The sequence below is a fragment of the Trachurus japonicus genome, chromosome 22 (assembly GCF_045865225.1).
Source record: "Trachurus japonicus isolate A0001 chromosome 22, Traja_1.0".
NCBI classification, from domain to species: Eukaryota; Metazoa; Chordata; class Actinopteri; order Carangiformes; family Carangidae; genus Trachurus; species Trachurus japonicus.
The window spans coordinates 21,954,069-22,098,247 of record NC_140928.1 but is presented as its reverse complement, the minus strand read 5'-3'; the positions used below and the strand labels follow the sequence as shown (position 1 = coordinate 22,098,247).

Below are 144,179 nucleotides of genomic sequence, written 5' to 3'. Positions count from 1 at the left end.
ATATTAGATTTATCACTTGTGCTGGACGCTGTCGAAATAGACATTTGGACAAGAGAGCAGACAGTGTGTCACTCAGCTCTTTCCCCAGCTGACCTTCTGATGGGCCTCGTGATAGAAAAGATGATCATAAAGCATTTTACGTAAGAAGGAGATTGGATGGGATTATGACGGGGCTGAATGTACACAGCCTTACACATAAACACACCGTTAGCGATGGAGGGAAGCAACAATGCAACACCAGGCCACACACACAGATGTGATTTGGGTCAACCAGTGGTGGACCAAGGTTTTAATTCTGCTAATGACTAAAACCTGTCTGACTCTTGCGCAGCCTTCACCATGGCTTGGTTCTGCCAGAGGTCAAAATGCGAGGACACACTCATCAGTAGGCCGCTAGTTTCTGCTGCTGCTTTGGCGCTGATGAAAAGGGAGATGAAAGGGAGGAGGCAAGGAGAGACAGAGTGTCTTGTTTCCTCTCCGCCAGCAGAGGAAATACTGCTTGAGCAGGGGTGTGGGAACGCCAAAGCCAGCAGCTAGGGGCTCAGCAGGGCGCCGAAGGCCTCCTTGGCAGGATGCAAGCAAAGGGGATTGTGGGAAATTACACGGGATTAGAGCGAGCGTCTAATGCCCTCATCCAGCGGGACATTTTCATCAAGAAACAGGGCTGTCGGACAGGCACAAAGAGAGAGAGGGAGAGTGAGGGAGAGAAACCTCAACCGACCCTTTTTTCCAGCTCCCCAGGATTAGACCTTACAGAAACCTTCTTTCTTCTCCTTTGTGGGGCTTTTGCAAGCTGGCACTTCTTTGTGCAATTGTCTGGATACGTAGAAAGAGAGGGGAGAGACAATAAAATGGAGAAGCAATGAGGATGCTGACGAGTGAAAGTCCTGCTGTTTAAGTTTAGATTGGGTTTGTAGGCCTCGGCTGCCACTCTACCTTCCTCTGCCCTCCTCTCTCTATCACTCCACATGGGGGTTGTAACAAAGTAGCTCCTGAGATGTTTGGAGTTCCAAGTCTCTGCAGAGACCCCCTGAACAAGGAGAGTTTAATCTCAACCCCTGAACTCAAGGGGCATTTGTTTTAAATTGGTACTTCCTTCCTAAAAACTCAAAGGTCCTAAAGCTACCAACTCTTGTTGACTTTGCAAAAGGTTCCCTTTATTCCCAGATAAAGGGAACAGAAATTGCCATGCTAAGCGGTAAATATAGCTAAATTTAAACCAGATATCCTTTTTTCGGTAAGTTGGTCAAATGTATCCAAGCTTTTCTTGATGGTAATTTGTCTTAAAGAAGACGTACTTGTGCTGCACAGAAGTCACATGGAGGTCATACCTGTGTGATGGGTGACCACAACAAACGCCTTCAAATACCTGAGGCTGAGTGTTGTGTGTTGACATGTTAGACACCTTTGAAGACCTCTATTTTCCCAAATGTTGAAGGCCTGGAGAATGTATTTCATCAGTTCATTTATCACAGTGAGTTCTATGAGTTTTTGCTATTTCAAATGAGACACATTGTATTTTTAAAAAAATATTTTTCTCAGGATTCAGCAACGTCTGAATCAATGTGATTACAGTTGTTGGACTGTCAACATCTAAATAAAGCACATTGTACTTTGACTGGTTCATATTCTGTCATATACTAATGAAATGCTAATTAACTCTGCTTTCGTTGCCACTGGTATAGACACAGTAAAAACTTCTTCAACTTTGGCACTTCAAACAGCCTCCCTCTGTAGGTTTTTCCATGTCAGAGCCAACAATTAATATCATTTTTAGAAAGTGACAAGCAGGAGACTTTTAATTTCTCTTCACACAAACGTCCCCATGATTGGCTGTAAGGTGAGACTGTATAGACTAATTGCAGTTACCCCTATATGGACAATTATCATGTCTTTCCTCTTGGTATGATAGCAGGCTTTTAATGTACCTTTGAGTGTAATTTGAACACTTTTGCCTCCAGACATGTTCATGACATCTTGTTCTGACTGGTTTGTTTCAACCATCCTCTCTGCCACCTAACTGATATTTTTCAACTTTGCAGCTGAGTCTGTGTCATCCCGGGTTTTGGTTTTTGTTTGTTTGTTGTTTTGGATAAAGACCCTAGAGGCCCATGATGAGAGTCAAGGCTGTTCTTCACTCAGTCAACATGTACCACCAGACAGGATTGACTCCTCAGCTCAACTGCTTTGTCAATGAGGTAAGGAAGTCCATAAAAGTGACAAAAAAGAGCTAAATCCCCGCTGCTTTTAAAGACAGGCTGTAAAATCAGATGACTTTACTGCCACTTGACTCATCCTAATGATTCAGGACATTTTAACACACAAAGGGGTGGGGAAAAAAAGCAATCCTCCCCATACATTTCTTATGGTTAGCAATAGGGTGCAGGAAGGAAGGTGCTTCCTTTGAAAGGCAAAATAAAAACTTAATGGTCTTTTTAATATTTGGGTTGCCAGGTGCTGCTTACTCTGGCATGCATTTTCCCCTTGACTTGGCGAGGCTTATTCTCTATGGGCCTCTGTTGAATGCTGTGGGAGAAGCCATTCACTAACCTTGTGGTGGTTTACATGCCCATTAAATCAGGCTTAAACAGTGCCTATATAGACATGACTGCTTTGTGTAATTAGTCGTGGAGGGATAATTGCAAGGTCACTGAGTGTTATTGTGAGCAATCTGATTAAAAATCCTTCATTTCTGGCCAGCCGCTAAATAAGATGTCAGACCTTGAGAAGTAATGGATTAATAGGGCTTTGCAAAGATATTCAACCGGACATTAAATTTTAACCTTTTACACAGGTTTTAGAAAACATGTCAGATTTAAGTTTATTCATCTATAATTTACCCAGTTTTTAGGAGAAAATTTGATTTCAATCAGAAGATCACATCACGGCCTTTGATGGTGGTTATCTGTGTGAGATTTGCTATGAATGCCATATTATATCAACATACAGAGGATATGTTTGAGATCCACAGCAGAACAAATCAGTAAATCTAACTCCAGACCACTTCAAAGTCCCCCTGATAACTGAAACTCAACAGGGATTTTCCTTTTATTTTTGACTGATGCATTCCAATTATGCTTTTGCTCTCATCTTCCTCATTCTGTTTCATTCTCCCTCTCTCTTTAAAAATTGACCTTAAAATTACATTTTGAGTCTTAAAATTGTAATTGTTGCCCTTTCTGCACCACTGACCTACTAACATCAAACAGTGGAGTCCAAATTGCCAAAGTGGCTCCTGTTAACCATGCACTTTAAGTAGAACAGGAAAATGAAGGGTCTTCTCTTTTTGTGTAAAGAAATATTCACCCATGTTTCTTGATTTTCCATTTTTATAAAATAAAAAAGATAAAGTGGTAAAAGTGATCTTTTTTTTCTTTTTTAGATGGGCATTTTTGTGGCACTGGTACTCTCCAAACATGATTTCTCGGACACAAAAGTGAAATAACCGAATATGACAGTAAAAACCTAAATGTATTTGATTACCACATAAACTGGGAGAATGTTTTTTTATGTCAAGGAACACAGAGGATAAAATAGAAATGGAAATGAAACTTTTTTTTCTTGTTGGTAATAACAGTTTTTACCAAATCAAGCTACATTAGTCAATCCAAAAATGAAGGACACATTGAACTGATTTCCTCTCAAAAATCAATTTTAATTCCAGTTTGCCTTGGCACCTGGTGAAATATATTAAATATGAGAGGTGTACTAGTCGCCTACTGTTTATTTTACGAGCCTATAAAGCTGTACTTTAACACCACAGAAAGCATGGTGCATCTGCCAACAAACACAAACTTGAGGTCACATGATTCTGGTTTACTAATCCTTCCAAGAACCAAAAACTGTAGGCGGCAGGACTTTCCAAAGCAGAACCACCACTAATATGGAATAGCCATGAATAAGGACCGGGTACAGACAGTCTCAGTGTTCAATCCCAAAGACTGTGGTTCTCCACCGTCTCCTCAGGGCTCATAGCCTAAAACATCCACCAGCATTAGGGTCCTTCTCCTGCACGTCCCCACCCAGCTGCTTCCCCTTGTCTCAAGGAAGCTTCTCCACTGTTGGAGCGAGTGGTGGATGCACAGTGATGAATAGCTTGTATTTTATGATGCATCACAAGAGTGATTAGTCAGAGGGCTAATTATTCCTTTTGAGAAGTGTGGGGAGAGACCGCAGGCTTTGTCAGGAAGCATTTTGTTGTTTGAAGTTACCCTCAATAACCCAAGGCAGGCAGAGGAAATTAAGTGTAGCGGTTTTGTGTGTAGAGTTTTTGCATTTGCCACAAATAACACTTCATTCTTCTACTTCAAGTAGGTATTTTCCCTCAGCTCTCCTTTTTTTGTTTTTTTTTACACCAGGACCTTGTGTCCCACGTCGGAACCAGTTTGTTTAACCATAAGCCACACAGGATGTCAAGTGTAAAGCAACCATAAAATAAACAGTGTAACACAAGAAGAGTCTTGCCTTGTCAGTGACACAATATCAGCAGTTTTAATTCTGAACGTGCCTCACTTGTAACAGCTTTCATCTGCAACCCCCCACCTCCTTCTGACATCGGGGGAACTTCACACATTCAACTCAAAACTATGTCATTTCACGCTGCTTTGCATTGCTGCTGAGCAAGAGTGACTCATATTTGTGCAACCTTCTCGAGAAAAGGAAGTGGCACAACCAGAAGTGACTTACAGCAGAATCAAGCTCATTGTTATTGTTATTATGGAGATCAATTGTTGCTTTAGATATATATATATGTATATATATATATATATATAGCGATATAGAGCCAGGATTTACTTTTTTTTTCAATAAAGGAGAGTCTGAATCTGAATGATGGGTAGTAACAAGGACAAATGTTGGTACAGGACCCTCACACATAGCCACCGGTGAGTTCACTGGATATACAGCTTGTCTGCTGAAAAATCAACAGTGTCACAGCTGGCAGGCTGTTTGTGCAGCCCCGACAACAGTGGAGCTCTATAAACAACACGGGAGTACAGCCGCTGCCCCACAGCTCACAGGCTACACACACACACACACACACACACACACACACACACGTGCACACGCGCTCCACCAGTGCACTTGTTTGCATTCCCTGCTGCATGACATCACCATCCAGGGTCAAAACCCCGCGAGCCGATTGGTCGGCTGCCGCAGAATTGCTGATCAGGTCCAAAGATCACAAAGTCGTGACAAGAGGTGACATCAGCGTGTGGAGCTTAGTTAATGGCTGAGAGATGCCTGGATGACTCTAAAGCAACATCCTATTTACACACACACACACACACACACAGTCACACAAAGCAAAGCAGCTTTCAGCAAATGTTATGTGCGATGTGGCCCTTCGCTCCAGCTGATATGCTGAAGAGGATGTGAAGCTGAAGGGAGTGAGTTGTGTCGCACTCATGTCTGTAGTGTGTGTGTGTGTGTGTGTGTGTGTGTGTGTGTGTGTGTGTGTGTGTGTCAGCATGCACTACAGATAATGAGTTGTCGTGTTATTCCAGTAAATCTAAAACCTGTGACAAAGTTATCAACAACATTTATGTGTCACTGTTTCACTTTTATCACTTTTTAAAACTTTTCAAATTCAAATCCCTGAACTTTTAAAAGAGAGACGCTGGTTTAAATAAATGTTTCACTGTTTTTATGTTTGACAAATGTGGTAATGTTGTAATCAACCTGATTGCACTCTGGAATCATTATCTATAATTGGTAAACAAATGTTTTGTCAAACTTTACTCGGTTATTACCTGCTTAGAAAATATCTCATCAAACACTGATCAATTTCAAATAAGAATGAAAAAATCTATCGGATCAATGTATGAACATGAGATAGTATTTTTTTTTTCTACTGACAGTTTCTGACATAACTTTCTTGCAGTGTTTAGGTTTGAAAATCCTAAACTGAATTGATAGTCTTTTGTTGAACTTTTTCCTGTTTGAATGAAGTCATGGTTTTTGGAAGTACACTTTTTTTTGCTTATTTGCTACCTCTCTCATGTCTGTAAGGGAACGACGTAGCTACAGCCAGTTAGGTGAGCGTAAAGGCTGAAAAACTGGAGGGAAAAATCTAGCAAAAAGCAACAACTGCTTCCCAGCTCCTCTAAATCTCACTAATTAACACTTGTTTGTTCAATTTGCACAAAAGCAATATATGTAAAATGAAAAACTGTAGTTTTACAAGGTGTTACTTGCCAGACTATGAATTGGCCGGGCCCGAGCACAGGGGCTAACTGGAGGCAAACAGCAGGTACAGTGAGCTGTTTCCCCCCGTTTCCAGTCTTAATGCTTATAAGTTAACTGGCTGGGTGGGATAGCGTAATAATTGCTGTACACAAGTATGAGTAGTGGTACAAATATCAGATAATTCGCTGCAAAGACGCTTTTTTTGGTTTTGTTTTCCAGAAATGTCAACACAGTATTTTAAAGTTTTTTTTAATAGAATTCTACATAAGTGGAGGCAGAGGGGAATACAATGTGATTGTGTGTTCTTGTGTAGGGTCTGTGTGAGTGTGTGTATGTGTGTACATTAGTCCCATTGTGATTCAACTGAATGAAAACAGTCTAAACCACAGAGAAAGGCGTTATGAGTGAGTCACCTCTTGATGGGCAGCCCTCCTTATAGGTTTGCGCCTTACAAACCAGTTCCTGGAATAAAAACCTCTCATCAGCTCAAAGTGGATCTGTTTCTATTCAATGCTGTTTGATTTTTCATTAGGAAAAGAAAAACCCAACCCCCCCACCCCAGATAACATGACATTGATGAATCATTTGTCTTTGAGACTGCGGTTAACAAACTTTGACTAACCAGACTCCTGGTGAGCTTCCCACAAAAACTCCCAGGGAGCACAACAGGAGGCCACGGTTACTGCTTAAGCAATGTGTATAAAAGCTGGTCCCAGTGGCCCCAGTAAAGACTCCATTAAGACTGAACAAAAGGCCTACATGTTACTCAGCCATACTGTTTTACTGACTCTTGACAATGGACTACACCGCTTCTTTAAAGTCTATTTTCTACTGTCAATATGAAGCTCACACCTATATAAACACAAATACTGGAGTCTTTTCATTTGGAAATTATTACCCTGTTGACCTGAAAGTGATGACAACCATAAGTCCTTCTCACACACAGACTATTTTGCTGTTGAAACATGTTTTTCAAAAGTGGCATTTGGGATTTGGGGATTTTGGTAAGCCAGCGTCTGCTTTCTGTCCCTGACTGTCCCTTCCTCTGATATAACAAAGAAAGATTAAATTGTCTGTAAACTCCTGCCACTTGAGGGACTTTCTACTCTCAGTCTTGCTGGATATTCACCTAAGTTTCTGCCACAGTCTGATGGCAGTGAGGTAGAAGGGGATTTTGTAACCTTTACTGCTGAACCAAACTCAAACACCATAAAGATGGATGAGAAAAACACTTCCTCATTTTGCTTTCGTTTTCGAGTTTTTCCGAAACCAGTGGGGACATAAGACAAGTGAACAATACAAACCTGAAAATAGAATGAGGCTTTACTCATTAGGTAGTGACAGACACTTTGCCCCATATTTCACAACACAGGCCATTGTCGAGGGCTGAGGGAAGCACAGTGTGTGGTAAGTCAGTGATGGGTGAGTGACAGGGCTTAAGAGTCGGCTTCTGTTAGTCATTATACATAACCGTTAACATGTCTGATTGCCTGGCACCGGTTACACTGTAAAAGAAGGAGCGTGAAATCCCATCAGATGCTACAATCATGTGTTACAAACACTAATATGTAAACACAGCCATAGCCCTCCCCCTCCCCCCTCACCAGACTGGTTTGCCTGGTGATAGATAGCCTGGTTGGCAGACATTCATGGGAGGAGTCTGGGTGCCCTCCTGTCTGCTCAGCGAATAGGCTTTGACTCAGCTTTCTGGCATTGAACCTGACGGCAGCTGCAGAGGGAAGTGACAAGCCTCTGAAAGTTTACAGGCAGGCATGTTCTAATAACAATAAGATAGTGACAGCTCTGGAGCAAAGGGCAGCGGTTAAACTCTTGTTAATGTGGGATCAGTGTGGCTTACACTTCATATCATCTAGAAGAATAATGCTAACTCTTTTTTGAAGTATATTTTTGGGCTATTTGTCTTTAACTGATAGGATAGATGAGAGAGAAAGGAAATATGGAGGCAGAGAGAAGGGGAATGACATGAAGCAAAGGGCCACCAGATTTGGGATTCGAACTGGGGCCGACTGCAGCGAGGACTGTAGCCTCTGGGTACCTGCTCAACCCACTGAGCTATGCGGCACCCCAATGATGTTAATATTGATAAGTCATCTGTATAGCGAGGATTTTGGAAATACTGAGTCTGAATTCACCCATCAGAGCCCCACCCTCCTGAGTGTGTCATTTACTTTTCAATGATAGTTTCTATGAAATAACAATTTTTCTTCCAAAGCTCTATCATCATCAGTGAATAAGGCAGAGAATGATTTATATAAAATCAATATGTTTTTAATGGTTTGCATATAAAAACTGCTGCTATTCAAAAAGCTTTAAGTTACAGCTGCTAAGTAAGTTACAGCTTTAACTTAAGTTAAACTCTAAGACACAACAGCCAGCTGTTTTCACCAAAAATAAAAAATAAAATAGAACAAAAAGTGACAAGTAGGTGAATCCAATGGAGCATTTAGATTCAGTTATTTTTCTTATGGAAGCTGCTGGACAACAAAACAGAGCAGAAATGAATTATAATCATCAGGTGGCCAGGATCATTTCTGTCTCATATAAATGCTAATGCTGCTCTTTATCTGCTGGATACATAAATATTTTGGGACCGTTTTCTAATGAGTTAGCCATATCTAAAGTGATATTAAGTCGGTGTTGTTTTCACACTTTTTCACGGCCCTAGAATACAAGTTTAACATTTCTATTGTGATGAAAACCTGTTATTATGTTTTCCTAAGACAATTTGAGACATTTCGGCTAAATAACATCTATTCTATCTCAGTACCTCACCTTCAAGGGCGATGAAATATTTACTAAGCACCAACAGCATTTTATATCTGCATCCTACTAAAATTTTACGAATTGTGTTGTTTTCACAAGGCAATGTAGTGACACAGAGAGGGGGTGACAGACGAGGGGTGTCCTTGTCTGGACTCCAACCTGGGATACACAACCCTACTCTTTATATTCTGGATTTGAGAGAAGGCCAGTGAAGGACATGAATGCTTAATATACTGAAGAGCAAGCAGAGGGAGGCTGCAGTAGTGAGGTTTATCACATATTTTCCACTGAGCCTAATTTTAAAAAGAAGTCTGCCAACTTTTCTTATGACATATTATATTCTGTCTGTTGTTCCATGCTCCCTTGTTTCATTTGGGGTTTATATAGGCCTATGCACATAAAAACAAATGGATGGATCCAAACCCACTGCTGCATTCGGCACACAGATTCATACTTCTTTTCTATTACAAGTTTCACCTTATCCTCCTGGAAATTATAGACCTCCATTCTTTTCAAAAAAATCATTTACAACAGCTTTCAGAGACACACTGATGACTGTAATCTGTCAGAGTAAATTAGACGACTACATCTGTTCCTACCACCATTGTGGCTTTATAAAAAAACCAAAAAAAAAAACACTGACTGTAGTCATAATCCTGTCACCAGCAGTTTCATTCTGCCAGAAATTAGCAAAACGAGGTTACAGCACATCTTCCGTCTTATCTTGTCGCCTCTTCACTGCCACCAAAAGCGTGTACAACAGCGGGCCATAATTGAAAATGAAAAGTTGTTGTGTTAAGTGCGGCATTCAGCAGCTTGGTACACTTGTGTAAGGAAAAATTACTAGTTGTCTCACTAATTATGATAGATGGCATCTGTTAGTGCAACACTATGTCCCTGTCTCTTGTTTTCGATGGATTTCTTTAATAAGTCTGACATCCTGGATGGCAAAAAAAAAGCCAAGAACAGACAGCAACTGAAAGTTTCTCATAAATACATGCTGGTTCAGGAAAATAAAAACTTCCTTTCTTGGGTCGCTGGAATGTAAATGATTTAGGTTTTATTACTTGTCGGTAATCATCTGAGGTCCAGTGTAAAACTTGCCATTGAAACTTTTTTTTTTCCTGGGGATGTGACATTTATCAAAACTTGTTTTTTTGTTTGTTTGTTTGTTTTTTACAGATAGAGGGACTCCAGGCCATTATGATATAAACTGGTTGGTGCAGCTGATGTTTCTGGCACCACATACTGTACAGTAAACTTTTATCTGTTTGGTGATAAAAATCTTTGCCCGTAATACGATTTTACCCACCATGATTAACTGTGTGCTAGAGCTGCGTTGTAAAATATTTATTAAAATACACTGCAATCATCGCTCACCTTAAACGCCCACAAGAGTGATGAATGTTTCCCAGCCCACTGTTTTTTTTTTATCCCATACTAAGTGAGAAAAGACCTGCAGCCCTGGAGTTGGCTGTGGCACCTGATATGGGACCAGGTTGGCTTTGAAAATCCCAGCGTTCGCATCAAGTCAGAGCCGTAAATATCACACTGGCAGTCAACAGAGTAATCCCTGTGGGTTTCAATATGTTGCAGGACTCCTGCTGGTATGTATCTATATATGACAGGATGGCTGCGTGGCCCCTGTCAGGTGTCCCAGGGTGTTTTCACCAAATCCTTTACAACTATGAGACCAAAGCTCTGCTGAAAGCGACCTGGTGGTTAGATCTCAGTATCGAATAAGGACCGGATTCATTTGGTCCAGTCAAACAAGGCAATAAAGCTCCTTGTCAACAATTAAAATTCAGACTTGAGATAAAGGCACAAGGAGAAAACACAACGTCATTCACCAAAATCTTTCTAAGTATTTTCTAAAATTCTGTCTTAAGTTGTTTTTTATACATTCCTTTAGAAAATCCTACTTGAGATTCATGAACTCAAAACCATAAATGTCAGCTACATGGTTGCTCCAGAAAGTCGGGACATCGCTGAAATCAGTAGAAATGAATTCTTGTACGCGTTGATAATTTGTCCCAAATTTCATGGCAGTAAGTCTAACTGTTGAATTTGAATTTGAATTTATTTATTCAGGATAGCCCCTTGAGATGAATCATCTCATTTTCCAGGGGGTCCTTAAACTGTTGTCAAGACATGTGACTAAAATCCACAAACGTGAACCTCATGGTGGTGCTAGAGGAAAGGTCAGAGGACCAGAACGTGAGCAGGATTCCTGAGGAGCGGGAACGTCAAACAGAATTTCACAGTGATCAGTCCAGTGGTTGTTGAGATACTTCAGGAAGCACAAGGAACGAGTACAACAATGCTCACTTCTCCAACACACTGGGGCATATACTTTAGGTTATTTCCATTTTCGAAACCTCTGATGAAACTGACCTCGGCAGTTCCTCTACACTCGTACGCTGTTCCTCTGAACCTCACTTCAGAAAGTCCGGGGCAGTTGCAGCACAAATTGGGCATTTCAGTGGTTCTGCACCTGAGAGAGGGAGGGAGGGAGCAGGGAAATCAGTGGGCTTTCCATCAAGCCTTTATCTGAAGCAGCCAGCTGTCAGGTTCCTTCTGTCTGTCTCAGTGGCCTCACACACATCTCCGAGGATTTGACGCGACTCTCTTTTCCTACTCTCATTGAGACTCTTACGCAGTTCCACCGTAGCTGATGCCACGAGGCCACGAACAAGCTCTGTGTCTACGGGGGAGTGACAGCTTTTGTGAGTGGCTGCACTGTGAATATTTCATTTTAACACTAGTTGGTGGAGTCAAAACAAAACTGCATGTTTCTGCATCACGCTGGAATTCAGTCTAAGCTGCGATACTTTTTTTTTCTCCCCCCTTTCCAGTGGGCTTTGATGTGGAGACGGTAGTGCAGTGTTTTGACAGCTTTCAGAATGCGATGGAGGGGAGAGAAGAAAAAAAAAAGATGGAGGGGGGCAGAGATGGTAGAGGAAAAGGGAGTAAGGGGGGGAAAAGGTGGGTGTGGTCGAGAAGGAATCCGGGGCTGCTCAATGTCACACTAGGGAGGACTGCAGGGAAAATAAAAGGATGGGGGGAGGTTAGAAGGACAGGCTTATCAGTGTGTTTGTGAAGATAGAGGAGAGCAGACTGGCTGCCTGAACCACAACAGGATGGAGAGGTAATCCAAAGAGAGGAGACACACCGAGGAGCGCATGTCAAAAAATGTACTGTACGTCCCCGCTCTCTTACACACACATGCTCACATTATGTCGAGTAACACTGCAGAAAAGGCTCGAGGTGTATGGATATTTAATGAAACACCCCCCACTCTTCATCCTCCACCAAATCTGCTCACTAGCACGGGAGTCCAATGGAGGAGGAAGAAGAGAAAGTAGGGCACGTCTGCAGATTTAATGAGGCAAAAAAGCGCTGTATGACAAGCTTATGTTTTCTCCTCCAGCAGAGCTACTCTCTTCAAAAGACAGACTCCATTCTCATCTGACATTGAGCCACAGAATTCGGCATTATTGAGGCCATCCCATATACGATGTCTTTCAATTGTAAAATGTGGGTTTTTTTGTGGATACTTAGCGGGATGGAGGCCAGAGTCCCATCTACTGCATGTCACCACAATCGTGTTTGATCGTTTTTAGAGTGTAATCCCATTGAGTAGGGCTTACAGTGCATTAAATTCCAAACCCCCCTTTTCATTTCCAATGTGTATTAGGTGGAGTCACTGTGCAGTGTTTGAAGACAATTACTCAGACATCATTAACTCAAGAATTTTCCGCGTATTTTTGAAATCAGCAGAGAAGAGAGAAATGCTGAAAAAAAAAAAACGAGGGGTGAACGAGGAGGGAATGTAACAGCTGTAATTAGCATAAAGTGCAAAAGTGGAAAGAGTAGGAGAAGTTTTCAGATGATCATGAAGCCTGAGGGAGAAGCCTGAGGATCTGTGGCGCTACAGTCCCCTACATGGCTGTGTCTGATCCAACCACAGAGCTCTGAACGCAAAGACGCTCTATTTTAGTAGGGATGCGTTCAAGCCCATTTCACCTGGGGGGATACAGTTGCTAAAACAGGGACACACACACACTCATTCCGTCCCCCCCTTTGGTGCGGCTGGAGAAGAACACACCCACATACAAATAGGCACAAATGTAAATACTTCACAGCAAGTGCCACATACTTAAGAAGCAGTCTGTGCTGTGTCTGGAAGACAGCACAAGTAGCCATGTATCCAGAAACAGCTGAATATGTGGCTAATTACATCTTGAGGTAGGTTTGTGACCCTGTTTACCTTTTGCAGTGGAGTCATTGTATCTGTAATTGGGGACAGGGGTTGTTTTGAGCCACTGTGCAGTGACTGGTGGCGACACGACTCGGATATTTGTCCCATAGGTTTGTCCGATTTGTTTGTCCACATTCTTACTGCAGGAAATGTAATGGTGACAATGTGGTTTTGTGGTTAGGGTGATATTAGGTTAGCTCTGAGGCAGACATGTTAGAAAAGTGTTCATTAATATGAATATTATCGCACCATTTATGATTGGTTTATTTCCTCTGTTTCTCAAATATCCCTGCACGGAATGAATACGATAGCCACAAACCAGCGCTGTTACATGAAAGCCAAGATTCCTTTTCCAAAGTCCTGTCAATATGAGCCTGTGTGTGTGCGTGTTTTCCCCTCTCGCCTGAGTCTGAAATGAAAAATGCATCTCATCACGTCGACTTTAAAAGTGTCTGTCATTTTGGCCCCTCGGTGAGCCGGGACACAGGTAGAGAGGGAGGAGAGGCAGGGACTGAAAGATGGATGCTGTTCAGAGTGCATTTGATTGCTGTCTGATTACAGCCGCTCCTGGTGGGATGGGCTCTCAGTCTCACAAAAATGCACAAACACACACGTCACACACACATGCACACAAACACACACACCTCGCTGGAAATCAGATAGCTGGACCTACATCCAGCCATTACAGCTGGGACAGAGTCACGAATGCTAACATGGAATGTGCTCAAACATTCTCAGAGGCAACTGGAGACACGCTGACGTGTGTGTTAGTACGTCTGTGCTTTCCAAACAATAATGTTTTTGATGTAATGCACTCAGCGCCTCATGGGACCACGGGACCGAGTCGAAACACATTTCACTTTCTCATGCTTGCATATTCTATATACCATGCAACCGGCTCTTTTGTTTTTGTCAGTGGTTCTATAATGGCCCTCTGCTTCGCGGAGGATATAGATGAGTCGAGCTTCTATCATCGGGAGGAGATGGATGGAGAGAGGAAGGATGTGTGTGTGTAGAAGAGGCCTCAAGGTGCAGGGGTGGGGGGGGATGGAGGTCTGAGCCCCCCCCTTCCATGCCATCATATCCCCAGGCGTCCCTCTAATGTTACCCACTGTCTGTGGCGAGTCTCACATCGCTATGTTCATTAAAGGCCGGCTGTAACCAGATAGCTCAGAGTGGACCCACATCGCCATCATATTTTGGTTTGTGCGCATGTGGTCGTTCACGCACGCACGCACATGTACGTGCACGCTCTACACTCTTCCTCTTCATGCGTCCGTCCTTCCCACCTCTTCTCCTCCGGCTCCTTTTACCGCCGCTAATCCTCTCTCCCATACCACAGCACAGGCCAGTTTATTACAAGTCCAGTGTGGTTATTGAGAGATGTGAAGTGCCAACAAGGGAAATCATTTATCACTAGCTTGAGCTGGCACCGTGACAGCGCAGCTAATGCTGGCCAGTGTAAACGCTACGCCGGGCCATTTACTACAAGAGAAATTCACTGGAAAAGGAAAGGAAGGGTGAAAGAGAAGAAGGCGAGTTCATTTTCTTTTGTTGGCATAGAAGTCACAGTGGGAAGTCTTGATGCTTCCTGCGATTACACACACAGATGCATCAACAGAACAACAACTTCCCTCTGCCATCTAAATACGTAAAAAGCCTTCAGCGGTCCCTCGCTTCTATGACTGTGATCAAACAGGGCCACACAGCTAGGAAACCAGTACACTGAGTAATTCTGTGAATGTATTGATTTTCTGTCTCTCCTCCACAAATGAAGGAAGCCTCGCCTCAGTCTGTACGAGCCCCTGTACGTGAGGCGCTACTGGAGGCCGGAGCTGAGCAGCTTCTCCACCCCGCACCAGGGGAAGGGGGGGTACTGGTGGAGTCCCCAGAGGTACCAGGAGGTGGGGTCTACGTGGAGGGACACGCGCCGCCGCTGCGTGATCTTCCCCGGAAACACCGGCTTCTCCGACGTGCCCTCGAGTCTGAGCGCCGGCTACTGCCGCCTCCACCCCACCCTGGTGTGAGTTGGACCACTCCAGATACAGATGTTACACACATACCTCCCTGCATGCGTGTGTAGGCCTATGTGTGTGTGTTGACACTGTGCGTCTCCTTGAGAGGCCTGCTTTTGACGGGCCTTCTCTCTCAAGTAGAAGTTTGTTGTCAGCGCTCTGTGAGGAGCAGATGACAGACGGGTTAGTGCTCACTCCACACTCGGCCAGCTTATCAGAGGCCAGGCGTGGAGCCTCGGTCAGGAGCTCTCCTCACGCTGTCACTCTGCTTGTATGTCACCAAGGCCACATCTTCACACAGGGGCCATTACGCCTGTCAGAAAGCATGTTCACCTCCAGGGTCAGCTCCTCATCTCAGAGCATTCTGCACACGTCCTGTCAGTGCTGTGGTTGTCGCTGGACTCTAATATCTGCACACAGGAGGCTTTTATACAGGGGTGCAGATCCGATGTCAGGATTAGGGGGGGGGGGCACAAAAGTGATTTTTATTTTTTTTTTGCCCGTATGCAGCTCATTACATGCCGCCATAAATCACAACTTGGTAGAGGCTCGCCATATCATTCATAAAGTACTGCACAGGGAATTATTTATTGTGCTTACCTTTCTTGGTTATTTGTCCTAAACAGCCAACAGCACGTATCACTAGTAAATTATAATTTTAAGGGTCTCAGACATATAATATCTACTCATGTTCTTATCTTTCGCCTCCCTCTGACCATCCCAGATCCCCAGTTCTTCTCCCCATCTTCCTTTTCTCCCAGTGTATGGGACTACTTTATACATGATGAATTGATATGGATGAATATCAAAATATGAAACCTTAAGATAGAGTGGGTCGTTTTTTTTTAAAGCCTGCTGATGTCATCAGCATCTGAGTAAGAAACTACCCATTCATTTGCATCGTAGTGGAGGAGATGGAATGTGGAGTCAGAAATACATTTGTCAAACATTATTTCTTCCACCATTTCAATCATTTCTTTTTAGATGTGAATCTAAAATGTGAAGAATGTGAAGTCTGAAAATACATTTGTTCAATTTTGAATAGTTTGGGGTATTTTTATTGGGGGGGACAATTCATGTTTTTCAGAAATTGGGGGGGACATGTCCCCCCCGTCCCCCCCGGGATCTGTACCCATGCTTTTATACCATGGTGCAGTCAAAAGCTGCATTATATACTGTACTATCATTTTGTGTTACTTTACAGCTCTACTGCACTATGTCAAGCTTTTATATGAAGAGTCATTTTGAAAGCCACTGTATATATAAATATCCTCTACGACCACCCCCCAAGCTATTACACATCACAACCCCCCCTACATCCCTCCAGGACTCAGACGACACTGACCTAAATGGATGGGCAGAGTAACCGCCGAGAGCATCTCATCGTCATGGCAGCAGAATGGCTGTGGCCGTCTGGGTGTGATCACTGATCTGATTTTTTTTTCTTAACTGCTCTGTCAATTGAGGCGATATAAAAGCAGAGAGAGGAGGAGGAGGAGGAGTGGGCTGCGAAGAAGCGTGATCTGAGGGGGACAGAATGAGTGAAGTGACCATGGAGAGTCGTGTCAGCGCATCGAGCCGGGACAGAGAGAAAGAGGATAAGAAGCGTAAGAAAGGGAGTGAAAAAAGTTGGAGAGAGGAGAAAAAAAAAGAGATGTGAGGCTCTGGAGAGTTCACGAAGCAAAGACAAAGAGGGACACTTAAAATGGAAAGAGATGGTTTTGAGCGAAAGGCAGAGAGATTGATGGTCAGGGGGAAAAAGAGAGAGTGAAAAAAAGGAAAAGAAGTGGAAAGAGAGAAAAAAGCCAGGGGGCTAATGGGCTCGTGGCTAATCAATCCTGAGTGATGGCCACTTTAGAGTGGGCCAGGCTGACAGATGGAGACCATCCCTTTGCTTTAGCTCTCCCCTGACTCCCCGACTCCTAACTCACCACACCAGAGCACATCAGCACCCACCCCAACAATCTACCCCCCCTCCCTCCTCCTCTCTCTTCCTCCACTCCCCAAGACGGACATACAACACACACACTCGGACAGCCAACGTGCGTCAGATTAGCCGATCCATTCATCATTTAAGAAACGGGGGCTCCGTACTGTTATTCCTGACGTGGAGGAGTTTGAATGAGTGCAGCATCAGTTGTAGATTGATTCTCCATGAGGATTGATTGGACTAAATGACCGTTGGGATCGATGGCTGGAGATAGGAGGGGTTGAGGGTGGATGAGTTACTACTCAGGAAACCACATGCCTACTTTTGTGCACTTGTTCTCGGTGCACAGAAAGAAGGGGGAAACTGTTCCATTTATACAGGATTACTGTATAAATCAGTGATGTGCCACCGCGGCAAGAGAGACACACATTTTCCACGTGGCAGTGCAAACCCTCAGCATGTGGACAGAAACGGACAGAGGGATAATGAGTGGAAAAAAGGGAAAATAGATTTATTTAAATAGCCTGCCTTGAGACAGTGTGGTTCTTTTTAAGAGACATAGGGATGCTGGGAGTTCAATAAGACATTTCAATGAGACTTTAAGCTAGTTTATAATCTGATGTAAACTGTAGCAAACGCAGCAGTTGATGAAGAAATTAACAATGTAATGTCTCAATCTCTCGCACAGTATAGTGTGGACATTAGAGGTTGTTTACAGTCTTGTACTGAAACCAAGCCAGGGCTCCAAAGCAGCCAAACAAGAAAGCAGTGTCATAAATTGCGCTCTGCTGGCCCTGTTAAAAAAGATTAAAGGGAAGAAAGTGCAATCCAGTGACAGGCAGCTTGGACAGGGGTTGGATGGAGGGCTGCTATCAGCTCCTAAAGGACAGCAGGAGGGAGAGGAGGAGGAGGGGGAGGAAGAGGAGGAGGTCTCCACTGATAGATGTTCAGTAGACAGTCACTTTCTGCCCACACTATATCAGCAGGGATGCTGCCACTGGGTCATGTTCGCAGACACACAAGCCTCTTAGGCGGCAACATCAACAGCTGCAAGACTCCAGCAGCTACTGTGTGGACTTGTTTGCCTCCGCATGTCCGCTCATCTGCGCGCACATGCATGTGTCACTCACGTTTTCCTTTATGCACACATAAAACCCCAGCCCTACACACAATCCAGCGCGTTGTCTTTTTTGCCGCCTTGCCGGGGGAGCAGCTCTGATTTCCTCACCCAGCTGTCATGTCAACAGTCATTCAGAAGGTCGGTAAGACATTTTGTCAGGCAAAATGTCTCACCCCCCTCCCCCCAGTTCTTCTCCTAGACCCTGCTATGGGGCTTAGATCCTTCACTTCCTGAGGCATGGAACAGGGTCAGAGCACACGCCACAGATGGCAGAATCTGGGCCCAGCTTTGGAGAAATCTAACTTTTACTCAGGGGTGGAGAGCTAGAAGGTCGAAAAGCCAGAACGAGGGGAAAAAGAAATGGATCTGGCTGGAAATGAGGGAGGAAACTGAGCAGAGACAGGCCGCGTGTTTCCACAACTCAACACACACACACACACATTGGAACACATCCATTTGGATTAGGCCAGAATCTGTACTGCTTTACAGATCGTGAGGTATATTCTTTCAAACTGTATTCACTTTCATACCAACCGTCATTTCCAGGGTTCAGCTTTAACTCTGCTGACTGTGCACTGATACAGTATATGCTCATATACGATCAAAAGCGCTACTTTATGTCTTCCTCAGCGATGAATAGCACCTTTGAGAACAGAAGCTTCTAACCCACTGACATTTTGAAAAGTAAAGTCTGGCCTGTTGCTGCTGTAAGAGAATCACCTGCTGCGCTCGGTAATTGAACAACGCCGTTCTGCTATTATTATCCCAGTTCACCTCAGAGAGGCTGACATGCTCAATAATGAAGTCTTTGGTAATTAAGTTAGCTGATTAGGGACCTGATATATAATTAAATTCACAGGGAATAGTCGTGAGTATTGTCTCTGTTTCACTATTAACACCTTCTAATCCTAGAGGGTTTATGAAATATTGTGGGGCTAAATGTTTGGCGAGATAGTGTTTAGGTGTTTTGTTTGTTGCATTACCACTCAGCACGGCTCCAAACTGGTATGAGCCTCTCTCCTAAATGAGGTGGATACAACTTGAACACCGGACAAATGATTCCACGTGCGTGCTCCAAGACAAGGAGTGGAAATCAGATAAGTGAAGTGCCAACGCTTGACAAACAGCCTTTTTGTCACACCCTCTCCGTCGATGCGTGGAGCGTCCAAGTGTAAGACGACGCCGGGATGAACAGGTGACAACACAGCCCCGGTCCCCTCCCCGAGACGGCGCAGCCAGGCTCAGTTTACTGTAGAAAGTCTCACAGCAGATGGTGTCCAAGGAAGTGAATTAGCACCGAGAGGCCATGTCCACACGCAGCAGATGGGGGTAAGAAGAAGAGACAAAGAAGCTGTGGGGGGAGAGAAACAATGGCACGAAGGCAAATCAGCCAAGGTGGAGAGGGGGCACGGGCTGCAGGCAGTCTGGCTTTGTGTGGCCTCATTTGTTTGTTTGCTTGTGTGTGTGTGTGTGTTTGCGTCTTTGTTGGCCCGACGTGAGGCTCGGCCAAGTTCACGGGCTGCGATTGTACCCATTCACTGACTCATTAATAGTCCAGATCTCCTCATTTTGATGATAATTTCACACGTGCTGTTCAAGACAAAGCTGGTCAAACTCGCTAAATTGTGTTTTGTTATCTTTTTGAAAAAAGGTGGCGGTATCGTTGGCAAAAACTGAGGGAGAGGGTTCCTCAAGTGCTGAAAGGACGAGAGTAAGAAGCAGTTTATGTTTTCAATAAATAAAACTCCTCAACCTGTTTCCAACATGCAATTATTTTTTCTCTTTTCTCTTCTTCTAGTAATGTTCTTGCCCTATGAGAGTGAACGCAGCACCCTGACACTCGATACATGGTACATGGTACATGCATATGGGTGACAAATTGCTCTTTGGAAAACAGAAATGACTTCTGCAATTTGTGTCCGAGTTGGAGGGAAACAGTCGTGTTTTGGTCAAGGTAATCTCACAGTGTCAGTGGCTCAGGAATGAGCTGTGGAATGTTAATAAGGGTGGAAAAAAAAAAGGCCAACGCCACTTAAATGCCACACAGATGTGGCCTATCAGTGATGCAATCTTGCAGGGAAATGAGTTGTAGCACTCTTTAGACCGTGTTGGAAGCTGTTAAATTTACGTATTGACTGTACTGGAGGCTGTGAATGGAAATGTCAGAATAAAGTTGTGCTGTAACCCAACTCTGAAAATGTCCCCGGCTATCTTGTTTTTCAATCTCCCTCTCCGTCCACGCCCCTCCACAGCCCATCTGGCTGTGATTATTGGACGTGGTCTAATCCAGCGCCGTGTCCCTTTTGACACAATGGGGAGGGCCAACTCTCTGTTGTACCCCCCCACCCCAAACACACACACACACACACACACACACACACACACACACACACACACACACACATCACCATCCCATTACCCCTTTTCTTCTCCATCTTTCTGTTTTCTCTTTCTGACTCTTTTTTTTCACTCTCCCTCTGTTTTTTAACTCTTGCTCCTTCTCCCCTCTTTGCCTGACTGCTGCTGCATCTGTCACTAGCTGAGCGGCAAGCGCCTGTGTGGCACGCTGCCAATGCTGACAGCTGGCAGAGAGAAAGAGAGAGAAAAATAAACGGCGGAGCAGAGGGGGCAAAGAGAAAAGGGTGGGTGAAAGAGAGAGAGAGGAGGGTGGTCGATAAATATCAGTACAAGTCAAAAATTCCAATATCACCTTTTAGACTGCGCACAACACAGCAGAAGTAGCAGAGGAAATCGATGTTAGTGTGACAGATAAACAACAGCGAGGAGTGGTACAATGAGAAGGAAGCAGGTGGCACGGCACCTTTTGTCTATTAACTTCACAGAGATTACTCCTGCTCCTCTTGTTTTTGCTTCCTCAGACTTTTCGTTTCATTTTGCCTCTGGTCATACAGAAAGTGGTTTGAAGAAGTTTGAAGGTCCTTGCCCCTTGCTACTCCTTGTGTTGGCTGGCAGCCACGTGTAATGATGGGAAGTCCATTCTGGGGGGAGAGAGCTCTGAGCCCACTGCTCTATTTTATTGACGGTTGTTTGTTTACAGGGGGATATAAATAATCAGAGGATGGATTTTGTGTCCAACCGAGAGACTGCGGAATGAGCCTTAATGTTGAAATCTAGCTCATCGTCACATAAACAAGTCATTCAGATTTAATGACGGAGCACATCCACCATTGTCAACCCCGCAAACTGTCACCTGTGGTTCAAGTCAAGCTGTATCTTCTGAGAGAGAGAAAGTCACAGGCCTCCATTTACAAATGAAAAATTGAATTCATGATCAATAAATGAACATGAATGATTTTACCACAAACATAAAACAAGAACGTTATTGACTTGACTTCTTAGAGGTGGTGTGCAGCAGGATCGGGCACAGTGGCTGTCGTTGTTGAAATAATAACCACTTGGTGAAGGAATCGTCGCGGTCACGTTAAGAGAAACCTACCCTGACTGTGGGTAGGAAAAGGGAAATGAACAGTTCCTGTGTTGAAACCCAATGTTTTGTTGACACTTCCATCTGCCCTGACCTCGTCGTTGTTGTAATTATGAGTTCCTGACTTCATGTGCATGTCAGCGTACAAGTTGTAATTACGACTGGGGAGAGTTGGACTCTACAGATGAGACTTTCCAGCTTGGAAGTAAATACAGAAGTGAATGGAAATCAACCAAATGCTTGTGTTCACCACTGTTAGTCATTAAATGAAACTAAACCTAAACATAATGGTACATGGACTGTGCTTATATAGCGCTTTTCTTTGTTGACCTCTTCATACATTTGCATTAAAAGCCAAATTAACCCATTCACACAATATTTTCTCTAGCACTTCAGAGGCCGTTTCGTTTGGTGTTCAATAAAACTCAAAATCTTGCCAAGACTATTTGTCTTATTTCTAGTCAAAATGTCATTTCTAGTCAAAACAAGACTCATCACATTAAAAAGTAGCTTTTTTAGACACTTTTTACTTCTTTCAAGCAGATTTTCACTTTAAATAAGTACAAAAATCTGACAGTGGAGCAAGTTTTTCTTCCTTATTACAAGCACAAAAAACCTGCTTTCACTGGCAGATTTTTCTACTTATTTCAAGTGAAAATTAGTTTGAAACAAGTGAAAATTATCTCAAACAAGTTGATTTTTAGGTGATGAGTCTTATTTTAAGTGGAAAGAGATTAGTTTTGACTAGAAATGAGACATTTTGACAAGAAATAAGACAAATATTCTTGAAAAGATTTTGAGTTTTTGTAGTGTAGACCCTAGGACACTTCAACATCAGCGATTAGTGGATGATCTATAGATTATAGATAGATTATTCTGACATTTGTCACTGGCTGCACTTTTTAACCACAGCAGAAACAGATCTGTAACAACGCAACCCTCCTTTAGGTGTCGAATGGTGTGGATATTCTCTCTAGCAACCATCCCACATTACATCAGCTCATAATTACTCTGGTTGTTGTGTTGCTTTCCACAAAAAGGAGGAGTGTGTGGGACAGCAGAGGGGCAGATAGATAGGGTAGGGTCTGTTAGATGTGTTCCTGAGAGAGGCCCCAGAATGCATTGCTTCTCTCGACACTCTGCTGAAAGACAGATTGCAGCAAGCCACCAACTCACAACACTAAAGGGTGGTCTGAACTAAACTGCCAGCTCAGATGCAGTTTTACAATGGCAAAGCTCTGATGACACAGAGCTATATTGTGTTTACGTTTGCTAACGTTGCAAAGACAAGGTTGGTATTAAATCTTAACAACCGCATGAAAAGGACTCCACTCCACTTAAACTTGCAGTGTTGTGGTGTAGTGCAGAGGAGCCTGGCCGAGCCAAGCCTTCAGAGGCGACAGATTAGTCAAACGCCCACTCTCCTGATGCAGCATTCTTCTGTTTTTATTTAATCCTGTGTGCAACATCAGGGGAACACACAGTGTGACCCCTCGTATATCTGCAGTGTGTGTTTATTTGGCAGCACAGCACTGTTATTTTACTCAATTGGAGTAAAAACAGTAGTGGCGTGTTTAGAGTATATACATACCAATATATGAGGGCTAGTGGAAAAATATTTCTGTCTTCCCCATTCAGGAATCTCAGGAATCACAAGGGTCCTTACTCTGACAACAGAGGGGAGGACTGCAGAGGGAATTCAGGGGCAGAGGGGGGGTGGGAGGGGGGGGCGAAACAAAAATGCAGCATTCCAGAGATGAAGAAAAAGAAGAAGGAAAAGTAGGAGGAGGAGAACAAGAAGATGGGGAGGAGGAGGGAGAAGAAGAAGGCTTGGTGTAGTTTTTTTTACACAGCGAGGTGACAGAGTGTGTTACGCTGAAATTAAACGTGCCCCTGGAAACTAGGGGAGATTTATTAAAAAGATAAGCAACGAGGTTCAGAGGAGGAGTGGAGAGGAAAACAAAACGTCCAGATTTATTTTCCACTGTGGCGCTCACAAACACAACCAGCAATAACACTCAAGAGAAAACGCAGCTTTTCCTGTGCAGAATACATAATGGTTCAGTCACACTAAGGAATGAGCGCTCGTAGTAAGTCTGATTAAACGGTGGGGGAGGTAGGCAGAGAGAGAGAGAGAGAGAGAGAAGGAAAAGTAAGTAAATCTCCTTTTTTTTCCATCTGGAGAATGTATGTCAGTGTGCTGCACTATCTGCATGGCCCACATCTCTCTCTCTCTCACACACACACACACACACACATTTCTCAGCCCTTGTGAGTGGCGCTGGTTCGGTGCAGTAAAGTACAGTAGTCTGTTGCCAATGCAGCCAATTCATATTCAGAGTGCGTACTCTGCACTCTCACACAGCACACACTACACACTCCCATTGACTGGCTAATGGACGAACTGAAGGAGTCTATCTAAGCAGCACATACTCACTTCATTAGAGTCACAGTCACTCTACTGTAACCTCTTTTTTTTCATATACTCCAACGCTATAAAGGAATTTCCCAATGAGCAATAGATGTGATCTTATCAAGAGGGTTGGGTCGTCTCATAATGTGGCCAAATGTATGTGGACACTACATCAGATGAAAAAGTTCATCATCTTATTCTGAAATCATGGCTATTATTAGGCTGCTAAAATAGATATATTATCAGGACTTCTTTGTAACCTGTGGGGTCTGCCCCCATGTCCACTGGAGCATTTGGTCCTGTGTTACTGTGATGTTGTGATGTATTACTCGTGGTGAAGGATGAAATGTGGACTCAAGTAAAGCAAGTAAATCAAGTTTCTCCAACCAAAAAAAAAAAAAAAAATCATGTCTCTGTGGACATTTCTTTTTGTGCACAGGTGTTTTGTCGTGTTGAATAGGAAAAGGCCTTCCTCTTCTTATGAAGTTAGACATAAGCCATTGTCTAAAATATCATTGTGTGTTGTATAAAGATTTCCCTTAAGGGGCATGTTCCTGTGTTGTGTGTCTAACAGCTTGTACACAGTTGTGAAGATGTATTTCATAAAATATGAAACCATATAAAAAAGGTGAAGGTTTTCATGGTGCTGCAGCAGTTAGCCTAGCTTAGCATTTCAAAAGACATATTTTCCCCAAAAAATCTTTAATTTTCACAAAGCAATCACACATGAGCTTTTCAATTAAGGACATATTAAAAAAAGAAGAAGAAAAAAGAAACATCCTGATTTAAGTTGACACTAGTCAAGAGGGACTTCCACTTCCACTTTACCCAATAGCAGCATGGATTCAGAGGCGTGACGAGGTGGGATGCTGCTCATCATTAGCTGAAAATATGTGGCCATCTGCGCGATCAATAAGTCCTTTGAATGTATTTCCTAAATAGGTAATGGGCTTTCAAATGTTTTTCATTATCAACGGAGGATGGGGAAATTCCCTTCAGCGTGAACACAAGGGGTTACACACACACACACTCCTCCCACTCATGCACTGATATTAAAGATATCACTTGGTGAATACATGTAAGTTAGTAAGTGAATTAAACAGACACAGTGAACACGTCTTAGCAAAGAGAGCTGCACTTGTGCATCTGAGACTTTTGCTCTCACTCTGCTTCCTGTGTTGTGGTCCCACTGCCAACAGCTGTAGGGGAAGTCAGGCGGTGTTTGTGGGTTAACACTTGTTTGTGTGTATATGTGTGTGTGTGTGTATACATATATATACTTATGTGTGCCTGTTCCTCTATCTCCCTGCTGGGGCCGTTCTATTTCCTGGTTGCAGGTGCTGCAGTGAGATCACTTCCTGCCGGCTCCCTCCTGTGAGTTTGTGTGTGTGTGTGTGTATCCGTGGGCTCCGACCATTTCCTGTCCGTGGGGAAGAGGAAACTACAGGAAACAGGATGAGCATCCCGGGCGGGAGGGGTCAGAGAGGGCTGGGAGAGGTGGAAGGAGGGGGTGATGACCCTGGAAATGGAGCGGAGGACCACGGATACACACACACACCTGTCAGGACACGGCGAAAGAAATCAGAAAGTTGTGAGTTTACCATATACCTCCACAGTCCACTCCTTGTTAGCTGCTACTAGCATAACACACTGAAACTCTGACTGAACTGCTGGTGGCTGTATTGCATTGTGGGTAATGTAGGCACCAAGAACAAGTGGGAAACAATGGTGATATCACTGCGTCTGGTGCTCTGATTTTGTTCCTTTAAAGGGACAACGAGGAGTTTTGGAAAAGGGAAGCGTTTTCACACTACATTTATGAGCCTCCGCACGCACCGTGAAATTCTTTGACCGGCGCAAGACAGACTCATGTTTTCATTCATCAAGAATTAAAGTCACAGGTTCGAAGACGATCAGATACCATCATAGTTCCGACCATAAACGGCGATTCGGTGGAATTATTCTCATGACTTGCCGCGAAACTGAAAGTAAGGAAATGCTGGTCGGCTCAACCAGCATTTCCACCACCACTAATAATAACAAAATAATGATAGAGACAAAACGATATATTTATCGAAAATGGGCCCATTAACAAGTGTGGGTAACGTAGATTCATCCACATTAATATGAGACTTTTTTATTGTCGCGGAATTTTTCGTTCTGCCACTTGAGAAACTCCTCATTGTCCCTTTAAAAACAAAACAAAACCAATCATGATTGTCATAGTGCAATGCTAAACTTGTGGAGTGTAGTCTATTATCAGGGTTGGTGCCACAGCCCACAGATGATTTAACCTTGCCAGGATGAGTCAAGGTCAAAAGTCATGATGAATGATGATGTAGTGAACCCTCCCATTTGTTTTCCGTCTTTGAATCTGTCATATTTCCTCCAACTGACAAGAAACTTCCCTTCCATCCTTGAAACTGGCTGGCTGTCACCCACAGAAACAGACATGTTATTTGTGCATATAGCTACCCACAGGTAGTCACACACGCTGTACACTTTGACACACACAGATACACGGGCCCATTCATTACCCAAGACCACGGGCCATGTGAAGGGCAAGCCCAGACACATAAGTCTCTCCTGTGACATTTCCGCTACACTTCTCGCTGTCTGTCTTACTGTTCTCCACTTCTGGGAAAAACTGGGCTTTTCGTGGAAAACATTTTGTGTGACATCACCTTTTAAAGACAGCCTGCTTGCAAGTGTTGAATGATGTAACCCCACAAGTGTTAGGAGAATATGCTGTATATATGAATATGTTTAACACTTTTAATGCAGTGCACGGTCGAAAAGTTCCTGGACGTGTTGTGAAGGCCGTTACTTTTTATGGTTATGATCCACAGCCCTGTGTAGACAGAGAAATTAGGGGTCACCTCAAACATTTACTTTATCTTTGTGTCAAAGAGAAAAAAAGAACTTGAACCGCTGAGCTATCGAGACATGTGATCTGCATCTTCCCAGGAAATTCCTCTCCACTTAACGGCCTATCTTAGCTCCATCTGAAGATGAAGAGGATACATGTGAAGTCGAAGGATGATCCGATTCCTATTTTTGTAAAATCCTAAAGCCACCCACACAGATCCCAACTTAAACCAGCTCTCAGCTGACCTCTGACCTTTTCATTTCCTGTCAGAAGACACACTCTGACTGACACATAGAGCTTCATTTGCTCAGCGGACTGGTTATACCATATGTGTATACGTGTGTGTGTGTGTGTCTGTCTGTGTATCAAGATTTATGAATGAACCGGCGGGCCAAGCCTGGCAGAGCTTCCTGACTTGCTGGCTTGTGTCGATGGAACTTCCTGTCAAAAGATGTGTGATTTCCCGTGCTCACACAGCTGGGCCATGAAGCCTCTCTGGGAAAACACCCTTTGCTGCGGGGAATGTTTGGAGAAACGCTGTGAATATATGTCCCACACATACAGTAGAATATGATGAGTTCGGACTTTCAAGACAATTTCTGGTGAATGGAGAGAAAGAGACGTCACCCAGATGCATTTATGGGAATACAACCTTCCTCTTAGATCCCTTCAGGTTCTTCCTCAAGTTGATTAAAGGCCCAGAGGTTCACGAGCAGTGAGACACACAGGGGTCTTTTAAACTCTCAGCCAGCATTCTTATGGGCACGTGTCATCAGTCTATTGAAGCATTTCAGGAATGTGAAGAAAGACGAGGTGAGAGTTTAAACAAGTCAGTCTTCAAAACAGCTCAATCCAGATTTTTATGAAACCACAAAAACCTTTGTTTTGCTTTCTCTTGTGCTGATATCAAATTTTCAGCAGGTCCACTGGATTGTTGCTGGATGGAAAATATGCTGCTCTGGGCCGGGTTACCGTGAACAGTCAGTTGACCCTTCAGACTTGGCCTCAGCAATTTGACAGAATTTCACAGGCAATCTGATTAAAAAATGTGTCGGTTGTGTTGGTTTGTGGCAAGATGGGTGAAGCGTTAGTCACATTTTTCTAATTGTGAAAGAATGCAAAAGGCTGGCACGGGCACTCTGGAAAATAAAATAATTCAATAATGTCTTCAAAATGGTGCTTAAAATGGTTCTCATTCATTTTGACACAAACTCTACCTCACAGCCTCCCCCTCTATTATTTAAAACATACCCCTTTTTCCCTATTTATGAGGTCCTAATTGGCGGTGGGCTGCCTTTAGGAGGCAGCCGGGATGGGGCCACATTGAAGAGACTCACTCCTCTGATCTCTCCTGGGGGTGGGTTAATGGGGCAGGATCAGGCAAACAGACCGACTGGTCAGGGAGTTAGCCCCTAGGACGACTGTGTCACAGGGCCATTAACGCTTTAGCAAAACCAGCCAGTTTATATGAGGTGTCAAACCTGGTGGGACAACACGTATTTGAACTGTAAAAAGGAAAACACATAAAAAAAAGAAGCAACTAGACTGAAAAGTCATGCCCCTTGAAGGTATTTTAGGTAGCTCAGTGCATCAGCAGAAGAGTCAGGATCTGATGAAGACAGCTGGTTAATCTACCATCAGGTATTAGACTGCCTTGTTAGACTCAAGTGGAGGCTCATTGGTTATGAAAGGATTTCCTATTTCCTCCCAGGAGCTGTGGCCGGAAGCACTACGTCCAACCTTAACTGCACATCATAATCTGCTACTTCACTGACTCCACTTATCTGGCTCATTCATTTCTCTTGTCACTGAGAATGAATGGCCCCACTATCAGTGTTTGGTCTACAGAGTGTCATTAGTTTGTAACTCAACTTCGAGCGTAGCCGCTGTTACCCAACATCCTGCCCAGCCCAGCCCCGGCTCCTGCAGATGTTGTAAATTCTTTGAACATTTATCAGTCATACTCTTCAAGCCTCCCTGTCTGTCTGTGACATTTTTTCACACATGTGTCATCCTTTCATATCTCTGGGGAAAACATGTAAGGGCACTTCCTCTTCCTGTGGGATGAGCCACTCGGTATCCTGCATATGCTCTGCTGCCCAGCGGGGGTACTGTCACTTCCTGTATGACCCGGGGGCAGAGGGGGCGTTTGGGGGAGGTGAAAGTGGGAACTGAAAGTGGCTTAGATGCAAAAATGATTCCAGGTATTCTGCTTTCCTGAATGTAGCGCTTCATTATGACATGGTAAGGGGAACATTTTGAACTTCCCCCAAAAGTCCCCAGTGACTCCATAATCAATAGTGAGTCCATCCGTGTAGACTCCCATGTTGAAATGACCAACTTTACACCAGAAAGAAACATGTTTACAGGTTGGTTGAAAACAATTTACTCCTTCATGACATTTATACTCAAATGCCAGAGGTGTGTGAGTGTATGTTTGCCACAAGTTGGCATTCACAGAGGTCACTGAAGGCTTCACATACATTGCTCCTCTTTGCCTATTGTTGGATTAGCCAGGAGCTTTGATGGAGTCAGGTGCTGGTAAGATGGTGACAGTGAAATCAGCTTCACCTTAAAAACTGCTCTTCAAAAATCTTCATATACAGTCCATTCACGTACACGCAGGTACACACATTTTCATCCAGCATCACTTCTAAAGCTTTTGTCCCGTTTTGTAAAGAAAATAGATGCTAATCAAAGTTAAATGAACCACCCCAAAAAGCTGTAACTGTAGCCTCCAGTTTTGTCACAGACACAATAAATGTGTGACAAGATCATGGTTGAAACTGTCATTGGGCCGCACCACTGAAAGAAGCTTGTTGTGAAAGAGAGCAACATGAGGTTCAAGGTAATAGCTCTGTTAAAGATCCTCAGGAAATAGACTGCAGGTCTGTATCATGTCCACTTCTGATGGTGACACCTTCAATAGCTGCATTGAAACTACATGTTGAGGGGAAAGAAAACACTCTTTTCAGCTTCTAATTATGTTTTTCCATTCGAATGTTTCCTATGGGCCTAAATGTCTGTCTTTCTATTGAGATCCCTCTACATGGCCGGGCTGAGACCTTTGCTGAGGAATCCACACCCAGCTTGACTTGTTTATTAGAGGCAGGGCTAACATCATTACAGGCTTTAGCTGGGATTCAGACTGAAAACAGCCCTTGCGTTAAATCAGCACATGGGGCTGTGTGTTAGCTGGGTGTGTTGTTTAAGGTACTAGTACCAGTGAGACAATGAAATACGACCCAGTAAGTTGACCTGGCCCGAAAACAGCTTTATGTTTTCAGAGGCATTAGGACGCTGGGCTGTGGTTTGAGATACTCACAGATGAGATTTCTGAAAATATGGAGCGTTATCACAGCGGTAGCTATTTTATCCTTTGTCATGACGATTGTATGGTAGCAATACTCCATTCACGTAATATAGTAATCCACCAGGAATGTTGCCTTGTGTGTATTTGCAGCACCTGTAGGCCCATGTGAAACTGCATTTTTTCACACAGAGTTCAGGCTCAGACGCAAAGCTGTCATTAACACGTGCTCTTATATAAAATCAAGCACGGGCTTGTGAGGATCCATTGGGTTACATACGTAAATGTTAACTAAACAGATTTAATCAAACTTCCATCTGCTGAACGCCACCTGTATATGGAATACTATTTGACAGTATCAGATTTAGTTTATCATCATAGGTTGCATTTTAACCCAGGAAGATAGAGTCATTTGAACAGCTTTAAATATGAACAAACACTGTTGCAGCTGCATACACCTTATAAATCTAACAAATGTTTGACATTGTGTGGCAATGTAGAGTCTGGATCTCCCGTCACCCACTGCTACTATTTTATTACCTCCACCAGAATGTTATTTTTTTCCTGTTTATTTGTCAGCAACAAGCACTGAACTGATTTGCGCCAAACTTGGTGGAGAGATTGGAGCATACAGGCCATGCAGGGAGGAATCCCAGGATATGTTGCATAAAGGAGTGGATCCAGGATATTTGTTTTATTTTTCCTTAATGTGTAGGATTGTTTGGCCTTGGTGGAGATATGTGCTCTATAGTCACTCACTACTGCACAACAGCTCTGTGTGGAGCTTGCATTGTGCTTCTCTCTGCACCAGATCTAGGTAATTTTGGACTCATCATGAGAGATGGTTTGCAGTCAACACACTGAAATCACCCAATCATGTTTCAAAACAGAATATTTCTTCTTTTATCCTTTTTTAAGAGAAATTAAGTCTAAATCAAGTCTCAGCTCATAAATACTGAGTAAAACTAATTTTCACTATTAGTTAAGTATGTCTCAGGTCCTCAAATCTGTATTGACTTGAGTCAAATCGAGTAATCTAAGTCACCAGCTACTGGCCTGAAAGCGCTGTAACATGACCATGTTGTTCAGTAAAGGTATTTGTGTTGACAGTATTGTTTTGTGAGCACATGAAATAGTCTTTGGAACCTAATTTCTTTGATTATTTTGAAGTTGTTTGTGTGGAGACACATGCTAAAAATGGCATCATAATGTGACAAGATGACATAACAACATTAAACGTGGGCTGATTTGAAGATGTAATAATGCATCCATCATTAATACAGTGACTCATAATGAAGTGAAATGTGGTTGCTTACGATATAAAAAGATCAAACCATGTAGCAGTGGAGAATTTCCCTTCGCAGAGCAGCTGACTTCACACCTTTTACAAGCTGCGAGCGCTGTCTCTGTTGTTTCACTCAGGCCCTGTCTGCTGCAAATCCAAAACAAAGAAGGAATGCACTTACAGCAGCGCAGTGTAATTACTACACAGTCAACAAGCATCTTCTTCGTCTTCATTGTGAAAGACAATCTCCACCAGACGCGTGAAGATTACAGATTCCCAATCTTAGCGAGGAAGTACCACAAAAATGACACTTATTCTGACACAAACATGAAGAAGAATGTGGTCAGGCGTGCACATGCCCGCCGTGCAAATTGGCACCCGAAAAAGTGTCGGATTGTTTGCTCCACATTGTTATCAGTGTGTGTATGCGGTGTGGTGCGTTAGCATGCATGTGTAAACACTACCTAACCCATAGCTTTCATAGCTCAGATTCCTCTGGTTGTCCAGGTTTACAAATAGCAGATAGAGATTCCCCTCGCCTTGTCTTCCTCCATCTTGAGATGAGGGTGAAGGAATGCTAGGGTTTAGATAGTGAAGTGATTTAACCTGAGGTTGACGCCAGTTAAGTTTATGTTGCCCCTGGATACCGAAGGACTGACATTTCTCTCCAGGTCCGGTTGAGGTGAGGAGTTGCTCTCGTGCTCTTCATCTCATTCATATTCCTCTCATCCGCACTTCTGTGTCTTCCTCCTCTTTTTAACATTGTTTGAAGCTCGTTCGCTCTGATTCTCTCTCTTTCCATGTGGGAGGATGATAGTATTTGAGCTGGAGCTCACGGGACTCAGATAAAACACACAAAACAAAAAAGAATTCCACATTCAGCCGTGCACATGTAGGTGCACAGTCCAAGATATACAGGGACTTCAAATATGAAACACTGCCTTCTCAGGATCTGATATGATGGTCTGGTTTGCAGGCAGGAGCTGGACTGGAGAAAATCACAAGACCAGAGTGATTACAAATGAAAATCATGATAATTAATGCAGAACGTAAGAGAATATTGATTAATCTCACAGAATCCCTGGCATCAAATAAATCATCTGCTCTTGACATGCAGTTTCTTACTGATCCATTGACATGGGGCATATTCATGCACAACACATGGAAGACGATCTGTGCTGAGAGGAAAACAGGGTGCAAACGTTATTAGTGAAAATATTGAATAGCTCTAACACAGGCTCCTCCACAGTCTCTGAAATACAGTCTATGCGATACCATAGCAACCAATGACCAAACATATTGTGTTGCTTCTTGTTTGGTTTGGTTTTGTTTACAACATGTTTGGCCTCCATGTTGATCCCTGTGTGGTTTTGAGTATCGAGCCTTCTCAAAGACCAGCGAGGCTTACAGCAAAGCCTGAGGGGACTTCTGAAGAGGAGGGTGACGGTGGAGGACCATGTCGGAGCTTATTAAAAGGATCACGTTCTCTTCTGAAGACCCTGGGGGGGCTCTACTTCCTGTGGCCATGTGGCAAGAACCAAGCCCTTTAAAGACAAGACCAAACAGATGGACCCAGCAGAGCTCAGGGAATTGAGTATTTCCTCTGAAACTGAAGCTGTTCAGCTCCTCTTCTCCAACTTCTCTGAAGGTTACTTTCACTGGTTTCACTTCTTTATTCTTATACAAATATATTTTCCTCCTTATTTCAGAAAGCTCATTTGTTTTGTTTGCATCACTCACTTGCATTCAACCCTCCTTCCTCCTTTCTCCTTGCCCTCTCCACCTCAGCTATATTTTTCTTTAGAGCTCACACCTCATTTCCTTTGAACCCGCTCCAAGTTCATCTCATACGTCTGCTCATGCTCCATTGAGATACAGCATTCCCTCACAGCTCTGACAAGACATAGCCTTGCATCCCCTAGCTCTCCAAGATGAGACATTTGTGGGACAGAGGTGTCAGATCTCTGGCTATGAACATCTGGAGAATGTTAATGTAATCAACGCAAATCAGATTCCTCTAACAGTCATTGGCAGCAGTTCAGGGCTCAGGAGAGGGAGATAGTGGCTTGGGAGAAATGGAGCAAAAAGAAAATGGGAGGGAGTGTCAGTGAAGCGAAGGAGAGGGGGAATGGTTGTTGGTTTGTGTCTCAGAGATTTAAACAGAGGTGCTGGTGGCAAAGTGTTTTTTTTTCTCTCTCCGATGTTTTGCCCATGCACACAGCCAGGGAGATTAGTGAGGAAACACTTAAATGGTGAGAAAATGGGGCCCACTTCATAGCTGCGAATGAAATCCAACCTGGGAGATGTATGATCATGTAGCATAGAGGGAGAGAGGGGCTCAGGGTCACAGTGTGTGTGTGACTGTGATTAGTGTGCCTGTTGGATGGCTGAACGTGAGAGTAAGCCATTTGTAATGCTAACCTTTGACACTCTCGGTTCAGGGCTGTCGTAACTACGTTTCCTCTCCCCTGGGCGAGTGTGTGTATGTGTATGTGCATGTGTGTGTGTGTACACATGTGCTGTCACAGGGGGGGGAATCGGACGTATTTCCTGGTGCAGTCTCCCCAAGCCCCAGTGTATAGTGACTGACTGGGAAAATAATGATAATGCAGGAGCAATGAGGTCAGACTCTCCCTCTCTCTCTCTCTCTCCCAGCCTCGGCTGACCCAGATTGCTGTAACAGCCAAAGCAGTTTCTGGTCCAGCCCCAACACCCCCCACCCACCCCACCCCGCTGCCCCCATGTGCTGAGCGTGGCCCCCAGCCCTGCATGTGAGCCACACACTCCTCTCTCTCTCTACTCGTGCTGCCTAATGGGTTTATCATTGTGAAACTGTCACCAAAAACTACTCCACTATCCACAAGCACCCGTAAGCACTGATGACATTCACACATGCTACTACAGTAGACTATGCTTCGCTAGTAGGCCCTACGTCATATAAAACGTGAACCAGTGCTGTCGGTTTTTGCTTTAAACTGTGTTTTTATGGTTAAAAATATAACATGTATGGTATATATAGCATGTTTATTATCTTTTGTCAACCTCCTGCTTGTTTTTTTTCTCAACACAGAAGAAAACAGACTTGAAAGGAAGAGAGGCAGACGAAAGAAGAATCAAGCCAAGGGAAGGATGTGAAGGACAGGATGAGTTGAAGAAATATACTGGAGGGAAGCCTGTAAAAAGGTATTTATACCCTCCTATTCAGCCAGACTAAAGGACAGACAGGGGAGGCAGACTAACAAGCATCGAGCCAATATAGTGGCAGGGGAATAAAGCCAGGTGGCTGAACCAGACAGTATGCAATCAAAAGTGAAGATGGAAAATCCGAGGGTGAAATTTTCAGATAGCTGAAGAAACCTTTATGATCTGAACCAAAGCCAAACATAATGGCTTTAGCAGCAAAGAGCGGGTAAAGGCCTATCACAATCTGTAGAGGGGAGATGGCAGTTAACACAGACAGCCTTTATTTGATCATACATTTTATTGGTGTAATGGTGCATTGTTACATTTTACTGCGTATGTGAAACTATGCTTGCTTAAGGACAAGACTGAGCTATAACTGCGGTAATTCATGCTTTATGGACCAAACACCAACTAAAACCTGTGATTACTCATTGCGGTCTTGTCGTGCGTAAGGAGCAAGATTTAGCAAATGTTTTCTCAAAAGGGCAGTGAAATGGAAAATGCTTTTCTTCTTAAATAACCATGGATGACACAAAATGCATTAAACCCCATCATGTGACCTTTTATGTGAGGAAAAGTCTTTGTCTAAAACTTTATGGGGTCCAAACAAGAGCTAGTTCATAGGCCTACCCAACACATAACTGGGCTAAATAGCTTTGACAAAGAAAAAAAATAGTTACCGGTAGCCTAGCTTAGCACAGAATCGCCACTAATTAGACTACAGTCAATTTGTATTATTTCAAATTCAGAGTGCCACAGTCAACCTTTACAGACAGAATGAAAAATGAGCTAATGTTAGCTGCCCATTTTTGGAATTGAATTAATCGACCCCAATCAAATTAGTCAATTCTATACACACTGACACATCCTGACAACACTGTTATAGGGGGAGGTGTCTCTGGAGGAAAAATCTATTTCTTCTTAAATTTTGGGCAAATATAGAGGTTGGTAAATCTATGGTCAGAGGACACAAAGTTGACTTCTTTCTTTTGCTTGTTGCTATATGCTCAACTGTGTTCACAAAAACAGATGCAACGGCAATTTGACTGTCTAAAGAGTTTTTTAATGTACTATATTCCCTCCAGAGTGTGTCTGGGAAACTCTGTGTAGTAGAGGTCAAAATGGAGAAAAAGAAAGAAAAAGATGTTGTTTCATATTTATCTCCATTAGCGTGGACACGGCCTGAGTAGAGCCCAGAGGGTGGGGAGGGTCAAACTATCACCTTCCTGCCCCCTCAGTTCTCCCACAGCTGCCACCTCCTTCCTAAACAATTAATGTCAAAAAGCCTTTGCTACATACCACACACACACTCTCGCTTTCTCAGCCACACGCACATCAAAAATACACTCATGCAACAGCAAACCAGGTGGGAGTCGCAGGATGTTTCTTTGAAATCACCACACATTTGCCCCTTTTCAACCACAGACTTTTAAAACACACACACTCTCTCTAATCTGGGGGAGTTTTTCTGAGCTCCCAGAACTCACCAAGGGACACTTGTGTGGCACTTGTGGTGGGTCAGATTAATGCAGGCATGCTGTGTGGCACTGTGTTGGCACAAGGCACTTAACCTACTTCCATGAAAGCATTAAGACCCAGTCATGTTAAGAGTGTAAGCCAGGGGCCAGGAAAATATCAAGCATTTGATTTGATGCCATTGCTTGATGAAATTCGGCACTTCCATTTGAACAAAAACGTAATCTCAACAGTGTTTTCATAGATGAAGATCACAAGGTGTGGTAAGACCCGACTGATGAGCAAAGGCCAATTGTAATGACCCATAAACTTAGCACAGGGCGCAATAATCAGCTTAGAAGTTCACCACAGCTCCTGAGGGTTGTGCGGCAGGCTGCATGGTAAAACCACGATGCATTATGAAATAAAGAGCTCAAGGCATCCCCTTAACAGAGTAATGTTATTGAGTTATCCCATAACTGGCTCAACCAAATCCGCCTGCTGCACTTTGCTTAATGTACAACAGCTGGTGGCAGCTGGGGCCTGTGGTAGCCATGATGGATGTGATGTCATATCACAATTCCCGCCCATCCTGACCTCCCATGGTTCATCATCTGTTGCAAGCTTCAGGAAAATGGTGAGTGTTTGTAGGATGCAGACTGTCCAGAACATCCGGAAAATCGATTTTGCTTGTTTTTATGCACTGTTAGTTGTCATACAAAGATATGTATATTTTTTTTCCACAGCTACTGTAGAATCGAAAGTATGCATTTGCATCCAGAGTTTCATAGCTGCTAAATGTGGTTTCTTGATGGGAGATGGGGATATCATCATTGCATTCACACTATAAGAGATTATAATACACCTTCTGATAGCACTTTGTCTTCAAAGTGACTTACTATCTGAAAGTAATGAGATTGGATGGGGTTAGCTAACTTCAGTAGAAGAAAAGATGTTGATAGAATTACCACTGGTGATGTTTTCCACCAGTAGAGACAACTGTTGGTTATAGTATAGTAAAGGAATAAAGTTTGATGCTGAACTTCATATGTTTCTTCTAGACTTTAGTAAACAGCTGTTAATGCTAACTGTATCCTGAGTAACAATGGTAATAGCTTGCCTACATGTACAAATAGCTCCTTTAGTCATACCACAATTGCCACGTACAGAAACTATGATTTTCCAAAATGCTGACATTGTATGTGAAAATATGTGTTCAAGTTATTCTGGGGTTTGGAGGGATTGTCCAATACTTGTCTGGACAAAGGGTTGGCTTGAGACTCTGAGCTATTCTCTCTATTAGTATGCAACAGAGCACAGCGAGCTAAAATGGGAACATGCTGACTGTCCTCAAATGCCAATCTGACCATGTGTTCAGACAATCGAACCAATGTCGCCATCAGCTTTGGGTTAACTAGAGGTTTGGAGATGGATGTGTAATATGTGTTGCTTCTGTGAGTGTGCATTATAATGTGTTTGCAGTGCTGTCTACACTCTCACCCCTCACAGACTACCGGACCTGAGGTTCTTCAGGTTGAAGCTCCTTCATTCATGTCATCCCCATGCCAAATGAATTCCATCACTGTTGTCATGGCATTGTCATGGCAACCACTTAGACCCCTGTCATTGATGCTGCTCAGTCAACAAGGGAAGTGAGAGCCAGACAGAGAGTGCGAGAAAAGCAATACGAGGGCAGGAGGAGGTCGAGGGGGGAAAGATGTGGAATCTGAAATGATGAGAGAAGGTTTAGAGAGTGAATGAAAAGATGATGGTAAATATTGTCTTGTTCTGTACTGTGTAACAGAAGTTGAGCCAACACACGACGTGCTGCTAACTGTACTTTTATTCACCACTTCGGGAACACACAGCAGTCTGCATCTCTGTCTGCAGTAGAACCAGGAAGTAAAAACACACCCGCCACCTGTGCCAATCACATTCATGTATACTTCAGGGACCGGTCGGAAATCATATTCTCTGAGAATATTACATCCCCCTTCTTTTAAGAAAATATGAAACACAACATTCAAGAATAGCTTTTCTGTGCAATAAACCCTTGCTGAAACATGTTGAGATTAAGTTAGCACATTTATGACTTTCATAACGTAAGGATTCAATAAACAGATCTCAATTATCACTTAGCTTGCTCAAATGTCATACTGGATAACATATCTTAAGTAGAACACAATAACACTGTCATTGAATTATATGTATCTGAACATCATTGAGCATATTTCTATAAGTCCATAACAACTCTGGGTTTAACCTCGCGTCCAGACCTTGTCTGATACCGCACAGCCTGTGGGGCTGCCTCTGTTGTCATCTTTGAGGTATGTGTGTCAGTGTGCAGTGTATGTTGTGTGTCATGTTTTGTGTTTTCTTCAGTCTGAGTGTTCAGTGTCTCTGTTGTGTCCAGGAGGTGTCGTCTGTTTCGCCTGTATTCTTGTCCTCCTTCTGATGCGCGTATGTGGTATGATCTTTCAGTATCAGCTGAGCGAATGACAACTGCTGGTTTCCAGTAGCCTTTCTCCTGAAAGCGGATGTATTGTCCTTCATGCAGAGGTGACATCTGCTTAGCTGATCTGTCGTAGTATTTTTTCTGCTGTTGTTGTCTGTGGGTTCTCCTGATGTGAACATCTTTGTGTCTGATGATCTTGGGTTGCAGCTGCTGATGGGTGTTAGGCAGGATTGAGCGTGTGCGACGACTCATAAGCAGCTGAACTGGTGATTTGAAGTTGTCCACTGGGGTATTGCGATACTCAAGCAGACTCAGGTAGGGGTCTTTCTGATCAGCTTTGGCCTTTTCCATAAGGGACTTTGCAATGTGAACAGACTTCTCGGCTAAGCCGTTACTTTGAGGATAGTGCGGGCTGGAGGTAATGTGTGTGAACCCCCATGTGTTTGCAAAACCCTCAAACTCTCTACATCTGTACTGTGGACCATTATCTGATATAACGGTCTCTGGTATCCCGTGTCTTGCAAAAGAAGCTTTCAGTTTATGTATCACAGCAGCGGCTGTGGTGCTGTGTAATCTGTCAAGCTCGAAGTATCTGCTGTAATAGTCTACTGTGACTAAATAGTCCTCATTGTTCCAGGTGAACAGGTCAGTAGCAACTGTTTGCCACGGCCTGTCTGGGATCTTGTGACTTATCATTGGCTCTTTAGTGTTTGATGGTTTATGTTCATTACAGATGTGGCATTTCCCAACTAACTCCTCAATCTGCTTGTTCATCCCAGGCCAGAAGATGATGTCACGCGCACGCTGTTTGCACTTCTCCATACCCATGTGACCTGCATGGATACGGGATAACATCTCTGTGCGCAGTGAGGTGGGTATGATGATCTTTTCCCCCTTGAACAGGATGTTGTTCATTTGCGAGAGCTCGTCCCGGTGGTTCCAATATTCTGCTATGCTCTGAGGGCATAGTTTCCTCTCCTCAGGCCATCCTGACTTAATTGTCTTTCTCAGCACGATGAGTTGAGCATCTTTTCCAGTCTCTGTCTTGATGTCTTCAAGTCTAGTGTCACTGACAGGTAGGTTGCTGTAAACAGTGTGCACCTGCATGTCCATACCTTCACTGAGGCTGGTGTCCTGGTCAGGCAGTGACTTTCTGGAGAGAGTGTCTGCGACAGGAATGTCCTTGCCTGGTCTGTGAGTGATGGTAAAGTTATACCTCTGTAGCTGAAGCATCATTCTTTGTAACCTTGGAGGCGCTGCTGCAAGTGGTTTTCGCAAAATGGATTCAAGTGGCTTATGGTCACTTTCCACGATGATGTGGCGACCATAGATGTACTGGTGGAAGCGCTTGCATCCAAACAGAATAGCATATAGCTCCTTCTCAATTTGTGCATAATTGACTTCACAATCAGTCAGTGATTTAGATGCATAGCCTATGGGCTTTCCTTCTTGTAACAGTACTGCACCTAATCCATATTTTGATGCGTCAACTTGGAGTCTGAGTTCTTTGCTCGGGTCAAAGTATCTTAATACTGGACCTGGTTCCTGAGTGAGCAACTCTTTAATTTTCTTGAATGCTTCCTCCTGTTGTGCATCCCATCTGAATTCACTCGAATCTTTTAACAGGTGACGCATGGGTGCATTGACATCAGACAGTCCAGGGGCAAATTTGGACAAATAATTAATCATGCCAAGGATTGTTTCCAGCTCACCTTTGTCTTTTGGTGGCTCCATGTCCTTTACAGCTGCAATCTTAGCTGGATCCGGCTTGATTCCATCCTTGGTGATTCTGTGTCCAAAGTAGCTGACCTCAGTGGCACAGATTGTACTCTTATCTGGGTTGAGCTTGACTCCTCGCTCCCTGGAGCGCTGCAACATGGCACGGAGGTTGGTATCATGTTCTTCTTTAGTCTTGCCATAGATGAGGATATCGTCAACTATTGCGGTGACACCCTGCAAACCCTCATAAGTCTCATCAACTTTACGCTGAAACTCATCCTGAGCAGAGATCAATCCAAAAGGCAAGCGGAGGAATCTGTATCGTCCGAAAACAGTGTTGAATGTTGTCAGCTGTGAGGACTCATCTGAGAGCTTAATGGCCCAGTAGCCCGACCTTGCATCCATTACACTGAAGAAACAGGCTCCTGCCAATTTGGATGTGGTGTCGTCAAGGGTAGGTAAAGGGTAGTGCGGGCGTTTTATGACTTTATTCAGGTCCCTTGGATCAAGACATACTCTCAGTTTTCCTGTGCGTGGTTTTTCTGCTGCGACCATGGAATTAACCCATTCAGTTGGTTCAGTGACTTTCACAATAATGTCTTGTTTTTCCATGTTTTGTAGTTCCTCCTTGAGGCGGTCGCGGAGGGCCAAAGGGACGCGCCTAGGTGGGTGGACTACAGGTACTGCATTGGGGTTAATGTGAATTGTGCACTCTCCAGGAAACAGTCCTATTCCTGTGAATACATCAGCAAACTCATCCATAACTGATGCCTCAGGTGAGCTGTGCACGGACAGTATGAGTTTAATGAGTCCAAAGTCCAAACATGCTTTTAATCCTAGCACTGGAGGAGCCAGTGTGTCAACGATGTGGACCTTTAATGTCAGATGAATGTCTTTGTACTGGCATTTGATGTTGCACTTTCCTCTGACAGATAGCTTCTCACCCCCATAGCCATAGAGAGGGCGTGTTGTTGGTTGTAGTGTGTCCTGTATCCCAAGCCTTTGGAAAACATTAGTGGGAATGACATTAGCTGAGGCTCCAGTGTCTAGCTTAAAGGTGACTGTAGTTTTACTAGGTCCAACCAACACATCTGCATATGCCTGTTCAGTTTGTCTTTTGTTATTACTGTCTTGTGTTACTGCATCAATAAACAAATCTTCATTGTCTGTCTTGCTGTGTGAGTCAATTTCACTTACAGTGTGCACTCCTTTACTTTGCTTTGAGCGGCATACTTTTGCAAAATGATTCCATTTGCTGCATATTTTGCACTGTTTACCTTTCGCTGGACAGCTGTCTTTTGCTCCATGAGGCTTGTTTCCGCAGTAGCCACAGGTTTTATGACGCTCTCTGTCCCCTTCAGGTCTGTAGGTGCTCTCCATATTTCCTGTTGCTCTGTCCTGGCGCGTTTTCCAAGCTGTCTTCCTTGGATAATGGCGACCGATAGCATGGACAGACTGCTCCTGCAGGCCGCTGTTGCCGCTAGCTATAGTCTTGAGCTGTGCTTGGGCCATATCATGAGACCTGACGATGTCTATAGCTCTATCCAACGTCAAGTTGGAACCGACATGCAGTAGTTTTTCTCTTACTTTAGGTGAATGGATTCCAAACACGACACGGTCTCTCACCATTTCCTCGTTGTTTGCATAATTACAGTCCTTCACAAGCAGTCTCAAATCCGTCAAAAACTGTTCAAATGGCTCGTTAGCTCCTTGGACTTTTTCTTGGAATTTATAACGAGCAAATAAGATGTTTGACTTTGGCATGACGTATGCTTCATAGCGCCCATAGTACGTGTCCAGTACCTTTCGTTCGTCGTCTGTAAGCGTCCATGTGTTGTATATGTCCCGGCCTCTTTCGCCGACCCAAATGAGAAGGTAGCTGCACTTTTCGTCTTCCCCCTTCTTCTTAAACGGACCAGAAAACATCAATTCCACGTGGAGCTTGAATTTTCGCCATGCTTCGGGCAGGTTGCTCGCATCCCAGTCCATACGAGGTGACGGAACTCCGGCGACGTCCATCTCGTTGCGACGCTTCTCTTTCCTTTTACTCTGACACCATGTCTTGTTCTGTACTGTGTAACAGAAGTTGAGCCAACACACGACGTGCTGCTAACTGTACTTTTATTCACCACTTCGGGAACACACAGCAGTCTGCATCTCTGTCTGCAGTAGAACCAGGAAGTAAAAACACACCCGCCACCTGTGCCAATCACATTCATGTATACTTCAGGGACCGGTCGGAAATCATATTCTCTGAGAATATTACAAATATTTTATGTGCTCCGACCACTAAAACATTTTAATAAAATAGAGAAGCTGTGAGCACCAGCTCAAGTGAGTGCTACCAGTGACTGAGGGCTTTACACAGATCTAATTCTGTTAACAGGCACATCGACTATGACTGTCCCCTCCTCTCTCTCCTGCAGGGATACTGGAAAAGAGCTGGGATGCACAGCAGGTACATGGTTTATTAATGATTATGACTCTATTTTGGGACTCCATGTAAGGAACCATCGCCTGAGAGGGTGAAAAAATATACAGAACACACACTTGATCTTTACATAGCTGAGGGCATATAGGCCGTTCTTCTTCTTTTCATCTGTGTCACGACAGAGAAACTTAAATATGTAAAGTGTATGCAAATGTCATCATCACACAACCACATGTTGAGTTTCAACATTACAAAAAATCTTTCCTTTCTTATTTGGACTCTTACAATCAAACTTCGACTCAACCTGTCTTCCTCCATCTGTTTCCCTCTTTCTGTCTCGTTTTCTGTTTCGCTCTCCGACACACACACACACACAACACGTGGATACACACACATGCATATTTCACTCTGCCCTGACACAAGCACAACCACTCTACCCTCCCTTCAGACTGGGAGGTACAAGACTAATCCATTTGCACAGCAGCAGAGGGGAGAGAGGAGCAACTGGAGGGACCAAGACGAACAGAAAGAGAAGGGACTGAAGGTTGACAAAGAGTCACGAGCTGTTGGTTGTAATTTGACAGACATTACTATATCTTTTACATTTCGACGACGGCAGTCAGAGTGTACCGTGAACGACAAAGGAGTCAGCGACCCTTGGATGTCACTGTGCGATTCACTCACCACAAACATCTTTCATTTAAAACAATTGAATTATTAACACACCACCTGCTAAACAATATCTGCGTGGTCTGAAAACAAGACATTGCGACTTATTTGTGCGTGCAAAGACGTGCATGGCTGCTACTCTTTGATGTATCAGTGGATGGTAAGTGACATGTAATGATGCAAGCTGATGAAAAAGTGAAAAGGGACTCAGCAAGGGAAAGTGGTTCCTGCCTGCAGAGAGCATGTCAAGGCTGATGAGAGCTGTCTTAATCTATATGATGATGCATCTGGGCCTATGGGAGGTGGAGAAACAATAGCTGATTCTATTTCGAGAGAGATAATAGAGCTACCACATCTGACAGTGCAGTAGGTTGGATAAGGTAATATGGAAAACCATTGTGTCTGTTCCCTCAACAGTAGGCCTACTTACAAACAGTTGTGGTCATGTTGTCTGCTTGAAAGCCAACAACTCTTGGACTGGTTTCCATCATGCTGTTTCACTACTGTCCATGGTTTTGCAGGAGAGGCCTGGACAAACGTAAAGATGAGTATCTTTCCATTGCAGTGGCCCCCTCTCTTCATCTGTCACCCACATCTGAAAGGTGTATCTTCCTATTGATTTCCTCCCCCTGCCAAAAGCTTGGTGAACAGCTGCTTGGTTGGACAGCCACATTACTCAACCTAGACACTTAGCAGATATCAATAATCAGCCATTTCCTTCTTCTCTATTTGGAATAACAAGGCTATACATCAGGTACAACAGTCGCTAACTTACTGCCCAACTCTTTGAGGCTCCAAACTCTCTCAGTCCTTCTAAGGTGATTGAGTCTGCGGCTGGACAAAGGAAGCAGGAGATGGGTCTATAGGTTGGGGGAATTAGAAACATGCCCTGCAGTGGCAGTTGCTGCTTTTCTGTGTCGTGTTTACATCCAGCTCTGAATGCCTCGGCGTTCAGCTCATTAAGCTTTATTTCTGCCTATAGCCAAGCCATTACTGGCCTGAAACAACCTCTTGTTAGACTGTGACACAGCACCTTGGGAACACATACACATGTGACATGCCATTGATCAAACTAAAGACTGTGTCCTTGAACAACCCCCTGTGTGTCTGTGTGATTGTAGCGATGGGTAAACGATGTACACACAGGTGTGTGGTGGATTGTTGTGTTAAGTTTGAGGCGAGCAGGACCCTCTAAAGGATTGGGGGTGTTTGATGATAGCGCAGGAGCTGAGATAAAGCAAGTCAAAGCGTTTCGCCGCTGCCGGTCGTTAATTACACCAGATCACCCTGACCTTGAGGAGCTCAGGGTCACTCAGCCCATTAGCTGAGACAACGTGCCTCTACCTAGGCAACTTTCCCATGACACCCCCATAAATCTTTCTTAAAGAATCCTCTAAATGCTCTGCAGAGAGCATATACAACCAGGCAGCTCAGTTTAATAAGATACGTCCTTTAAATGGACAACGAGGAGTTTCTATTTGGTTCTAAAAAAGTCTCACATTAATGTGGATGAATCTACGTTACCCACATTTGTTAATGGGCCCATTTTCAATAAATATATCGTTTTGTCTCTATCGTTATTTTATATTAGTGGTGGTGGAAATGCTGGGCGAGCCGACCAGCATTTCCTTACTTTTGGTTTTGTGGCGAGTCATGAGAATAACGCTGCAGAATCGCTGTTTATGGTCAGAACTACGACGGTATGTGATCGTCTTCGAACCTCTGACTTTAATTCTTGATGAATGAAAACATGAGTCCGTCTTGCGCCGGTCAAAGAATTTCACGGTGTGCGCAGAGGCTCATTAATGTAGTGTGAAAACGCTTCGCTTTTCCAAAACTCCTCGTTGTCCCTTTAAAGCAGGCTACTGCCATCTTCTAAATCCTGCACAGAAACATCAGCCTGGGGTAAAATATTGGGTGTGACAATTCTGCATACCTCCATATTTGCACATTTCGGGGGGGAAATCGGACACCCTGGTATGTTTCAGGAATGAGCCCCTTTTGGGTACATTCTTAAGCAAATGAAAAAGTATCTGCTCAATAACTAGACACACCGACATCCATCATATTCTGCAGGGACAAATAATGACACCAAATAGCCTTGATGGTTCAACAGTCTTTGCTTACCAGAATGAAACTGCCACTCTCCCCTGAGGGCAGCAGAAATCAGGCCACAATGGACAGTGATCAAATTGCCGCTGCTGTGCATCAGTCTGGTCATCTCCATGTGACACAGGTTATGTGCTTATGTTACACATCTATAGGCTTAAATCCCCTCCTGACATCAATAAAGAACTGGCAATCTCATCAAATTATGGCCTTCTATATATATATCAAAATCATTGCCATTGAGTTCAAGCAGATTATCTCTGACACTGTCCTGAATGGGGCCTGATCGGCTTACACGTTGGGTATTTGAGGATGTTATGGAGGTCCACCAGGAGCACCTGATCATATGGTGCACAACCTCTCGAGACCTGCAGCACCCGATGCCCTTGGCCCCGTTGCCGTGCCTGCTGTCACCCCCATCCCTCCTGATGGCAAGGGCTCCATTGTGGATTGATACTGAAAGTCTTCTAACTGCTTTCCAATTGATCTCCGGTCCCAGCTCATCAGTGACCCATGATAACCTTGTTAGTACGCCCAGAGGGGAAAACACACAAAGGAAGCGTCTCCCCTTGGAACTGACAGATGACTTACACTTCCCCTGGCTGTTGTCGTAGCAGGTGTCTTTCATATTGTACCTGTCAGTGGGGAGATATATTCATCCCATTTTGTTTTTAATGTATCTTTCTCTCAGCGCAGTATCTCAGGCTGTGACAAAGAGTGAATGTACAAGAGAATAATGTGGGCAGTAACCGTATATCTTTGCCCAACAACCTGACCGTGCTCATTTCCTGATGAGGCACAAACGTAAATAACCGCTCGCAGTACCCACACCCTTACCTCACTGCACCTCCCTTCCTATCCCCTGTTTCAACCAATCAATGCCCAATCAATCACTTGCAATCACTGTCAGGCGGTAGACACAGTGTTCTGGGATAACCAGACCCAGAATTGCAGGAGGTTAATGCAGACTCAACTGGGCAGGTTGGTCAAGCTAGAACCGATCAATGCTAGCTGTCTCAGCAGACCAGTGGAGATGAAATCAGTGCTGCACTGAAAACACAGTCCGGCAGCTCTAGATCAATTAAAGTGTTGATGGGACAGCGGTGAGCACGCTGGCACAGTGGAAGAAAAAGGCAAGCTGGACTGCCAGAACTCTCGCTAAGTGCAATACTACTGACAATGTGATGATAAAGTTGTGAAGCCTGGCTAGAGGTCAAAGTCAGCAGGCAGGGTGAGATTTTGACAAGCTGCTGCTTTTGTCTTTGTAGCCCTGTAGTTGTTAATCTAATAAGGAAAGGGAGCTGCACGCCATTTCTCCTAACCTCATTTGCATGATTGACATCTGAGGTCTTCAAGCAATCACCCAAACCCATAGATACAACAGACACATGTACAGCATTTAAAGATACAGTGAAAAAACATGCCCTTTCCTAGCTCTAATGAGCCCCTGTAAATTGTTTGTTTATCTCTTGGAGGATACCAAGTCGTGTAATTAAACATGATTTTTGAGCCTTTTTATATCACAGTATTTCACAATTTCTTTTCCTCTGTCTGTTAGATATTTTTGTGACTCATCTTGAGCTTATAGAATCACAATTATGCAAAGTCAGAATGTGTCGACTAGTTAAGTGACTCACCATTTAAAACAAGAGTTGACGATTAGCTTGTTTGTTGTAGTAGCTGAAAATACCAGCCATATGGTTGTCTGATGCCTTTGGTTGGTTAGGTTTCGAGGACTTGTTTTAAAAATGCATCACTTTTTTTCTCTTTTGCTGTGTGTATACCTGGCATTGGCGCCACTCTAGCTACTCCAGGAGATTTTGAGGCGCTTCATTGCCTTATAGTTCATATACACCCACAGTTGCTCCCAGTTTGGGTCTACAGGTTCCCACCAGCAACAAATTCATGGAAAAAATCATTCATCTCAACAGCTGTCAATATTATCAGCAAATCATAATGTACACCCAATTCCATTTTGTGTTGCTTAATAATGTTTTTTTTTAACTGTGTTTCTCTTGTGTTTTTCTTTAACCATGTATTTTTTAAATATCCCAGAGCCACATCAAAGACAAAGTTCCTCTGCTTTTTTTTTTTTTTTGCAATGGACACTAAAGTTTTTCTAATTCTGATTCTAAATATCTACCTAAACAACTAGTGGTACATTTTTACCACTTTTGCAAGTGCAATCCCTGCTTGCAATTGTTCTGAAGCTAAATATTGCGTTTCAATGCTACAACTGTTGCTCTTCCACTGTAGTATTTTCTTCAGTTAGTAGCTTATTAGTGTGGGCGTCTTTCACTGATGTCAGAAAGTGCTGATATGTGGTTTAGAATTACACATTGGAGACTAAGGGAAATCGTTTTTCCCATTAAAAGATAATCATAGAGACTTAAAAACTGCCAAAGGCGGATACACATGCACCACTAGATTCCTTTGTGTTTCTTTGTTTATTAAACATGTGGCAGGTTATACGTGGTTCTTTTATACCACTGCTGAGCCTGAAATATCTGTCAGCAGCAAATCTAAAATAACCCACACTAAACACCTCAGTCCATGAATGATTTAATAACTCACAAAGATTTTCATGCCACAGAGATGGCCCAGCGCTGGTTCAAGACGAGCTGTTTTTTATGTAACCATGTTTTGATAAACTGGAGGAGGGCAAGATGGGGAATTGGGGGCAAGAGATAGAAGGGGTGGGTTATAAATAGGTCACTCACAAACAAGCGCAACGCACTGCAATGATGCTCCATGACAACCCAGCTGCAATGGCAGATGGATAAAATGAAAAAGTGGAGCAAAATGACAAGCAAGTAATGAATCACGCCGAAGCGCAGTCAACAGACAAAACTCTGACTGGAATTGTGCCGCCTTGTGACTATAGGGTAGCCATACCTCTGTGTCTTTTTGCCATTGAACCAGTACTTGTAATTGAACCTGCCCTCAGATCCTTGCCGGGGAGAAATGATCTGATAATTATTATTATAAACATTGCTTTGATTGAACCACGCATACAAAGTGTAGGCTACTTTGTTCTTATGCGTTTTGAGAGCACTTCAGTGTAATCAAACAGGGAACGAGGAGTCAACAACAGAAGTGAGCCGGCTGTCTTTTTTCCAGCCCAATAAGAGGTGCAGAGTCAATGCATCCATCCCACACACGGCTCATTAAAACACAATGGCCGAGTATCGACTTGAGACATTTATTTATTTTCGCTACAGGCCTTTTTCTGCTCTCAACCACCCCCCCCACCCCCTATACTGGTGTGTGAGTGTGTGAGTGTGTTTGGTAGGAGGGGAGGGGCTGGGTGCATTGTGAGGGGAGGGAAGGCACTTGGTAAACAGCAAAGGTTTGACTTCTTGCTGCTGTGCTCGGAGAGAGAGACTGGATTACACTCCGACAGCTGCGTCGAGTGTGGATGCAGTTTAAGCTGCAGACATAAGAACTAGACAGACACCACATGCACACACACACACACACAACTGTGAATATGCACATACTAATACACACCGTGACACACTTGCAGAAAAACCCAATCTTACAACCATGTCTCTCACTGCACACAATAGTCAAACACTCTCCGTGGGCAAATTAGTGTGATTTCAGTAATGGCTTTACTGCTACCATGCAGATAAATACACAGATTAATACACTGCCATTTGCAAATTATGATCACTATTCATTTTCCAGTTAGTTTGACATGGTATTAGTCTGTGACAGAGGGAACAAAAACATGACCTCAGTGACATTAAGCTCATTATGTCTAGACAGAACAAAATGCCATTGAACATCCTATTCTTCTCTGTTCCACTCCTGGATGAGATTACTGTTGCGAACGTGCACCGTTGTGAATGAAGATACGAGTGGCGCATCTGCCATCTTATACTCCAAGATGTTGATGTCTGATGTCTGAGTCATGTATACAGGCTGGGTGATAACCCTCGAAGCTCTCTCTCTCTCAGCTCCCCTCCTCCCAGCCCACGCTGGACCGCCCGCTGAGGCACAGCAGGGCTGCCAGGTCATACTTAACACCAACCACAGCCTCTCCACAAACCTCCTCTATCCCCATCCCCCAACTCTCCTGCTCCCATCCCCCACCCAGTCCTTAAATCTGCATTACAATGAAGATGGTAGAGGAGGAGGAGGAGGAGGAGGAGGAGAAGGGGGAGAGGAAAAATCTGATGGGGGCTCAGAAAGAGTGAAGATCTCACAGGCTGGCCAAAAAAAAAAAAAAGGACAGCCTAGCTACCAGATAACCCAGAGTGGAGCTAATGAGTCTTGCCTGTGTGTGGAGTAGAGGTGGGGGGTTACATTAATTTGCATGTGGTTGCACGCAAGTGGTTGTTGTCATATATTTGTCTTTGTGTATACTAAACAAACGACACTTTATGCTGCCAGCTATTTCTAAACAGCAGGGGAGGTGTTGGTGTGGTCTTATGCACTCAGCCCTTTTTTATAATATGCAGGAATGCAAAGCTGTCATGAAATATAGCCCATTATGTTTTATTGGCTGCCTTTAACAGTGTGGAGTGTGTCAAGCAATATGTCCTTCTGCTTCCAGACCATTAAACCAATTCCACAAAGGGTAATTGATTTCTGTCTGTCACAGGGCATATGATGCTTTGTGATTTTTTGACAGAAAGAGACATGGACTTGAAAAATGGTGGTGGTGATAATGACTTACTTCCTCTTTTGATATTGGCAGGTCCCTCAAAGGTGCTCTACTTAAACTCTTGCACTTAAAGCATATTTTAGGAGGTTTAATCCACGCAAATAAATATTTAGTTTTAAAACATATCAATTTAGCAATGTTAATGCCTGGTTTTCACACTATTTGAGGATTGTCGAGCCCCTAAAATGGAGACTTTTGGAAATGCTGCTCTTACCAGTCATAGGCAAATCCAGGCAAGTTAGTGTTGCTGACCATGTTGTCTTATTAGGAGGTTAGATGTTGTAGTATTAACATAAATTGTTGCTAAAACTACCTTTGCTGATCCTCGTTCATAGTCCCAACTAACCATTTGCTCATGTCCATTTATTACTATGTCTATTAGTGGTCTTAAGAAGTGAAGTGAAGAGCATCATCTAAAAATACATAATGCTTAAGCAGGATAATTATGGCCAAATTGTATTTTTGGATCATGTTAACCCAAACCTAATTCCCATTCATGTCCTCTTGTTTGTAAACATAGCAATTTGAATGATTAACTAGTCAAAACCACAACTCCTGGTTTAAATTAAAGAAAGACATAAAGAAAATAGTTTGTTAATACTGTAGTATCAAGCTAAACATGATATCAGCTATTGTGTTACATGTGGAATTTTAAACATGCAGCCCTGCATCTGAATCTGTCTGGGTTGATTTTCCTTTTCCAGTCTATAAAGCCTCATGTCTCTCCCATTGTGGTTTTTCGTGCGTGTGTGTGCATGTGCATGTGTGTGTGTGGGGGGAGAAGAGAACAACTGCAAGAAAGCGTGGGAGGAGTGAGGAGGGAGAGCAGAGGAGGAAGAGCAGACTGTGATAATGATGAATGAGATGATGGCACACTGACCTAGTAATGCCGCAGCGCCGTTGCCAGTGGGGATGAGCTGCCCTACTACTGTATGCCCCTGTCTGACACATACACACACACACACACGTGCACACACACATTGACTCTGCCAAGCCCCTATCCTCTCCCTCTGCTTCACTCATCAACACTTTCTGCACTCCTTAACCCCTCACCCTCTCCTTTTACTTGTCTCGCCATCTGTTTTATCTCTTGCTGCCTTCTTACCTGGCCTGCATGTTACGACACCAGATGGGGAAAAAAAAGGCACTATCGGGTGCATTCGACTAGAATGACTCAAGCTTTAATGTCTGAGACAAAAGCACTGAGAGGGAGGATGTACAGTACTTGAAACTAAGAGAAAGAATTTATGATCAGGAGGCAAAAATAGCGCCTGACACGAAGGTGGTGAGGGTAAAGGTTAAAAGGAAACCACGCTTCATTTCCCTGTGGTCACAGAGGTTGAGAGTCTCAGTTGCATAAGTTGTGGGAGACTCAGAGCCATCTTAAATAAACAATCTAGAAATGATAAGGCAAACAAAAACAAGGCCAAAGCCATATCCTCTTCCATTCTTCCCCCATTGACCGGGTTCCCACCAAATCACGTCCCCGCTGTAACATCAGCCGTCAGACGTCGATGGAAGCAGCGGTTGCCACGGTAACCGGCACTGTGGCATGTCTGCACGCATGCAGAAATGTCTGCCACCTTAGGCATAGAGAGGCGGAGAGTGGAGAGTGTGGGGGGGGGGGGTATGTGAGGAAAATCTACACACATCAGCATGATTGCTGTTGGTTTCCCCTCCATCTTTAGAGGTTGTGTTTCCAAGCCGAGTCCAAGCAAAGCACTGGACATCCCATCCCGTGTCCTCCTCCTTCTCCACGGCAACTGCCAGAGCCTGACGGACAGATACGTCTGCACAAGCCCCACAAGATGGCTGCCATGTGTAGCTTTGTTGGTTGCCTGCTGGTGAGGTCCTTTTTGCAGTCAATAAGCCAGTTGATCGAATTAATTAGCATCACAAAGGGCTGTCTTTTAAGTCCACGCACCCCCTATTCATACCCGTGAAGAGGGCTGTGCACCTGATTCTCCTTGTAATGAGCTGCTTGGCAATGCAAATGTTCTGTTTGTGCCCAACTTAATCAGACATATAAAATCAAATTTACATCTCAGCATACAAACAAAGCTGCGTGGACGCCACATTCATTGCTGCATTTGCATTTGTTATACATCAATATGAGATGTTTTTGTTGCAACTGTGTTGTCACTATACATCATCCACTTTCTGCCTAAGTTTTTCTCCTCATTTTATTTCCTGTTATAAACCCATTTCATGGCCGCGCCTCATTGGATGGCGTCACATTAGGTACTGATGAATTTAGCCCATTAGTGCCGCAAAACTGCAAGAAACTTTTAACCACCAATGTGTCACAAAACCATAGGACGGCCCAAACAGCCTGCACTCTTGTTTTCTGTGATTTTTTATGCATGATTTGCTGACGAACTGAGGAACCCTGGGAAATTACATATTCATTCTGCTGATATGCCCAAGTAATTTGCTCAAGGTGACTCTCAAGACAACTTTTCTCCTCCCTGAAGCAAAAAGAATCCCAGAGAGATTCTACCTCCTCTGCCCCAGTCCCTTCTCTCTTTTCCTTTTCTCTCACTCCCTTTTCCCCCTCTTTTTCTGCTTGTGATGCTCATCAGTTTGTGAGACAGAGAGAGAGAGACAATGGAGGCTTTTAGTGAGATTTGAGAGCTCATCCTGTGTCAGGGCATGAAAAATGGGCAACCAGACAAACAGGGGCATTGACGAGCTTAGTGGGGGGGAAAAAGTGTGGAGAAGAAGCACCGTGTTGAGGGCGACATATAAAATAAGTTGGCAGGTCGCAGCCAGAGGAAGTCCTCCAGCAATAATCTAATTTTTCTCAAAGAAATCAAGCATTCATCATCATAGTGTGTGAGATAAAGGTTTTGAGAGTGTAGAAAATAAATAGAAAGCCTTTTATTGCATCAGTATTCACTACACAATCAGATTCTCTCTGCAGGTTTTACACACTGAACTAACGAGGACAAAACAAGGCTAAACTAAAATGAGCACTGCTCATGTTTCTGTACACTAAGTACGTAACAAGAGACTCAGAAGCTCACTAATTGTCATGTTATAGCTTGTTTTGCTTTCCCCCAATTCTCCATCTTAATGCCAAGATAAGCTAAGCTCCCAGCAAGAAAGTAAATACATAAATTGCCCAAAGTGTCAAACCCCATATCAAACCAATCTTCTAAATTATTTCACAGCCAGGTGCAGTTACTTTCTGGATTCTTGCTGTTGCCCTCTAGACAGATCCAAGCTGCTTCCAGTCTTTACGCTCAAATAACCAGCCATTCGAGCTTCACTTTCTCATGAATCAGAATAAATGTGTTTTTGAAAAACACATCGTCACATTTTCTAGATCTGAAAATGATTAGATGGATGGCAAGTTTTCACAGAAGTTTGCTGTCAAATAGTAAACTAAAAGAAAGAAAAAGATGCAAAATGGGCATTTTATCGATTTTCAGATTCATTTTTTAAACAATCTCTGCAGAAATACTCCTAAAACAATTAAGGTATGAGTGTTAAACCTGAGGTCAGCCTTGTCAGAAGTTTCTCTGCAGTGGTTTGGATCTCCTGCTGTGAGACATCTCTTTCTTGTGCTGATCAAACCAGGAACATCCCTTTGAAATCTGACAACCTTAATGTATAGACCTCATCAGAACAAGGACCCGACTCAGCCATCCCACATCAGAGAGCAAAGATTGAGCTGCATGTGCACTATATTGTGAGGAGGGGGTTCAAAATATCTTTCCAATGTGTTGTTCTTCTTGACTTAGTCTGGGGGAATGTATGGGGTGGTGTCTGCGGTGGCGGTGGTGGTGGTTGGTGAGCAGGGGTGGGGGTTCAGAGTTTGAACCCCTGAGGGTGTTTTCTGCTCTGGGAAGCTCTGCCCACTGAATGGATGGAGATCATTCTCTGGGTGGCGTATGCATGCCTCGCATACCACGGCTGTGACATGTTTGTGTGAGTGTGTGTGTGTACATGTGTGGAGGGGGATGTTCTGTGCGCGATCCGACCGGTAGCAACAATGACAGAGAGGAAAAGAGAGGGAGAGAGACATAAAGGGACGCCTCAGAAGACTACTTCAATAAAAGGAACTCATAAATTCCACATAATGAGGAGAAGTCCTGTAAAGATGACAAGAAGACAGAGCTGCATTTTGTTGACATGGGTTCATCTGCGGGATAAACAGGGGCCTTCTAATGGGAAAGAAAGGCTAATTTGGTTAAGGTTGCCAGAATTAAGAGTTACGGCTTGAAAATGAGGCAGCTGGCATATAAAAGTGCACGTATGACCCCCGTCCCACGACTGGCTCAGCTATGAAAGCTCTCATAACTCAGCTTAAAAGATCTGACCTTTGACCTCGCTGGATCACAAGAGGAAACCATCGGCTTGAGGACCCCCCCCTCCCAAAAAAAAATAAAAAAAATTGCAGTGTCATTGCTGTAATCGTGGGATTCGCTCGTCTGGCCAAGAGACCTCATTACTGGCTGACAGGCTGATTCACTGTCTCCCTGTCTGTGTCAGTGACAAAGCAGCCCCAGTGCCATCGCAAGGTCTCCACTGAGTACGAAGCTGGCTGCGCCGCGTTATGTAACGAGTTTACTCTTGGAAAGCTGGGCCCGTCACTCAAAATCCAGCGGGGGCCATTAAAATTCCTGGCCTCTCATTCAGATCCAGTTTTTCTCCACAGAAGAATCGGACCATGAAGATCATCGGAGGATTTGTTTTAGCTGCGAAGGAAGTCCCTGAAACTCTGACAGGCGTTGTTAAACTTGGGTGTAACAGTGGTGAGGATGAGCTCTGAGCGATCAGCACTGGCCTCCAGCCTGTTTGTAAAAAAGAAAAAGAAAAAAGACTTTACAGCTATTAAAAAAACATATTCCCCTATGATCATGTGCAGATCTTGAAAAATTTCAAACAAAAAATGAGGCTCCCATCTTGGGCTGTTTAATTTTCCTTTTTCTTATACAACTGGCTGATGTCAGACTGCACAATCTCACAAGAAGTTGACATTTCAGAAAAGTCTAAAGAAAAACAATGGCCTACAACAAATAAAAATAAATATGTGTAGCAGAATATAGTTTGGTCTTCATTTCTTCACCTTTACAACTCTTCAAGTTGACCAGATGACAGATTTAATCCTGAATATGACAAAAATATGATGAAAAACTGTCAAATTCTCAAAATACTTCATTTGTAATGTTCATTTTGTGTCCACCATAGAATTTCGAGCGATATCTGTCCAACTATTTGGCCATGATTTTATACAACTCAAAAGCAAATTGATATATAATGTCCTTCTCTGTTATTAGCAATATTCCCCTCACATCAGTTAGCCTACTTGCAACAGGTGCTGAGTAAATAAGCCAGAAAGTCCATGAAAGTATAAAAAGTCAACAATGTCCGAGATCTTCCAGACATGTGAAACAGTAGGAAAAGTCTTTGTGATGATGGAGTTGAACAGCAGACTGTTGCAGTGACAGGGGGTGAAGAAGGCCCATCCCCCGGCCTCAGATTGGACAAAGCTCGGCTGTCACGCCCGTGGGAGGAGACTCTGGTCGATTTTGAGGCGCGGTTGAAATACTCACAGTCGTATCCCTGACATCCTTTAATTTGAGCTCAGCCGCCGTGGGGTCCACACTCACTGAAGGGGGATCTTCTCGTTTCCAAAACCCAGCTCGGAGAAGGAGATCCAGTCGGATTTTTCACCTTCTTTGGCAAGATCTCACCCATCCCAGATCTGGATTTTTAAATCTCTAAAACTCCTCGAGATTTTTCTTTTTCGATTTTATTTTTTGTTCACAACACCTAAAGGAAAAAAAAAACAATGGGAGCCCAGTTGTCCAAGGGTGGAGTAGCTGCTGAGGGGAAAGCCGCCGCTGACCCTGCTGCTGCCAAAGCCAACGGCCAGGTGAGTAACAGCACACGGCCTGACGCCGAGCATCAGCGGGGAGCCACATGGCTCACAACGCCCACTGGCAGCATGGTGCCACGGCGGGGCTCAGGGCAGTGATGGGGTGGGGGGGCTTAGCTGTTGCTCTTCCATGGTCAGAGCTGAGGGCAGATCCACCGCTCTGGTAGCTATACCCACATGGCTGTAGGAGAGATAAAAAGTGAAAGAAAGGAGAAGGGCTGGTGTGGATGGAGCAGAGAGACCTCCAGCAGAGCAGAGCAGCCGTCGAGCAGCCAGCCTGCACGCTCGTCCCCGCTCAGCGCGCCCCCAGACCAGCCTTTTGTTAATTCTGTCTGCTGCTCCCCTAGGAGCCCCCCCACCGCACATTTTACAGGCAGGGTGGCAGAATTGGGTCGAAATGTGTGTTTGGACCGTGTTTTCTCTCATGAGTTGGCTGTAGTCGGGCAGATAGTCGCGCTCTCGTCGAACAAAAGATGCCAGGCGAACAGGGCGCAAAGGATGCAAATGCTCTGTCTGCTGGAGGCGCAGTTAGCGGAGCTGCAAACAAAGCAGCGACAGGCGCCAGTCCGAGTCCAAACCCCTTCTACCCGACTCTGCTACACCAGCCGCGTTTAGATGGGGGGTAAACAGAGGGTTGTGGTAATAAATGTCGCTTTGGGTGTTAATTGCGGACAGTAAATTGAGCCCCATTCACACATGTTGATGAACTCGATGACCGACTCAGCCTCTGATCGTGAGGAGTGCGGTGCAGTCAGTGAGCTGTAGGTCGACCGGCTTTGTCTGCTCCATGACTGATGATCTGGCTGGGCTCTGGGCTCTGGCCCCACGCAGCGAGCTGTGAGCTGTGGCAGCGGAGAGCTGCAGCTCCTGGATGAGAGCAGAAACCAGGTTTCACGGGGATTCCTTTGTTCCCCAGCTCTCTGGCTGCGGTGATGTTTAGATGCAGCACTACTGCCCCCGTGTGTTCACTCTGAGCCATGCAAACAGCTGTTGAGTCCTCCTCTGAACCACTGTCAGGGCCAGCAGCCCCCCCCCCCCCCCACCAAGTATAACATGGATTAACTATTTAAATGGACTAATGCTAATCTGCCACATGATTTGTTTGCTATGCTGAAACAAATTTCATCTGCTGTTGATCCTTCTGTATATTTAGAGTAATTCCCTTTTCCAGAGCCAGTCAGTTTGCTTTGGCCCAGTTTGAATATTTGAATTAATAACTAATGTGCCTCTTGTTCTGTGCAGGAGAACGGCCATGTGAAGACCAACGGCGACGTGTCAGCCAAGCCCGACGGGGAAGTGGCTGCCGCCGACGGAAACGGAACGGCCGAACCGGCCAAGGAGGGAGAGACCAGCGCCGGAGATGCCATCGAGCCCGCTCCGGCCGCCGAGGGCGAGGCCGCTAAAGCAGACGGAGAGGCCACCAAGGACGGCAAGAAGAAGAAGAAGTTCTCCCTGAAGAACTCCTTCAAGTTCAAGGGCATCTCGCTGAAGAAGAGCAAGAAGGGCAGCGAGGAGGGCAAGGAGGAGGCCACCTCCCCCACGACCGAGGACAAGCCGGAGGAGAACGGCCACGCCGCCAAGGAAACCAAAGAGGAGACGCCGGCCGCCGAGGCCAAAGAGGGCGAAGCCGCCGCCGCCGCAGAAGCCGCTCCCGCTGCCGCTGCTGCTGCCGCTGCACCCGAGGGAGAGACCAAGGCAGCAGAGGAGGCTGCCCCGGCCACAGAGGCTGCCCCAGCCGAGGAGGCCGCCGCCCCCGCCCCCGCCCCCGCCGAGGACACGACACCTGCAGCCTCCGAGGGCGAGGCCAAGGCAGAGTGACTGCACCCCGCCACGGCACCTGAACTGATTTTCCAAGATTAAAGTATATAAATATATATATGAGAGACTCGTGCCACGTTCTTAAAGTTATAAAAACAAAACTACAAAAGAAGACAAAGGATATATCACGTTTGCTGATTCAACCACCAGTTCACTGCCTTTTATTAGTTCTTCGACAGACGGAATCTCACCGGGCCCTCTCATGATGATGATGAAAGTGTCGGCATGTGTCGCCCCCTCATGGTACACACAGGGACTGGCGTGTGGCGAAGGTAATGGATTGGACATGGAGCGAATCAGGAATACTGACTTATTTTCCCAATTCATGGAGAAGCATCCTTTTTAACAGCGTGGCAGCCCTATAACATTTTATTTTTCTTTCTCATCTTTTTGGGATCTAAAAATTGTCACCGTTGCAGAGCGGGGTAGACCATCTCCTTCACTCGAAATGACTGTTATACGGACACACAAACCTTTCAAATGATCTTATTAATTTTTAGAATTCTACATTCCTATGTTTTACCCCCAAATTTCAAGTATTTTGTCATGTATAGAAAAGTGAAAATCGAGGAGGGGAGGTGGAAAAAGAGCTATGTCTTTGTTCGTGCATTTTCATTCTTTTTCTGGCTAAAACCACATTCAAGCTTCTTGAGTATTGCAGTGTTCACATTTCAGAGTTTATGACGCAGGGGTTGGGATTGTGTACAAAATGTGAGCTTTATATCTGCAAACTGTCTCTGTAAATATGTTTTGGCCAATATTTTTGGTTCTCTTTATTTTGCTATCGTTTGAAGATGTTAATGGTTTTATTGTAACTTTTAATAAGGGTAAATAAATGTTTGATCCCCTCTGTCTGTGTTCTGCCTTGTGTTTCACACCATACGACATACTGGTATAAGACTGAAATTAGTCTTCTTTTAGACTTTAGTTATTAAGTTTGGTCAGGTACATCAGACTTCATACACTAAAATAGTTATTGGTTAAAATGAGGCATTATTAGATTAAGCACATAACTGAAAAATCATAATTTAGGCTATTTGACAGAAACAAGTCTCCTTCTCACTTGCATTGCCTAAATTATGAAAATGGCACAAGATTTTAAAATATGTATTACTTGTCACCCCAGACAAGGACAAATAAGGTGTAATTATGCTAATTTAATGAAACAACTAGCCGTTGTATGAGCACACTTGTTTGTCATTGTGCATATATAATTGGCTACAACTGAAATATAAATTAACTTCAGACGTGCTTTTATATTCTGATGGAAAATCTATTATGAATTTGGTATTCATAGATTCATTTACATTTTGATTGATCAGGCTTTCTATATTTCCTCTGATACAATTTTTTTTTGCACCAGTCTCTTGGCGAAACATTAGCAGCACACCATATTCAAATTCACTGAGCGTGACACTTGTGTGCATGACAAATAAACCTTTAAATCCGAAATAATGGATTTTGTGGATATAGAGCTGGAGGCATGTCTCTAGCAGGGTAAGGGGATTTGATGTGCGTCAAGCAGAGGCAGCTAGGGATAGAGCCACACCATCTTTGTAATAGGCTGGCTTATTGTAGATTAATTAAGGTAACGTTTATTTAACATGTAGTCATCAGATGGCAGAATTAGACCGAGTCAAATGAGAAATTCCTCGTCAAATACTTAACATACTTCATTTCATGTGCTGGTCTCTGGCTCCCTCTGGTGGACAGAGCTATGAACAGAACGTGACTCGGCAGTTTGTTGTTTATTCTAAACATGTGCTGTACGTGCACATGTTACGTTTAGTCAGTAATCAGACTTAACGAACCAATATTAACCAACAGACATTGCTGAAGATAGATGAGATGATGTCATGAACATCTGGCGCAGCTGTGACGAGGTGGCCGAGTGGTTAAGGCGATGGACTGCTAATCCATTGTGCTCTGCACGCGTGGGTTCGAATCCCATCCTCGTCGGATCTTTTCCGTTTGCAAGTAAGTACATGTCCGCAATTAATTAGCCAAAATCAAACTTATATTCAATATTAGACTAGTTGTTATCAGTGTGGTTTCATCTTGCACAGATGATACACTACAATTTCCGCAAACACGTGAATTTATTTATTTTTTTCTTTTATTTTTTTTTTACAACAGCCTCTTCTGTTACAGACATGTCTGTACGTCATTAGGCTATTAGCAGGCCTACCTGCAAAATAAGGTACAGAGCTAGACATAGGATGGCGTTAAGAATGAATTGTTGAGATCCCATTGGCTTTCATAAGCAGCTGTGTGGAGAGAGACATGTTTTCTTACCTTGATTTCTTATTTGAGGAATGTGGATTTATTCACAATTACGCTTATGTGTTCTTCACACACAGGCTATGTGTTGAGCTTCTTATTTTAACCTTGTCCACTTACAGATTTAGGCAAAGTTGCCAAAAACATCCTTATAGCTTAGACGGATATGATGGTTTATTACTGCCGTCTAGTGGTCACACAATGAAACTAAACTAAACTCAATTCATCCTATTTTTTTATATTTACAATATTAAATACAATTTAGGCTACATGTTCATTGACTTAGACTGTTTCATAGATTTTTCAAACCTACCATATTGAGAAACATCATTATGCAAGTACAAATCCTGCATGTTGGTGGGGGGGGAAATAACAAAAGACAGTCTAGAGTTTGAGCAGCATTTTTATTTTACAGGCAATAAAATATCTTCATATATCAGTTAATAAAAAATAAGCTCTTAAAAGAAATTGTTTGACCACATCATTATATTCCAGTTGACTCTGTGAGCGTGGGCATAAAACCAAAAATGAAGGACCATATTATTAATATTATCTGTCTGCCCGTACAGCAAGACTACAACCTCACATCCATCAACTCATAAATAACAAAAAATGCAATGAAAAAAAAGCAATATTGTTGCTATGATATAAAATTGAAATTCTGATAATTGAACAACCATAAGAGGAAACATAGAAGAATCAGCTGGGGGTCAGCAAGAAGATATGAGAATCAGTAATTCACTCAATGTATTGTGCAAAGAAGTCACAGTCATTTGCTGAGAATTAAACCTTGTTTTTTCGGATGACATGTTCTCAGTCAGACTGTTAATAAAGCTATTTACAGTATTGATGACACCAAGTGCTGTAATTTACAATATGTGACATATTGATTTTCATGAGGAATCAATTGACAGAGTCCAGATAAACAGATGTCTGACTCCATCTTTGCAGTAAAAAGCCCCCTGAATGTCTCTCCTTGTAGAGTGCACCATAAGATGAACAGATCTATGGTACAAAGTAGAAATGCAATATCTATGTTTAACATAGTCTACTAGTAGTCCTCTTCTTTAACTCTGTACTACAACATACAACCAGCCAGTGCAGACGATCCCTCTGATGGAGAATCATGAACTTTTCTTGTTCAGCTGGATCCCAGGATCACTACAGGATCAGAACCTTAATAGTTGTATTAGGTAACCAGTGTTCGTGTTGTGTGGTCATCCATCAGAAACCACTTCATAGGTCAGTGACCACTGTGTACTACAATGTTGTAATTATACTACCTTCTCTGACTTTGTCCCTCCTGTGTAAACTCATCTGGCTCTCTGCCAGCGTTGGATCGGTCCTCTGATACTGGGACCTCGGTGGGGCCATGTTGGTGAGCTCATGTTGCTCAGCAAATATCAGTCTCTGGTTCTCGTGTCGCACCCGTAATACTTTGCTGATGCGTTTACCTACGAGATAAACCATCTCACAGATACACATGAAGATGCACAGTGCGCTGGATATGACCATGAACAACATGAAGATCTTTTTCTCTGTCGGACGGCTGATGAAGCAGTCAACGGTGTTCGGGCAGGGATCCAGCGTACACTTGGACAACCTAAAAGAAAAGAGCGAAACGTTATAGCTGGTACAAAAGCTCATGTTTTCATTTAAAAAGAAATAGGATACAAGCATCACCTGGGCAGGTCGTAGCCATGATATATCCTGTAGAGGATGTAAAGAAATGATGTGTCGAATCCAGCCTTGAAGATCAAACTAAGCAGATATGTCCACCACAGTCCCCCTCTCTTCTTCCCTGGATTGGCGTACAGGTGAGAGCCCTGATGCAGCTCCACATATTTCTGGTCCTTTCCCTCGCGATATTTAACATGCGCTATCACCATCAGCGACGGGCAGGTGACGAAGATCAGCTGCAGCGCCCACAGACGGATGTGGGAGATGGGGAAGATGTGGTCATAGCAGACATTGGTGCAGCCAGGCTGGAAGCAAAGAAACACATGTTACTTTTTTTTTCTCATAATGACTCTGATGATATGAAATAAGTTATTTCATAGCGGTAGGTTATTGCAGTCAGAGAAAAAACTGAACAAAATCCAAAATAAGAGGTCATATTTTCATTTCAAACAAGGTAATGGACCTGCCATGAGATGATACATACAAAACCATAGCACCATGCATTCAGAATCAGATATCAGGTCAGAAGTGTAATGATCCTTTTTTAATACCTATAGTGGAAAAAAGTAATAATGTACTTGCAATACTTTAAAGGGATAGTTCACCCAAAATTCAAATTTCACTCATTATCTACTCACCCACATGTCGACTAAGAGCTGGGAGAATTTTCAGAGTCCTCCGTTCCTTCTCAGAGTTACGGGGGGGTCCGCGCAGCAGTATTTGTCCATATAATGGTTGTGAATGGTGCTCACTTTTCTCCGTCCAAAAAGACACACCAAAAAACATCCAAATACCTCCACACAGCTCGTCTGTAATGTCCCTCTTGTATTGAAGCCCAGACATGAGAAATTGTTCCGAAAAAAATTAAATAAGTCTATATTTTAAGCTTGTTTGTAGCGGAAGCTCCCAGTGTCTCAGTTCACTGCTCTTCCTTTGCACTGACCGGCGGAACAATTTCTCATGTCGGGGCTTCAATACAAGAGGGACATTACAGACGAGCAGTATGGAGGTATTTGGATGTTTTTTGGTGTGTCTTTTTGGACGAAGAAAAGTGAGCACCATTCACAACCATTATATGGACAAATACTGCTGCGCGGACCCCCCCCCCCGTAACTCCGAGAAGGCACGGAGGACTCTGAAAATTCTTCCAGCCCTTAGTCGACATGAGGGTGAGTAGATAATGAGTGAAATTTGAATTTTGGGTGAACTATCCCTTTAAGTCACTATGGAGGATCAATGACAAAAAAGCAAAATGTTTTCCCAGTTTGTGTTCCCAATAATTTTTATATACAACAAATCAATTCAGCCAGACTTTTCTTATTCTGATGTTAAATCTATTTGTTCAAATGGTCTGAATCTGAAGGTAACAAGTGAGTAAGATCAAATAAGAAAGAGTCAACTCAATTGCGTCTTTCATTAGACCCATGTCCTTCAGTCCACACAAGATTTCTGTAACCAATTTGAAGTTTGAAGCCCGGATTATGTTGTTTTTACAGGTTAAATATCATGACAAATAATCTGATATTCATCTGAAGGTGTTTTTCTCTGCTCAGCCTTTATTTTGATCTCAACCTAAAGTTTCAGGACTGCATCTTTCACGGTTATGACACTGTCCACAGGAACCACCTACTCAGTGGCACCTCTGTTTTAGTTCCTGCCATTGTAGGTGTCTGTATGCATCACTTCCTTTTGCTTTGACAACACAAACACATATACACAGAAACAGACAAACAAAGCGAAAACAGGAAACCTGGAAATAAAGTGCAGCTCCATCTTACCTGCCGGGTGTTGCACACAAAGTCTTTGCTCTCGTCACCCCAAACCCTCTGCGCTGCAACCACAAACACCAGTACGCGGAACACAAAAACCATAGACAGCCAAATCCTCCCGAATGCGGTGGAGTATTTATTGACTCCACTCAACAGACTCTCCAGCCCCGACCAGTTCATCCCTGCTGTTGCTGCACTGGCCTGGGTCAAAGAAACGAGCGCACCCTGTGAAACAGAGGAAGAAAGAAAACTTGTTTACACATCCTCATCACAAGATCAGATCGATGCCCAATCATAGGTGCTACATCGATATTGCATTTCTGTGGTTTTGCCACATTACAAGAGATGAGCTATGGCTGAGGATTAGCTACAACTTGCCCAAAGTAAAACAGGCCTGTAATTATGACACACAGCTACACCCTATTCTGGTGTATCTGACACACAACCTGCATGAGCTTGTATGTTTATTCGAACTTAGTAAAAAAAAAAAGAAATCTGTATGGTTTAATTAATAAATAAATCTCCGTCTTTTACTGGCATATAAATTTCAAGACAATATGATCTTCTTCTAGGCTTCATACAACTAGAAATTGGTAGCCGGTGTTTTGAATTTAAATTAACCTGTGAAGGAAAGGGAAGGAAACACTTAAATTACACAAAGGAATCATATGACATGGAGTATATATTTAGCCTTTCTTTGTTGTCTAGTAGAAAAAAACAAACAAATAAAATAAGAAGCAGTCATTTTAAACTTCAATTTTACCAAAACATCCCTCCTTTGTCCAGCCAATAAGGTTTTATTCTATTGTATGCTAAGCTAACAGACTGCTGCATGTAGCTTCATAGGTATCATTCATCTAGGCAACGAACAAAAAGTGAAGGTAGGCTATTTCTCAAAAAGTGGAACTATTTCTTTAAAGCTGGGGCTTATAAACTGTGATTAGCACTTTCACCTCACAGCAAGAAGGGTGGATTCTAACTCTAAAGCCTACAGCCTTTCAGAGTGGACTTTGCATGGTCTCCCTCCTCCCACAGTCCAAAAACATGTAGGCCTACATTAGGTTAGTCAGCAACACTAAAATATGAATGTTAGCATGTAATGTTGTTGTGCCATCCTTGTGATAGAGTGTGTGCTGGGCTGGGATTGGCTGCAGCATCCTCATAACCCTGCACAGATAGCTCATGGATGGATGGATCAACAAAACAGCCTTGGTTCTTCATGTAACAGGTTCCTCAAGATATTTAAACATTCAGTTGAACTTGATGTTGACATGACAGAATGATTTTATTTTTATTTTTTGAAGATTTGCCAGCTGCAGACGTTTACTGTCAATTTCCTGTTCTACACTTCCCAAAGATGTACTTGATTCAGCTCTGAGAGGAATTAAAAGGCACCAGACTCATTGCTTTGTGACATGATGTATTACCCTGCTGGAAATATACATTAGAGGATAAGAGACTGTGGCCGTTAGGGTATACATGGTCAATAACAATTACTCACAAAGACTATTCCAGCTTTGATTGTTATTAAGGAGCCTGAATGTACTAAACATTCATCCTACATCATTACCCCACCATCATCGCCTATTGACACCAAATTCTGACCTATCGATGTTTCTCAGCAAAAAAACATCACTTATTTTGTTCACCACAGTTGTAAATGTGGTTATCTGTGTTGCTGTGGCCTTTCTGTCAGCTCCAACTAGTTTGACCACTCTCTCCTGACCTCTCACATCAAGGATGTCTGTCTGCAGGACTGTCTCTCATTGGAGGTGTTTTTTAAGAAGAAGAAGTAAAATTTGGAATGGAATCTAGAGACTGTGTGTGGAAAATGCCAGGAGGTCAGCAGCTCTAGAAATACTCAAACTGTATGATTTTATGCATTGCACTGCTGCCATATGATTGGTTGGTTGGAAAATTGCATTCATAAGCAGGCACATTGGTGTCCCTAATAAAGTGAGCAGTGAGTATAGACCTATTCCTTTTGCAGTCATTGAGCTGGCTTCCTCCTTCAAACCAGAGCAAGCACTTCTTTGTCTGAAAATGAAGATATGATCATCATTCATACATGCGGGTCTGATGTTTGTTTATATCATGGTGGTTTATTGTAATGGAGATGGGGTCAGTCACCGGCTACAAACACTGACTCTTAAAAGCTGAGCCTTGGGTTTTTATAATCGATCAGTCTTTATTTGCCTATATGCTCCATCATGGCCCCTGTTGTTTCTGCACACACATCTGCTGTGTGTCGAGTTGCTGCTGTTTTTGTTGCTCTGTTTGACTACTGGCTGCGAATAAACACAGTGGAAACACCAGCAGGCGTATGTGTGCATGGGTAATGAGGTACATGAATGAAACTATCCAATATCATCAGTCTGGTATAAATATAACTTAAATCATGAACCTTGTGGCATGTGTGCGGTTTCAGAGTTTGTGTTGCCTAGATACTGGGTTGTGTGTGTGTGTGTGTGTGTTAAACAAATGGATCTTTCCTTGCAAAAACAAATCCAATGAACACAGATTTGAACGGTTTTCTATTGAAATCCCTTGGTTGCTGTAGAAACACATGGATTAGGCCTACACTGTATGTTGATCTTTTCTAGTGTAGGCCTACAGGAGATTGATTTTCAGCTTAACCGCTGTGAACCACGATAACAATAATTTAAAATGTGCATCTAATACACAATTTAAACCACAATACACTGCTCTTTAAATCCAGTGTGAAAGCTACAATATGTTTATATGCAAAGAATGTCAAGCAGTAAAGCTGTAACAAGGTTTTTTTCTTTTAAATTGACAAAAAGAATTCACACAGCAATTAGTAGCCAAGCAGTGGAAGTAATGCAAGGGTGGGGCCTCTAATGTAAAACAGAAGGAATTTCTGCTTTTTTTGAAAAAAACATTATATAACAGAAGTTGAAACTTATGTGGTTTCCCACTGAAAAAACAAAAAAACCTTCATCCATATGGGCTCTATGACACAGTCCTCAGGCATGTATGGTTTCTGGCACAGTGGAGAATTACTCACTGTTTAGAAGAGAGTAAAATATTTAGATTTAAAAAAAACATGAGGGGCTCAGCTCTGAGGATTTTTTCAGTGTTAACACTTGAAATTCCAACGCAGACTAGTTTTTCGGTTATATCTCATGGGTAAAATAGCTTTTCAGCACCAGTGAGACTTGTACAGGCTTGTAATGGCTGGTATGACCGCACACACAGAGGTCTCGGTTGAATGTAATTAGACCTTGCTATTTTCTACATTCTTAATGTGTTTTTTTTATAGGCTACATAAACGAGAAAGTGTTTCAAATGATACAAGTTAAACTTGGGTGTTCTTGTTTTAGTCCGTCGCCACAGATCTGAACTACAATCAGTTAAAGGAAGGAAGCAATTAGATAGTCCATGTATCTGATGTACCATCAGAGGCAATGTGGAAAATTTTAGTATGAGTGCTACGCTCCACCACGCCTTTGTGTGTTGAATCTATAGTTTATATAAAAACTATATTTTGTTTCATGTAGCCTAAGTGTTTCATGATAGCAGTTACTCAATAACTCCCACTCTTGAAGTGTTTCTGTCTTAGTCACAGGAAAAGGAGAAGTTACTCCCATTGTCTTCTTTTGTTTTGTGTTTTTGTTTTAGGTTGGAATTGAGTCAGAGGTTTCCCTCTTTGCTGCCATAACTAAAAAGTTGTATCCATTTTGCTTCTCAGTTAAACTCAGTTTGTGTACCATATAAACACATCACTGGTTACTTACAACCTCTTGTTTACCCCTCAGCCCTGACTTTAACCATGTAGGCTACCATGTGATACAGTAAAATGTAGGATAATCAAAGTAGAAGAAAAACCTACCCGGTGTTGAAATCTTGCTCAAAATCCTCTTCCAAATGTATCGACACCAGACGGAAAAGATTAATGGACAACAGTGAAGTTAAATGTTGTGAAGGGGAGCGTAGTTTAAAGTATTCCGCTTCTTCCTCTCACTCTGTGTCTGTCTCCGCTCTCTCGCCCTTTCCTCACAAATCCTGCCAAACCAGATTCAGCAGCTGCTACGTCATCACACACACTCTCACACACACGCACACATAGACTTAGGCAAACAAACTTTACATGCCCTGTCTTGTTAGTTTGTGAAGCCTCCATTCCCTACAAGCCATGAAACCCTACCCCACCTCATAAATAGGTAAGGACACTGACACATATGCTTCAGTGAGCAAGGAAACAGGACATCCATCCTTGTAGACCAGTAAGACTGTGTGTGTGTGTGTAGGATTATTTTACTATGGGTGCAAAAGCAGAGAGAAGTCTGACAGCTTTGTGGGCAGCGGATTGCTGGACTCCAGATGTTTAGGCTAAATGGCTGCTTGATGGTTAAGCTTTAGGGTGTGAAAACGGTTTAGGGTGGGGTTGGATCAGCCTCAGGCTTTCAGTTGCTCATAGGGGGCTAGGAAATGCATGTCAATGAAGAGTTAGAGACAGAGGGAGAAATGCCACACCCTCTTTGGTTTTGCTTGGATTCAGGAAGTTTGTGGGGATTGATGCAAAGTGTTGTTATTTATTTACCTTTATTTAACCAGGAGGTCCCATTGACTAGAAATATATGTTTTTCAAGGGAAACCCGGCCAGCCATATAAAATCAGCACATACAGCTACACAATAAACAACTAAAAATAATGTCAGCTACTCAGACTGTTCAAGTTCACTTATATCTATCGCTCTGGGCTAGACTAAGCCCATCATTATCTTACTGCAAAAGTCTGTTTGAATAATTAGCCTACATGTTTTTACAAATTAATCTTGTAGCCTAATCTGTAACGTGTCAAATTGTATAGGCTACAAGACAAATCAAATTCACACAAGAGACAATAAACTTAAAGTGTATAAAGGTGCCAATACACTGTTGTAATAATAAAAAAATATTTCAGAATCACTTTGAAACAAGATAGCTATGTTTGTGCATATTTTATTAGTTATTGTGTTCTGTAAATCAGATTTAAAGGCTTTTCTAAAGCACATTTCATACATGCAAACATTTTTTTGTGATGACACCCAGTGACCTTTTTTCCACCAACACCTTTGATTTTTTTTGTGTTTTTAAGTGTAAAAAAAATTACATTTGAAGAGTAATTTCCGGTTTTATTTTTGAAAAGCTTGCCGCCGGAAGTTGTGATGTTTATTGCGGTTAACTTGACGTTTCTGTTCAACATGTCTCCTTTGCAGGCTCCTCTCTGTCATTAGAAGCGTCTGGATTTTACGTGAAACCACTACGTTTGGTAAGTATCCGCGATAATCCTTCGCGTTTGACATCGACGTGGTTGGTGGTAGCCATGACCATTATGTTTGTACCGCTGCCGTCGCTGCAGAGCCCGCTGAGCCCGCTGTCATTCGGCTGTTATTGAAGAGTCGGTGGATGCTTTAGCCCGTGTGTTAACGTTAGCCCGCTATTTATTCTGGGAACATGGTTGTTGACCTGGTTTTACGGGACAGAAGGCGATGCCGCTGATTCGTCTTGGGAGGTGGCTAGTTTTTTAAACCCCCGTGCTGGGTATTTTCCTCTTTAAGTGGACATGACATAAGCTGTTTTTGTTTTCACAGCACGGTAAGTAACTTACACATTAATGTTAAGCTAAAAGCTGGTCAGTCACATTAACGTTAGAACATCAACCTGGCTAACGTCAACGGTCAGACGGAATGTTGACGGATTGACCCTGAATGCAACAACGCCCGTGCACGCGACAAACCGAGCAGCTGAGCTTCCTAAAAACACTGAGGTACTTTCAACAATTTGTAGCTGCCAGCGGGTGCTAAATCACATCTCTGGCTGTCGGTGGATTTACGTTAGCTAACTGAGCACCGGTTCGTTTGATGTTTGATGTTGATGTCTCATTACTTACGTGAGTCACCTCAGAGTCTTTATACCATCAGTTATTATCTAAATGTATAAGCGTAATCGTTATACCCAGTAGTTTAATTTGTTTAGGGATGTTCATGTGAAGAAATCTTCATATGAACAGGTAATACAGGGACTGGGAGCTTTTAAAATGCAGGTGGCCGTGCAGTGCTGCGCTTTAACGTGATTTCTTCTACGCAGCAGGTTAGCAGCCAGCTAGCGGGCCGTTGTCAGCCAGGACCCAGAAAAAGCAGCATCATCATCAATGGTGTGTCTACATCGAGGAGCCGTCACATCTTCCTGTGTCCGCTCAATGAACCATCTCCTCAGCTCTCATCACAGTGAGTGTTTCTGCATCACCTGTTGATACAAAGGCGAATTAAGCAGCTATAACGTTAAGCATCACTCTTCGGAAATAAATGACTGTTTTTGCGTGTCTCTCTCCACCCCCCAGGCTGCACATGTATGGCGTTTGCGAGGCTTGGAGGGGAGTTTTGCCAAGCCCAGCACCTGCTGCTTATTGTGGACAAGTGAACAGGAGACGCCAGCTAGGCACAAACACTGCCATTCACGCACGCAGGTGTGTATTGTAGTGGTGTCTTTATGCAGGAGCATCATGGAGCTCTGTTACAGCCCATGAACAGCAGGGAGTGGAGGTGCGGTCAATCAGTGGCAATGCAAATAATGATTTCAGTGTCATAGCTAGTTAATTATGTTATGCAGGTAGTTATAGGATACCATCCATCTGACAAAACATTTCACTTAGTTTAGTTAGTTAAAGGGATAGTAGCATTTTTTTTAAAAAGTGGGGTATGATCTACAAATAGCCCCTAAGTACTTTAATTGCAGTAGAAGACTCTCTGCACTCCTCCCGTTAACGCCAGCCCATAGCCCTGCCCAGAGATTTACAACATACAGTGTTGTGAACAGACCTTTTTCCTGCACTTTGAAGGGCTGGAAAAAATTATATTATAGCAAACAATGGAACTGTGTATTTTTTTTTCAGGTAAAACCTCTTTTAGGCCGTGAAAATAGGCTGTTTCTTTGGGTCTGTTCACAACACTGTATGTTGTAAATCTCTGGGCAGGGCTATGGGCTGGCGTTGCTAACGGGAGGAGTGCAGAGAGTCTTTTACTGCAATTAAAGTACTTAGGGGCTATTTGTAGATCATACAACCCCACTTTAAAAAAATGCTACTATCCCTTTAAATAAGACCAATAGAAAAAGAGGACATACACACATTAGAATAACAGAGAGAGGTCAGAATGGAAGTATATTTTCATTTGAGTTGTAAAAGTAAATGGCTGTCTGTGTGTCTGTCTCACAGGTCCTCACTGCCAGCCTGTACAACCCATATGAAGAGAAGCCAACCTTCAGTCTGTCACCTGTCCTGGGGAGTAGGGGAGGCAGTGGTTTTAGTCCGGGAGTTTCCTCTCTGCTCTTCTCCTTTCCAGCTTTCCCTCTCTTCTTCTCCTCCGAGTGGCACACATTTTCTCTAAATGGGCTAACAGATCTGAAAGGAAGGAAGGATAAATCTTTTTCTGTCTTCAGTTTTTTTTCCCCCTTCTGGACTTTTGGTGTCCTCTCTCCAATTGTCTTGATCTCAATTTACAAAGTTCTCATTTCCTTTTTCAACCAAGCCAAGTTTAGTTTTTTACCTAATTGCCAAGGAAAGTAAAGAGTTTTTTGCCCTGTCATTTCTCTCCCAAGAAATTTATCTTGGCTTTTTTGGGGTTTTTATTCAAACAACTTTTTGTTGCCAAAGGAGTAGAAAAGTTACATTCTTTACCCATAAATCATAATTCAGTTTTTTCCCCCCAAGTTTTGCTTCTTTTCTTTTTTTTAAACAATCAAAGACAGTTTCATTTTGAGTCCCTTGAAGACCTGTCCCAATTTTTAAAGCACAGTACTTTTCTGATCTTTCATTCTTTAATAACAAACCTTTGTGAGTCTGAAAATGAACCGACCGGCTCCCGTGGAGATCTCCTATGACTGTCTGAGATTTCTCATCACGCACAACCCCACCAATGCACAAATGGGAAGGTTTATAGAGGTACTGTGTTTTTTTGAATCACTATTTTTTTTAAATTTAATTTATATTCTGACATAATACATGAAGTGAAAATGACATGACACCTAAAAATCTCTGTGTGTTGATAGGATCTGAAGGCGTTTGGAGTTAACACCCTGGTGAGAGTGTGTGCTGCCACATATGACAAGACACCGGTGGAGCAAGAAGGAATACATGTTCTGGTGAGAATTAAGAGCAGTTTTATCCTTACATTTTACCTTGCCGTATAATAACGTCCGTTTGAGGCAATTTGCATTTCAAATAAATACTTGCAGCAGCAAGCACAGCAGGTTAGGGTTTTTCTTTCCACCATGCCTTTGCACCATGCCTTTGAGTTCCAATGACTACTCCCTTTTTCTTCCAGGATTGGCCATTTGACGATGGTTCGGCCCCCCCGGACCAGGTGGTTGATGACTGGCTGACCCTGCTGCAGACAAAGTTTAGAGATGAACCTGGCTGCTGTGTGGCTGTGCACTGTGTTGCTGGATTAGGACGGTTAGTATGCAGTAGATGCAGTATTAATGAAATACTGATTAGTGCATCTGAACGGCCGACTCAAGTCACTTTTTGCTTTAGATATGTCAGGTCAGTTGCACACAGTCTGTTGTTTAAACTAGAGCCCAAATCATTTGTGATCAATCACCAATGTAAAGTTAAATACTAGAGCGTTAAAAACAATCTATACAATATATTGGCCGTTATTCAAAAGACACAACATTAACTTACTCGTTTACTCACTGCTATTTCCATTATTTTTGCCCTGGTCTAATAATACCTCTAATATTACCAGTTTTAGCCAGCTGTTATGACAGTCAGACATTAGCTAATGGGGTTTGCATTAGTTCTGAAAAGCCACTGTGTTTCAGCTCTGTACTTATAAATCACTGCTCTAATGTCTTTGGTGAAAATGAGAATGAACGAATGTAATGCTTAATGTGAATGCCTCAGCTGTCTTCCACTGAAAAAGCCACTATATTAGTTAGCTTCGTGGCTAACTAATCTTGTAAAAGATTAACTGCAAAGTGCTTGATAGCAGCTGCCAGTGCTGCACTGATGAGGGAGGGAATGATGGAGCTGTTGTTCATTTACTTGCTAGAAGTGTCTACTGTGAGGTTGTCAACAGGCTGTAGCCTATAGCAGCAGGACTGCTGTCAGGCTGATACAAGCAGGGAATACAACAAAAACACTGATAATGAAATAGCTGGAGCACCAGGCTTTGGCCTTTCTGCTACTTAAGTTATTGGCTGTTATAAACGCTGAATGCAATTTATCAGTTATTAGCTCAATTCAGCCAGAATCAGCCTGCCAATGTATCACTTTGGCTCTGGTATAAACTTGGCTTGCATCGCCAGTTGTGGTAATGTTGCACAGTGTTAAGCTCTGTGCGCTGTGGCCCTTTGATCCATAGCAACACGGGTCCAGAGTGAAATCAGGATTTAACCTGATAAAGAGTAAAGCTAGAGCCAAAGGATAGGGCTCAGACTGAGTGGATGCACCGGTTTAAGGGCTGTGGGTTGTGCAGGGCAACAGAGCTGCTGCACTGTCGTTGCTGTGTTCCCAGACAGATGGTTGTAAGTTTTATATCCATCTTGTGTATCTGTGCTCAGAGCTCCTGTGTTGGTGGCCCTGGCTCTCATTGAGTGTGGGATGGAATATGAAGATGCAGTGCATTTCATAAGACTGTGAGTACCAGGCTGCCGTTTTACTCGATTGTCCAAACAACTGCTGTCTTTTTCATGTAGCATATTCAGCACCATCCCCATACCTGCTCACGCACCTGTCACTGTTCATAAAGCTCTCTTTTATCTCTCTTTACCTGTCAGGAAGCGCCGTGGAGCATTCAACTCCAAGCAGCTGCTTTACCTTGAAAGCTACAAACCTAAACTGTGTCTGCGCTCCAAAGATGCCAACGGTCAAAGCTGCTGTGTACAGTAGGAATCTGCAACACCACACACGCTCACTGCAACTTCATAGGAGACTTAAATCTTTTGATGTTAAATGAAAAGTTGACGTGTTTGGGTATTTATTTATTTATTTATTTATGAACCTTTTGATAACATGAACCTATAAAATCTATTCAAAGTGCTTTGTGGAATTCTAAAAGTACAAAAAACCCTCTCTGGAAAGTTCTGCAAAAAGTCTTTAAGGATTAGTCGAGCCAAACCTCAGATTTTTCATCCAAAATGAACCTAAAAAAATGGAGGCGCTGAAGGTTTTTATTTCTGTTCCTTTGTCTGTAACCTCATCTCAGTATGTAGCAAAACCACCACAAATGCTTAGCACAGTAAAGGGAATCCCCAACAGTCAAACAGAACAAATATTTAACTGTCACTGTGAATTCAAGTTTGATTAATGATTAAAAACACAGGTCACTCACTTAATTCACTATGAAGGCACAGCCACAGTGCTGCTGATCTATATCGCTGGTAATATGTGCTCTCAGAGGCTTGCACAGATTTATTTATTCCAATCTTGACTCACTGACCAAATCAATGTCCTGCAGCCAGAATGTGGTGCACATGATAAAGAACTCAGATAAGTTAGAAAAGATTTTAAAAAATGTTCTTTAGTTTATCAGATATATTTAAAATGAAAAAACAACAACAATGTGTCCTCGGTTTGATGCAAATGTGTGATATGCTGTATGAAACAACACAATGAAACAATCTACCTACTCACTGTATGTCTCAAGTCAAAGTCGTAAGGCGCACAGTCTGCTTCTCTGGAATGAACTCACATTAGCTGCACATTTTTTGACACCGTCATTTATATTGTCACCAAGGCAACAGGGCCAATATGTTAAAGATCAGCTGGTGAATGTATTCATAGAGGAATACTTTAAGTGTTTGGTAGATTGTCAGCTTTTTAGTCGTTGTCATTCATATGTCCTTAGTAGTGGCTGCAGTGGCCCATGTTTCCCCTTGAATAATAACATGTCAGCCTTTCTGCTGCTGAATGGTGATGTGTCCAATGGATGACAGTAAGCTCCATGCAAACACATGAGCATCTACTGTTACAGATGGTGGAGACATACTGTAAGATCATAGGAGGAGCTAACATCTAGTAGCATAAACACTAAATGCAAACAAGATCATTTTGGTGACACTGGTAATTTTAAAGAGGACAATCTCCCAAATACTTTCTGTATTCCTATTAGTAACACCCATAGAACAGGACTGTGGAGCCAACATGGCTGCCACTGAACACTTAATGGCCATTGTTAATCTCCGGCTGTGTACCTATCTGTCTGGTCAGCTGCTGTGTTCGTAAGATGCTGTTGGTGTTTGTGTTACTATTATTTTTCTATAGGTTTTATTTTCTTTACCTTGTACCTCTTGATCTATTTGTACTTGTTATTTATTTATTGATTCCACTGTGTTTCTTTCTGAAATGTCCGTCTGCTGGGAACAAAAAAAAAATCTATTAGTCCTCTTGGAAAATTAAAGTGTTTAGTAATGTAACTGTTGGGTCTGTTATTGGTGTTATTTTGAAAAATTATCCAGGTTAGAGTGAGAGTTTTAGAAAACAAGGAGTTCAACACTTTGTCTTTAAAGCACTTGGCATTGATCTAATAATCTTCTACACCCATTTATCTATTTTCATAATCAAACCAGTACATACAGTATCTGTTTAATTAACCCTTTAAGCTGGGACCTTGTTACAGATTCCCTAAAGCACATTAAATAAATGTACTTTGTGTAAGTCCTGCAGATCTGCTCCTACAACATTCCCTGGTCACAGGATTGGACTGTATGTAGGGCTGTAGCTGTAGCTGTAACCTGGCAGCTTCCCAACGCCAGGCTGAGCCCGACCCCGACCTCAGACACTGTGGGTGTGTGCGAGTGTGTATGTGTGGTGTGAGAGAGACAGTGAGAGATTGCCTGTGGCTGTGGTGATGCTGCTGTGTGAATGTGGCTGTCAGAGTGGAATCATAGCATCGCATGGAGCCCAATGGATGATTCAAGGTTGATTGGTTTTATTGACTGACCTGACAACACGCACGCATAGGAACTAACCTTGGACAAAAGAGCCACAGTGAATACACACAATGAATGTCCATGAACTAGGTTTTAGACCCAGTTCTTAAATGCATCTCAGTAAGAGGCCAAAGGAGCTACAGCTGTTAACCGATGAGTCAGAAAAATTATCAACAATATTCATAGCTGATGAATGGTTCAGTTAGAAAACAGTTTCATCAACACCTTTTCATACTTGCATGCAAGAATGAAGGAAAGATACTGACAAATACCAAAACTACACAAGACATCGTGGTGCAATTTTATTTTATTATTATAATGCCATAGTTTAAAGAAAGCATAATATTTATACATTTTTTCATTTTTGGTTTTCATTAGTTGCATAAAATAATTGTAGAGTGCAATGCAATTGTTGTAGAGAGTGATGCAGAAAACTGAAAAAACAGCATTGTTACTGTGAAAACAATGCTCTCATCAGTTATTGTGTAAGGCAAACCATCACCAATATAAATTGAATAACACTGAATATCTGCTCAGTTACATTTGTTTTTTGAAGGGTTATCACACCACAAAGTGTAATGCTAAACTAAAACAAAACAAAACATGAAGGTAAACACTGTACAATAAGCTCCTGTCCTGTATATTTATAGTATTAGATAGTTAAAGAGTTGAGTTGAGGATATTTTCAGACAGTGTGTTGTGTTCTCCTGTGGACAGTGGAGGGCGCCAACCTTCTGTCAGACAGTCCACTTAATTTTTAAGTCATTCGCCTATAAGTTTAAATGTAAGATAGAATCTAACATTAGACTAAGTTCATGTAAGTTTAAAGACAGTGATAACTCTGCTGTTATGGTTCATATTATTTTTATAGTATGTACATTGAGCAATCCTAACATCGAGGACGTAGACACACACAGGCCAAAAGTGTCCTTGGCAGCTGACCACAGCTCTGTCATAATCTGCTGAATTTATGACAGCTGAACATCCCTCTCTATCTGTGTGTGTGTGTGTGTGTGTGTGTGTGTGTGTGTGTGTGTGTGTGTTGTCAACGACCTATGGAGTCTTCCTTTACATGTACAGCTCAATGGTGTAACCCACTTACATGCAATATCATGAATGATGATGAACAAGTGAGATGAATGGGACAATAACAACATTGATCATATATATATATATTGGTAGCTATTAGCTATTAGTATGTTAGGATCTCACAGAGCACCACATCGTATTATTATTATAGTGAAACAGTTGCAGCTCACACGGCCGACAGAGGGCGCTCTCACCTTAAAACATTATCAATTAACATGCCTGGAAAATAACATTGATTATTATATTGGTGATTGTTCCAATCCACCGACCACTAATTCCTACGTATTTAACTGAACCTGTAGGCTATTTATTGTGCTGATGAAGAGGAGGAAGAGGAGGAGACGGGGGAGGGAGGGGGAGATGGGAGATGGGAGGGATGATCAGGACGGTGACCCAGTTCACCCCGCGGAGCAAAGCGCTGATGATCAAAGGATGAAAACCACTGAGAGTTTACTAATGAAACAACAACAACGGGTGTTCCCAGGTTCCTCACAGCCAGCTGCGTTTCCTCCCTGCGCTTAAAACACAAGACAGAGACTGAGACGCTGTGTGAGTGTGTGTGTGTATGTGTGAGAGAGAGAGGGAGAGGAAGGAAGGAAGAGGGAGGGATTGAGAAGAGGAAAGTGGAGCTGGAGTTTTTAGGTTTTCTGAGCATCTGGAAGTTAGTGTGGGTCTGCTGACAGTAGAAGAAGGAGAGGAGTACGGATGTATGGAACAGCACCTGGAACAAGAAGAAGGAGAAGAAACGAAGACAAAACAACAACGACACATCAAAGGAGAAGCGGAGGAGAGAGGAGGACACAAGGAGGAGAAGTCATTTTTCTAACGGGACAGGAGGAGAGTCACCGCACCAGCAGGAATGTTACCGGTGAGTTTTCATTCATGAAACCGAGCAAACCACCTTAACCACGTTCAAATGTCGGTTTTTTTTTGTTTGTTTAGTTTTTTTAAACGGCGCCGCTGTGTGAAAGTTTGAAGCAGCTGTGAAGTGTTTCCACTGAGTCCACTCCACACTGAGCATGTGAGTGGAATAAGTAGCTACAGACTGGAGCTCGTCCGCTATCGACAAGAATACGTGGGTTTCAATTTGACCACAGTTGTTGTTGATGAAGTCATGAGCTGTAATGAAGACAAACTTTTGTTAGCTTGTCTCACTGCGTGTTCACTGATGGACATGAGAGTAAAGATGGCGGAGGCAACAGTGATATTAATTTAACGATAGACAAGTGGGGCAGATTTACACCGTCTGCATTTGTCTGTAGAGGAATTAACATTTATTAGGACGTAAGAAAACCTGTTAAGTTGTAAGAAAATAAAAACAAAAACAATCACACCGGAAGTGACTCACCCAAATTTTCAAAATAGAGCGTGAATTTAAATAAATCACAAGTACATGACATCTAGATCTTATAGTAATATGTCATCTGTAATAATGACGTTTGGGATAATGATTAAGAACTGTTTAAAAACTAAAAAGGTAAAAATGTTTGAATTGGTAATAACATCAGGTAGAGTCCATGGAGACCAACACATCTAATCTGGTCGACTCGGCTAATCTTGAAAAGAAAGACATAAGAAATTATATTTCATTTTTTGACATCTAAAGAAATAGCTATTAGCTACTAGATAAATAAATACAGCCATTTACAAATAATAAGAAATACCAGCAGGTGTTAGACATAGTTCCTAGTTTTGTTTGTGGCCAGCTTAACCTTTAGCTGGTCACATCACATCCTTTTTTAATAAGACAGTTATTATACATGCGCTTGTCTACATTGGAGCAGTCCTGATTAATTGTTACCTTGCATATGTGTGTAATCTAATGGCATTGCAACACCTTTATCAATGGGGCTTTTATTGTGAAGGGTCATGATCAGAAGTACTATTTTTCCTCTGTTTGTCTTTACACTGATTTAAAGGGGTGTGTAGGTTTGAGTGTGTCTGTCAGAGACAGAGTGACAACCCAGTGGCACACCCTAACACACTTGCACACATAACACACATGCTTTTGTGCATGTGTTGTGCATTTGCTCATCATCCATGTCATAGCCTATTTAATTCTGACCATCTGTTCTGTCTCCGTGCATTGATACTTACAGAGTATACTAACACAAGTCTCAAGGTTTATTTGTCCTCATTTTACTTTAAGTTTAAAGGGGTGATGCGTAGTTAAAAGTCTCTCATGCAGTAATGTCTCAGCCCTCCTCACACCCAGAGTGAAGGTCTGAACCTGCCAGAACTGAAATGAGTAAACCATTAGTATTCTTGTTTCTGTCCCGTCCTTCCTCTCTCTGTCTCTCTCTATCTCTCTTTCTCTGTCTCTCTCTCACTCACACACACATACACATACACATACACACTCACAACACATACACACTCACAGAAAACACTACACCTCTTTGTGGCAGAGCTGGGCTGCTGTCAGCTCCAGACAATACACTGAAGATATAGCGACGTGTTTACTGCTGGGACAGAGAGAGACACACAGAAACACAGAGAGAACTTCTACCTTGACCTTTCACCCCCTCCCCCTCTCCCCTCCAAATATCCTTCCTGGTTCAGGCCTTTTCTTCTCCTTTTCATCCAAAGCATTGAGTTTTAGCTTATGCCATTGTCCACAGTTTTACGACTGTAAATCCAGTCTTCCTGTGTTTGCCTAATAATAAAGCTGCTGGCAGAGAAATGTAAAGAACTTTTCCACACGGCTCCTTGAACAGCTTTGCAGTTTGCACGCTCTTCTGTCAACAGGGCGGCAGCTCACGTGATAGATAGATAGAGCGAACGCAAAACAGAGTCTGATATCATCTGACAACTTCTTCTGAAATGTTGAGCAGCCTGGGTTGGGACCTGGCAACGGCGCTGCCACCACTTCTCATTCCTCATGGACACAGAAAGTTCTCCATGCTACATCACAGCATGCTGCCAGTGTCCAGGGGATGGAAGATCACGTTTCCCTCAGGGTGAATCACCATCACCTTGGTTACCATCACTGCATAACTGGACCTGGCAAAGAGGACACAGGAGCCATATTGGTGATGGTGATCTTGTTATTTGCTTGAATAGTCGAGTTAAAGGGATAGTTCACCCAAAATTGAAATTTCACTCATTATCTACTCACCCTCATGTCGACTAAGGGCTGGAAGAAGTTTCAGAGTCCTCCGTGGCTTCTCGAAGCTCCTCTTCCCGGTTCGTCACATTTGGACGAACTGGGAAGAGGACAGACCCTGGTTCGTCCAAATTAGACGAACCAGGAAGAGGAGCTTCCGCTACAAACAAGCTTGAAAAATAGACTTATTTAATTTTTTTCGGGACAATTTCTCATGTCGGGGCTTCAATACAAGACGGACATTACATACGAGCAGTATGGAGCAGTATGGTAGTATGGCAGTATGGTGTTTGGATGTTTTTTGGTGTGTCTTTTTGTTACGAAGACAGTTGGTATCCATTTGTAACCGTTATATTGACATGCACTGCTACGCCGTGACCCCCTGTAACTCAGAGAAGCCACGGAGGACTCTGAAACTTCTCCCAGCCCTTAGTCCACATGAGGGTGAGTAGATAATGAGTGCAATTTCAATTTTGGGTGAACTATCCCTTTAACTCAGGCTTTATTTATATAGCACCTTTACCCAGGTGCAAATAAATACATTAAATAAAGGCGCAATGAAATAGACATAAAATCTATCAGAAACGATAAGAGCTGTCTTGATGAAAACAATAAATTTGGAGTGTTAAAAGCCAAGGAGAAGAAGAGGGTTTTTAGGTGAATAGGTTAAAACATGTTGCAAAGTAATGTTATGGCTTTCTCTTCTGCAGGATTGGTTCGTTTTGTGCAAGCTGATACCGCGCGTCTGCAGTTGAGTTTGTAGGGAGTTTGTTGTGAACAGATATTTTGTAGAAAAGGTTCAAGAAAGCTTGTGAACATGGACAATGTAGCGAGATGAGACACACAGGAGACTCTGCAGACTGCTGTGGAAGTGTGCAGGACAGGCTGTTTCCTTCTCAATGGCCCTCATTTATTAAACTTGCGTACACCAAAAAAATGGGTGTATACCAAATTCACCGCAAGGATCGGCATTTATTAATCTGAGCGTGAGCGTACGGTACGCACAAATCTCACGCCAGCTCTGACCAGGTGTACGCACATTTGGAACCAGCGTAGAACATGCAGGAAGGAGTGCTGCTGTGTCAGAACGATTATTAAACCATAGTCTAATAACGCAGCGATGTGGACCACATGTTGTTGTTGTTTATATTGATAAAAATATAAAAAGTAGCCAAAAAAAAAAAAGAAACGATAAAACCAAGTCCGTGTTGAAAATATAACTCGAGTTTTATTTTGGGCAACTGAGATGAATTAAAAACCACGATGTGACAGATGTTCGTTAATCAGCTGTGTAAACAGAAACAGTCAATGACAGACAGACCTGTTATTGTAGATCACACACACAAACTTCCAACATCTGCAGCACCAGAGCATGACCGGACGGCTCCTCAGTCTCTCTCTGCCGGACACCGGAGCCGGCGGGGGAGGGGGGGGGGGGGGGGGGGCTCCGCTACCTGTCCAGGTGCAGCTGATCTCCGCGGCGGAGTGTTTTTCTTTTCTTTTTTTTCCCGTCACCGGGACCTGTCAGCGGGACATCGGGCCGGTGTTTCACATCCCTCCATCAGCCGAACCATGCCAGCGGTGCTGATGGTCATAAAGTAGCGTTCGCAGCAGTAATATGCCCATATGATTTCTCCTCAATCACTTGTGTTTAGTAAACTGCAGCAGCATTTCATGAGATCACTGGGTTTCCTGACGTGGTCGGTGACACGTGCGTCTGCAGCCTCCATCCACCGGGATGACGCTTATCAATCACAAAATCTATCAATCTATCAATGTCCAGATATTTAATGTTGCCGCCCTCTCCCTGTTCAACGCGGTAACGCCATAAAGTCCCTCTTCTTGGCCGTCTTCCGTGTCTCCATGTCGTAAAAGGGGCAGGGCGACGCCTCAAAAGCAGGAATATATCGGGGCGTGACATTTAAATGACGCTCGTTTTCAGTCGCCGGATTTATCACCACCACGCCGGTTCTACGCCGAAATCAGCAGCGTACACACTTTTAGTAAATCACACGTGACACTTGCCGTACACTGATATTTACACCAGAATCTACACCAGATCCTGCGCAAATTTGATAAATGAGGGCCAATGAGCAGAAGCTCATGTTTCACTGGTCACATGCAGTTCCTATAGAGACGGTACAGACTGACGTGTGTGTGTGTGTGTGTGTGTGTGTGTGTGTGTGTGTTTGGGCGGGGGTCTGGAACGCAAATCACCTTCAGCTGTCACTGTGGTCCACGGTGCTCACACACACACACACACACACACACACACAGATAGAGCCAGCAGGGGAGTTAGTGAAACTTTTGTATTTGTTTCTTTTCACTTTCATTCATAAGCTGTAGTGCTTTGTCAGCACTTTACTGTTCTGTGGCGTTACCATAGACACACCCAGTATGATGTTCAGTACAGGATCATTTCTTATCATAATTTAAGATGCTAATCTACTAAAGAATGCAATCAAAGCCGGCTCCGTAATTCGGTTGTTGTACTTTGCTCTAAACAAAAGCTTCAGCCCCGTGTCTCCAAGTGTGAACGTAATGTAACATACACTCAGACTTATCAGTCTATCCACAGTGAGTGCTACTAGGCTACAGTATCTGACTCCATATTTAAGCCTGTAAATCCTTCCAGTTTATTAGCAGCTGTTACTTGAAGCTGCCTTACTGGTTAGACTGGATGGCTCTGCTATTTTCTCCTCAGTGTGTATATACTTTACTAATTTTGGTTGATATCTTCATGTGTGGTATTTAAATGGCAGTGGTTTACACTAACTACACCCACACTAGCTGCCCTTCCCTCTGATGGTTCATCATTAACTAGAGACCAAACCACTGTTTTCAAACGTGGCAGAAATTTAAATTTAAATGATCTTGGTTTTTCCACCAGCTGCTCAGTTTATTTCAGAAATAAAAAGAAAAAAAAAACACACTAGCCAGACATAACACCAGTTTGACAGATGGCATGGACTGAAAACCATCCCACTCCCAGGAGGAGCTCTCTCCTTGAGCGGTTGGTGGAGCGGGTATAAACTCTCTACACCCCCAGATCCCAGCACAGTCCATCATCATTGAAAATGACATACAACAAAGCTGAAGCAGCCAAAACAGCATTTAATCGTCTTTGTTACATAATTCACATTTGCAAAAATGACAGTTACACCATTCCAGCCACTAATATGAAATTTGGTTATACAAGACACACACACACACGTGTCGCTGTAATGTCAAAGTAAAGTTACATACTGTCATTTCCTCCCTTTGATATTTTAACAGGCAGTGATAAAGTGTCGTTTGTTTGGATATGAAGGAATAGTTTGACATTTTCAGGAATGTGCTTATGTGCTTTCTAGTGTAAAGTTAGGTGAGGGGAAAAGGAAAACATTAACATTAATGAGGGTACAGCTTACAGTCTGCTAGTTTAGTTTAGTTCAACGTAGCACCAACAGAGGTAACAAATCCTCCTACCATCACCTCTAAAATGAACTAATCAACACAGATATCTAATTAGTTTAACTAAAAATTAAGTTTGCCATGTTATACAGCTCTGGAAAAAATTAAGAGACCACTTCAAAATGATCAGTTCCTCTGGTTTTACTATTCATAGGTATGTGTTTGAGTAAAATGAACACTTTGGTTTCATTCTATAACCTACTGACAAATTGGAAATACAAATATTGTCATTTAGAGCATTTATTTGCAGGTAAACAGGTCAAAATAACAAACACTGGTGTTTTCAGTCCTTGTATAATGCAAAGAAAACAAGTTCATATTCATTTTAAAACAACACAACACTACTTTTTAAACTTAGGAAGAGTTAAGAAATCAAAATTGGTGAAATAATCCCAATTTTGTTTTTTATTTAGCCTATTTATTTATAATCTTTCTTCCTCATTAAATATGATTTGGCAGGTGATCAGCTAAGTAGAGTGAGGTGTGTTGGAGTTCACACTGCAATCGATGGCTGATAAGGCTGATTTATTAAGAACATTTTGGAGTGGTCTCTTTATATTTATATTTATTTATGTGCCAGAATGTCAGACTCAGGCCTGTAGCTTTAGACTCCAGGAAGTTACTGTTACCAGACTGTAGCTCAGTGTTTGTGAAACAGTGAACAGTTACTTAAACACTTCAGTGTTGGCTTGGATCATAAACAAACAAACAAACAGACAGAATACGATGTGCTCAATGTTTATAGCTTTACTGGTGCAGAATCAGACTGTTCCCTGTATTTCCAGTCTCTGTCCTGAGCTCAGCTTAGCGAGTCAGCATCAGAAAAACAAATAAGCTTCTCTCCAAAATGCCGAACTATTCCTGTAATATTGTAATTATTCACACTGACTTCTCTAAAGGCTGCACAGGGTCACATTAACCCCAGTGCTCCAACCTTCTGCTCTGTGTACATTATAATTATTAGCAGCGTTAGCTCCACTTATGTGAGGTGTATGAAAATATCTCTTCTACAAATGAAAACATAATTGGTGTTGCTGTGGAGCAGATTGTCTACATGTGTCCTCTCAGTGGGCAGCTGGTAACAGCTGGGGAGCAGGGTGACTTGCCCATGTGCCTTTTTTTTTTTTTTACTACACTGAGTGTGCCTTAGGGACACACACACACACACAAACACACACACACACTGTGGTCAGCTTTTTGTAGAAGGAAACAAAATGTTTTAAAATTGTGGACACTCATCTTTTTTTCAAAATGTTTTGCACTGACATCAATGTTTAAAATGTGTGCGTGTGTGCATAAAACTGTGTTGTGTGGTTGCATTGTCTGCGGTGGGTGGAAGTCCAGTACTGTCCTTTTTAAAAACTTGGAAGTACATTTTGTTTCTAAGAATTCCAGTTCCCGCAGAGACGAACACACACACACACACACACACACACACACACACACACACACACGCACATGCACACACACACACTCACTCATTACAGACACACCTCACACACCCCACACACAGAGACGCTTACAAGGCAGAACATTTTAATTCCTTCGAAGCACTTTGATGATAAATGTGGCAGTCACACAAAGTGCTTCTGGCAAGTATAACAAAGTCCTGCTTCTCTAGTAAAATAATACAGCTAATAATAAAAGGACCGTTTTATCATTAATCTGAGCATAATTGTTTCCATAAAAAGTCCCATGATCACCTCCATGATGACAGTTGATAGTATTTTTTATCATTTATTTATCTAACAGCCTTTTTTGTGTAGAATCCTCCATTGCTAAGACATAACTCTGGTCCATGCTGTCCTTCAGCCATCCAGGTGTGTGTGATAGTTTAGTACAGGGTCTTCAGGCAGCGGCCGCAAAGAATCGTGGGACATAAATATCAGTCAGACCGGTGCGACAACTAATCTGACTGAAGATTTATCGTCATGTGCTTGTGTGTGTGTGTGTGTGAGCTGGAGTGACAGAGGTCAAGAGCCAGAGCCGCGGGTAGGTAGGACACAGTTAAAAGGACAGACAGGACGTCCTTTTATTTTTGGCTGGTGTGTTAATGAATTAATTTGGTCATTAAGTTCACACCATGGCAATAGATTGTAATTTACAGCAGTGATATAACGTGTGTGTCTCTGGCTGCTGCTACTGATTTTCTGTCAAATCCAATAGATGCAACACAGCTCTATGTGTGTGTTCTAGCACATGCGCCCAACATGTGACCTTGTGTGTGTGTGTGTGTGATAGAGAGAGAGCTCCTCTGCCAGTGCACCTTATGTGTCCTTTCTGTGTGTGTAACAGTGCAGTCATGCTGCAATAATAATATGAAGAATTAAAGCCTAAATTGCAAAATGGTTAAAGGTACAAGCATACTTTTTTAAAAATGATTTTTTAATGGTTCAGTTGTCACGTGCCATAATTAATATCACATGTCTGATGATGTGTTGCAGATTCAGTGAGTGTCACAAGAAAAAAAAAAAGGATTTTATGAATGTTTTTACTGCATTTGTTATATTAGCAGAATATAGAATATGGTTGAAAATAGTTAATCTGACTACTGGAATAATATTATGTGCAATAAAATATGTATTTGAGCATGGACACACATGAACACCTCACTATTTAAACTACTGCCTGAAGAATTTTCAATACCTGAGTGTATAAGATAAAGGATGAAATGAAACAGAAACGCTGCTGCCACATCAGAGGTGGATGGTGGTGACTGGACCGTATCAGATTGGTCATAAAAACCAATATCAGCTCAGTGTCATGGTCTCCACCTACTGAAAGTATCCAGACTGAGATTCTCTGTATTATTTCCCATCAGCCTCTCCTCCTCATCACCCTCTCTCTCCCTCTCCTCTTATTTACTGAAAGTCGACTCCCTCCCTCCCCTTCCCCTTTCCCTTCTCCTCCTCCTTCACTGACACACACTTATATTTGTACTTCCTGTCCTGACACACACTCTCTCACACACTGACATTAACACATTTCAAACACTCTCCCACCTGCAAAGACACAACTCTCTCTAATTATCTCTCTCTTTTTTTGACGAACACACACCTGCACACGCACGTGCATTATGCACACTGGTGTGTGTGTTTTTGTCCGATGCTTTTCCAATGAGGCGTTTCTTTGGGCGGGTGTTGGAGCGACTGGTGTTTCTGTCTAAAAACCTCAAACTGAGTAAATGCAGGAGACCAAAGGAGAAGCTCAGAAGCGGGAAAACCAAACCATCGGTGAGTGAGAGACGGAGCGGCTTCATGTGATTGTGACTGGAATACAGACGTGTTCTTCACAGTGAGTCAGTGCTATGGCTGAGTTGTAAATCATAGAAAATGTAGCGTGAAATGTGTGTCTTGTGAAAATCCTGGTACTTGCCCTAGTGTGATATAAGATAAGCTTTACTGACACAAGTTAGATCAGTATTAAAACAAGAAGGTTTTACTGTGTAGGTAAAAGAGGCAGATGGAACTACAGGGGTTTCAGTCCTATCGACCACTGTGCCCATTCGCCATTAAAATGAACACAGTGCATGTGCTGAAACGCCCCAGAGAAGTGAATAAGATCAGCACTAAAGTGTTTTCTACAGACAGAGGAGACTGGGCTGTTTGTCACTTCAACCTGCTCACAGCCACTTTCTCCTTTCCAACTATCTGACTATCTGCTTCTCCCTCTCTCCTGCCTAAAATAGCCGGAGTCACTCCATTCAGCACCACGACTCAATCTACCACTATGTGTGTGTGTGTGTGTGTGTGTGTTTGTGTGTGTGTGTCCTGTTTACTGGCAGACAGAGTTAAGCTGTCCTGGCTGTGAGTTCAGCCTGAACTTACAATGATGAGACACGTGTACAGTGTGTATCCCTGAGGGCCCAACACTGCTTTCATATAAGACATAAGGCAGAAGTCCTAAGACTTTTTATTGATCCCACTTGTGGAAAATTCACGTGCAACAGTAGCATAGAAGAAGAGAGGGACAGAGTACTTGACCCTAGTACTTGAGTAAGAGTACAAATACTACTGCTCAAAATTTACTCCGTTACAAGTAAAAATAGCTCAGTCGACATGTTACTCGAGTAAGAGTAAAAAAGTACTTGCTTTTAAAGGTACTAAAGTATCCAAAAGTACAAGCTTTTAAATTTACTTTAAGTAAAAGTAAGAGTAAGAGTAAGAGTAAATTTCTTATTTTTCACATCAATGAATTACTATATTTTTTTCTAAATGAATTGAAGGAGCTTTTAACTCTTGTTTCTGAGAATGAACTCTTTGAAACCACCTGCACTGATGTGCTGCTTTTAGGGGTTAGGGTTTCCTTCTTTGACAAACACAGCTTGTGTCCAATAGTGTTTTAGAAAAAAAAAAAAAGAGCAGACCTGAAAGTAACAAGTACTTTTCAGCCTTCCTAGAAATTAACTTGAGTAAAAGTAAAAATATTTGTCTTGGAAATGTATTCAAGTAAGAGTAATAAGTACCAAAGAAATCTAATACTCAAGTAAAGTACAAATCCTCTGGATATGTACTCAAGTACAGTACTCAAGTAAATTTACTGGTTACTGTCCACCACTGCATAGAAGTGAAGGACAAGTTAAGAAAGTAAGGAATACAAATATATAGACATGCACTATGTACAAAATATAAGTAAAACAAAAATATGTACTGTTATGTACAAAAATTATTTAAATAGAGAAAAAAACGAATATATGCAAGTTGCTTGATCAGAATTATTGTATATTTCATGATATTTTCTTTAGCATCATTGCAGACATATAGCCCTGGACATGTTTTGTCTTATTGCATCAGTTCTAATGGAGAATGTGTTCACTGGTGATAACAGAATTTACAGTTTGCAGGTATCACACTGTACTGTGATGATTTTGCAGCAGGATTAGGTTTGGTGGCCTTCTCTGGACCCATATAGTCTGGTCTATTCATAGAAGGATTTCAAGTAATAGAACCTGTGTTGTGGAGGCTGTGTTGGAGCTACACAGTGGCTGTAAACAGCAGATTGGATTCCCAAACACATAGTTTCTTCACACTACCTGCAACTGATATTTCACAATATCTCGAGCTGATTCATTTTGTGTCCAGTGTTAGATCAATGAAGGCCCATTGTCAGATCCCTGTTACCCCTCTACCTGCCTGGTCCTGATACGTACGCCACAAAATCTGTGTCATTTAAGTATTTACTACATCTGGCAAGTCTCAGAGTTGTATTTAAAATCTAGCTTTATACAGAGTGAAGAGGAATGGAGCCAGTACAGTCCCCTGTGGAGCCCCAGCGCTGCTCATCCCTGTCCCCTACAGTGTAGTTAGATTTAGGCAATAATTGTTTGAAGTAGGACAAGTAATCTGTGCTTAACTCCTTTATTGGCTGCAGACATTTGCAGCCACAGGAAGCATCACAGCTAAACGATGAACTGCAGGCAGGATATGAGAAAAAAATCATGCTACTACATACAAGATAATGATTAATAGATGCAAAATATACATGTGTTGCAGTTGCAGGCAAGCTATAATTCAAATGTTAAGTGCAGTGGGATTCCCTGAGGATGATGTGCAAGCTGAGGACGAGGATGCATAGAGAAACAAAGAGGTTTTTCTTTTCTACTGGTCTTTAGTGTCTGTATTCAACTTTCAATCTGATCCAGAGCGTATTTAGGTCTTTTAAGAACTGCAGAGTTTTAATACCAAATCTGTAAAAACACTGGTGTGCCTGTAATCAGTGTGTATAACACAGCTGGTCGCTGGAAGATTAACACAGATTGTTGGTCTCTAATATTAATGTCACATGTGCGACTTCTGTCCAAGACGGCCAGCCATTGTCACCGTGATCTACATTTGGTAAAGTGACACATGACTCTGACTGAATAGACTTATACACATTATCCAGTTGTCAGGCTACTTATTCTCTCATAGTTACCGCGATGACCCTCTGTGATTGTTCCAGCTGTTACAACAATCGTGGCACAGCTACACAGCCACTCAACACTTCCTCCAGCTCTCCACCGTGCCAGAACGACGGTGTAGTGTGTGTGTCCGTGTGTCCGTGCTGCACTTACACAGGATATTTTGGACTGTGTGTTTTTTTTTTCCAGAATTAGGAGTATTTTATGGCTCAAATGAGAAAACCACTCTGAATGATTTGATTATATAAAATGTCTTTTCATCTAGAGCCCTCCAGTGTAACAACTGATCATGTTTCTGACCAAACAGAAACATTACAGCCCTTGTGTGGCCACGATTAGCCTACTTTAAATGATTTGTGGACTAGTAAAAACCCCTACCGTGTTTGCTGGGTTTTAGGGTTTATGTGTGTGTGTGTGTGTTGCGGGTTGTGTGTGTATCTAATCCAAGCTTTGGAGTGTGTCCCTGCTCAGCCTGTCTGCATTCAACTACAGATTGTTTCACATGATCTGGGACAGGTGTATAGAAAGAATAATGTGGATTAGTATATATTGTGCGTGTGCATGTGTGTGCAGGCTGGAGTTTGTGGACAGTATGCAATGTAACGTGTGCGTGGGTGTGCATGTGTGTGTGAGGGAGAGAATGAAAGATTGAGATTAAAAGTGTATCTGTGTGTGAGAGAGATAGTGTGTGTGTGCCTTGGTGTGTCTGTGTGTTCCTATCCCAGATTACCCTAAATTTATCTTTCAACTGCCGACTGACTATCTGACATGACATCACCAGTGACATTGCCAATGACATCACTGGCGATAACACAGGATGTCCTCTTTCTGATTGCTATTTTAATCTTTTGGCTGCAGAATTTGGAGGATTTGATAACAAAATGATTTCACGTCGGATCATTGCTCCCCACTTGATACTTTCATAATCATCTATTGCTTTTCCAAATTTGTTAATGACGACAAAATGGTGATAAACCAAAGCTAATTGATCACACCATACTTTCCTTTATTAAAGGGATAGTTCACCCAAAATTCAAATTTCACTCATTATCTACTTACCCTCATGTCGACTAAGAGCTGTGAGAATTTTCAGAGTCCTCCGTTCCTTCTCTGAGTTACGGGGGGGTCCGCGCAGCAGTATTTGTCCATATAATGGTTGTGAATGGATACCAACTTTCTTCGTCCAAAAAGACACACCAAAAAACATCCAAATACCTCCATAGTGCTCATCTGTAATGTCCCCCTTGTATTGAAGCCCCGACATGAGAAATTGTTCCAAAAAAAATTAAATAAGTCTATATTTTAAGCTTGTTTGTAGCGGAAGCTCCCAGTGTCTCAGTTCACTGCTCTTCCTGACCGGCGGAACAATTTCTCATGTCAGGGCTTCAATACAAGAGGGACATTACAGACGAGCAGTATGGAGGTATTTGGATGTTTTTTGGTGTGTCTTTTTGGACGAAGAAAGTTGGTATCCATTGACAACCATTATATGGACAAAAACTGCTGCACGGACCCCCCCGTAACTCAGAGAAGGCATGGAGGACTCTGAAAATTCTCACAGCTCTTAGTCGACATGAGGGTGAGTAGATAATGAGTGAAATTTGAATTTTCGGGTGAACTATCCCTTTAACAAAGCTAGCTGAAGATTTCCATTTTTTAAAAGTTAGATTTGGTCAAGCCTTCATCTTGAGCCAAGAGGGAACTGTATGCATTTGTTTCCATATTTCTACAAGCAGTTATTGATAGTTAATTAAAAGTGTAATCAATCAACATGTTGTCTAGTCAGATGGATATCTTATTACGCTGCTGTTATCAGTAGCTGTTCAACACAGTCGGCCTCTCTCCCTCACTTCTTATCACATTACATGTACATCATGTTGTGTCTTGAAAGCTTTGAGATTTAATTAGATTAAATTCCCATCTGCAGCTCAGGTTGCTATGTTGTCATCCAGGCCCAGTTGCCTGGATTGGATTTAAGTGCGTTTTCACTTAATCTGAATGTGACAACACTTTGATCAGTCAGGCTCCTTCTCAGTGCTCAGCAACAGGGATGAGTCATTTATCAATAGTAGAGACTCTGCTGAATAATGGATAAAGCAGTAGTAAGCTAAGTTAATTAGTGATCAGGCATGTCTGATGTGACTGAGAAATGCCTAATCGTTGGTGGGTGGGGTGGAGTAAGGCGTGAGTGGTGGTGGTAAGACATTTTAATTGCATTTAACCCTGGTGTTTCTATGGTTACAGGTGATCCTGACAGTTTACCTCAATGACACCCAGCAAATGCTAACTGAGGTCCCGGTTACTCCGGCAACCAGGGTGGTGGACGTGGTTGAATACTGCAAAGAGGCCGGAGAGGGGGAGTGTCACCTGGCTGAAGTATGGAACGGGCATGGTGAGTTCATCTGTCGTTCCATTATTGATGAATGAAACTTGAATATCACCTTCATAAAATCCATGAAGATGATATAGTGAGTGCATCAATACATCTACATGTCGGAACTTTAGATATCAACAAGAAGTCAAGTTTTTTGAATAAAAAGTCCAATTAGGAATTATCTTGCTTTTTAGCAGCTAAATAACCCTCTATGTTCGTCATGTTTTGAACTGTAAACAGCTGCCTCTTGATTGACTGTCAATCATGAATTTATAGATTTAAAAGTGCATCATCTGCATAAATGGAGACTTTTTGAACTGGCCTCTTGCTGCTGTATCTTTTTAATCTTTTAGGATCTGTAACTGGTTCTTATTGATGTGCTACTCAGAAATTGTATGTTCAAAATGGTTCTACTGATTTCATACGATGTGAAACAGGCTCTGTGGACTGTTCTGGCATCTTCCAGCTTGGTGTTTTGGTTTACTGTTTGAGCAAGAGGCAGCTGTTTACAGTTCAAAACATGACGGACATAGAGGGTTATTTAGCCACTAAAAAGCAAGATAATTCCTAATTGGACTTTTTATTCAAAAACATGACTTCTTGTTGATGATTGACTGGACTGACTTTGTTGCAGCAGTTTTCTATGTAACCTGAGCTCATGCGAACCTTCAAAAAAGCACATCAATCTGGCTACACGATCAACCAACAGACTGTTATGCTAACAATTTTTAAAATAATTAGATGAAACACTAATCTTCCATTAACCAAACCCACAAGGAGTGAATAAATGTCATCTTATTTCTCGGTTTTAAGTCTCATTCCTACAGCACCCTATTGTGGACTATAAGGCCACCAAAACTCAGTTATTCTTCTATCTTCTTTTTTGTTTTCTTTTCATTGTAGCCTGATGTGTGTCTTTATCACACAGTATCTGGCAGATTAATATTGACAGGCTGTCTTTTGAGCATTAGAGTATATACATGATTATAATCTGGTATTATATGACAGGATAATCACAGTGTGTGACTCTGACCCAGATTGTTTTGTTTTAGACCTAATTATAATCAAAGGCAGACCTATATATCACTGCTTACAACTGGTTAAATCAATAAGAGTGCTGAGTGCTTCCTGTATACTGGATGTCATTGTAAAACTTGAATAGTCCAGTCCATCACACGCAGACATGGAGAGCGAGCATTAAAGCACGGCCTACATTCATTCAATCATAGCAATGATCCACATAACAACACAGTGTGTTTGTGTGTAGCGGTGTGGTGTGACTGAGCGGTCAGACAGGCTATAAATGGCTCTAATGCTACACTGTCTCTTAGAGGTTGACGTGGTAGAGCAACACATAATAAACGGTGGTGTGTAAATTATGTTGTGTCAAAGCTTTGCTGTGTGACGAGAGGCCGTGCCTCAAGGCCACAAGTAGCCTCACAGCTGGTGTGTGTGAGTGCAGCCACAAAGCCATTGTCTACGTGTGTGTATTATTAGCCTGGATGGATAGATGTATTTTGCTGTGAGAATATTGTAATTGAGTTTTGCCAAAGCTGCTATACTCTGACCTTCATTCTTTTTGGTTTCCTGCTTTAATCATAGAAATGTGTCCGAGTTATAGGTCGAAAAGAATTAATTATACAAATACATAGTTTTAATGTCAGCCATTACAGACACCATATAAGATTTAAATGAAGTTGCCTTGGGTTAGTTTTCGAGTTAGGGTCAATTATTTGAGAGGTTTTAGAGTCTTAGCAGGTTTCCAGCCTTATTGCACATTATCAGTGACAATTAGCAGTAAAATTAGAGGACAGGTTTTAAGTTTTCAGAAGTCGAAGCACCCATTTTCCCTTAAGGGATCTTTTATGGAGCTTTTTCTAAGTTTTGCTGTTGCTACGCAGGCCATTCAAGAGGAAGCATTGTGAGGTCAGGATCTAAACGAATTCCAATGTTAATTCGTGTCGCTATCACTTATTTTCTTCTTCTGAAGCTTGCATGCTAACCAGCTAGACCTGACTCATCTTATCACTTTCTGATAGCAGCTAAATCAGTCTGATCCGCCCTGACGACAGCGCTGATCAGAGGTCACGTCATGACCTCCTGTCTCATAAATGCAACGGTGGCTGAGGCTCTTGTCAAGCGTCACCACCTCCTGCCAGCAACACAAAACCATGTTCAGTGTGAAGAGAAAACTAACAAATAGCCCAAGATTGTAAAAACCTCACTTTACTGATTCTGTTTAATAACGTTCAAACTTAAGCCCAACTGCTTATTATGGATGCACAATTATTTTAAGGATGTAAAGATTGAATCACAGAAATATTGAATAATCAAAAGGAAATCAGAATGCTCATTACTTATGTACTTTTACATTTTTAAGAAGGGTTTTTTTTTTTGTTTTTTTTACTCTGAATGTAAATAACTATCTTGGTTAATGAGAACGAGGCAGAGTCTCACGTTTTCTCACCCTCCATCTCCCCTCAGAGCGAGTTCTCCCCCAGGAGTTGTTACTGTTGGATCTCCTTCAGCAGTGGGGGGCCAGGAGGCCCGAGGTCAGCTTCTACCTCAGACACTGTCCCTCCTGGCCACAAGGTACAGCAAAACAAACAAAACACCCCTACATGACATGTGGAATCCACCCACACTTCTTATATGAGTGTAACTGCGACAAATTTCATGTGTTTTTTTGTTTGCAGCAGCTTTCACTCACATGTGGAAAACACACAGAGACAGAGACGGAGACAGTGGTGTGTGTGTGTGTAAGGTTTAGAGGTGAGGTCAGGGGCTCTGTCAGTAATTAGCTAGATAAGATGATTAGTTACATAACATGGATGGTGCAAACCTGAAGGAGTGGAGGACAGGGACAGAAAGATGTTTGTCTGCAGCAGAAATGTCAGGTGATATTCTAGGAAAATAGTCATTTGTGCACTAATGAAGACATTTGTGAAATCAGTTTCTCAGTATTAAGTATTAAACATTGATGCTAAACCAGCCCGACCATTCAACACGATTTCTTTTCTCCAAAAGTCAAACTTCTGTCCTGTAAATGAATGATTGTGTAATATCTGTGTGTATTAGCAGCACACAAAGTGCCACACAGCAGGGCTGCTGCAGTGTCGCGCTTTTACACCGGTGTGTTTTTGTGCCTGTATCTGCTCCCCTGCAGAGACAGGACAACCTCACCACCTACTGGTACTATCCCTTTTTACTCCCCATTCATAAAAAACACAATTATAATCCATTAGAGTCTCATCATTACCATATGCTTGTGCACAGTGAAGTTTATTATGAACAGTGAGTTAAACCTTAAACACTTATAAGTCTTTTTATTTTTTATTTTTTATCAACTTGACTGAGTCATATAAAATCCATTGAGGCTTTTCCCATGTACGTATTATACTGTTGGCATCTAAACCTTTATTAATGCTATATTCATGCTACATTCCTCTCCAGTATTCTGTCAACAAAGAGCAGGATTTAGCTCAGCTTGTTGTGCCAGCAGCTTTGTAACAGATTCAGGAGCAGCAGGGTAAGATTAAGAAGCCTAATACTACAGAAGAAAAGCGGTTTTTGTGTTTTTCTGTGTGAGTAACTGCTCTGTGTGGGAAGTAGCCAGGGGCAAAACATTTTTGGAGGAGCCTAGTTCAGACTGGGTTATGTCATTTCATTCATTTTCTTCTCTCACTCATATACTGTGTGATATACCAATGTTCGGTAACACTTTATAATAAGTACACACTATTAAGCATTAGTTAAGCATGAAATACTGAATTCATCAGTTATAACACATGAATACTCATTAGTATGTAGTTTATAAACACAGTTAAAAATGTTTTACTCATCATTGATGAGCACTCTGTATTTATAAACTACATACTAATGAGTATTCATGCATTATAAATGAAGAATTCAGTATTTATTAATGCTTAACTAATGCTTAATAGTGTGTATTTATTATAAAATCTTGTTCATTCATTCATACAGTAACAATGTAGTGAAAATGAGAATCTGAGGTGCTTTACTGTTGGTCTACTTTGCTATAGTTATAGTATAGATTTGCTCATAGCCTGTTCTATACACCCATCCATGGAGAAGAAAACTGCCAACCTTGAAGTTATTATTAAACGAAATAAGGAAGGCGTAATAAACAACATTGTGTTTAATGAACTTCTATAATTCTCTATAGATAGATATTTGTCAACTGACAAAATATATGAAATATATGACACCCTACAACGCAAGAAAGGGGTAACTCATTTTTTGTCAAAAATGAGATTTTGTCATTTTTGGGACATTAAAGGTCTGCTATATCATGTGGGTAAATATCTTGACTCAACGTTATCTTATTTGGGATATATTTGTGGGTGGTTTTCACAGTAACTCCCAAAAACTACGGTGAAACAACAAGAGAACACAGTAACTAGAGTTACCTTTTTCTCTCTGTGTATAGAACTACCCAAAGCTGTGGGGAAACAACGAGAGAACACAGTAACATGAGTTACCTTTTTCTTCCTGTGTATAGAATGTTATATATGCACTGTTATCATTGTTACACTATCACATGGCACTGTTTGCCACATCCCATCCAAATTCACCATCTGCCCTTTGCACAAAATATTTATAACTGGTAAGACTAGAGTTTCAAGGGGAACTGGGAAACGAGAGATACAAGCAATAAAAAAGAACTAAAGCACAGGTTCAAACATATTACAGCCCCAGTTCAGTCAAAGACACATATTGCAAGACCCAGAGAGGTAGATGAAAGTCGGAACAGATTTACAGTCTGCAAAGATGAGGCTCTTTCAGGTGTGTAACCCATCTCAAGGGTAAAAGCTGAACACCAAAATTGAAACCCGGTGTGCAGTCTTTGATCTGCTCCGGGCTAAAAGAGCACAAGAAGACTCCCAGCATGGCAGAGGGGAGGAACAGCTCCTCTCAAGTTCAGGCTGTGTAAGACTGAAAACAAATGAGAGATGTCCAATGAGAGAGTTAAAAAAAACAAACCGAAAGTCCTCAAGGATCTTAAATGTCAGGTTAGTGAGTTTTTTTGCGAAGCAGAGAAGAACAATCAGCCGAGGGAGGAGGGGATCTCTGCCTCCAGAGTGAGTTTGACATATGTAATCTATAAGGATCTCAGGACATATAGGTCAAGGTGACAGAGAGTGAACCAACCTGCCTCTAGAGCCCTGATACAGAGACCTGTTTCAGACCTTCAGTCAGGACCCAGAGGAGGAGACACGCAAAAGATAAGGAGGGCAAAGAAGAGTCAGATTTGTTACTGAGATTACGTAAAACAAGAAGCAGAGAGTTTTTAGGGGACTGGTTGTGAAATTAGAAGAAATTAGTAAGAGGAGCAGGAGCCGGTTTGTATTCAGCTTGAGCAAGATGTGTAGCAGGAGGGGGGATTGTGTATAGCCTCCAGTTAGTCTCAGTAAGAATCCTCTCACACATGCACCGCAACCTTGAACTCATCTAGACATTACTTGAAGGGGTTGGACATGTAAGAGAACACAATAGTCGGTATCAGTGGGACCAGACGGCCAGGCCAGACCAGGTCGGGGTAAGTCAGACTTTACCCTGTAGGCTCTCTGGTTAGATAAAACAAAAAGAGCAGCAGTTCATTTAAGAGGGGATCCTGTTTTCCCCTTTTCCTTATGTAACCCAGATGTGAACAGTCACCTTTGCAACACTAGTACAAAGTGATGAGTGACATGGCTGCTTGATGTCTCCCTGCAGCAGCCAAACTGTCCCCTCCTGTTTGCTGCCAACTTGCATTTGGCTCCTCACCTAATATCATAAAACAGCTTCTTAAACTGGCCAATTACTCTCAGAAGATCAGAGCAACACATTACCCTAATGCATTACCTCCTCCCGAGCCCAGTTTTGGCTCTCCCAACACAAGGACATCACCTCCCTCTCGCCCTGCTTCTCCACATCATGAAAACCATACAGTACAAACACATACAACTAAATCTTGATGGATTTCTCTCGTCTCCACAAAGAATTATTATCATTGCAGCTTAAACCGTCCTGGAGTCAGTTTTAGTCGCGTGTTGATCGTAAGATACACTTATCTGCTCCGGTGAATGTAAAGCACTGCCTGTAAGTGCTCTATTGACTGGAGGTGAAACTTGGAGCTGCGGCGGATTAGCCCAGATTGGACCTGTCTGGTCTTAGTAGCATTAAAACGAATGATGCTATTAATAGATTACACACTGGGAGAAAGACAGAGCCACATATAGATAAGTAGGAATACGGACTTTTTATTTATAGGCCTACCCAGAGTTTATCTAAGTCAGTGACATCTTTATCTCACCCCACAAGAAAGCAAATAATTACACTTCCTATTATGTGTTTTTGATGGTACAAACAAACCAGTGTGTGTGTGTGTGTATGTGTGTGTAGCCCATGCAGAATCAATATTACTATAAGGTAACACCTTGTCCTCTGTACTGTAGCAGGCCAGTTGCCAACAACATCCCGAGCAGCTGGAACAAGAAAGACTGAATTAAAACAAGGACAGTGCAAACAAGGACACGTTCTAACTTTCCCTTTCAACACCAGCAGAATGGGAGAATACTTGAAAAGGAGCATGATTGTTATGGAAGATATCAAAAATGTATACATAACTACATGAAGAAAAAAGCATACATTTGTAATGTGTTAGGGATTTTGATGGAATCATGCAACTATGATTTATGTGCTGGTTAACAGAAAGGAAAGGGAATTCTTTACACCCTAAGGCCGATGTGACCTGTCCATTTGTCTTTGTGATAAGGAACACACACGGTTGAATGGTTAATTAAGGCCAAGGCCCTTTCCCTCCCTCTCCCTCTCCCTCTGTCTCTCTCTTTCTCCCTCACACTCGGCCCGTCACAAAAGACTCAACTCGTCCAACTCCATCTTTAACGTCTTGTTTCAGTACCTCTGCTCAGATTGTTCAGATTTCCTTTGCTTGTTCCTTTATATGCAGGAAGTCAGCAGCCTTTGGAGCAGAGCTGGACCTCGGATGAAAGCGCTAATGACAGGGTAGGTGCCCGCACACACACACACACACACACACACACACACACTGGAGTTGGGCTGGACTGAAGGTGCAGGACACGGTGTGCTATGCATCTCCGATTAGCTCAACCTCAACACCGGGACCTTTTGTGCATTAGGGACCTTTTGCACTCTCCAACACCTGCAGCATAGTTTTATGGTCCCAGGCCTTAAAGGACAATTCCGGGCAAATTCAACTCGGGGGTGTATTTTCCTAACATTTTAGGTCTAAAAGAAGGAATCTGAAGATTTTCAGTTTAATTGCTCCTGTTTTGCGGTAGTTGTGTCTGTCCCCGCATCGCCACGGCAGCGATGAATGGGAGTGGATGCAAGTTCCGCTGCTTAGGCTGTTTACATCCCTCAAACTCGCAATTTTTTTTCCACAGACAGCGTCAGATGGCGACTCAAACATGCACCGAGAAGTTTATTTACTTCAAGCAAGCCGACATGTTTGTAAAACTAGATCTAATTCAAAGTCTCCCGGAGTCTCGCGCAAGAACCCAGTTGACACGCTTGGTGTGTTCACGCGTAGTCGGAAGCTCCCGTTTGTCTGACTTGCTTGAAGTAAATAAACTTCTCGGTGCATGTTTGAGTCGCCATCTGACGCTGTCTGTGGAAAAGAATTGCGGCTTTGAGGGATGTAAACAGCCTAAGCAGCGGAACTTGCATCCACTCCCATTCATTGCTGCCGTGGCGATGCGGAGACAGACACAACTACCGCAAAACAGGAGCAATTAAACTGAAAATCTTCAGATTCCTTCTTTTGGACCTAAAATGTTAGGAAAAGTCCTTTATGCTAAAAAATATATTGCGGATTTGCCTCGACTGTAGTAAATGCTGCTGTATATTATACACACTGTACAATGCAATAAAAAATTTGCAAGAAACTTTACAAGCACCTTAAAGTTGCTCACGTGTGTCAAGTTTAGCTGGTAAAATCCAATCCAGTGAACCATATTTATTTAATTATATTGTCTTTGTGAATCCATATGAATGAATTTGACTTGTGCATGAGTTGAGGTTTCACATAGGTGTGCAGAATACATGTGCACATTTGTGTGTGTGTGTATGTGTATTTGTGTGTAGTCTAGGGGGATTAGCCCACGGATTAGTGACAGTGATGATTATAGTTTTCTACCATGCGAACACGCACGTAAACACACACACACACACACACACATGATATATACTCAGTAATTGCTCGGTAAGTATAATAATTGTACATACACACCGTCAGACAAACAGATAAAATGAGAATTAGCCCGTTGTCAACAGCATGACTAATTACCATTAGCTAACTCTTATGTTACTTTATCCTGTTATCTTCTCCACAAAATAATGAGTCAGAAGGTAAAAACAGCTAGTGACTTCATGCTAGCAGCTTTTTATTTGTCTCTAAATGCTATTTTCGTCCGTGTCAGCCGTTGTGTTTAACCCGGGCTAGACACTGACTTCGTACATGTTGGTTAGGCCTCGGTCTCTCCAGTCACCGGCCATGTGTATCTGTGTTGGTCAATCTGTTGGTTAGTCAGCCACTGTGGGTGTGTGGGTGTGTGTGTGTGTGTGTGTGTGGTCAGTCAGTGAAGGTAGGATTAGCTTGGTCCCATGACATAACCGGGCTAAGAGGATTGTTAGCTAGCCAAACACAGCTCCTCCTCCTCCTCCCTCTTGTCCTCTTCCTCTCACCTCACTCACTCCTTCGCAGTCGTCTTGAAGTCTCTGTCTTTCTTTTGTCCTCTACATTTTACTTTTGCTTTAAAAGCAGCAAAAAAGAGTTTAAGGAGCAAGGGGGTGAGTTTCTTTTCTTTTATGTTGCATCCATATTGGTATGTGTGTGTGTGTATAAAGTGTGTGGGGGTGTTTGCTTTTCACTTTCTACCCAACTTACAGTTTTTTGCCATCTGCACACATCAGCTCATAGAACAATTGAAACTGTGGAAATAAGAAGAGATGTAAAGGTGACTTTGAAATGTGACTGTGTGTGTGTGCTTTACTTTCTTATGTCCCTAAAACTTTTGTGAGATATTCACACACACACACACACACACACACACACACACTGGCCTGGCAGACAGATTGACTTTGTGTTAGACTGGGACTTGACAAAATGAGAACACAATGAGTTTTAAAACAAATGTCTTTTACATCTTGTAAGAACTGCTGGCCTTGTGGAGGCAGGGTGTGTCCGTGGGCCATGTGTGTTTGGGTTTGACATTGTTATTTTTTGTGAGTGTGTGTGCGTCTGGATGTGAATGCAGGACTCCAAGTCAGGGTGTGACTCCCTGCTCTATATAATCATATCCAAAAGCTTTCACTCGCTCACATACACAAACACACACCCCGCTGGTTCTTCCCACATGTAAAGATGACGGTGTGGACAGATGTCTGCGTATGTTTGAGAGAGACACAGAGATTTATTATTTTAGCCGACAGCAGTTTCTTATTGTAGATTAGTCAATCATCACTCATATTCATAATGACATTACTCATTATAGTATTTCATCTCATTTTCATTTAATGACTGAATGAATCGGGTAGTTTAAAAGCAGGATGAATCAGTCTTCTCGTTCTTATGCTATAAAAAAAAACATCAGGGAAATTTTCACTTTCAGTAGCAACACTTACAACCTGAACCTACGATGTAGTAATGTCGAGGTCAAGTCCTAATTATTTGTGGTGATGATGTTTTTATTCTCAACATCTTTAGGTAAAAATTAAAAGTTCAATTAGTGTTTGAGAATGAACCACAATGAATAAAATGTATTGGATAAGTTTCCTACTAAAGAAACCGTTTTGTCCAGAGGGGATATTTGGCTATATTAGCATCCAGTCATCTGGTGCACAGCTGACTTATGTTTGGTTTGGTGATGTTTAACACTTATGTTATTGATATCCTGAAAGAAAACGATGGTGGCTGCTGTGCTCTGTAATTTATTTCTTATGCTAACAGGCAAAACTGTGCTGTCTATCTGGGACTGCACACTAAAGGATCCGTCTGAAGCTATACAGTTAGTCCCACTTCATATTATCTCCTACTGGATTTATTAGAGATCCTAATAAATAAACAAATATTACCTTGAGTATCGCTGCTCCTGCTTAGGACGCCTTCAAGACCAGGGTGAGGGTTCGGTATGTTTGCCTTTTGGGTCTCTGTGTTAGGGGCCTAATCGTGCTGATCATGCTAACAAGGTGTTTAGAAACATACATTTACCGACCAAAACATCCCACTCTGACTCGTAGGATAAATCCATTTTTAACCTATTTATATATAAAAATTTCTGAGATTAGCATGATTTTAGACCCTTTATGTTATTTTTTTTTAATCTCTAGGCTACTTGATTAGTACAATGAATTCGGTAAAACTTCAAATTGTGAAAAAGACTAATAGGTGAAGTGGTGTAATACGTTCACTGTGACCAAGTACTATGCCGACTGTTGATTAAAGAAATGTTCAGGCTTCTGCCAGATAAATCTAACTTCCCAGCAGAGGCGTTGTGCAGCTGTGTGTCCTTCTGCCAGCTCATCCCAGCATCCTGTAAACTCTGCCTCTAACCTCACAACGAGCACAGGGACTGTCACACTCTCTGAGTTAACACACACACACACACACATGCACACATACATGATTCAGTCAGTCTGTTGATCAAGCCGTGTGTAATTCTACCCCATCCAGCTGTGTGTGAGGGCACGGAGAGATATATTAAGAAGTCAGGTGTCCGCGTGTGTTTGTGTGCTCTTGACAAAACACACACGTCAGGGGTTGTGTTGATGTAGATTAAGATGGATATTTTCAGTGTAAGTCCCCAGTAAATTAGAGGATAGTCTTGGTTCTGGGACGTTAACGGATTTGAACTGCTAAATGTGATCCAGTGGTTGTTAAACAGTGGTTTTTGACACTATGAATTTATCTATTTTCTGATGACATCTGGGTGGTATTTCGTGTCATCTGGACTTCGATATAGGTGAGTTTTCATTGACTCCGGCTGTGCCACATGGCTTTGTTCCTGAACTCCTGGTTTAGATCTTCCCTGTTTTGCCACAAAGACACAGTCAGGACACTCGGTTGTTGATGGACAAGCTGCGTGTGGTGGTGGTGGGGGTTCAAAGATGTGACCTTTCAGTTCCAGGATGGCCTGCGCAAGAAGCGGGCCACCCTGCTGTGTGAATGTTAGTCGCTGGAGTGGTTCTGATAACAGAGCTTTCCCCTCGGTGCGGCTGGGGCTGCAGGAATGTCTGAAGGCTGTTATTGTAGATTAGTGGGGAATATTTTTACTGGAGGCGTACAGCAGATGGGAAGGGGATGGGTTTCATTGCTAGAGGGACCTGTGATCAGAACAACCTGTGTGTGTCCGCGCCTATGAGTGTGTGTGTGTGTGTGTGTATTAGTGTGCCTAGTACGTTGTGTGCATAACTCTGAGAACATACGCACTGGGAAACATAATACTCGCACACTGAGCAGGTCAAATATTCCCATGTGCTTCAGATTAGAGCCGTGATCTCAACATATGTAAATCTGCCACAAAGACCAGCGGACTGCAGCAACGCGGGACAGTTGTCTTCAATATCCCATCATTAGCAATCACTTCATTTTGTGCGGTTTTGATATGTCTTCCATTGACAAGATTAGAGGAGAACTTTGACATGAGACTTCAGTGGAAATAGATTTGATATTAAAAATCCTGTCCAGAACTAAATAAATCCTGAGTAAACACTCACTTCAAACGTTTCCCAGACTCTGAATGTAACAGCGACTTTACATCAGCTGCAGAGGAAAGTGTCTGACCACAGTCTGTTATACTGCACTGACTGATCGAGGAGAGGAAAAGCCTGCAGGCAGCTCCACCAGGGATGCCAGATTTGATTGACAGCAAATAGTCCAATCAAAGCCCTGAACCTTCTGCACGTCTGCAGCTCTTCTGCAGCTTTGTCAAAAATACTAGAGGATGTTTTATATTTCAAGAGAAACTTTTAACTGTACATTCAAAAGTGCCAGACAATAAGATTTTAAGGAGAAAAAAGCAGTCGCTCAACTTGTAGCCTCGATGTAGAAAAATATAGTTTCATTAAAATACAAACGGGACAGACGTTTCGACCTGACCTCTTCCTCAGGGTATGGTGACACAAAACACTGATGAGGAATAAATAGATGCAGGTGTGTGGCCGCAGGGGGCGTGTCCATCCCCAACAAAGGGAGTCAAAGAGCCAAGACAACAGGGTAGTATAGATAATCGACCCCATCAGTGTGTCACAATGGATACAGCAACAACACAAATGCAATCAAGAGTGTACAACACACTGGAAATCTAATGAACACCCAAATGCATGTGGTGCCATTGAAAAAAACACAAAAATACAACCAGAACACATAATATAGAGGCCTGGATTTTCACGCCAGGGTATCGAATAGGACCAAAAAAACAACAAAACAAGACACTAAGATTTTAACATGTACAGAAAGCAACGGTCCTGACCATGGGCCTACAATCAATCTGTTTCAATAAACAACTCTGCACCACATCTTTCTGTTGAAAAAAACTTTGTTACTATGTCCTGCCTAGTTCAGGATTTTTCACTCACTATGACTCGAGAATTGAATAAAAACAATTGGTCGAGTGAACTGAAATGACATTGAGTTTTAGCAGTCATTGGCCTTCACCTGTATTGGCTAGCTGACTCGCCTGGTGAAATAAAACCAAAGCCCCTTTAATCAGAGGAAATCTTTTTGGTCCAGTAAATGTTTTTATTTATTTGGTTCTAAGAACAGATTTGTAGCCATTAGATTCCTTATCAAAGACATTAGACTTACATCAGCCATGGAATCAACTTCAGATAATGTTATAAGGCAAAAAGGAACATCTAACGTAGTCCTATATTTGCACAGATTGCTATCTAAAGGGAACACTTGAGGATTTTGTTGTATCATGTAGTGTAACGCCAGTCACAGTCACGGCCGTTTTCCCCCAAATTTGGAGGTTTTCCTTTGAAGAGTTGCTGACTTTCCAAAAATAATTTTAAAGTCTTGTAAAAGAGTCCATTTCTGCTGGAGAGTTTAGCAGTTCAAACGTATCAGTATCAGCCTCTAACTGCTGCTGAGTATGAAGGAAAATGTCGTCCAATTCCAAAAGCGCTAATAATGACTTATATTTAATTACAGTATACATTATCATAGATCACTGTTAAATTGTCCCACATTTTATGTTGTCATCGCCACACACACACACACACACACACACACACACACACACACACACACACACACTCACTCACACCCACAGATTCCTGAACCCAGAACAACAGCACTGGCAAAAATTCCAGTCTGCTTGCATTACTGGATGTGTGTGTCTGTGTGTGTGTGTGTGTGTGTGTGTGTGTGTGTGTGTGTGTGTGTGTGTGTGTGTGTGTGTGTGTGTGTGTGAAACAGAGTGAAACAGATGTGTGTCTGTTTCAGAGAGTGAAAGAGAAAATGTATGACGCAGCAGTTAAGTCACATGTCACTGTGTGTGTGTGTGTGTGTGTGTGTGTGTGTGTTGCAGAGAGCGAGAAAGGGAGAGGAGGAGAATATGACGCAGCAGGAGTCAGCTGCTACTCTTTGTGTGTCGTCCACGCACATACATGTCGTGAGCGTGTGCGCGCGTCGTGCCGCATCTGGCGGGAATGCGTGCCACGAGATTGCGGCGCACGCTCGCATTGGCCGTTAATCTGCCGGCATCAACATTATCGACATCATCATCATCTTCATCTTCCTCTTCCTTTAGAACACACATCTGGAGCTGGAGGCAGAGGCTTGATTGAGAGCAGCTCGTGCCCCGTCAGGCTGTGGTGCAGTGATTTCCCTTCTGAGAGAAAGTGGGAGAAAGAAAGAGGGGAGGTGTGTGTGGGGGAGAGAGGGAGAGAGAGAAGGGGAAGTCGCTGCAGCAAAAAGCCAGCTGCAGAGGAATGACAAGGACTGAGAGAGAGAGAGATGGATGAAGGAATGCAGATGAAGAAATGATTAGAAAAGATATCGTAGAGGAAGAAGGGGTGAAAGGGGATGAAGAGAAGAATGAAAGGTTGGGGGAAATAGAGATAAGAGATAATTGGAGTGTCAGAAGAGGTATAAAAGAGAGGATGATAGAAAGATGGGACGATAGAGGGAAAGAGGGAGCTACTGTTTTCTATAGAGGGAATGACTTTCTTTTTGTCTTTTGTGCCAATTCATAGGTTTACATGTTGGTAATAACTGAATGCAGTGTCACATTAATGGGCTTTCCACTCTGTTCACACGTCATATGATTACACACCAATAACTGAGAGAGCGAAAGAGAGGAAGAGAGAGAGAGAGGGAGAGGGAGGGGGAGCGTGGGCCGAGCGAGAGAGGCAGAGAGCGAGGGGGAGAGAGTGTCGTAAATCACAGCACATCACCAGGCAGACGGGAGAGAGGGAAAGTTGTGATAAGGATCGCTCTCCTTTAAGCTTTTCTCCCTCCAAGCCTCTGGCAACAATTTTTTTCTCCATCTGAGCCCATTAAGGTCCAGTGTGTGTGTCTCTCTCTCTGAGCGGCTGTGAGGATGGAGTGGAATGAGGTGGATCTGGTGCAGGAATTTACTGTTGAAGGACAATGCAGCAAAATTAAAGTCCGCTCCTGCAGGATCACATGGGACAGCCTGCAGGTAAATACAGCACAGCGGGAGGCTGATACAAACTGCATGTTAACGTCAGCCCCGGGGTGGGGGGGGCTCGGAGCGGAGCGGTCTGCGTTGTGTTTGTGCAGCGTCTCGGCAGCATGAGAGGTAGAATACATGAGACTGCTGTTAAGTGTCAGGTGGATTGTTAACTTTTCGGCTGCTGTGGGGATGCATGTCGTCATTACAGGGGTAGAGATTACAGCATGTGGAGATGCAAACTTCACGGGGGTGAGAAGAAGGATGAGATGTTAAACTCTCCGATGAGCTTTAGTCCAAACAGTGTGACAGTCTGCACATCCTGTCACTTACTGTTTGCTTTAGGAAACCTAATATCTGTAAAAACTGCAGATTTTCAGATTTTTGTTAGAGTTTGATGACCAAGCTGCCTGTGAAAATAGTTTTTCAAACCTCCAACATCAAATGAATTTGCTTTTAGAAGCTCAGATGCAGTGAACGGTTGAAGAAAATTCAGTTTATTCAACACATTTTCACATAATGGACACAATGGACATTAACTATAAAGGGCGTGATAGAAGAAATTGAGTTGTATTAGCATTTGAAAATTTGTCAAAAAATGATTGATACTTTTAAAGTGCTGCCAACTAAATAAAGATTGTTTTTTAGTTAATATCGTAATAATCCAAGCAGAGGCCAGGCAGCTTTGGAAATATACTGCTTGAACTGATTGAATGTTAAGGCGCAATAACAGAAAATGTTCACAGCTCATATCAAAAAGCAAGTAACACAGCAGGAGATCTGTAAAACTTTGCATTTTTATTGCCACAATGATCCTGCCAGGTGCGGATGAATCTACTTCCTGGCTGTGTTGAGTTTTTGTAAGGGGTAGGTACATTTTCTGCCAGCCATTCAGCTCTGCCAAGCAAAAGTAACACTGCAGCCACTATAGCCTGTCACCAGAGCCACAGCAAAGCAGCTATAAACAATGTTCTACTTTTAACATTTTCAAGTAAGAATGTGAAAACAGTGTCAGGCTGCATGATGGGGTGTAGTGATAAGCCTGGAGGTAACTGCCCCCCCAGCTTTAACACAGGTCTATAATGAGTTCCAGCTCACTGGTTTGCTTTCCTGACCCACAACTTTACTGGTCTGGTTCACCCCCAGACGAAAAGTTCCATGAACCATGAATCCAGTTTATCAGTTCACCAAACTGACCCGTTCCTCGGTTCACAGTTTATATCTCCACCTTGTGTGTACAGTAAGCGTTTGTATGTCATACGTCTATCAGACACGGTGGAGCTACACGGGGCTAATCCTGGTGGGGCTGTGGCCTGATCGGCCCCCACCCTACTGCCATAGTTAAGTCAACTGCATTACACTGAGACTGTTCAGCCCTCCCTCTTTACTTAGATGAGACTCCTCTGAATTTAATGCAGCCCAGCGCAACACCACAACTAAGTCTGACCTCATTGCCAAAACACATAATTAAACACCTCTATGACAGTGTCGACAAACACTGAGGATTGTACTCTTTATAGTTCATAACAGGACTGCTGTATTGGATTAGATTGTGTAGTTATATGATATAACTACACAATCTAATCCAATACAGTTTTATTGTTATTTACAGCTTTATTATTATTCCCTTTATTGGATAATATCCAATAAAGGGAATACTTTTTGAGTATATGTAATGGAGATGTATCCTCATGTATATATATCGATATGAAACAGATTTTCTGCAACCTAAAGAACAATGAAGGCAGTCACTGAGTCACTGCCTAATGTGGGAATAGCACCTTGGATTTATATTGTTTCAATACATTTAATGCAACTGCATCGCTATCTGCTGTGTTTCCACATGGTTCCAGTGATAATTCTACCAGTGGCGGTCTGGTCTCAGTTGACAGCAGTGGATTGGAGTGCATTAGCAGGTTCATATCTGCAGATTCTTCATAATGCACATCAAAGTGAGGATCAGCAGAATCCCATAGGTCAGCAGTTAGCTAATGATATGTAGCACCACTGACTGGAAGAGACCGGCGTAATGTGCATAATGTCATCGTCTCAAACGTGATGTGGTCTGCAGCATTATGTTGGATTACTGTGTCTGCATAATGTCAGTGAGGATTGCTATAGGTTAGCCCCGAAGGCAGGGATGCTGCCTCTGGCCCGGCGTGGCTATCGGTGTCATTAATCACTGATACTGATATTTAGCTCAGTGCTAATGCTGCCAGAGTCAGAGGATCTACTCCCTGAGCTGTAAAATGGCCAGTGGCTTTAATTTGTTTAACTGATTTCTACTGAGTTTTTCATCAGCTCCTCCCTGAGTCATGGCACTGAAGTGTCCACTGAGATATGTGAGGATTTACAAAACTGACTGGAGCTTCGGCAGCTTCTAATGGGAGATGATTTCTCACTTAACCCAGGCAGACACTGAGTTTGATTGAAATCTGTGTGATATTGTCCTTATTCTTGAATCACAAGCCCTTTAAATCACTAATCACAAGCTAATATATCCACATTTAGTAACAGTTTCAGAGCTACAGGGGTTGAAGGTTTTACCATCAGCACAAAAAAAGTCTGTTGATCAATTCAGATGTAAGTTTTTGGATTGTATAAACTGGCTTTGCTGTGTTAATGCAGTAACACTGGTTCAGATAAAAGCTTGATCCTCTTTCCCATCACATTTGGAGACTTTTGCATTGTCGAGCCCTGAGCTGGACACAACTGTAACAGACCAGGTGCTGTTTGTGTGTGTGCGCCTGTTAGTGTATATCCATGGGTGAACATGCACAATAGCAGGATGTAGCTGGGCTGAAACCTTCCGCTGTTGTCTGCTAAAGGCATCCCCCGCCCCCTCCCCCACCACCACACCCAACCCCCCAAAAAATGTACTCACACACACACACAGCCACAAACATTTCCTCCTACAATCATAGAAATGTTTGTTCTGTACAATATCAACAAGAACAAACACAACAGTGGTGAAACACGGGGCAAATGATTAGTGTGATTTGACTCTTTTTTTCCCTCTAGCTGATGTTGATACCTGTGTGTCACAGCGCTGAAATGACCAGGGCAGATAGGATCCCTCCAACTGACACTATAACTCTGTCACCCTGCCAAGGCCACCAGCTGCTGGCCCAATAACATTTCTGCAGGTGCTCCATGACCTAAAGTGTGAGATGATGTGTGTGCAGCTGTGTGTCATCTCATCAGTTATGTGTCATGGAGATACACAGAAGTAAAGGGGTGCACTGTATTAATATATAACTAGAGAATGCATTTCCTGAAGGAAATACGGGTGAATGCTGAAAGCTGGAAGCTGAACGAGCTGAATAAATTGTTGCTGAATGGCTGAATTAAAGGGACAACGAGGAGTTTCTGTTTGGTTATAAAAAAGTCTCACGTTAATGTGGATGAATCTCCGCTACCCACACTTGTTAATGGGCCCATTTTCGATAAATATATGGTTTTGTCTCTATGGTTATTTAGTTATTATTAGTGGTGGTGGAACTGCTGGTCGAGCCGACCAGCGTTTCTTTACTTTCGGTTTTGCGGCGAGTCATGAGAATAACGCCGCCGAATCGCCGTTTATGGTCGGAACTACGACGGTATGTGATCGTCTTCCAACCTCTGACTTTAATTCTTGATGAATGAAAACATGAGTCTGTCTTGCGCCGGTCAAAGAATTTCACGGTGCGCAAGGAGGCTCATAAATGTAGTGTGAAAACGCTTCGCTTTTCCAAAACTCCTCGTTGTCCCTTTAAATGAAGAAATTGTTGAATCAATGTTGAAAAGATGAAACAACATCTGAAGCGTAAAACTAAAACATGTAAGAAGGAGGCTGTATGAAATGGAAATTACTTGAATTGTTGAAGATTAGTATGAAGAAATTGGAAGGCTGAAGACTATTAAAATATGACACGGACTGATAAATATATATACCTTTGTGTGTGTGTGTGTGTGTGTGTGTGTGTGTGTGTGTGTGTGTGTGTGTGTAGGTTCCCCGTGTGGAGCTGACCCTCTCTGAGCTCCAGGAAATGGCCACAAGACAGCAACAACAAATAGAGGCTCAGCAACAGATGTTGGTCGCCAAGGTAACTTGAATGGATTACCTGTCAGTAAGTGTAAGGTTATCTACAGTAGAGCCCGTCTGAAAAGGTTGGTCGGCCACCAGGCCCCGGCAGCGAAGGCCTCAGAGGAATGTGTGTGTGTGTGTGTGTGTGTGTGTGTGTGTGTGTGTGTGTGTGTGTGTGTGATTGTGTGTGTGAGGATCACGGCTCATACGTTGTCCTTAAACAGGACATGTGATCCAGGTCAGGGTTTAAGGACTGACAGGAAAGAATAGCTCCATTAGGTTCAGGAGAAAACTATTCAGGTTTTGTGTGTGTGTGTGTGTCAGAGAGAGAGAGACACACACACACACACATACATCACGGTCGCTTATCCCTAATTCCGAGGAAGTGAACTTTGCGTAGACGGGAAGTGAGGTCATCCGGGGAGCCACAGCTGCTGGGAAGTTGAAGCAGAATTTGTACTCCAGGAAAGCGTCAGAGGGGCTGAGGAGGAAAATCTCTTCACTCATTAGATAAAATGTCTGTTTCAAGAAGTAACTGGAATATTTTCAGCTGCCAATTGTGGTTTCTCAAGGCCGAGCGTGGCAACTTTGTGCTGATTTTCAGCATTTTTTTCTTTTTTTAAAAAGCAGCAATTTCCCTGTTAAAATGACAGTTTCCTTCCAGTGTCTAAGTACAGAAGTATTTCCCTCTCGGGGTGGAAAAGTCCCCGAGCTGCCATGATACAACATGAGCAGAGGATTTCTATAAAAAAATAAATAAATAAAAAACAGATCCAAAACACAGCTACTGCACTGCCACCGTCCACATGCACATGAACTCCTACGTTGTCAGTGTAATGAAACAAGCTCCTGTTATGTAACGTGTTATTTGTGTTTGTATTGTGAGTTAATGTGCGAACGTGTGTGTGTGTGTGTGTGCGTGTGGTTCCAGTGAATGATGGGAGGCTTCTTGCCAACATTCCATTTCCCTCTTCCTCTGTGTGTGTGTGTGTGTGTGTGTGTGTGTGTGTGTGTGTGTGTGTGTGTGTGGGAGAGACACGCAGGTCAGCTGTACTACGTGCCAGCACGACACAGAGAGAGATGAGGTGTAAACTGCCTCAGTCAGCAGCACAGCAGGCCTGGTTTTTCATTCCCTTTCTCTCTCTCCCTCTCTATTCTTTATTTGTAGGATAAATGCTTTAACATAAATGAGAATCAATGGCCCCATGATTATTACAACTGATGTGTAGAAATGGCAGCAGGTACATTACTGTTACAGTCATAAAGCTTTACTTTTTTTTTAGTGTTTTATTAAGGGCTCACTAAAAGATAAACAAGCATCACTCTATTTGGACTGTGGTCACTGAAGAAACAGGTGATAGAGCTTTTCAGGAATAATAAGTTGAAGTGTTGTTTACTCTGCTCTTACAGCTACATAGATGTTTTCAGTTGCTGGGTAACCAGGTGGGTGGAGCTTTGATGGGAATTGCATGATGTCACCTACTATGTGAGCGAATACACGGCGCTAAAGGTGGCAAGTGTCCAAACGTCGTAACAAGTGCAATAGATTAACAGGGGCGTGAGGAAGCTGTCAATCAGCCTCTGTCTGGAGAGATGAGACAAGGATCAGGCGCCGCCAGTTAAACCGTCTGTGTGGACGGAGTGTGAACGTGCACGGGCTTTCATGGCACAATTACTGTCTAATCTTTTAGCACATTAATAATTAGTGATACAAAATATATACAACATTTAGTATTTATATGAACTTCCAAACAATTGATCATCAACATAATAACAGGATAGATGTGCAGCGTTTACAGTATATTCTATTATAAATTTGATCTTTTATGGTAGCACCGTTATCAGAGACAGTATTAACACACTTTCTGAGTGACAGCTTGATGAATGTGAAACTGTTGAGCCACAATAAACCTAAGTGTGTGTGAGAATCAGAGGACAAACTGACGGCGGAGGACTGACAGCTTTGATTAATGACTCAGAACACTGCAAAACTATTTTTGTTCACCGACAGTGTGACAGAGCAGCAGCATGTTCTTCTCCTCCTGACTTTTTCTGTGGGGCCCAGTCACTCATAGTAACAAGCTGAGAAAACTGCTTCTCTGGACCTGCGAGTGAGAGGGAGTGTTTGCTATCGAGGGGTGGGAGATGAAAAGGCGTAGAGAGCTGATTATAGGGGTTAGTCATCATGTCATCATCTTCTCTCCCCATAGGAGCAGAGACTGAGGTATCTCCAGCAGGGAGGCAGATCCAACCAGGGGCAGTCACAGGTGAGGTCCTTGTGTTCGTCTGTATTGTAACAAATTTTAATAATAAGTGGTAGTTGTAGTAGTATTCTATTTAGTCTTCAAGCGATAGTTCAACATTTTTGGCAAATTGGCCCTTTGCCATAATCCCTATAGTCATAGCAGTAGGTTTGTTACTTTTATTTGTCGGTGCAAGCTATTTTTAGAACGGTGGAGCAGAGCCGTGAGCTGCTCAGAGCTACGCTACAGAGGCTAATGGGATTTCTTGGTTTCCCTCATCAAACTCATCAAATACACAATCCAACAACTCCACAACGCTCTGGTGGACAAGTTGTGAGCTGCACATTCACCACGCTATGAGATAATAACACAACGTTACCAGACAGAGTTGTTTTAGAGGGAAATTCATGCAAAACCTCTGATGCGCGTTGCGTTCAGGGACAGTTTTTCAGAAAGCAGTCTCTGTACTTACCTCGAAAACGGCTCAGTTTCTTAACGTTACATTATTATCTCATATCGTGGTGAATGTGCAGGTCACAACTTGTCCACCAGAGCGTTGTGGAGTTGTTGGATTGTGTATTTGATGAGTTTGATGAGGGAAACCAAGAAATCCCATGAGCCTCCGTAGCGTAGCTCTGAGCAGCTCACGGCTCTGCTCCACCGTTCTAAAAATAGCTTACACCGACAATTAAAGGTAACGAACCTAATGCTATGACTATAGTGATTACGGCAATGGGCCAATTTGGTTCAAATTTTTGCAACACTCACATGTATATGCATTAAAACACTCTGTTGTTTATTATTGATGCTACCTCAAGATGAATTAATTAGCTTTTGTTGTTTGTGCTCTCCGTCTCCTGGTTTAGTCGGAGGCTGAGAAGCTGCAGCGGCTGAAGGAGCGGGTGGATACCCAGGAGGCAAAGCTGAAGAAGATCCGAGCCATGAGAGGTCAAGTGGACTACAGCAAACTGATCAACGGAAACCTCTGTAAGCCTCAACCCACTGAACTCACTGCAGAGATGATGACTGTGGATTACAGGCAGTGGAGTTTATGACTACATATTAAAAGAGACGTATACCATGAATTTAATCTGCTGAAATAGTTTTGCTGCTACGACATGAGGGAAGCCTGTGCTAAACAGTAGTACACTGTATTGTATATTAACTCTTCACCTAATAGATATTCATCTCAGGTGCATGTGTACTGCAGTATGGGCTCTATATTAAATGTACCACACTATTATAGCTGCATACACACTCAGAAACCTTAAAGGGATAGTTCAACATTTCGGCAAATTGGCCCATTGCCATAATCCCTATAGTCATAGCAGTAGGTTCGTTACCTTTAATTGTGGGTGCAAGTTGTTTTTAGAACAGCGGAGCAGAGCCGCGAGCTGTTCAGAGCTACGCTACGGATGCTAATGGGATTTCTTGGTTTCCCTCATCAAACTCATCAAATACACAATCCAACAACTCCAAAACGCTCTGGTGGACAAGTTGTGACCTGCACATTCACCACGCTATGAGATAATAACAGAACGTTATGAGACAGAATTGTTTTCTAGGTAAAGTGATACAAAACGGGGCGGTGTTTAGCTCAGTTGGTAGAGCACCTGCCCCATGTGTTGAGGCTACAGTCCTCACTGCAGGCGACCCCGGTCCAAATCCCGCGCCGAGCACGTATATATAATATAAAAAAATGATACAAAACCGCTGATACATGTTCCCATCGGAGGCAGTTTTTCAGCAAGCAGTCTCTGCATTTGTCTCAACAACTCTGTCTCATAATGTTCTAAAAATGTCCGGCACCGACAATTAAAGGTAGCAAACCTACTCCTAAAACTATAGGGATTATGGCAATGGGCCAATTTGCCAAAATGTTGAACTATCCCTTTAACCCTATAGAGACACAATCAAATCAGCTAACGTCATGAATAAAGACAGAAGAAATGATCTCATGTCACTGTGAATGTCTCTAATTTCTCTCCTGGTGTCTGTCTCCAGCTGCAGAGATTGAACATGTGAGCAGCCTGTTCCAGGAGAAGCAGGCCGAGCTGCAGTCTGCAGTCGTCAGAGTGGACCAGGTAACATTCAGGGTGGAGAGTTTATTACAACAGAGATTCTACCAAAAGTATGAGTTGTTGTTAAATCCTTTTTCAAAACTGTCATTTCCAGCTGACTCAGCAGTTGGAGGATCTGAGGAGAGGGCGCCTTCAGTTACACTCTGTTGCGCCGGCTCAGGGCGCACACACCGGGTCGCATGGCGTCTCCGGTGGCCAGAAAGGCTCGCCCCTCTCTGGCCCTGCAGCGCTGGAGCTGAGGAAACTCTACCAGGAGCTGCAGGTAAATGATAATTCATACTTAACTTTATTTGGTGAGAAACGCAGTAGTTTTCACCAAAGGGATCATGTAACGCTGCGTTTTCCCGGTGTGTGTGTTTCAGGCTCGCAACCGCCACAACCTGGAGCAGAGCAGCAAGCTGGCCCAGAACAAGGAGCTGCTGAACAAGAGGAATGCCCAGGTGACGGTGATGGATCAGCGCATCGGAGACCTGAGGGAGCGACTGCATAAGAAGAGAGCAGAGGTACAAAACCTCTCTTGAACTGTCAATCATTTTAATTTCCCCCGACAGTTTAACACTAGAACCGCCGTGAGGTCATTTAGACCTCTCGCGCTTAAAATGCATGTAACTCTGTTTGCGTGAAAACCCTATGTCTCCCAGTCCATGACTTTTCCTAGTGTTCTACATCATCTGATGCGTTTTCACGTTTCTAGTATAAAAGAGAATGAAAAAAAGAGTGATTTTACCTAGAACCGCCAAGAGGTCATTTTGACCTCCATTCATTCTAATGCAAAAATGGTAAATGGACTGCATTTATATAGCCATATTATACATTATATAGCCAGCCAGACACAGTTCAAAACACTTTATAGTAATGCTTCACATTCATATACACACACATACTTTACAAAAAATAACAATAGTCGTTGCTAGGCAACCAATATAGACGACTCTTTATTTTTCTATTTTTCGAACAGTGTGTGTATATAAAAATGTATAAAATTGATTTTCCAATCATTGCAATCTGGGCTAAAGAATGTCCATTTAGTCACTCAGTTTGTCAGTTAGTTAGTTAGATAGTTAGTTATTTAGTTAATTAGTCATTTTGACCTCATCCCACAACACAACACGAGTTCAGATATTAAAAAGCTGTCAAACAGTTAAAACAGGTGTCAAACAGATAACAAATGAACATAACAATGACAGTCCCTTGCTCTCATGAGAAATAGACATGAATTCAGAAATATGTAACAATTTTATACATTTTTATATACACACACTGTTCGAAAAATAGAAAAATAAAGAGTCGTCTATCTTGGTTGCCTAGCAACGACTATTGTTATTTTTTGTAAAGTATGTGTGTGTATACAGTATGTATGTGAAGGATTACTATAAAGTGTTTTGAGTTGTGTGTCTGGCTGGTTATATAATGTATATGACTATATAAATGCAGTCCATTTACCATTTTTGCATTAGAATGAATGGAGGTCAAAATGACCTCTTGGCGGTTCTAGGAGTACATGGAATGTTGGCGGTTCTAGTGTTAAAACTATCTGTGCAGTTCCTTCATCTCTCTCTCCTCCTCCAGTTGAGCCGTATGAACGGAGGAGGCGTGTCCTCCCCTCAGACCTCCTCCCACCCCGCTGGCGGAGTTTTGGGACGCGTGGCGGCCGTCTGCCCCTACATCCAGGTTCCAGCTGAAGGCAGACAGGAGGCCGCGTACCCCCTCCCCACCGACCCTCCACCCAAACCCACTCCACTCAGCCACACCCGCTCCCTCTCGGGTAGGTCTAAAACAGCCTTCCATCCTGTTGCTTCACTCTTGCTGATTATCTTCCATCTCTGTCCAGGCTCTAACTCACTGTCCTTCTATTTCCTTTTCCTGTCTGTCGGCTCCTTTTTTTTTTTTTTCCTTTCCCTTATCTGTTGTTGTTGTTGACGTTAATGTGTCGATGTTACTGGTAAACTTTGTGATTATTGTTTTGTCACTTGTTGATGTCGTGGTGGTGGTGGTGGCGGTGGTTGTTTTTGTGAATGTCGCTGTAAATGTTTTGTCACATCGTTATGATGTCATCACAATGATGTGTGTGTGTGTGTGTGTGTGTTGTGCATGTGGTTGTTGTTTTTGGTGGTTTGTTGTTGTGATGTGGTATTGTGGTGGCGGTGGGTGTGGCCATATGACAGAGGAGGACAGGATTGGCGTCAGGAACCCTCCCAGCCAATGGAAAGTGTCAGATTTAGACATCGTCCTGTCAGAGCCCACTGACACATGGGAGGGGCCTCGCTCCCCTCAGGGGGGGGGCAACAGTAACAGTGAGTCCCTTGAAGGTGTTAGAGAAACATACTCACCACCAGCTTCACTAGCAGCACCCGGTTCCTCATTCTACCACACACACCCAGAGGTGTCATGCAGGCAATTTCCACATGATTCATTTGATTTATTCCAATGACATACGAATACGAAGTACTTTATATTAATCCCCAAAAGGAAATTAATTTGTCTGTCGGCTCATCGACCATTTGCAGAATAATAAAATAGCCTGATGGCTGAAGGTACAAAAGATCACATAGCATTTCCCAAGTATGAGTCTTATGGCCTGTTCATACTCCGCAAGAAGAAACAAATTTGTTTGTTCTCTCGAGGTGGCAAGAACAAGAACAAAGTTTGTTCTGGCCAGGGCATTGCAGTACACAGGGAATCCCTGTGGAAATCTAACCAACGACAACAACAACAATGGCGGAGATGGCAATTTTTTCATTGATTGAGGAGGACAACACAAAAAAATGTTTTTTAATTTTTTGAAATATTGTGCAATGTGCATTTGTAAGCCTTTTTTAAATACAGAGAGTACAGGTTTTGAAAAGGGTTTAAGTTCACTTTATAATGGAGTATGTTAATTTATAGGCTCCTACAGTATTTGTGTGCAGATAAATGTTAAAAATGCAGACTAAAAATCGAGAGAATCGGCAATATCGTAGAATCGCAATTTAAATCGAATCGCCATCCAAAAAATTGTAGAAGAATCGAATCAGGAGAAAAGCATGTCGTCCCAGCCCTAACGGACACCATACGAGAAAAAAGTTCTGCCCAGCTGATGTGTCGAAAACAAGCTGCGAGAACTCCCAAACTGTGGCTGCAAGAACAAAATGCCGTTTTTTCTCGCAGGCCTGGGAGCAAGAACACATTTCTTTCTTCTTGCGGAGTGAAAAATCGAAGGTTGCATTCAATCCGTGCATGTTGCGGAGTGTTTCGTGTCCAACTGTACAGGCCAGATGGTGAGGAGAGAGAGAACATAATTGAATCAGCTACAGAATATGACCTGAGTGAAAGGGTCATGTGTATAAGGACACAGACATGATATCTGAGAGCCAGCAGCTGCTCCGGGGTCAGGAAGGTCAGCAGGGAAAAATAAACTGAGGGCAAACCGCAGTCGGGACTTAGATCCACATTCAATTATTTCCTCACATCCTCCTGCCTGGTGAGAGGGTGGAGCAGTAAAAAGGACATAGTCTACAACTCTGGCTGTAAAGTTACAATGATGTGGCTTCATCCAAATGAAAAACAAACTGCCCTCTTGCATCTCAAGCTAGCATGCTATCTCATTTATTTAATTATTGAAAAAATGAAAGTAGCATAGAGGCATCAGTGTGGTATTGATATTCTCATCTATTATTGACAAGGCAGTGAATATGTTCTATTTCCCAAAATGCTGAACCACCGGTATGCCTTAGTCAAGTCAAGTCAAATGTATTTATATAGCACATTTCATACACATAACTTAGACACAAAACTTTAATCACACACACATTCAGATACTCATGTAGTTTATAGTCATATATCATTGAACCAAGCTGGAATTAGCAGAATATTCCTCCTCAGTTTAACAGTGTGTTTATAAGCAAAGTGTTTTGAACCGGCAATGTTACAAATCCCATTGTGTTCTTGAATGCCAGAGCAAATGCCACAGCTCTATTTATTATCCCAGCTTATGTAATGTGGGAAAAAAAAGATTGTTGCAAATCATGTCAACAGTCCACTGAGCAGGCAGGCACAGCCGATGAATGAGAGGAAGTCTGAGGTACACTAACTTGTAGCTATATTGAGTATGTGTAATGTTTTTTTCTGTCTGCGTGACTCTGATAACTTCAGGTTTTAGAATAGGAGAGTGCAGGGTCATGACAGCTGTTGTTGCTGTCATCAGAGAGATTAAAGCTCTAACAAATGTTGGTACCGTATGAATAATACAGTAGAAGCAGTCTGCAGTGTTGCAGAGCAAAGTGAAATCACTGCAACAATTGGATGGATTTCTACTGGGATTCAACGAGAAGAAAGGGATACATGTGTTCATTGAGATTCCTTGTGATCAAGAGTAATGGTTTTATACTGCACTGACTAATATATGCAAGAGAGTGGTAACAGGATCTGCATGGCAGATCTTCAAAAACAAATGCTCCCTGTTTGAATGTCCCATGGGGAGCCTCGGTTAATGTTCAGTAGAAGAGCTTCAAAGATCCTGATGCCTGAGTTTTACAGATGAATGCTCAGGCAGATAAACTTGTCCTTTTAATAAATTGTCAGTCTCATATGAAAGGTGATTGCAACTTGATCACAGCATATAATATTAAATGTGACAGAAAACAGTCCATATGGAGGAACAGTTCAACCTTATGGGAGATACACTTATTTGTGAGTTAGGTAAAATGATTGATACCTTGTTGTTGTGGCAAAAGCACAAAACACTCAAAAAAGTAACTACCCTAGCTCTATCTGATCTCAATATCAGCATCTCAAAAACTAAATTAATTAATTAACATGTTATCTGGTTTGTTTAATCTGTGAAAGAAACAAAAACAGAAGTGTAAAAAGTTTTTCTTGAGTGGGTGGAGACTTCCTGGAGTCTGTTGTTGTTGATTAGAGGGTGCAGAGAGAGGGATGTTTGCTTCTCTCCACACTGATTTACAGATGTGAGAGTGGTAGCAGTTGTCTCACCTAACACTCAGACTCTGTTTCCCAAAGTATTCAACTCTGCTAGATAACTCTGCCATCCAACCATTATAGAGAACACACTCGGTTGTACTGTGTGCCATTCTTAATTAGTGATTGAGGTGATAAAAGCAATGATTAAGTTTGATAGGCTTCTCAAATTTCTTGACCTGAGCCCCGGTCACGTTTTGTCTTGTGCACCAGAACGTCCAGTGAAGGTGCCGCGGACCTTTACCCCCTACTGTCTTTCCTCCTCAGTACTGCATCTAATCTGGGCTCTCAGGCAGGGGGCCAAGTTTCCACCTCGCTCAAAGCTGACTGTTTGTTTCCTGTCGTGACTGTCGTCTTCCGGAGGTCACCAGGTTACAGCAGCGTTCAACAGGTTGCACAGCACAGCTTACTGTCCTGAGAGCGGGACACCCAGGTTCACTAGTTAATCAGTATTAGTCTGAGACTCACGTACCAGAGCTGTGACATGGCCACAGAGAGGTGAGCCAACACACTGATAGTCTGACAAAACTACAGCCAACTTTTTATGATGTGAGGTAGAAAGGTTTATGTTTAATATATATACTGTATATATATATTGGGGCTTTTTGCCTTTAATGGACAGTTTGTTTGTTTGTTTGTTTATTATACGGATCCCCATTAGCTGCGGCAAAGCCACAGCTATTCTTCCTGGGGTCCAACAGTATCAAATATACATTCAATAATACAAAAACAGAGACATTATATATATATATAAAAAAAAACTAAAATTAAAAACAAAGGAAATACAAAAAACAAGTGAGCAAAATGCCTCACCTAACAAAACAAAATCAGAGTGAGCGTTTCCACTTTGTTACTGTGCTTTATCCATTTTTTTGTTAGTAAGTCATCACATACTAAACCATATTGCATCCATATTATGTATACATTATTTCACAATCAACTTACACTTCATATCATATTGCATGTAGTACATTCATTCTACAGCATATAGATTCATTCTGCAGTTTACACATTATAATAACCCATATATATCTATATATCTATAAAGTACAGTCAAGACATACAGCCAATGGGAGGCAGAGAGAGGGGGGATTGGATACAGGGCCGGCTGCAGCGAGGACTATAGCCTCTGTATATGGCTCTACCAACTAAGCTTAACGACGCCCCGAGTCAGTGTGTTAATATTTTATTTGGTGCTAAAATAATAAGTAGCCTAATAACTTTATTTATACAGCACCTTTCCAAACGCAGTTCCAAGGTGAAGGGTGAAAGTGAATTCAGCAAATAAAAATAAGATAAAATAAAATAAATATAAAATAGCAAAAAAGCAAATACAGTATTAGCATGCTAACACATGTAGGCCAGCATGAAAACCTGCTTTAACATCACCATGCTAACATTGTCTTTGCAAGCACGTTTGCATACTGGCAGTGGCAGCTAGCTTTTAACAGAAAGCACCACTGTGTCTGTGAGAACAGATAAAGACATCGGCTGTGTCCAAAATCACTCATTACTGCCTATGTCCACTATATAGTCAATTTGCAATTCTAGTGAATGAGAGAATGGTTTTCTTTGCAGTGTATCAGTTCCTCTCACACAGAGGTAATAATAAAGTGTGCTGCCAAACAACAAGTGTCAGTATCAGTCTTCGAATGCCTGCTGACACTGTGCTGTGGTTTGCTAATATTAATATTGTGTGAACCAGTTACATGCTGACTTTCACAGGGCTATTTCCTTTTCACTGGACTCCACCATGGTGAGTTTGTTAACCTGCAGTGAAACTGTGAAGCATTAAGCCAGGTCACTGCCCTGCAGGACCGTCACGAGGTAACAGGCAACACTGGATCAAGATTTAAGCGACTGACCGTGGCTGTGACCTTAGTACTGGATTGGACTGTGTCATTTAGTTATGTAACACCCTCTGCGGCGACGGATCGAGGCTGGGTTAAACTGCTACTTTCCACATCCAGCTGATACCTCTGTTTACAGCATTTGCTTCATTTTGGAGAGCTACTATTTTAGCTCAGCCACTGGAGTCGCTTCTAAATCTCCGAGGCAGCAGCTGTTTGTTGTTTGGGGTTTTGGATTTCACTGTGTTTCAGGGTTTTTCCTGCGTTAACCACCGCCCAGTGTAATTCTTAAGGTGAACAGCACCCAAAAGTCAATTATATGACTGCAATCCTCAGTTAGGCCTACTATAAATATTTTATTTCTTCATCTGATACAACAACATAGCAACACAACAACGTTACCACACTACTCATACATTTTTACAACTAAGCTCTCGATCAGAGGCTTTTGTCCTACCACTTTGAAGACGCTCAGCTGATGTTTGCTGTGGTACATGCCCTGTAATCACCAATCTGAACCTGTAGAGTAGTTGTAAAGCAATTTAGCGCTTGTCTTGTTACATTACAGTATTTGTTTTGTCGAGGTTTGACAATTGAAAGCCTGCCTTGTCAGGTCAAATTAGAAATAATTTGATGACTTAGAGTCTGTTCCAGATATTGCATAATTGTTCAGCTGTCGATGGACTGTGTGGGCCTCATTGCAGCCCCAAAGGATGTTCACAGTCTGATAACTGTGTTTATGATCCTCTAGAAGTAAACTATATGAATAATATGCTCTGATTTCAGTTTTCAGTTATATTTTTATTTTAGCAATAAAATATTCCTACAACATGTGAGCACCTAGACCTTTTTCAGCCTCATCACACTATAACGAGTTTTCAACATGTCTCTTTCTCCCTAACTCCATCTTACCTTTTACCTCTTTTAAGATATATCAGGAACTTTTTTTTGTGATTTCCCTCTCTGTTTCTGTCTTTGCCTCTTCCTCTCCTTAATTGCCTTTTACTGTTGTAACCTTTGTTCCTGTCTCAACACTTCCACTCTCATGCTTTCTCTCTCCATTTAGCTAATGAAGCATCATGGCCGACCATCAGTAAGAGCGTGTCAGACTGGAGGACCAACAGTCCAGAACAGGTACTTTTTCTACAGCAGGTTCTGTGAAAATGACCATTACAAGACTTTTTCAGAAGTTATGTAATGAAGATAAGTGAGTCGGGACATTAAAATATTCTTCATTTTGATAAAGATCCCACTGAGGCCATTAAGGATCCTCCTTAACTTTCACTTTGAAGACCAGTGCAGTTAAATGGCTGTGTGAACTCTTCAACCCAAGAAACATCTTGGGTGGAGGGGGGGACTTTCCAAAAAAGTCATGCCAATTTTAAGTGGAAAATTAGATTATACAATCAAACTTCAAGAAAATCATATTTAAATGATGTCTCTCTTTTCATTACTGTGTCTCTCTCTCCCCCCAGCGTCCCTCTGGTTATGGTACCTACCCCAGTGCCACCCACCAGGCAGCGGGGCATCACTGTGTCACCAGCTCCCTGCCCCGTTCTGCCCCCGGTACTCTGGGCTGGCCTCGCTCTTCCGCCGCTAACGCCACATCTTCCTCCTCCTCCTCATCGTCTTCCTCACAGCAGATACAGCAGCGGATCTCTGTCCCTCCTAATTCAAGCCAAGGTCATCTAAGGACAAGAGTTGTTCTTTACTTGATGAGTCTCATGGTTGTCTGACCTGCTATAATTTATATATAATTTATATTTATTTAATTCATAAGCTTCCCTTTGAGTCCAAGATAGCCTTTCTATCTGAAAAGCCCCACTTGCTGTGGCCAACGGTCTTCTCTATCTATCTGTTCACTTTGGGGAGACCAGAAATAGAATGGTTTCTGATCATGTCAGTTAACATGTAGTTTTTCACAATAGGTGTTGCATTGTTTGGACACAGCCTGTGGCTTTCCAGTAGCTAGTAGAAAGGCTATCTTGGACTCAAATGGAAGCTTATGAATTAAAGAAATGTTCTATACATGTTAGACATAGATATTCTCCATAAAGTGCTGAAAAATAATAATTTTCATGAGAATTTGTCAGGCGAACAGTACTTTTCTTTGTCTTTTTTGGGATGTTGAGGGTGATATCTTAAAATCGAGTTGCAACAAACCCCAGAATTTATTTTCATGCCTCCCCCTATGTGTCAAAATACTCTCTGCCAAATTTATAGTTGTATGACTATTTATGTCGTTGTAGTACCTAAATATTTGCATTTACATAATTTTGCCAGCAAAACTACCCAAGAAGAGGGTTTTTGGCCCCCTGTAGCTTTCCAGCAGCTAGTTGACCAGGTTGTCTACCCAGGTTTTAATCCTTGAAGTTCCTAGATATCATTTCTGGTGTCAAACCTTTTACAACTCTCCATGTCTGTTTTTTTGCTTTGCCCCCTGGGTATTAGATTATTTATTGAAACATAAGAAAACAAAAGGTCTTGATTCCATAGAAATTGAATGATGAACCTTAAAGTCATTTCTTTTTGTCATACTAATTTATTATTTTCCGTTCCTGTGGTTAGGCTCCACCACCTCTGCCCAGCCCTCTCCACTCTCCCCGCAAACAGAGCGAACTGATCCCCCTCCGGCAGTGGCTGTACGTCCCTATGTCCCAGACCATCCCTCAAGGCCCCAGTCACCCAGGAAGGGCCCCGCCACTATGAACAGCAGTTCCATCTACAGTATGTACCTCCAGCAGCCTCAAGCCAAAAACTATGGATCTCTCAGCAACAGAACCACTGTCAAAGCAGGTAATTAAACAGCAAATTATACTGGAGATTAGTTGTTATTATTATTCAAACCAAAGATATTGTATATATTGTTGTCTCTGTGTCTTCAAATTAATACCTGTGTCTGTCTCTTTCCCTTTGTCCTTTGTCCTTTGTCGTAGTCTACGGCAAACCCATCCTCCCCACCTCCTCCACCTCTCCATCCCCTGTTCCTTTCCTCCAGGGAGGAGGAATAAGAGCAGGAGGAGATGATATAACAGATAAAGAAGGAGGAAAAGGAGGAGGAGAAAGCAGCGATGGGCAAATCATCCCTCCACCGAGCGTAGATAACATCCCTCGCCCCCTAAGTCCCACAAAGCTCACCCCAGTCGGTAGGTACCAGACAATAAATCAGAGTCGGCCAGTGTGCTGCCATAAATCTGCCAGTTTTGGCTCCAGTGATGTTATCGATTCTCACAGCTACATTATTATGCGTCATTTGCAAAGTTGACTTGTGATAATTTCCTCAAAAAGAAATACTATGGCAAATAAGTGATCGCTTTGGATTTGAGGGAGAAATAGCAATTAATAACTGAAGCATACATATATAGACAATACAAGAGATAATGTCTAGTTGTAAACATTACAGGATCCCTCCTACCTGTGTCCACAGCCCACTCTCAGCTGCGTTACCAGAGTGATGCTGACCTGGAGGTTCTCCGCCGACGCCTCAGCAATGCTCCACGACCACTGAAGAAACGGAGCTCAATCACTGAACCTGAGGGCCCACAGGGGCCAAATATCCAAAAACTACTGTACCAGAGGTCAGCAGTATACTGTGCACCACCATAGAGACAACTGAATCTAACACTACAGTTGAAACTGATGAATCTTATTACTCTTGTACAGGTTTAACACACTGGCTGGAGGTATGGAAGGAGTCTCGGGTAAGACACAACCTCATTTTGGATCAGTTGGTTTATAGCATGTATTTGAAGAGTATCTTAAAGGCACCACTCTTAGAAATAAGGGTTCTTCTAGAAGGGCCGGGGTTCTACCTGAGGGTACCTTGAGGGTGTTGTTATGATGCTATGTGAATCCCTTTGAGACAAACTGTTTGTAAAAATGGGCTATACAAATAAAAATTGCATTGCCTACCTGGGACCATTTGCTTCTGAAAAACCCTTTACTGAAGAAAGGGTTTTTCAAGGGTTCTTGGTAACACTAATGGTTCCAGTAAGAACCATGCTGATCCAGAGAACCGTTATAAAAGGTTCTACCAGGAGCCAAAAAGGGTTCTCCTATGAGGACAAGCCGAAGAACCTTATATGGTTCTAATTAGCACTTTTATTTCTAAGAGTGTACTGAATTATATGATGTTTAATGGCCTGTCTTACTCTTCCAGGCAACACCTTCTACCAGCCCGACTGTCTTTTGGGTGACATGGACAGCATCCACTCGGCTAATGGAAATGTTGAAGCTGGTGACAAGCACATCAGTGTGGCAGCTGTAGAGGGTGAAGTTCAGAACCTGAACTCGGACTCCCAGCGCTTGTCCCCTCCATCTATTGCTGTTGAAACATCCAAAGAGACGACGGCAACGGTAGAAACTGTCAATAATGTGTCTCCGCCGGCCAAATCCAGTCTATCCCCTGCACCTGATAAGCCAGAGGACCAGAACAATAACAACCAGAGAGGATCCAGTCCTGCCCGCAGCTCTGTAGGCCACTCCTCTCCATCCCCACCTGCACCTCCTTCACAGCCTAAGGTAGCTATAAATATTATTTTACCTGATATCAGTTAAACACAACACAGAACTGGGGCTTTCCTTATGCATAACTCCCTTTTCTAATGCCTATGACCAGTGCATATAACACTTCACTTCTCACATGTTTCTCAGTTCTGGAATCCTAAACAAAAAAGTTGTTATTTACAAACGTCAATGTGCCAGATTACACAGTAAGCACTTCAGCAGGTCCTGTTGTGCATCGTCAACACTTTCTCTTTCCCCCTGTGTGCTGCAGGCGAAGCGAACCAACCTGAAGAAGCCGTCATCAGAGCGGACAGGCCACGGTCTCCGAGTCAAGTTTAATCCTCTAGCTCTGCTGCTGGATGCATCGTTAGAGGGAGAGTTTGATCTGGTGCAGAGAATTATCTATGAGGTAAAATACTATGTTTTAAGTTAACTGTTAACAGGTTTTATATTTAAAAGCCTAAAACAAATATAATTCTAAACCCATCCTGTTCTCTTCAAGGAGATTAGGACTGCATACCCAGAAAAAAAAAATCCCAGACATAGAAAGAAAGGCTCAAGCAATCTCTAGAAGAGGGATAGTCTTTAAAATGGAGTAAAATGAGCCATTATAAGGAGTAATAAAAAAATGAATCATCTTCAGAGAAGTGGAGAAAAGTACTGGACCGAGTACAGCGCCTTGAGGAACACCATAGTTTACAGCATGGAAAATGTGGCAAGAGTGCTACATTCTTCGTTGTTTTTTAGATGATAAATGAATAAATAATAGTTTGATTGAAGAAAATTAAAAAATTGGGGTTGCAATTGGAGATACACTACTACTGATTTTCAGTGTTGTGGTGCGGTTTAAATCTGATGGAAGGGATTTTTTTATTGTATCTTCTGTTTAACTGATAAAAATGCACCTAATGTTTCCAATTTCCACCTCTAAAATTCTGTGATTTTATTTAGTTTTTGGCATTTGTGTTGAAAGGACAAAATCCATTATGCAATAGAGGAATAGTTTTACATGCCAACAAATACTGTGCACCCACACACAAATCGCCTCAACAGATTTGCCACTAACTGGAAAAGTGTAAATCCTTCAATGCCTTCGGGATAATACAAATTTAGTATGATATCTTTGATCCTCAGCAATACTATCATGGGATAGCTGGTCTTAGTTGTGTGCAGATTTATCGTTGAGGACACAATCACATTGTATCAGTGTATTAATGCAGCACAGAGCTCCTGTGAACAAAGCCTTACATCTTGCAATGCAAATCCTGAGCTACTCCTGACATCTTTCACATGGAGGCTGGACAGAAGCGCTCACTGACTCTTCAAACTGGTAGACTCTAGCTGCTACTCAAATAAGCATTCAGATGCTTCACATCCAGAACAAGCTCAGTTTTGAAGGTATCACACCCTGAGGCACTTTGACGCAACAACTCAACAATTTCCAAGCTGTTCAAACGATGTTGCACTATCCTGAGTTCTGCAGTGAATTCAGGCATTTAGCACTTGAACAGCATACTCGCCAAGGTTTTCTTAAAGGCCTCATGCTGTGCACTTTTCTCTGGGTTTATTTACCTGCTGATATTCCTAACAAGATGTATCATTGGTTTTGAGCAGGGGTTCTCAACTAGTCTCACTCTGGGATCCACATTTTCCCATGGTCATTAAGTCGCGACCCACTTTTATAGAATTCAAACCAAGAATTTTTTTTAAAGCCTTTAAAAACTCATTTTGCTCTTTATTGAGCAAAGTGCATTTCAAGGCACATGAATGAAACTGAGGAGGACCATGACAACTGCATGTACGGTGAGTAAGTGAATAAAAAAATATCAAACTGCACAAAATGGAGACCAACAAAACGATATATTTGACTTCTAATGCATCTCTGCATTCAGAGCATATTCACAAAAGTGAATAAATATCAAATTGCACAAAATAAAACCCACAAAACAAGGTATTTTCACTGCATTCAGGCCACATTAATAAGAAACTGATATGCATTCAGAGCAAATGGAGCAAATAATAAGAAACTGAGGAGGACCATTACAACTGCATGTGTTCACGTGACGCGTGCCTTTCAAAATAAGTTATTTTTCAAAATAAAAGACATGTCCCACATCAGATGTGCATTAAATATTATTTACTTTTTTGACCAGCTGTCCACGACCCATCCAGAATGGGTCCGTGACCCACTTTTGGGTCCCGACCCACCAGCTGAGAACCACTGGTTTTGAGTACCTGTGATCTGCTTAATGTCGTTTATATTGCCCCTTTCTGTTGCCTCTTCCTGGAGCTCTAGCAGGCACAGGTCATTTGGCCAATCAGAAGAGAGAATGAGAACCTCTCCTCTGATTGGCTAAATGTTTTTGAGTGGCGTGTGGTTGGGCCAATCACAGGCAAGTAACTGAAACCTAAGCTGCATTCATAAAAATTGAAAAAAAAAAAAAAACAACTGGTCGCGGTGGGCGGAGTCACCTTGTGTGTGACATCACACAAAGGCGGAAGTGCTATCCGCTCGTCTTAAAGCGACAGTTCCTACAAATGGGTGGTGTGCGTTTCTCCGTTTATGACCAGTTTGATGCATGGGGCAGTATATATATATATACGTGGCCCAGAGACCTCCTCAAGCACCAAAAAATAACCAAAATCACATTTTTCATGCCATGGGGCCAATAAGGCTGGTACCAACTCTGATTTTTCCAGCATTTTTTTCATTAAAGCTGCATATAGCTATTAATGTGTGCCAACGTTCAGTATCAGAATTTGACTGAATTTTTGTGTCTTTTCTCTCATCTGTCTCTAAGGTGGAAAATCCCAGTATGCCTAATGACGAAGGCATAACTCCTCTTCATAATGCTGTCTGCGCTGGACACCACCATATAGTCAAGTTTCTGCTGGACTTCGGAGTGAACGTAAATGCAGCTGACAGTGACGGATGGTCAGTACTGTTGAGTAATGTAATAAGTCAGACTAACAACAGAGCAGTGGAGTCGCTGCATGACTGGAGGGAGCCGGGGTAATGAACACACTCTGTGACAGTGACGCTGGAGCTCAGCTCGGAGGCAACAATGACAGAGATAATTGCATTTCTAAATTCATTCTTGGCTCAGCTGCCTTAGCAGTATTAAGGGAAGAGATTACCAAGTCTAATGAGGCTCCATATTCAGGAGTTTCTTGATTTAATTACTGATGCAGTCAGCTGAATTCATGTTTAGTTAATGTCAGCCTGTATCATGATGACATAATTGTGCCTATTAGATATAAGTTACAAGTGCATTACTGGAACATCTGTCCTTTTCCTTATCAGAGTTTAAAGTTGTATTTTTTCTGTTGTCTCTCCCAGGACTCCTCTGCACTGTGCTGCTTCGTGTAACAGCGTCCACCTCTGTAAGATGCTGGTGGAGTCCGGGGCAGCCATTTTTGCTACAACAATTAGCGACGTTGAAACAGCAGCAGACAAATGTGAAGAAATGGAGGAGGGCTACACACAGTGTTCTCAGTTTCTCTATGGTATGTATATGCAACAGATGGAATCAAAGAAATGTAAACTCAACATTTTCTCAAGCCCACAGGGGGCAAAAACTTTTAAAGCTGGGGGAGAAGGTTCATTTTCCTTTTGGGACTTGTGGAAAACACATTTGAAACAGTGTTACAATGTAGATAATCAGAGGACTATTCAATGAATGTTCTCTGAAAGTGACAAAAGCCTAATCTTATTCTTATCTTATCTCTCTCAGGTGTACAGGAAAAGTTGGGTGTGATGAACAAAGGCTTGGTGTACGCCCTGTGGAACTACTCGGCCCAGCAGGCTGATGAGCTCTCCTTCAGCGAGGGCGACGCCCTCACTGTTCTCCGTCGACGTGACGAGACTGAGACCGAGTGGTGGTGGGCACGACTGAATGACAGGGAGGGATATGTACCAAGGAACCTGCTGGGGGTGAGAGAACAAACATCCCAACACACACCCCACCTCACTGTAAACGTGTGCAAGCATAGAAAAACGTAGTGTGAAGTGTGAAAAAGTGTTTAAGCTGTTAAAACCTTTCAATCTCTTTAAATTCCATGTATTTCTATTGTAACAGCACAGACCCCAAACCATGTGGAACAATTCAAAGCTTAACAGACCTTCTGTGTAGTTATGGCTACTTAACTATGATTAGCCAATCGCTGTTGGTGGAGCAATTTAACATATGGTCAACTCCCTACAGCTCCAGGTAATGCTGACAAGTGTTAGGTCCCATCAAAACACACAACAAGGCCTTTCAAGCCATTCAATGTATAATTCCAGTCTTTTAATGGGCTCCAGAATGTATTTAGTAAAAAAAAAAGGTTCACCTCACTTTTTCAGAAAGAGAAGCTGACTGGATGTTATTGTAGCCAAAACATCATAAAGGCTCCTGGCCGGGTTCTAAGTGTATTTGATGAACAGAAATAAGCTGGAGCCAGTAATGAGTGAACAGATTTAGTTTGTCATCTTGATTTGGTATTTTCACATCTGGACGATTATTATTTTAGAGTATATTTCCTTAATCCGAAATGCAGAGAGAATGTTTACTGGATAAGTCAATGTTATTCTATTATTGATGTGTCAGTCTTATTTATGATAGGACACATTTTCTGCTTTTGTGCGTCATGTATGTAGCACTAGCAGTAAAGCTCTTTCATAAAACTGTCCATCACATTAGCACTTTACAATGCCAACCATGCGGCTGCCACCACACTATTCCCACAGCGCCTCAGTGAAACAATCACTGAATCTTGGGTCTGTACATTTACATTCATACATGGAAGGTTTCAATCAACACTCAACAGGAAGTGTAGTTAATTCCCAGCCCCGTTCATTCAGTGAATTAAGTGATGTATCAGGAGAAACAGATTTATTCTTACGAGCTGCCTTCATGATGTCCAGCCACCTTGAGAACAATGTAAACATGATGTACTGACCCCGCCCTCTGTCCCCCCCCACCACCTCTCTCTCCAGCTGTATCCAAGGATCAAACCCAGACAACGCTCACTGGCATGAAGCCCAGACTGGGAGCCACGTGCACGCTCGCAGAGGGCACATGCACACACAGAAGAAGAAGCACGAGGGCAGAAAGAAGGAGGTAGCCAGGAGGCTGAGAGAACACTTTAGTTTTGGTTTGTTTTGGATGTAACGCTGGAACCACAGAGCCATGTTACAGTAGAATCATAATATGTTTTCGCTGAGTTGCTGCAGAGTTTAGGGGAAATTGCCTGAATCTTTTTTTTTTTAGCAACAGAAGCTTGACAACTTTACTAGAGTTCAGCCGCATGACGGACGCTGAATAGAAAAAAAAATCACCAAAAATTCCTTATCTTTTGGATGCAGCTTCAAGATCCACTTAAGTTCACTTAGCTGAAAACACGAGACCATGAGCTTGGAATTATAAGGCTTCATCTGACATGATCCAAATAATCTTGATCTTTGAATGTCACTTTATTTTTGTATGCTGTTTATTGGAAAAAAAAAAAAAACACGCGGTTGAACTTTCATAAAACCAAGCTCATCAACTGCGTAGTGAAAAAATGTCCTTTTTCTCAGAGGCACTGACTGAACAGAGCGTGTTGTCTGAGAATACTTTCACACTAAGCGGTGCGAAGACAAAATGCAGTAAAATAACAGGTTTGATCAGGTGAAAGTATGTGTGGAATGTGAGATGTGAAAATCAGGCAGGTGAAAGGGAAGTGAGAGGGGAGAGCAGGTGAATATGTGTTGAAGGAAGTCGAGTTTTATCAGTACTGTTGATGGATAGGTTAGAAGCAATGCTAGTCAGAATAGATGTTTAAAAAAATGCAGCCATGAGACAAAGTCCAGCAAACATTTCATGCATGGTAGCTGAGAGCCAGATAAACCCACACACCACCAGATGTTCACAATAGAATATAATGGCATGGTTAAAAAAAAAAAAAAAAAAGAAGGTTTGAACTGATATCAGAAGAATATTTTGGTTCTGATTCCACAAACCTGATGTAACAAGCATCTGTGAACCATTACAGATGTCTCAACCTTTTAGTATTTTGCATTTATCTTGACTCACTGCTGGTGCATGCTGTCATATCAACATCTGTTCACCTGCAAAATGGTTGCTGCTGGTAAAACTGGAGAAGGGAAGGAAAACTGAATGTGTATTGGATGTGTTTGTGAAGTGCAGTTGTAAAACCAAAGTATGTAAAAAAAAAAAAAAAAGGAAGGAAAAAGAAGAAGAAATGAATGCATAAAGGTGAGGAACGAGGATGTGGATATGAAGAGACAACACATTTCTTTGTATAAGATTTCCAGACAAAAAATTCTTCATCCTGGTGCAGTGCTGCTACCAGGCTCTGAAACTCACCCTCAGATGAAGCAGTGTTTTCCATCCCCAACAGCTCAGTGTTTAAAGATTTGACATTAATCGGTCCAGTGGTGATTCATCACATAAAAGCTCCAGTGTTTGTTTGGACAACTCTGAACAGTGTCTTAAAATCGAGTCAAAGATTTTAAACTGCAAACTGTCTCATCCAGGCACGTTTATAGAAACCAGAGTCCAGAGGGCTGAAAAATGCAAATATATACAGTACACATATACATACGTTTTATTCCTGGGCTAACTGGCTTGGTGTTCAAATGGAGCTAAATTAGCTCAGAGGTAATGAAGAACCTGAAGCGTGAAAAAACTTGACTTTTTCTCAAGTGTCATCTCTCATTTTATTTTATTTTATTTTTTTCGTATTTACATATTTCAGTAGTTGCATTAAATGTATTATTACTCTGACCTATTTTGTTTTATTTAAAGCAAAACATTGTTTTTGTATTATTACTATTAATATTATTGTCATTACTAGGACTGCTCATGTTTCTTTCTGTCAGTTCTAGTGCCACTCACTGCTGCCACCTAGTGTACAGGAAAGTTTTGACACAAAATGAAAATAAAGCGTCATTTCCTTTAATACATGCTGTGTAAAATATGAAGCAATAAACTGAGTGATGTTTGATGTGAGAATGGCACATTGTTCCGAGGAGTGTGTACCATTACTTTGTGTATATGCAACCTATAACTATACAGCCAATGTATAATAATAATAAATAAATCATAATCCCTACAGAGAATCAAAGCTATGACTGTGACTTAATTACTCAGGGTTCATGCATGTGGTGACTTTGGAAAGAGCAAAAAGGGAGTATCCCAGAAAAGTATTGTATGTATACAATAACACTGTAAAAACAATGTAGCTATTTATCAAAGAAAAATCTCTTTCCTTCACTCTGTCACTCAATCATTACACACACTCAAGCCTTGGCAATAAACTGTGGACTTTAGAAGGGAATAAGTCCATTCAAGTCTCTGCACTGACTGCAGGCTCCTGGCACAGGTGAGGGCATTTTCATTCAAATTCACAAAAAGGGTGTAGGCTACAGTTTGTGTAGAAATGTGCATTCCATTATGTGGAAATGGATACAAAATTCAACAATTTGTCATGTAACCATATTTCACAACTAATAAGGGGAAAACAGCCAACATGGTGTACACAGGGTTTCTGCTCTTTTTGTCTCTTTTATTTTGATATTTGATGGAGTGGAAACAGAAACTTCACATTGACAAGTGACAACTTTTGTAGGTAGGTAGGCCTACTGAAGGCTTGTTTTGTTTTATCACAATATTATTAACATGAATATTATTGTTAATAGCCTAGCAGTAGTAGTAGTATCGTGGCTGCAGTCAGGTCAAAGGTGAATATTATGGGCAGCAGTCAGTGGACCCCCCACACCCCTCTTTTCCTCCCGTCCACCGGAAGCCGGAAGTAGTGGTGTTTGTTTTCCCGCGGACAGCTAACTTACGACATTGTAGCCTGTGAGTCGAGATGTAGCATTATAGCATAATAACGGATACTTCATAAATGTGCAAAAAGCTCCCAGCTCCATCTGACGGCCAGACAAAACATTTTTTTCTCCAAACGTAAGTCATTTTGTTCGTGTGGTGACGTAGGCTACGGTGCTGTGCGTCATTCCAGTGGTTCCAGAAGCTTACGTCACGTCTGTGTGCTCTCTGCATCACGTTACTCTGGTTCTTGTAGTAAATCCTCTGTAGCCTAGTAGCCTACAGAGGTTAACAACACCATACATATACTGTAAATGAAGAAAACATCCATATATCGTTGAACTATCCTCTAACTTTAAACACCTGTTTAAGATTTGGTTGTACACAGTCTTATGTTACTTCAACTGCTTGCCCATGTTCAAAGTTAAAATTACAGTGAAACATGGTTTATCTTAATCATTTTAATTAAATTGTAACTTTTTTTTTGTATTTAACGTCAGAAACTTGAATCTTGTGAATGTCAGTGAGCATCAGTTGATTTAAATATGTTGTTATAGGCTACTGGTTACATCAGGATCTACAACTGTGTGTCAGATGATGGATTTGAAGTAATCCTCCGGAAAAATATTTCCATTCTGTTACATAATCATGGGCACATCACTCTGTATTACTCAGCCCCCAGCAGCACTTGAAGGCAGCTTTTGCCATGTATTGCGCAACATAGGGTAATGGACCATTTGACACCAATTTCTGACAAATAAAGCTTTTGAACCAGTAACCTTTTTGTGTTAAAAAATGAAAAATGAAATACACAGTGACATTAACTTGTCTAACACCTTGCTTGCCATTCAGTGACATTAGCTGCACCATGGCAGAGCATTTCCATGTGAACACACCACTGCTGGACAGTGTCAGCATGTCCAAACGGGTGGGAACCACCGTCTATCTAAAGATGGAGAATTCACAGCCCTCTGGCTCCTTCAAGATCCGCGGCATTGGACACCTCTGCCAACAGGTAGGAACCCTGACACTTGTGCCATGGGGATCCATCATGTCAGACGATGACTGTATGTGTGAATTAGAAGCCAATATTGACAATTTTACACAATTTTTCCCATTTTATTGCTCTGGTCTGCAGCTTGCCGGACAGTCCAAGGGAATTGTCTGTTCTTCAGGTGACTCTGCCGTAATATAGCATGCCAATTAGCATAGCAATAAGATGAATAGGTGATTTAATGACATGGTATGGCTTTTTCTAGGTGGTAATGCAGGTATGGCTGCAGCCTATGCAGCCAGAAAAATGGGCGTACCAGCCACCATCATTGTCCCCTCATCTTCTCCTCAGACGGTCATTCAGAAACTTCAGGATCAGGGCGCTGCAGTCAAGATTATAGGGAAGGTACAGTATAATGATATGATGTTAAGTATGGGCAAGTCGCACAGGTGCCAGGTCAGATTCATGTTTTTCATTTTGAAATATTTTTTTTCCTAGGTTTGGGATGACGCCAACACCGAAGCTCTCAGACTGGCAGAAACTGAAGGACTCACCTACGTCCCTCCATTTGACCACCCACTGCTATGGTAGAAACATTAACCACAATTTCACAGTTTAAAACTGAGCCCTCCATTACATCCTAAACTCTACATGACATCCTTAAAGGGATAGTTCAATATTTTGGCAAATTGGCCCATTGCCAATGGTTCGTTACCTTTAATTGTCGGTGCAAAGCTATTTTTAGAACGGCGGAGTGGGGCGGCAGGTTGCTCAGAGCTACGCTACGGAGGCTCATGGGATTTCTTGGTTTCACTCATCAAACTCATCCAAAAACTCCAAAACACTCTGGTGGACAAGTGACCTGCACATTCACCACGCTATGAGATAATAATTGAACGTTATGAAACGGAGCCGTTTTCAAGGTAAATGCAGAGTCTACTTGCTGAAAAACTGTCCCTGAAGGCAACACGTATCAGCGGTTTTGCATGAATTTACCTCTAAAACAACTCTGTCTCGTAACGTTCCATTATTATCTCATAGCGTGATGAATGTGCAGGTCACAACTTGTCCACGAAAGTGTTCTGGAGTTTTTGGATTGTATATTTGATAAGTTTGATGAGGGAAACCAAGAAATCCCATTAGCCTCCGTAGCGTAGCTCTGAGCAGCCTGCCGCCCCACTCCGCCGTTCTAAAAATAGCTTGCAACGACAAATGAAGGTAACGAACCTACTGCTATGACTATAGCAATTATGGCAATGGGCCAATTTGCCAAAATGTTGAACAATCCCTTTAACTTACACCAGGGAGGGCCACGCCGGCATGATCTCAGAGGTGGCAGCCTCTCTGGGTTCCAGTGTGAAGCCTGGAGCTGTGGTGTTGTCTGTGGGTGGAGGAGGGCTCCTGTGTGGAGTCATCCAAGGCCTGAAGGATGTGGGCTGGACCGATGTACCCGTTGTCGCTATGGAGACAGTGGGGGCCGACTGTTTTAACGCTGCGGTTAAGGCAGGCAAGGTGGTCACTTTGGATGACATCACCAGGTTAGAAGTTTTAAAAGAGTTTAAATGTTGTGTGCAGCGGAGGGATCACATACACACAGTTAAACTTCACCCTCCTCTGTGGCTCTGTCTGTCCTCTCCTCCCACAGTGAGGCGAAATGTCTCGGAGCAAAGACTGTTTGCAAGCGGGCCTTTGAGTACAGCCAGTGCAGTGAGCTGACCATCATCTCTGAGCTAGTGACCGACCAGCAGGCTCTGCACGCAGTCGAAACCTTCCTCGGTTAGTGTGTGTGTGTGGTTGTGTGTTTTCAAATGTCCCTAATGATTTGTGAACATCTTATTTGAAAGGAAGTTAAGTAAACACTGCTATATATCCTCACCACTCCCATAAGCCTTTATGATGAACCTGGCTTTGTGTCAGCTTTGCTTTTGTTTGACTTCCACTCTGTGTGTGTTGGTAATAGATGAGGAGCGTGTGTTGGTGGAGATGGCATGTGGAGCAGCACTTGCAGCCGTCTACAGTGGACTGATACGTAGATTACAGGATGAAGGTAACGACAAGAGTCTTTGTCTTGCTGATCATTCACATATACATTGGCATGCAAAAGTTTGGGGCACCCCTGGTCAAAATTTCTGTGAATGTGAACAGTTAGAAAGTGGAACATGAAATGATCCCTAAAAAGCATAAAGTTACAGATGACACTTTTACCTTTTTAAACAATACATATTGTATATATTTCATTTTATTTTCATCTTTAACATTTTCAAAATGACAGGAAAGGAAAAGGGTCTGTAGCAAAGGTTTGGGCACCATGCATATAGTTAGTACCTAGTCCCCCCCCCCTTTGGAAACTGTCACAGTGTGTAAATAGTAAATAGCTTGTCTGATACCTTGGTCAAAGTTATCTGAGAGCTCAAGTCTCCTGGGTTTCCCATTCCTTTGCAAGGTGCTGCTTTCCCCTTTTCTCTCTTATATTGTAGGAAACAAATATAATACACTGGTATTGCTTATTGCAAAGATGTTGAACTAACTAACAAAATATTGCTCTACCGTTTGTCACTACAGCTGTGCCTCACAAAGAGTGTTTCCACTGGCTGTTAATAGTCTTTTTTTTCTCCTGGTTCTTATTTCTATGCAAACACATTTTCAGATATCAGCCATGTGACTCAAGAACATTTAGCAATAGTTATGTTCTTTGTGGAACAAGTTTGCAGCTTTGATGAACACATGGTACTGGGGAACTCAGGAAACAGTATATTGTAGGCTCATCTTTGTTTCTTCTCAGGTCGCCTGCCCACTCTCCTGGGCCCACTGGTGGTGATCGTGTGCGGTGGCAGCAGCGTGGACATGCAGCAGCTGACCAACCTCAAAAACAAACTTTGCTGACCTAAGCTGCTGGCAAGTGTGTGTATGTACATAGCTAGCAAAATAGGTATGTCTAAAAATAAGAGTTATAATAATGATCAAATTGTGTTTCTAAGTTCCAAAACAAATTAAAATAACACACACTAAATTAATTTTTGCCATTATGAAATACAGGATTTATAGTTACATGTGAATATGTTGTAACCATGCAATGTGGTTTTAACATTATGATTCAGTTGCAAGGTTTCCCCACTTGGTGGTGTAGTAGTTCACTTTTCAGAAACAACACTGACTGTCAACAGAGTCTGGGTGACATAAGAGAAAGCTTACAGTATATTGTTGATATGATTTAATTATCGATTAATTCTAAGTTAGCAGTACTGCAGTATTAACACAATCTGAGACGTAACACAATTATCTCATACATTACAAATTAATTGAAAGACATTACAAATATTTGTGTCTGACTCTGTCTTTCCTTGGTGTTTTTGTAGAAACAATTGCAGCCCTGGGTTATTTTCTCAAGGCAGAAAACAACAGACCTCTACTCTTCTTTGACTGTCATTTTCACCACCTATTCAGTGTAGTGGGTCAAATTGTGTTATGTGTAGAAAGCCATTACTATGGAAACAGCTCCTGACAGCTCAGCCTGCATCTGTGGAGAGAGTTTGAGTTTAACGACCTGTTGATGGGCTCTGCCTTGGTAGCTCTCAGAGTGCAGGCATAAAATAGACCCACTCACTCTTTGCACACTTCACTTTATGATATTTTCCGTTTTAAATGGATTTTTTTTTGTTTTTTTTTACAAAACACCTACACTTGTCAAGCCATTATGTAAAAACTTTTTACATTTCTTTAAATTTATTATAATAAAAAAAGCACATTAAATATCCAGTTTACAAAAAAATATATGAGTCTCTACAAGCTCTGATTGTCTTAATTTGCGAAATGTATGGCAGATTCTTTGAAGCACCATCAGATTGGAGGGGGAGTATAGGATCAGAAGGCTCTCTGGGAATCTTCAGGTCTCTCCACAGATGTCCTGTATGTCTGAAGTTTGGGCTTTGGCCCTTGGTCTTGTCACTGTACTTTGAGTCATTGTTGTGGTGAAATTTAACTGTTGCCCCAATAGTCTCAGGTCATACTGTAATGTATGTAGTCTGGAGCTGATTTCTTCAAGGACATGTCTGTGTCTGCTGTACTCATCCAGCCCTCAGTTCTGACCAGTTCCCTTGTCCTTGTTGCCACAAACACACATAAAGGTTCATTCAGGCACTTAGCCTCATGTTTGGCCAGGTGGATCGAGGTGTGAATATTTTTCCAAATTGGAGATTTCTTCAGGTAACTCTATAGCCTGATGCATCAGCCGCTTATTTCATTACATTTCATAAAGCGTCTGAACACGAGCCATAGGGATTCGTTTGCTTCCGGGAGGCGGTTGCTTACATTTGCTTCAACTAATCGCTGCTGCTTGGTGGTCACGTGTGCTATACACCGGTTAAGCTCATAGGTTAATCTTGAGCGCTTGAGTTCAACGTCATCGCCTTCACTTACCCGTCTGTTCGCTGATTGGTCCGTCCGCTCTGGCGGACGGAGCAAACCGAAACGCATTGCTAGTGTCCTGACTACATGGTTGAGGCAAATGAAATTTGCCGGAACCAGTAGGCGGCGCTAGCCTGGCTAGTAACTCTAACCTTGTGGAGGTAAACCACTGAGGGCTTTGTGATGATGTAGTGCAGCCTTTTTCTATGTTAACAGCAGGTGTTTGGTTCAGGTGGCATACCTTGTAATTAACATATTTGGTACAACATTGATTTGATCATACTTGTTGTTTTTAGTAATTTGTTAATTATCACTCCACACATTACAGGACATCAGTTCAGGCAAGTTTGCAGTACAGTACTTTAACTAGAAACAGCTGAAAATGAACAAAATTCAAATTTCTCCAACTGGAATATCTGAAGGGGCCCAGGAGGTCCAACGCAGAAGGTTTGGTTGAAATCAGGCCAGTGATTTTGGAGAAAATGATCAAAAACCACACAAGCAATTTTCAAAATTTTTAATCCCCGGCGGTCTCAACATTTTTTTTTTTAACAGAATTCAAATTTCTCCAAACTCGAATATATCATCTGGGGGGCCCAGGGGAGTCCGGATTGGTGGAAATCGGGCCAGTGGTTTTGGAGAAAATGACCAAAAAAAACCACAGGTGATTTTCAAAACTTCTAACCCCCGGGGCAACATTATCATTGGTCCAATATCATCATGGCTGCATTATAAACGGTAAATAGACTGCGATAGACTGGCGACCTCTCCAGGGTGTACCCCGCCTCTCGCCCCAAGTCAGCTGAGATATGTAGCTCCAGCTCACCTGGGCCCCTAGTGCAGCATAAGCGATATAGAAAAAAAAGACTGAACAAAAACATCTAAATGACTAAATAACAGACGGCAAAACGTTGATGCTCACATGATAATTGTATTACCATAACATCATACAAAGGAGTTACAAACAAATATTCACACACACAGTTTTTATAGGCTTTTTTCAAGGTCTGCTATAATTCATCATGCAATGTGACTTTGTAAAATGTGCTTGATACACTGATACCTTGTTCTGATATAGACAGATCGGATTCAACACAAAACCTTTTGTCCACTGATCCAGTGCATAGAAGTGTTTGCCTTGAGGAGTCATAACACAGTTGGGATTCAAGACCAGCTCTTACTGTATAGAGGAATACAGTGAATGTACTGTAGGAATGATTAAAAAGCCTAAAATCTATCACCACATAGTATATGGTCTATTAATCATCAATATATTCTTCCACCATGAGTTGCACCGCCCTGTGTTTAATACGGCCTTCATTTGACATTTGCAAAGTGCTTGTTGCTATAATGATGCTCACTCACTTGGAGTGGATACATTTAATGAAGACAACATGATACAGTCCCTCTAATTCGTTTGGAGCGTGTGGTGAAAAACACAAGCCTGTGTATTTTCGACCTGCTCCTCTGAATAACAAATTTTCCCAGCAGCACCATAACAGCATGTGTGTGTGTGAGTGATTCCCAGAAGCACAGGCAGCGTTCACACCACAAGGTCACACATGCATCAGACATGACTGTGTTGTAAATGCTCTCATGTCGTAGTCGTACTGTGACACAACGGCCTCTCACTCCATTCAGGAGAAAATTCAAACATGAAAACCACAACAGATTCTCCATCAGCTGATATTGATAGGAGTTTAGTGTTTACATCATGAGTGATTATCTGATCTGTTCTTAAATGACTGAAGGGTCATCTGTATCTTGAATCTACCTGCTCCTGCCTCTGGTGAGTGTGATTTGGGCAGCCCATAGACACAGAAGCTAATGGAGGTGCCAGCCATTTCTATGACAACAGGAAGGAGCTTTGATGAGCCCAGCAGAGGGCATTTTAGCAGAGCTGCAGCTATAAATAGGATCAAGTAAACAAGAATGAATGGAGAAGAGATAGAGACATAAACAGTGTGTTTGTGTTTGGGATTGCATGTCTATATGTTAGTTTACATGCATGTTTCACTATTCACAGCCAGAATACAAAACCAGGCCAGCTACTATCACCGGCTTTTTCTCCTTCTCTGCTGCATCTCGTATTTTAATGATTGATTTTATTTTTTTGTTCAAAATTTGTTACACAACACAAATACAGCTTATATTTAATTTTCATCAAGAAAGTTATCACTAAGGTGTCAGATGCATTTTAATCAGTGGGTCCAGAGATTACCTCCTAGGTAGAAAATGGGCAATAATCAAAGCTTCTCATTTACAAAATTGTATTTATTCTAAAAGACCCTTTTCTAATTTTCATGTCCTTCTTGTTAAACACGAATTACAGCTTTAAGGCTAATTAAAATGATTGATATTAAGTAGTCAGAAAACAACTCAAACTGCTCAAAGCTAATAGGGGTGGGTGACAAGCTGATATTTGTTCATATTAAGAGGTTAGGAGGAAAAAAACAACCCACTGAGACTGAAATGTGTCTCAATAGCTGTGTTTTTCCCATCTTTAGATCCACCCATTATAATGAAATTACACTCTTGGATGATTGAATGGTTGGATGATGCACCTGTTCAGTTGAGCAGCAAAAGACGCCTGAGTTAATATAAAACCTGAGAAACAGTCTATCATCAGCTGAGAGGTGTTTGTTCTGAGTTTTACAAGTTTCAACTTTTTTGCTCTTTCCACTCTCCCAGTTTGCAGCACATCATGTAAGTGCACAAATCAAACATCTTAGTGTTGCACTGGTAAGGCAAGGAGATTGTGGAAGATAGCCTACAGCCAAAGCATAATGATTTCCTCTGCCCCCGATCAGCATTGTTCAGCTTTGATCAGCCATTGCAACTTTTTATTAGAGCATTTTCATGTTAGGTAGCTAATGCAATCTAAACCTCATGTCGGATTATATTACAATGTTTGTTTGTTTTTTCTTCAGATGTGCGCCTATATCTTTCAGCATCTTTCATATTTGTCTTTCAGTGCATCACAAAGCACACAATCTCACTTTAAAATGCACAACAGTTACTATCTCACACAGCTCTCTTGGACTGAAAACAGGGTTTCTAAAATTAGAGGGGGAACAGAATGAGGGTGCAGAGGTAGTGTGTTTCGAATGGGTAACATTTGCTCATGTTTTTGACAGGGAACCACAAGGTAGAGCACAGCAGCTGCTGTATGTATCCATGGCAACCCGATGACGGCATTGGGGTATAAATTGAATCTCAAAATGAAAGTTAATGGGTTTTTATATTTCTACAGCAATAACAGATTTATTAACATCCATAAGCCTACAATAGGCCTACAACAGCTGTGTGTTTTCAAAGGCACTGAAATGATTATGACAATGGAGTGTATGTTGATGTTATCAGTTAAGAGATGAACATACAGTAAGAAGCAACAGCGTTTTTTTGTGTTTTTTACTATTAACAGAGACTGCAATAGCAGGATAAGCCTAATTACGTTGATAGAGATGAATGAGGTTAAATGAAGCATCAGGAGTGACAGCAGCAACACAGAGCGATTTAAATCAGACTAGAATAAATACACAGTACTGAGGCAATAATTAAAAGATAAGATGCAGGTTTTAAGTTGTGTTTTTTGTTGTGACAACTCATTAATATTAAAAGCAGGTTCAGGCAGGGCAAAGGTAGAAACTCTGCCGCAGCAGCTACATCAAGCTTGTTTCCCTTATGGGATTCAATGTAAAATTAAAATCAAATATTTAAATACTTATCCAACTTTATGATATATTCTCCACAGCTGCTGTGGAAAACATCCAAATGAGCACTGATCACATATTCTCCATCATTAGTAAAGATGCCTGCTGCTTGTAGCCTATAAATATTTAATTTTCAGATCTGTATAGCCAACCTGACCTTTAAGATTCACAATGCATTAAAGTAAAATACCACGAGACACTTTAACATTCAGATTCTGTCATTTTGTGGTGTTTAGTATCATGTTTAATACATTATGATGATGTTTTCCAGCAAAGGCTGCTGTTACAGGCCAACTGTTGACACCTAGTTCCTGAACGTATTCTGCTGTAGGCTATCTAGGCTACAATCAGTGTTGAAGTTTATATCTGCCATTTCTGTGATGGATTTCTGCCTGTCTGTCTGTTAGTGAGGCGAGTGTAGGCAGAGGCTCTTATTCTTTGGTTGTGCGGGGTTGACACAAACACTCGCTGTTGATTGTCAGAGCAGCGGTCGGTTTCCCATCAGAGCCCTGCTGGTTTCTTTTTCCAGCCATCAGCAATCAGAGCATGATTAACAGCCAAGGCAGTGGGTGAACAGCAGCACTGACTCATTTGAAGAGGAACTTAGAGAGCTGAACATGTTGGTCACCTGGAGGAAAACAGGAAGCAATAACCTTTTGTTATTGTGCCAAGGGACTACAGATGCAAATTAGCTTAAAGCTACAATCTGGTATAGTGCATCAAATGGCAACATTTATGTTTTAACTGTACATTGTCCCTTTTAAATAAATTAAAATTGAATTGTTTTGGATGAAATTACCTTAAGTTTGTTGTTTTATTTTTTCTCACTTTCAAAACTCACAAACAGTAGCTAGGCTTCAAAGACAAAATACTACATTGCTTGAAATGGTGTGGGCTAAATTAACTGTTTGTTTAGCCACATGGAGACTATCCAACACAGCTTAGCACTTATTTAACACTTAATTTTTGTGTTGACAAAGTGGAAACTTTAATAGGGTCATATAAGATAATTTACATAACATAATTGAGTTTTGACAGCATGTTATTCTAGTAATATTTTTTGCTTCATTTCACTTAGGGTTAGCTAAAAAAAAATAAACAAGTGAATAAGCATTTATCTAAAAGTAGCTATCATCATGTGCTTTTACACCAATTATCAAGTAAAGTTTGCCCAATAACGTAAAACAGGAAATAAAGCTGGCTTAGATTCAGGATGTAGCCTAGTGAAGCTCTTCATAAAAGCTACATTGAACTTTTTGGGTT

General features: G+C 42.3%; 6 protein-coding genes and 1 non-coding gene across 21 annotated transcripts; 6 read left to right on the top strand and 1 right to left on the bottom strand.

The window, feature by feature from the left end:
• Positions 1-13,073: 13,073 nt before the first annotated feature.
• Positions 13,074-20,485, top strand: LOC146964028 (uncharacterized). The gene is made up of 4 exons (XM_085767801.1): positions 13,074-13,218; positions 15,009-15,254; positions 19,948-20,007; positions 20,095-20,485. The coding sequence occupies exons 1-4, from the start codon at positions 13,175-13,177 to the stop codon at positions 20,111-20,113; spliced, it is 369 nt and encodes a 122-aa protein (XP_085623927.1). The 5' UTR covers positions 13,074-13,174; the 3' UTR covers positions 20,114-20,485.
• Positions 20,486-55,878: 35,393 nt separating this feature from the next.
• marcksl1a (MARCKS-like 1a) lies at positions 55,879-58,866 on the top strand. Its single transcript, XM_085766831.1, has 2 exons — positions 55,879-56,195; positions 57,441-58,866. Exons 1-2 carry the CDS (start codon positions 56,112-56,114, stop codon positions 58,014-58,016), a joined length of 660 nt encoding a protein of 219 aa, XP_085622957.1. The 5' UTR covers positions 55,879-56,111; the 3' UTR covers positions 58,017-58,866.
• Positions 58,867-59,893: 1,027 nt separating this feature from the next.
• On the top strand, positions 59,894-59,975 carry trnas-gcu (transfer RNA serine (anticodon GCU)). The gene has a single exon. It is a non-coding gene; the product is annotated as a tRNA-Ser (tRNA).
• A 713-nt stretch (positions 59,976-60,688) lies between these two features.
• Positions 60,689-67,739, bottom strand: gjb9a (gap junction protein beta 9a). Its single transcript, XM_085767498.1, has 4 exons — positions 67,599-67,739; positions 63,755-63,970; positions 61,980-62,281; positions 60,689-61,899 (listed from the first exon to the last, which is right to left on the bottom strand). The coding sequence occupies exons 2-4, from the start codon at positions 63,923-63,925 to the stop codon at positions 61,557-61,559; spliced, it is 816 nt and encodes a 271-aa protein (XP_085623624.1). The 5' UTR covers positions 63,926-63,970; positions 67,599-67,739; the 3' UTR covers positions 60,689-61,556.
• A 1,178-nt stretch (positions 67,740-68,917) lies between these two features.
• LOC146964024 (protein tyrosine phosphatase type IVA 2-like) lies at positions 68,918-75,168 on the top strand. 5 transcript variants are annotated; one of them, XM_085767037.1, is made up of 8 exons: positions 68,918-69,019; positions 69,841-69,977; positions 70,091-70,216; positions 70,964-71,689; positions 71,797-71,889; positions 72,072-72,202; positions 73,315-73,389; positions 73,531-75,168. In XM_085767037.1, exons 4-8 carry the CDS (start codon positions 71,594-71,596, stop codon positions 73,640-73,642), a joined length of 507 nt encoding a protein of 168 aa, XP_085623163.1. In that variant the 5' UTR covers positions 68,918-69,019; positions 69,841-69,977; positions 70,091-70,216; positions 70,964-71,593; the 3' UTR covers positions 73,643-75,168. The 5 variants fall into 5 exon arrangements, with proteins under 5 accessions (XP_085623163.1, XP_085623162.1, XP_085623164.1 ...); XM_085767036.1 differs by having other exon boundaries at positions 69,838-69,977; XM_085767038.1 differs by having other exon boundaries at positions 68,918-69,262; positions 69,838-69,977.
• Positions 75,169-77,116: 1,948 nt separating this feature from the next.
• On the top strand, positions 77,117-132,217 carry LOC146964023 (apoptosis-stimulating of p53 protein 1-like). 10 transcript variants are annotated; one of them, XM_085768253.1, is made up of 24 exons: positions 77,157-77,641; positions 91,476-91,623; positions 94,090-94,197; positions 98,579-98,634; positions 110,279-110,374; positions 112,566-112,622; positions 113,465-113,585; positions 114,603-114,682; positions 114,774-114,941; positions 115,042-115,182; positions 116,249-116,444; positions 116,845-116,973; positions 122,552-122,619; positions 122,961-123,168; positions 124,054-124,281; positions 124,422-124,631; positions 124,913-125,063; positions 125,149-125,186; positions 125,645-126,006; positions 126,263-126,400; positions 128,793-128,926; positions 129,332-129,498; positions 129,726-129,925; positions 130,970-132,217. In XM_085768253.1, exons 1-24 carry the CDS (start codon positions 77,633-77,635, stop codon positions 131,009-131,011), a joined length of 3,255 nt encoding a protein of 1,084 aa, XP_085624379.1. In that variant the 5' UTR covers positions 77,157-77,632; the 3' UTR covers positions 131,012-132,217. The 10 variants fall into 10 exon arrangements, with proteins under 10 accessions (XP_085624384.1, XP_085624382.1, XP_085624379.1 ...); XM_085768251.1 differs by lacking the exon at positions 77,157-77,641 and adding an exon at positions 86,145-86,565; XM_085768256.1 differs by lacking the exon at positions 116,845-116,973 and having other exon boundaries at positions 77,139-77,641.
• A 1,058-nt stretch (positions 132,218-133,275) lies between these two features.
• sdsl (serine dehydratase-like) lies at positions 133,276-138,200 on the top strand. Of its 2 annotated transcripts, none has more exons than XM_085767632.1 (9): positions 133,276-133,340; positions 134,642-134,820; positions 134,944-134,980; positions 135,065-135,204; positions 135,298-135,386; positions 136,104-136,337; positions 136,445-136,575; positions 136,760-136,846; positions 137,582-138,200. In XM_085767632.1, the coding sequence occupies exons 2-9, from the start codon at positions 134,674-134,676 to the stop codon at positions 137,680-137,682; spliced, it is 966 nt and encodes a 321-aa protein (XP_085623758.1). In that variant the 5' UTR covers positions 133,276-133,340; positions 134,642-134,673; the 3' UTR covers positions 137,683-138,200. The 2 variants fall into 2 exon arrangements, with proteins under 2 accessions (XP_085623758.1, XP_085623757.1); XM_085767631.1 differs by lacking the exon at positions 133,276-133,340 and adding an exon at positions 133,776-133,943 and having other exon boundaries at positions 134,658-134,820.
• Positions 138,201-144,179: the final 5,979 nt, after the last annotated feature.

Bases quoted from the DNA above. Each gene is read 5' to 3' on its own strand.
- marcksl1a (XM_085766831.1), top strand. From the start codon at position 56,112: ATGGGAGCCCAGTTGTCCAAGGGTGGAGTAGCTGCTGAGGGGAAAGCC. The intron at 56,196-57,440 runs GTGAGTAACAGC...TGTTCTGTGCAG, and splicing joins CTGCCAAAGCCAACGGCCAG to GAGAACGGCCATGTGAAGAC.
- gjb9a (XM_085767498.1), bottom strand. From the start codon at position 63,925: ATGAACTGGTCGGGGCTGGAGAGTCTGTTGAGTGGAGTCAATAAATAC. The intron at 62,282-63,754 runs GTAAGATGGAGC...CTTTGCTTCCAG, and splicing joins TTGTGTGCAACACCCGGCAG to CCTGGCTGCACCAATGTCTG. The intron at 61,900-61,979 runs GTGATGCTTGTA...CTTTTCTTTTAG, and splicing joins CATGGCTACGACCTGCCCAG to GTTGTCCAAGTGTACGCTGG.
- LOC146964028 (XM_085767801.1), top strand. From the start codon at position 13,175: ATGTATCCAGAAACAGCTGAATATGTGGCTAATTACATCTTGAG. The intron at 13,219-15,008 runs GTAGGTTTGTGA...CCACAAATGAAG, and splicing joins GTGGCTAATTACATCTTGAG to GAAGCCTCGCCTCAGTCTGT. The intron at 15,255-19,947 runs GTGAGTTGGACC...TTTTGAAAAAAG, and splicing joins CGCCTCCACCCCACCCTGGT to GTGGCGGTATCGTTGGCAAA.
- LOC146964023 (XM_085768251.1), top strand. From the start codon at position 86,449: ATGAGGCGTTTCTTTGGGCGGGTGTTGGAGCGACTGGTGTTTCTGTCT. The intron at 124,632-124,912 runs GTAGGTACCAGA...CTGTGTCCACAG, and splicing joins CACAAAGCTCACCCCAGTCG to CCCACTCTCAGCTGCGTTAC. The intron at 126,007-126,262 runs GTAGCTATAAAT...TGTGTGCTGCAG, and splicing joins CACCTCCTTCACAGCCTAAG to GCGAAGCGAACCAACCTGAA.
- LOC146964024 (XM_085767037.1), top strand. From the start codon at position 71,594: ATGAACCGACCGGCTCCCGTGGAGATCTCCTATGACTGTCTGAGATTT. The intron at 71,890-72,071 runs GTGAGAATTAAG...TTTTTCTTCCAG, and splicing joins AAGAAGGAATACATGTTCTG to GATTGGCCATTTGACGATGG. The intron at 73,390-73,530 runs GTGAGTACCAGG...TTTACCTGTCAG, and splicing joins GCAGTGCATTTCATAAGACT to GAAGCGCCGTGGAGCATTCA.
- sdsl (XM_085767631.1), top strand. From the start codon at position 133,885: ATGTGCAAAAAGCTCCCAGCTCCATCTGACGGCCAGACAAAACATTTT. The intron at 135,205-135,297 runs GTACAGTATAAT...TTTTTTTCCTAG, and splicing joins CAGTCAAGATTATAGGGAAG to GTTTGGGATGACGCCAACAC. The intron at 136,338-136,444 runs GTTAGAAGTTTT...CTCCTCCCACAG, and splicing joins ACTTTGGATGACATCACCAG to TGAGGCGAAATGTCTCGGAG.